The 144,179-nt window shown below is 43.1% G+C and overlaps 1 protein-coding gene across 1 annotated transcript; it reads right to left on the minus strand.

The window, feature by feature from the left end:
- Positions 1-53,805: 53,805 nt before the first annotated feature.
- Positions 53,806-121,688, minus strand: LOC121285191 (glutamate decarboxylase 1). The gene is made up of 16 exons (XM_041201455.1): positions 121,607-121,688; positions 118,460-118,522; positions 113,158-113,316; positions 112,466-112,708; positions 108,488-108,578; positions 105,858-105,970; positions 104,817-104,932; positions 104,634-104,713; positions 104,427-104,481; positions 104,118-104,234; positions 103,962-104,026; positions 103,019-103,097; positions 81,078-81,227; positions 60,525-60,632; positions 59,938-60,027; positions 53,806-55,512 (listed from the first exon to the last, which is right to left on the minus strand). Exons 1-16 carry the CDS (start codon positions 121,686-121,688, stop codon positions 55,339-55,341), a joined length of 1,785 nt encoding a protein of 594 aa, XP_041057389.1. The 3' UTR covers positions 53,806-55,338.
- Between the last annotated feature and the right edge of the window lie 22,491 nt (positions 121,689-144,179).

Below are 144,179 nucleotides of genomic sequence, written 5' to 3' on the forward strand. Positions count from 1 at the left end.
TTTAAATATGGCATAAGCACTGTTGTCTCCCAAGGATCTATCTTATTTCCAATCAACATGCTGGCCTTCGGCAACAGCATCAGAAAACCTATGTTCCACACATCGCTGATGACATCCAGCTCTACCTCTCTCAATTTTCTCTAAATTGCAAATAGTCAAACTGCTTGTCCAACATCCAGTGTTGGACGAGCAGAAGCCATTGTCTTTGGTCAATGGCACAAAATCCATTTCCAAGCTGCCGACTTCATCTCATTTCCAGGCAACTGTCTGAGGTTGTTAGCAATCTTGGTGACATATCAGATCCAAGATGAGTTTCTGACCACTTATCCATGCCATCTCTAAGACTGCTTATTTCCACCTCAACAACATCACCCACCTCCACTCCTGCCTCATTTCACCAGCATGAAACCCTCATTCATGCCTTTGTTACATCTAGCCTTCACTATTCCAATGGATTTCTGGCTGACTTCCAGGCCATCTTCCATCCTCCATAAATTTATGGTCAACCAAAACTCAGCTGCTCATGTCCTAATTTTCACCAAGACCCTCTCACCCTTCACTCCTGTACTCGCTAATCTACATTGGTTCATGGTTAAGCAATACCTCAATTCAAAAATTCTCATCCATGTTTTCAAATCCCTCCATGGCCTCACCGATCCCTATATCTGTAACCACACCCCCCCCCCCCCAGCTCCACAGCCCTCTGAGATATCTTTATTCCTCTAATTTTGGCCTCTTGCTTGGTCCTGCTTTAATTGTTCCACCACTGGGAGCTGTACCTATATCTGCTGAGTCTCTAAACTTTAGAATTCCCTCCCTAAACTTCTCTAGCTCTCTCTCCTCTTTTAAGATGCTCCTTAACACCCGCCAAAATATCTTCTTATGCGGCTTAGTTTCAAATCTTGTTTGATAATGGTCCTGTGAAGCAACTCGGAACATTTTACTACATTAAAGGTTCTACATAAATGCGAGTTGTTGCTGTTGTTGTTTTGGTTAGGACAGGGAGAAGGATAATCTAAAGATGGTGAAGAAAACAACAGTGAAAAGAGAAATTAAATGACTAAACAATGCAATTAAGGTCAGAGAATTACTTATGATAGATTACCAAGGCCAAATTATTTAAACTATATTCGTGTCACCTCACAGTTTTGCAACAACAGTGTTAAGTATAACTCAAGTGTTAAAGTGAAAACTCCAGTTCTGGCCTACAGTGCAAGACTACCCGAAGAAGGTAAAGAATATGACCGCAACCTGCACAAAGAGAAGTGAGAGGAATGGGGCATGAGGTTGTGATGGGCGGGAGGGGGGAGGTTAATGTTCAACTTACCACTGGAGTTTAAAGCTGTTGTTGGAAAAGAAAATCTAGCAGTTTTATAATGGGCACCTGATCTGCAATGCCAGTTTAACATCTGCTGGTAACTTGAGACAAACTCGCTGAGTGCCATGGTGACCTTCTGGAAGTTCTTTCCAAACCGCTGGAAACAAATAACTGTAAGGTACCTGGAGCAATTGGGTTGTGATGACGACAAATCTACATAACCAGATTATTACCCTAATAGTTAATCGTCCAACCTATAATTTCACACTACCATATAAAGAATGTGACTAAAACATTTGACCTCAGCTTCACTGTATAATCATAGTGTGTCCTTAAACTGCAAATCCTAGTGTGTCTTTAAACTGCAAAGAGAATTGGAATGGATTTTAAATGTAGTCCATGATTCTAACTTAATAACATGAAGGCCATGTTTTCGAGAGTCTCATGACTTCAGGGATATTTCAGGAATTTATGTTCTGTAGAAATTGCCCTTGCAAAGATTGTATTATTATAACCTATATTCCACAGTTGCATTAGCAAATGTAGCACTGAAGCATAAATTTAATATCTTCACAGTCCTTGCAATATCTTCCTTCACTCCCAGTGCTAGATGCCCAAAATGCAATCAAAAAGTAGTGTTTATCTGAATTATTGTCCTTAGTGCCTTTTGGGCGCTATGGGGGGATTTTATGGAGCCCGCAGGGAAACATGGCATGCGTGGTAATTTAGTTAGATGAGATGCGAAATTCTGATTTCCTAATGGTGGGTTGAGATGCAGCAATGAAGTCAATGGCATTTCAAGCATTACGCCAAGTCTGTAGTGGGTTCATACTTGTAATACTTTTGAATACTCATTAGTATAGGCATGAATAATCATCAGCATAACTCAGTTTTTGATAAAGTCCTACAGTTGGGATAAAGTCAGCAGCGCGCGAGAATCTCATGGCACCAGGTTCACGATCATTTAAAGGTGGCAAACACCATTCAGCTTTGTTCAGTTGGATGTAAGGTCAGCGGTTTTCCTTGTTTAATTCAACAGTACAAGGGAGGGGAACAGGAGAATGGCAGTTTGCATGGAGGCTCGGGACTGGCAAGGGTGAAACACACCGAGGTCAACACTGGCAAGATGGCGGCCACCATGGAGACCTTGGTCCAGGGCATCACTCCTGCACTGCTGTGCAGGCTGAACTCCATCGCTGATGCCAAAGTTGGCCTCCAACAGTGTGTTTGCGAGAGGGGTGCTGGGCAGTTCGATCTCACTCCAGCTACTCCTTCCGCTCACAGAGTCAGCCAGGGGCCCTCGGGCACCCATAGGGAGGAGGATCAGCAGTTGCATGCTCCAGGGCCATCCACCCAGGTGACTCTGGGAGTGACCAGCCCATCTGACTCCCCACCGCAGGTCCAGCTTCACAGGCCGAAGAGGGTGCCACTGCCACATAGCAGTACCCCGAAAGTAGGCTGGGGCCCATCACATCTCGGCCCTCCAGAGGACGCCCACCAAAGTCATCACAGTCAGCAGGCTGCCTCCACCTATGCTGTGTATGTCCGGGGAGCACCAAGACATAGCGGCAGGGTTAGGAAAGTTAAGTAAAAGAGTTGCACAGCCTGGGCATGCGTGTTGATCACTTGTACATACTATTCACTATTGTCAATAAACTTCTAAGAATGTCTCTTGCCTGTGGCTCCTTGTTCTGATGAGTAGTGTTCTTGTCACTCAGATGCAAAACCTTTCTGCACAAGATAAAAAGCAGCTGTCTCAGTCCAGGGCTCTTCCCTGTGCTCTGTGCGGCCTTCAGACAGCAGTGATGGTCCAGCCTCACACTCACTGGAAACATTACTGATGCCTGCACCTTGGTGGTGCTGGTTATTGCTGCCAGCATGTAGTGGGCAGGCGCCATAGAGTTTTCTCATTCTCTCTATATGCTCTCAGCACCTTTAAGGTGGGGCTGGCCGCCATCATACCAGCATTTGCGACCAGTGATGCTGTGCACCAGCTCCTGAAGGGTTGAGGTGCTGAAGGCGGACACAGCATCAGATGCATCTAAAGTTTCATGGCTGCATCTCTGAGATGGCCCTGATCATGGAGCGCAAGCAAACTGCCCTTGGCCAAACAGGAGTCAAGACATTCTCAGACATCATGTGAAGATCTATGGAGTGTCCTCACTACATGTTGTCATCATCCTTCTGCGATCGAGCGACTATTAGGGCCTCCACTGCATCTCTATGACAGGAACATTCTTACAGAGGGTATTGGCGCTGTCTTAAGCCAGACCGGAGTCAAACAATTACAACTGCAACATGAGGATCTACAGGGATACCTCACTGCATGTTGTCATCAACCTCCACAAATCTGGCAGCTATGAGGTCTTCTCGAGTGTGCCACCAAGGACCCCCTCACCCTCATCCCATTGGCTTCCTGCTCATCCAAGGAGACCTCCAGTTCCTCTATCTCCTCCTCAGCCAGCTCATCTCCCCATTCCTCATTGGAGTACCAGGTTGTAAAGGGTGGAGCAGACGACAACGATGCGTGACACCCTCTGTGGACTGTATTGCAGGGCTCCCCCAGAACAGTCCAGGCACCAGAACTGCATCCTCGGCATCCCGATGGTTTGCTCCACCAATTTGCGAGCTGCTACTTGAACTTCATTGAAGCGTCACTCTGCTGCAGTCTGAGGCTGCCACACAGGTGTCATCAGCCACGGCCTCTGCTGGTAGTGTTGTCCCCAAGGAGCCAACCCTACAGTCTCTGTGGACCCTGGAAGACTGCAGGGATCTGTGAGTTACTCAGGATGTAGGCATCGTGCACACTCCCTGGAAACCATGCGCATACCTGCAGGATGCATTTCTGGTGGTCGCATACCAGCTGCCTGTTCAGTGATTGGAAACCCTTGCGGTTGATGAAGTCCATTGAGTGTAGCGACGGAGACCTGAGCACCACATGAGTGCAGCCAATCGTACTCTGCACCTGTGGGAATCCCAAGATCAGGGCGAAACCAATGGCCCTTGCATCCTGGCTGTCCCGGTCCCAGGTGAAATGCACAATGTTGTGTGCCATGGAGAAGATGGCATCCGTGACCTCATAGATGCATTTGTGGGTGGCAGATTGTGAAATCCCACAGAGGTCACCTGTGGAGCCCTGAAAGGAGTCACTGGCATAGAAATTTAGTGCCATGGTCACTTTCATAGCCACTGGCAGTGGATGCCCTCCATGTTCCCTTGGTGCCAAGTCCTGCAGTAAGGCAGATGTGAGCCACCAGGTCCCTAGACATGTGCAGTCGTTGGCGACACTGGTTCTCAGTCATCTGCAGGAATGACAGGCGGCATCTATAGACCCTAGGTGTCGCTGGGCACTGACCAGCCACAGCTCGCTGTCGCTCCTAGGTAGCGTGTGCTGGAGCCCCTGCTGCCCCTTCTTCATTAGGTTGCTGCTCCAGCCTTTGCATGGCCAGGAGCCTCAGTCACTCTCTCCTCCATCTTCTACAGTCTCTCTAGGCCATCAGGCCTACAGCTAGGTCACCAGGATCCATTATCCAGACATGGTCATCCTGCAGCATGAAAGAGAGGCAGAGAGAGACGTGGTTATCATGGCTGTACTTAGCACCTTTCAAGGCCATATGTGACAGCCCCTTAATACTTCCCGGAGAGTGCTGGTCATCCCTTGGATTGCCAGAGATGAGTGCTGTGCATGGCTGCCCTGTCAACCTGTGACATGGGGGACACTGGTCCAAACTGGGCTGCTGAGATTGCAAGAGGCTGTGAGCAGCTCCAGCAGTGACTGCTACATGGCCAGTGTTGGTGAGCAGATTGTACAACGTGTGCTGTCCAACTGCTCCACAGTCCAATAAAGTGGTGGCGGACCCGAAGTCTGTGCCAGGGGGCTTGGGGGGGAGTGGGGGGGGGGGGGGGCGGGTGGCTGGGGGTGGGGTAAGGTATGGAGCATTTGGTGGCCCTTTGGTGCCTTCGCTTTGCTTGCACGGGCGGGCAGGCTAGGAGCCCAACCCCAATCAAATCACCTGTATCAGTTGCAGAGGCATGGTCAGTTTATAGAGGTGTCCCTAATGCGTGGCCACTTCCCTCACTTACCCTGACCCCCACCTCCATTGCCTGTGTGTGGGATGTAGTGCCAGGGCAGCACTTGACCCCTCCCACTGACAACGGTCGCTTCCAAGGTTGGCCAGAACTTGCCTCCAGACAACTCCCCCCCCCCCCACCCCTTAGCAGTCACCTCCAGGGTCAGGCATCAATTGTCCCCGGTACCCCTGACGCCTGTAAATAACAAGCAAGCTGTGGAGAATGCTGCTGTTCACTCACCTCAGTTCCCCCAAAGTGAAGGCCACCAAGTGCACATCGCCTGCATGTTGTTACGAAACAGGTCGGCGCGCTTTCCCCCTGACGTGGATGGATGATGTGGCGGGTTCCAAGAGCCTGGCAGGATGGCCTTTTAATTAATATTATATAATATCAAAATATTAATATAATATATTAATTATAGGCTGATGTATTACAATTAGCTCCCCGCCAACCAATGGTGGGAAACATGGTCTGTCATTGGCGGGCTGAGTGGACCAGTAGACTCAGAAAATTCTGCCCTATGGCTACTTGCCGACTTAGGGCAGAATTGCGCCAGATTTGTACTAATCGCAGTAGCAGGCGTAAAAAAAGACGTTTTACCCGCTGGCCACAATGGGCAGATTTTGCACCGTATCATCCCCCTTCCTGGCAAGTCCTGTGTCATTATCAATCCCTCACAGGAAACACTCCAGGTCACTGGCGGGTGGGCTTGGATTTGCCCACCACAATGTGACCTCAGTGCTGCCTCACTCCAGGCCCCATATTTGAAGTGAACTAGAGCACAGCCTATACCATGTCTACAGACCAGGGCCGCTCCAGGCCACAGATGGTCCCCAAAGCAAAGGTGACAGCAGCTCCCAAATCTAGTGAAGCCTCTCTGGGGTGTCTGTGGGACGCAGTGGTCAGCCACCGTGATATCCTCTACTCCCGCTCTGGCCGTGGTCCACAAGAGTCACCAATCCAGCCTGGAAGGTGGCGGCAGCAGTTGTCAGCAGCATTGGAGCACAGCGAAGGTCAGCCATCCAGGGCAGGAAGCGGATGAATGGTGTCATCCGTTCCAACAGGGTAACTCACTCTTCTCTTTTCAACTCACACACTCACAAATCCAATACACATCCACAGGGATCTCACACCTCAAGGGAAAACACCACTAACTCTCACACACACCCTCACATCTCCATCAGGCTCATAACCTCTGGAACTCGAGTCCTCATCCTGTCCATGGCTCCGCTCACCACACCAACATTCCACACAGTGTCATGTGTCCTGCTCACACTTTCTCCATCTGTTTTCATACAGGAGAAGCCTGCTCACATCAGCAGAGGTCCCAGACTGGGACTGGAGTGGCCCACATTAGGCCCCTTGCTCACTTTGAGGAGTGTGCCAACGTGCTGACCGGTGAGGACGTGGACACTGCCTGTGATGACAGTGAGTTCAGCGATGACCACCCACGTAAGGATCCTGCACCACAACATCCTTCTCTCAGCGCAACTGTGATCACTCTCTCTCCTGCTTTTGACTCTACTGCCATGCACGAATTATCTCTACTTTGGTTCATAGGGAGTTCTGCCAAGTGACTGACACCCTCAGCCAGCTAGTCTTTCAGCTCCATCCAGGAAGACACCTCCTCCATTGAAGAGCTGGAAATAAGCAGCCTGGAAGACCCATCACTGCGTTTACCCACACCCTCCACCAGCGCAGAGACACACACTTAGATTTTGGGACCTAGATCTAATGCAGGTTCAGATTCAGAATCTGGTGGTCACCGCACGGACACGTGTCAACAGCAGGAGGAGGTAGATTCAGCCGAGCTCCCCGACACTCAGAGGACTGCTGGGGAAGAGTCATCTGTGAGGCCCAAGTCAGATGACGAGCCTCTGGATTAACTCTTCCAACTCAGTGTGGAGAGTCAGCAGAAGGTAGGAGAACATCACGCAGGGCTGTTGCAAGCCCTCAACAAAGTGGCACGTGAGTCAGTGGAGTGTATCCACCTGCTTTCTCATGAAATGGTGCCCACATGTGCACGCATGGAGGTCATCATGAGAAAGATGGTGGATGTCTTGCAGACCCTGGTCCAGCAGAATGTGGAGGTACGCACAGACCTGCACTCCATCGCAGTAGCCACGGGTGAGTTCCTGCAATGGCAATGCAAGAGGGAAATAGGGCACTCCGATGACCTTCTAGGTGTTCCTTCCCCTCATGGAATCAGGCCAGGGGCCTCGGGCACCCGAAGGGAGGAGCAGCGATATCTGGATACCCCTGGGTCATCCACTCAGGAATCTCAGAGGCTGCCTACACTTTCCGAGCCCCTTTGCCTGTGAGCCCCTCAATCTTGCCCCCGTCACGTCAGAGGGAACAGCTGGCCCACAGGAGGACAGCCAAAGCAAGCCGGGGCCCTCAAAGCCTCAGCCCTCCTGAGGGGACATACTGAAGTCATCAGAGGCAACAGGGCCAACCATTGCACAGGCCGTCTCCACCCCTCCTGTGGATGTCAGAACAGCACCTAGGAGAAGTGGTAGGCCTTGAAAAGTTAAGAAATTCTGATGACAGGTGGTTGCATGGGTGAACACATTTTGTCACATTATAATCTCATTGAATAATGTGTAATGTTGTCTTTCAGCTTCATTGACAGGCTTTGTGACTCCTCCCACTGCATCCACCCCCACTAGCAGTTCAGCTGCACACAGCCGGACCATAAGTGATGCTGGAGGGAGAAGTGTGTGTGTGTGGCAGGGCTGTTCGGAGCCTCGAGCAATCACTGTCCCATGCATGCGGAGCATTCATCCATTACACTCATCTTACTGTCCCCAGCATTTTGAATGCTGCCTGCAGGGGTTTGCTTTCAGTTGTCTATCTGAGCTGACCTGCATCGCCGCCCACCCACTGGTCGCACTCCCATACAACACCTGTGCCCATCCAACACGAGGCTCTGCTCACTTTCAATTTCGAAAACCATGGCCGTCGTCAGGTATCTCTTCAGGTCCCCCATCCTTTCCCCTCCCCCAGTCACCCATGTCCTTTCCCCCAACACTGTGAACCCCCCTGGCCTCCTGAACCCTCCTACTTCTGCACCGCACCTACCAACCCCAACCCTTGTCATTCCAGGATGTCCAGGTGAATGTGTACATTCCCTATTTTCCCGAGAACCCTACACCCATCCACACTGACCTCCCTGACCTTCCTTCCCCAAGGGTCCGTGTCTGCCTCCAAGTCCCTACCAACCACCCTCACCATCCCTTCTACTGTTACCTATGAACCTTCACCCTCCCACCTCTCTCTGCCCCCTCTTATGCTCACCATTCCCTCCTACCACACCCACCCTCAGTTCACTCCTCAGGAGGCAGTCATTGACTCCACAGACGTCTCTCTTGCATGTTCATCTGGACACCCCCTGCCTTACTCCCTCCTCCACCCTGCACTGAGTGCTGTCTTGGGCTGCATTTGAGTGCTTCAGTTGGAGTTTGATGAGTGAGGGTGTTCGCTGAAGAAAGAAGGAGGTGATCCCTTCATTTTCTACTTTTCCTCAGAAAGAAGAGCAGCAGCCTTGGTAAGTAAGACTTGATGAGTATTTCCACTGTCCTTAATATTCTCTAAACTAGAGGAAATAAAAGTTAAGGGAGTAATTTGAGGGTAAGTCATGGCAGGGCAGCTCGGTCACATGGAATGCTACTCCTCTGCGATGTGGGAAGTCAGGAACACTTCCAGTGCTCATGGTGACCATATGTGCAGAAAGTGTCTCCTTGAAATCTGCATTTTGGAGCTGGAGCTGCAGCTGGAGTCACTGTGGAGCATCCACAGGACTGAGATCTTCATGAATAGCACGTACAGTGAGCTGGTCACACCGCAGATAAAGAGTGCACCGGCAGAAAGTGAATGGGTGACCACCAGACAGAGTAAGGGCACTAGGCAGGTAGTGCAGGAGTCCTCTGGGTCCATCTCTCTCTCGATCAGATTTTCCGTTTTGGATACTGCTGGGAGAGATGGTTTCTCAGGGAAATACAGCAACAGCCAAGTTCATGGCACCACGAGTGGCTCAGCTGCACAGACCGGGGTGAGAAAAAAGAGTGGGAGAGCAATTGTGATAGGGGGTTCGATCGTAAAGGGATAGACGTTTCTGCAGCCGCAGACGTGACACTAGGATGGAATGTTGCCTCTTTGTTGCCAGGGTCAAGGATGTCACTGAGCGGCTACAGGACATCCTGAAGGGGGAGGGTGAACAGCCCGAGGTCGTGATCCATATCAGTACCAATGACATAAGTAAAAAGAGCGATGAGATCCTGAAAGCAGAATTTAGGGAGCTGGGAAATAAATTAGTATAACTACCTCAAAGGTAGTAATCTTAGGATTACTCCCAGTGCCACGTGCTAGTGATATCAGGAATAGGAGAACAGATGGGTTGAATGCGTGGCTGGAGAGATGGTGTAAATGACGGGATTTAGACTCCTGAGGCATTGGGACCGATTCTGGGGAAGATGGGACTTGTGCAAGCTGGACGAGTTGCACCCCAGCAGGACCGAGATCAATATTCTCACAGGGGTATTTGCTAGGACTGTGGGGGAGGGTTTAAACTAGAGTGGCAGGGGAATGGGAACCTGAGTGGGGAGACACAAGAGAGGGAAAGATAGGGCAGCAATTTTAGTTTGGTGGGTGGGCACGTGCCCAGCCCAACCGGGCGTGAAATGACACATGATGATGTCGGCCAAGTGTGCAATTGCCAACACACAGTCGCACGATAGTTCGGTCAGCAGGTGCGCTCCAGAGTCAGCAGCACACCCACAACAATTAAAAGGCCTGATTGAGGACATTAAGAAAAATATTTTCCCCCCATTGGGGTGGGGGTGAAGTGCGGTAACGGGCGGCCGTGCCTCAGATTGGCACCCCCAATCAGGGGCGCGCCGCCATTTTATGTGGGCAGGCCTTAAAGCGTGATGTCCGCTCAGAAGCGCTATGCGCTCCCTGTGCAGGTGGGGGGGATTCCCTCAGCCGGGAGTGCAGTCTTTCACACGCTTTTGAAAAGAGCGTACAGATTTTCCTGAGGCTAAGTGCTGCCTCAGGGAGATCGGTTTGGAATTAAAATTTTAATACAAATGATAAAAAAATTTCCCTGACATGTCCCCTCATGTGACACTGTCACATGAGTTGGGACATGTCCACAACTTTTATTGAAACTTTTAACAAAAATTTAAATACCCTCATGAAACCTCATCTCACCCCTGGATGAGGTTTCATGCTTTTTCAGAAGCCTGTCAGGGCTCCCGGCCTGCCCGCCAACCTTAAAGTTAATGACTTTAATTCGTTTTTCAATGGCCTCAATAGGCCATTGACAGGTCAGCGGGCGTACAACTGACTCGGCTGCACCCCTGCTTACCTGAAAATGGAAGTGACATGGGGTGACATTGGGAGTTCCACTCAATATCATCCCACGTCATTTTACATGTCTTTGAGTGGGCCCCGCCCCCTCACTTGTTGACCGGAAGATCCTGCCCTAAGTTATCAACTGTGCTGAATTTTTCAGTGCCTATTCAACCTAACGGTTGATGATCAGGTGAAAAGGCCAAGCATTTTTGGAAACCTCATCCATCGGCAGGATAAGGTTTCCAAAATCAAGTACAAATGAAATAAAAACTTTAATTTTTAATTATGAACACACCCCTGCTCATGTGACAGAGTCACATGAGGGGACATGCTTCATTAATTCTTTCTGCCGTTTAATAATTTTTCCAATATATTCTTCATCTCCCTGAGGCAGCTCCATGCCTTGGGGAGATTTATCAGCGCTCTTTCCAGCACATGCGTGAATTGCGCACTAGACCTGTTTGCCCTCCTCCCCCTGCCCACACAGGCAGCGCTCAACGCTGCCGCTCGCATATCACGCTGGGCAGGCCTTAATTGACCCACCCATGTAAAACGACGAACGCTACCGATCATAGGCGGCGAGAGGCTTCCCAACCGCCCCCGGCAATCCCGCACAGCAAGGGCAAAATTCTGCCCATAGAAATGAAAGATAGAAAAGTAAAAAGCAAAAGTGGAAGACAGAGGAAACAGGAAACAGGGGCTAGGAGTAAATAGGGCCATTGTACAAAATAAGTGTAAAAAGACAAGACTAAAGGCACTGGATCTGAATGCATGGAGCATTCGCGATAAGATAGATCAATTAACAGCACAAATAGATTTAAATGGGTACGATATGATTGCAATTACAGAGACATGGCTACAGGGTGACCTAGGCTGGGTGGAGCTAAGAAGCAAGAAGGGGTGGAAAACATTAGTGGGAGTTGGCTATAGAACTCCAAACAGCAGTAATAAGGTAGGGGATGGTATTACACAGGAAATTAGAGATGCATGTAACAAGGGTGCTACAGTAATCATGGGTGACTTTGATCTGCATATAGACTGGGTAAACCAAATTAGCAATAATACTGTGGCAGATGAATTCCTGGAGTGTGTACGAGATGGTTTTTTTAGACCAGTACGTCGAGGAACCAACTAGGGAACAGGCTATCCTGGATTTGGTATTGTGCAATGAGAAGGGTTTAATTAATAATCAAGTTGTTCAGGGTCCTTTAGGGAACAATGACCATAACATGATAGAATTCTTCCTTAGGTTGGAAAGTAAAGTAGTCCAATCCGAAACTAGGGTCCTAAGTCTAAACAAAGGAAACTACGAAGGTGTGAAGCATGAGCTGGCTAAGATAGATTGGGGAACTTCACTAAAAGGCACATCGGTGGATAGGCAATGGTGAATATTTAAGGAACGAATGTATGCATTGAAACAGTTATATATTCCTTTCTGGTGCAAAAACACAACAGGAAAAGTGGCCCAACCATGGCAAACAAAATAAATTAAGGACAGTATTAGATCCAAAGAAGAGTCAGATAAAGTTGCTAGAAAAAGTAGCAAGCCTGAGGATTGGGAGCAGTTTAGAATTCAGCAGAGGAGTACCTAGAGATTGATTAAGAAGGGAAAAATGGAGTTTGAGAGTAAACTTGCAAGGAACATAAAAGAGGATTGTAAAAGCTTCTACAAGCATGTACCAAGAAAAAGATTGGTGAAGACAACTGTAAGTCCCTTATAGTCTGAAATAGGAGCATTTATAATAGAAAACAAGGAAATGGCAGAGCAATTAAACAGCTACTTTAGTTTTGTCTTCATGGAGGAAGACAGAAATAACTTCCCAGAAATACTAGGGAATCAATGGTCTAATGAGAAGGAGGAATTGAAGGAAATTAATATTACTGAAAAAAACAGTGCTGGAGGAATTAATGGGACTGAAAGCCAATAAATCTCCAGGGCCTGATAATCTACATCCAGGGTACTAAAGGTGGTGGCCATGGAAATAGTGGGTGCGTTGGTTGTCATCTCCCAAAATTCTGTAGATTCTGGAACAGTCCTGACAGATTGGAGGGTGGCAAATGTAACCCCAAGATTTGAAAAAGGAGGGAGGGGAAAAAAGCAGGGAATTACAGACTGTTTAGCCTAACATCAGTGGTAGTGAAAACGCTAGAGTCTATTATAAAGGATGTGATAACAGGACACTCAGAAAATATCAATGGGATTAGTCAAAGTCAACACAGATTTATGAAAGGGAAATCATGTTTGACAAACCTGTTGGAGTTTTTTGAGGACATAACTAGCAGGATGGATAAGGGAGAACCAGTGGATGTGTATTTGGATTTTCAGAAAGTTTTTGATAAAGCCCCACAAAAGGGGTTAGTGTGCAAAATTAAAGCACATGGCATTGGGCGTAATATATTGGCATGGATTGAGAATTGGTTAGCAGACAGGAAACAGAGAGTAGAAATAAATGGGCCTTTTTTGGAATGGCAGGCAATGACTAGTGGGGTAACGCAGGGATCAATGCTTGGGCCCCAGCTATTCACAATATATATCAATGATTTGGATGAGGGAACCAAATGTAATATTTCTAAGTTTGCTGATGACGCAAAACTAGGTGGGAATGTGATTTGTGAGGAGGATGTTCAGAGGCTTCAAGGCGATTTAGATAAATTAAGTGAATGGGCAGATATATGGCAGATGCAGTATAGTGTGGATAAGTGTGAAGTTATCCACTTTGGTAGGAAAAGCAGGATGGTTGGGTATTATTTAAATGGTGATAGATTGGGAAATGTTGATGTACAAAGGGTCCTTGGACACCAATCACTGGTGCAGCAAGCAGTTAAGAAGGCAATGGTATGTTGGCCTTCATTGCAAGAGGATTTGAGTACAGGAGCAAGGAACACAGACTCACAGAATCTTAACGGCACAGAAGGAGGCCATTCAGCCCATCATGCCTGCACTGGCACTCCAAATGAGCATAATGACACTTTGCCATTGCCCTGCCTTTTCCCCGTACCTTGCACATTCTTTCTATTCAAATAATCATCTAATGTCCTCTTGAATGCCTCAATTGAGTCTGCCTCCACCACATTTCCAGGTAGTGCATTCCAGACCTGAACCACTCGTTGTGTGAGTAAGTTTTTTCTCACGTCACACTTGCTTCTTTTGTAAATCGCTTTAAATCTGTGCCCCCTTGTTCTTGATCCTTTTAGGAGTGAGAACAGCTTCTCCCTATCTACTCTGCCCAGCCCCCTCATGATTTTGAACATCTCTATCAAATCTCCTCTCAGCCTTCTTCTCTCCAAGGAGAACAGTCCCAACTTCTGCAATCTGTCCTAGTAGCTGGAGTTTCTCATCCCTGGGACCATTCATGTAAACATCTCCTGCACTCTCTCCAATGTGTTCACATCCTTCCTATAATATGGTACCCAGAACTGTACACAATATTCCAGCTGAGGTCTAACAAGTGTCTTACATAAATTCAGCATAACCTCCTTGTTATTGTGCTTTATGCCCCTATTAATAAAGCCCAGGATACTATATGCTTTATTAACTGCTCTCTCCACCTGTCCTGCCACCTTCAATGATCTATGTACATATACACCCAAGTCTTTCTGCTCCTGCACCCCCTTCAAAATTTCACCCCCTATTTTATATTGTCTGTCCATCTTCTTCTTACCAAAATGCATCACCTCACACTTCTCCACATTGAACTTCATCCGGCACCTATCTGCCCACTCCACCAACCTGTCCATGTCCTCTTGAAGTTCCACACCATCTTCCTCGCAGTTCACGACACTCCCAAGCTTTGCATCATCAATAAACTTTAAAATTGTTCCCTGCACACCAAGATCTAGATCATTAATATATATCAGGAAAAGCAAGGGTCCCAATACCGGCCTCTGGGAAACTCCACTGCTGGCAATCAGATAAGTGGTTGGGAGGTTATTGTGGTCAAGAGAGGGGAAGGGAAGTCCAGGACTGGAGAAGCCCAAGGTTCTCTGGACCAACAATAAACAAAATAACTTCCGTTTCTGGACCTTAACTGGCTCCTCTTGCCATTAGGTTGGCCTGGTGGGGAAGCCACAACAGCTTCACCACACAGGTCTTGGATGAAAACTGCAGTCAGGCCCCAGTGACATTATCAGTGTCCAACCTGTGTAAATAAAGAAGTACGTTGTCATAATCATCTAGTTCATGATTTATATTAATATTTTAAAGGTAATTTTTAGTTTTGGGAAGATTAAATTTGTAAGGATGAAGCAATTAAAATGCCGGACTTTAAAATTTCCAGAACACCTCAAATAATGGCAGTTCAGATGATTCTGTGCATACTTATGAGGACAGAAGGAGGAGGGTGAAAACCATAAAAATGGCAGGTAGCCTTCATTTAGCTGGGGAATTGCAGAAAATAAGCCTGAGGAGAATTGCCCTGACATCATTAGAAATTTAAATTAGTCATGCAGACCTCAGGATCAAAAGATTTTTAAGCTAAAATTAATTAATCTAAAAATCTATCAAATATCTCAACTAACCTCTATTGCCGTAGAGACGAGTAATTTAGGGTGGAGCCTTGGTTGGAATTCTGGGAAGTTATCTGAGATTTTTTCAGAAGGTCTCAGGGATTTGAGCTAAAAGCACCCAAATTAGTGGGTGTAAGCCCTGATTTCAGAAGGCAGAGAAAGAGAGCCTGCTAAGAGCTGAAAAACAGTCATAGATCAGAAGCAAAAGGGCTATCAAAAACTCAGAATATTCCTGAGGCAGAGGTACTAAGAAAGAATGCAGTGAAGTCTAAAATTCCACAATCATGAGGTTTAGATGAAAATTTGGAGGATTGCTTAGTCAAAAGCTAATAGAAGGATCCCCATGAAATTTCATACTTCAGAAAATAGCTGGAACACTGAGGAGAAATCAAAGTGAATTTCAGAAGGCTGTGGCATACCTTTGGGTTGAGGAAAAGTAAATGAACCTTCAAGAGCTTGATAAATAGCCAAAGACTTCCTGGGGGCAAGTCATAAGAAAAAAGGGAGATCCAATTGAAGGTTTTACACTGAAACATATGTGATTGTGTTTTATTATGCTTTTCCAAAGAGAGTGTTTATTTAGTAGTGTTTGCTTCACTTGTTTCTTGTATAGTAAAATTCATTTGTTTTAAACCACGGAATCTTATGATGTAATTTTTTTCAGTTGATCACCGGGTTTTCGAATTTCTCTTTAAATGTTAACAGTCTCTAGGGGGATTGTAAAAATGTTGTTACCGTCACCGCTGGGTGTCCCTCCCAGCTAAGCAAAAGAGCAGATTTAAATTGCAGGCTAAGGGAAGGGAGCAAGATCAGTTGGAGTAAGTCGCTGCAGCCATTTTAACTATGATACGGTTAAATTTGTCCCTTAAGAGTCCACAGGTCAACATGAATTGATTAAATCAAAAAGATTGGAAATGCATAGTAATGCAGCATCCCTAAGACAAAGGAATATATTCAAGGCATACGAACCAAAAGTCAGGTTAGGTGTAAAATAGGCAACTGGTTCCATAGCAATCATCTTGTGCACTCGCTTAAGGTCAATTTCACCCCGGGGTGTTAAATAAAGTCAACTCCTGTATTGCATAAGAAAACAAAATGGTCATTAAGCAAGTTTAGCAAACAGGAAAAAATGATTAAGTGTAGTGTCAATTGCTGCTCGAGGAAACAATTTTTTGCAACCTCTTGTACACAAACCACTCAGAAAGCACCAGGTGTGAGCAGATCATCAGATTATCACCTGGAGTGTTCAGTGGCTGAACTGTATTTCCTTCAGATATTAAGTTAATATGGTAGAAGGCTAGATTATGCATTATACTAATCCAGAATTTCTGTTTTAACGAAAACAACCTGAATGATAGCACTAATTATCTGCTATTCTTTTGTTAAATATGGGTTATAAAATGATTAGTATCAGGCTGAATAAAGTGTGATCAATCCTGGCTTTGTCAAAGAGAGATTAATTTCCAATAAATATGTATGGGCCACATACTACATGGACTACAATTTGCAAGGACCTTTAAAGTCAGTTTTTCTTGTTTTAAGAACCCAATTTTTCAGGAGTTTTTGTTTTTATTTTTAATACCACAAATCAAAAACAGCAAAACCAGATTCATAAAAAAGATGTATTTTTCAATAGGTGAGAACCAGGAAAACAGACTTCAATTATCCTAATATTGATTGGGAAAATAACAGTGTAAAAGATGAAGAGGGGGAGAAATCCTTGAAACACGTACAAGAGCACTTTCCTGATCAATATGTCTCCAGCCCAATGAGGATGGAAGCAGTTCAGATGAAAGGTCATTGACCTGAAACATTAACCCTGTTTATCTCTCCACAGATGCTGACTGACCTGCTGAGTATTTCTAACGTTTTCTGTTTTTATTTCAGATTTCCACCATCTTCAGAATTTTGTTTTTGTGTAAGATTTTTAATCTCATTAACATTTTATAATATGGTTAAGGATAACACCAGGAACTGGATTTTCCTGTGATTGTCAATAAAAATGTGGGGATGACACTTCCACTCGTGCATGTGATCCCATCATCACTGATTTCAGTTTCCTTGGGCGAGCCTAGTTTATATTCAGAACAGGATTGAAGCAGGAACCCCATGCCTGATTGGGTCTCCATTACTGGGAGAGAGGGTAATTGGGGCTAGTTGCTGCAGTTAAAAGGCTACTGCATCTTGAATAGCTTGAAGTGAAGAGGAATGAGAATCAAGGAGAAAGAGAGGACCATAACTGCATTTGAAGGTGTATAGTCTGCAGTGACCAAGGGACTAAGAATCTCAGAAGCTATAAAAGAATAAAAGACTTGCATTTATATAGCACTTCTCATGACTACCAGACATATCAAAATGCTCTACTTTTGAAGTGTAGCCATTGTTGTGATGTAGGAAATACAGCAGCCAAATTGCACAAAGCAATCCACCACAAACAGCAATATGATAATGACCATGTAATCTGTTTTTTTTGTGATGTTGATCGAGGGTTAAATATTTGCCAGGACAGCAGGGATAACTCCCCTGCTTTTCTTCAAAATAGTGCCACAGGATCTTCTACAACCCCCCCAAACAGACAGACAGTGCCTTAGTTTAACATCTCATCTGAAAGGTGGCATCTCTGACAGTGTCGTAGTCCCTCAGTAATACACTGGAATGTCAGTGTAGGTTATTGTGGTCAAGCCCTGGAGTAGGACTTGAACCTGGAGCCTTGGGCCAGATTTTCTGAACTCTGCAGACCTTTAAAAATTGCTGAATTGACCCAATTCTGAGATTCCTGGTCCCATTCCCAGCACCCCCAATTTTCACGGTATGGGAGAAGGGTGCAGGGGGAGCGTCCACACCCTGCATTCCCAACCTGGCTGGCTCCTTTGCAGAGGTAGACATCTGCTAGCACCCCCGCAATTTTTGTGGAGTCGGATCAGCTTCTCAAGAACATGTGATTCATGGCCCCCCAGAGGAGTTGTGAACCATAGTCTAGATGTGGGAACCTTTTGAAAGATAACTTCAAAAGGTCCAACCCATGCTCCCCCACACACCCCCAATAGCCCCTCACACCTTCCTTGCCAACTCATAACACATCCATGCTCATTCACCCAGTATACACTCTGTATAGAACCAGTAACAGTGGCATGTGTGGAAATACTTAAAAAGCAGCCATTCATAATTGCCTTTAAAACAAAACTGCTGCTGCAACAATCCTATAGAAGCATCAATCAAACAGGCCTTTAAAGCATCAATAACAGAATCTATAAACACTTGACACCTCTTATCTTGTTTAAATAAACATCGAGCCAGTGACAAAATAAATCACAGAAAAACAAGCTTGTATAGCTATTAATTAAGCAATGTTTCTGTGTAAAAACAGAATTACCTGGAAAAACTCAGCAGGTCTGGCAGCATCGGCAGAGAAGAAAAGAGTTGACGTTTTGAGTCTTCATGACCCTTCGACAGAACTTGAGTGAATCCAAGAAAGGGGTGAAATACAAGCTGGTTTAAGGTGTGGGGTGGGGGGGGTTTGGGTGGGGGCAGAGAAGTGGAGGGGTTGGTGTGGTTGTAGGGACAAACAAGCAGTGATAGAAGCAGATCATCAAAAGATGTCACAGACAACAGAACAAAAGAACACATAGATGTTAAAGTTGGTGATATTATCTAAACAAATGTGCTAATTAAGAATGGATGGTAGGGCACTCAAGGTATAGCTCTAGTGGGGGTGGGGGGAGCATAAAAGATTTAAAAATATTTAAAAATAATGGAAATAGGTGGGAAAAGAAAAATCTATATAATTTATTGGAAAAAACAAAAGGAAGTGGGAAGAAACAGAAAGGGGGTGGGGATGGAGGAGGGAGCTCAAGACCTAAAGTTGTTGAATTCAATATTCAGTCCGGAAGACTGTAAAGTGCCTAGTCGGAAGATGAGGTGTTGTTCCTCCAGTTTGCATTGGGCTTCACTGGAACAATGCAGCAAGCCAAGGACAGACATGTGGGCAAGAGAGCAGGGTGGAGTGTTAAAATGGCAAGCGACAGGGAGGTTTGGGTCATTCTTGCAGACAGACCGCAGGTGTTCTGCAAAGCGGTCGCCCAGTTTACGTTTGGTCTCTCCAATGTAGAGGAGACCACATTGGGAGCAACGAATGCAGTAGACTAAGTTGGGGGAAATGCAAGTGAAATGCTGCTTCACTTGAAAGGAGTGTTTGGGCCCTTGGACGGTGAGGAGAGAGGAAGTGAAGGGGCAGGTGTTACATCTTTTGCGTGGGCATGGGGTGGTGCCATAGGAGGGGGTTGAGGAGTAGGGGGTGATGGAGGAGTGGACCAGGGTGTCCTGGAGGGAACAATCCCTACGGAATGCCGATAGGGGGGGTGAAGGGAAGATGTGTTTGGTGGTGGCATCATGCTGGAGTTGGCGGAAATGGCGGAGGATGATCCTTTGAATGCGGAGGCTGGTGGGGTGATAAGTGAGGACAAGGGGGACGCTATCATGTTTCTGGGAGGGAGGAGAAGGCGTGAGGGTGGATGCGCGGGAGATGAGCCGGGCACGGTTAAGGGCCCTGTCAATGACCGTTTCTGTGCACTTGTTTCAATAAATTAAACCTTTATGTAAGTGTGGACTCTCAGCCAAACCTCATTATGCATACAATCTTTTTAAAGTAAGTTACAAATGGCTTGTTTTTTCCAGCATTTCCACCATACGGTCCATTGGTTCTATAGAGACTGTATACTGGGTGAATGGACATGGAAGTGCTATGAGTTGGCATGGAGTGTATGAGGGGCCTTTGGAAGTGGATGGGCATGAGTTGGCATAGATGGGGCATGGGGATTGTGGGGGGTGAGAAGGGGTGTGAGGGATGAGGGTTAGAGGGCCTAATATTTAACAGTTCAACTGGAACAAAGTCCTAGGGAAGCGAGACAAACTTTTTAAACAGGCAACCCCTATAGCTCGACTCGAGCTACCCGCCTTTGTATCAAAAATCGGGCCCTTGCAACATAGAGTCACAGCTGTGACAATATTGTTAACTAGATGGCAAAGGCTCTCTAAAGCAATTCTAGGAGGCTTTACATATTGCAAATCACAATATGAAAGTATTATTTTTATTTTGGCCAATGTAACAAAAACGATAATTAAACAATCTAATATATAAACAGATAACATTAAATACCTGTACATCAATACTTTTTGCATTTAGAATAAATACTGGAGCTGGGGGAATGTGTAAAAGAAAAAAGGAATGTGTAAAAGAGAGGTTTGCATTTATATAGCATCCTTCACAACCTCAGGACACCCCAAAATGCCTTGCAGCTAGTTATGTATTTTTGAAGTGCAGTCACTCTTATAATGTGGGGAGTCAGCAGAGTATCGCCCAAAGATCTTCCTGTTATGGCTTTCCAATGTGACTCCAGTGGAAAATCTGGTTCACATGCAATCTGGCAGATCTAGGTTGGAATTCAGGAGTGGTTCATTTCCTGAAGAATAATGAACATTAGGAACAAGCTCCCAGTTTATGTAGTGGACACTAGTTCACTAAATTCCTCCAAGCAGTGGTTGGACCTGTTTCAGGCCAGGGAGGAGATCACCTTTCACAAAAGGCAGATACTACAAGGGTTAGTTTTGATCGTCTTGATGGGTCGGAGAGGAATTTCCCAGATTTCTTTTCTCCTAAATTGATCTGAGTTTTTAACTGTCTTTTTGTCTCTCCCAAGTGATTACATGATCTTTTGGGTGGGGTGAAGTATATTTATTGTGATAGACAAGGAGTGGGACAGGCTAGATGGACTTATACAGTCCATCATTGTTTGTCATTGTTCTCCCCTCAAAAAGAACAACTCTTGACCTGTCCATCTTTGCTAACTGCCACCCCATCTCCAACATCACTTTTCTCTCAAAGGTCCATGAACCTCTTTTCATGCCCCAAGTTTGTGTCCACCTTTCTTGGAGCTCATATTTGAATTCATCCAATCAGGTTTCATCCCTTACTCAAACAGCTCTTATTAAACTCAAGAATGACAATCCATGTGACTGTGACAAAGGTAAACTATTCATCCTCATCCTCTCAAATCATCAGCAGCCTATAATCATGCCATCCTCCTTCAATACCTTTCCATCCATCATCCAGTTGGGCGGAACTGCTTGCACCTAGTTCCATTCTTATCTAATCAATTTGGCATCCAGAACATCAACTGCAATGGCTTTTCTTCCAATTCTCACAACATTACCTCTGGTGTTCCCCAAGAATCTACCCTTGGCCCCCCTCCTATTTCTCACCTACAGGTTGCCCCTCAATGACATCATCTGAAAGCACAGCATCAGTTTTCACATGTACGCTGACAACACCAAGCTCTACCTCATCACCACCCTTCTCGACATTTCTGCTCCATTCTCAGACTGTTTACCCAACTTTCAGTACTGGATGAGCAGATAGTTCCTCTAATTCAATACTGGGAAGACTGAAGCCATTTATTGTCTCTGATCCCACCATGAACTCCAAGCCCCAACCTGGTGACTTGATCACTTTTCCTGGTACCGTCTGAGGCTAAACCAGATTGTTGCAACCTCATATATGACCTTGAGATGTGTTTTCAATCACATATATGTGCTATTACTAAGATGGCCTATCTGCATATCTGCAAACATAGCCTGACTTTGCCCCTACCTCAGCTCATCTGCTGCTGAAACACCCATCCATGCCTTTGTTACCTCTAGATTCAACTATTCTGATGCACACGCCTGACTGGCCTTGCATTTTTTACCCTCTGTAATATGTAAGACCATCCAAAACTCTGCTCCCCATGTCCAAACGCATGCCAAACCCCATTCATCAATTATCCTATACTCACTGACCTATATTGGCTACTAGTTAAGCAAAGCTTTGATTTTAAAAGTCTCATTCTTGTTTTCAAATGCCCTCATGGTCTCATCCCTCCCTATCTCTGTAATTTCCTTCAGTCATGCAACAATCAGAGATATCTCTTCTCCTTTAACTCTGGCCTCTTGAGCATTCCCAATTTTAATTACACCACCATTAGTGGCCATGATTTCAGCTGCCTAAGTCCCAAGTTCTGCCCTCTTTGAATCTCCTTGCTTCCTTCCTTTAAGACATTCGCCTACTATGTCGACCAAACTTTTCTTTATTTGCCCCAATATTTCATTATGCGGTTCAGTATCATATTTTGTTTTATAATGCTCCTGTGAAGTGCCTTTGGAGGTTTTATAATGTTAAAGGCATTATATAAATATAATGTTGTTGCTGTTTGTGTTTGTATTTAGAAAGAGTGATACATGTTACCCAGTAGCTACATGCCCATGAACCTAACATCAATATAACAATTACAATGATAACTATAATTCTAAGCCCAGGATTTTACTGCCCCTCCCACCCGGTAGGATATTACTGTCCCACTGAATTGAATGAGGATTTACATGATTCGCCACATTCGCCAGGGAGGAGCCATGCTGCAGCGGGGCCGTAAAATTCTGGCCTAAGTTATAGGCTGAAGATGTGTCAGCACTTCCACAACTTGATAACAAACAACTGGCGTGGATTTAGAATAGAATGACTCTTCTCTACTTCTTTGAAAATGCCAACTACATAATAGATAGTTCTTTTTATTTAATAATAGAGATAAAAACAAAAAAACTGCGGATGCTGGAAATCCAAAACAAAACAATCCCCATCCACCACTACTCTCCTCTGTCTGGCTGAACTTGTTCTCACACTGAACAATTTCTCCTTCAACTCCTCTCACTTCCTCCAAATAAAAGGTGTGGCTATGGGTACCCGCTTGGGCCCCAGCTATGCCTGTCTCTTTATGGGGTATGTGGAACATTCCTTGTTGCAGTCCTACTCCGGCCCCCTTCCACAACTCTTTCTCCGGTACATCGATGATTACTTCGGTGCCGCTTCATGCTCTCATCGGGACTTGGAAAAATGTATTAATTTTGCTTCCAATCTCCACCCCTCCATCATTTTCACGTGGTCCATCTCTGACACTTCCCTTCCCTTCCTTAACCTCTCTGTCTCAATCTCTGGTGATAGACTGTCCACCAATATCCATTACAAACCCACCGACTCCCACAGCTATCTCGACTACAGCTCCTCACACCCCGCTTTCTGTAAGGACTCCATCCCATTCTCTCAGTTCCTTCGCCTCCGTCGCATCTGTTCCGATGATGCTACATTCAAAAACAGTTCCTCTGACATGTCCTCCTTCTTCCTTAACCGAGGTTTTCCACCCACGGTCGTTGACAGGGCCCTCAACCGTGTCCGGCCCATCTCCCGCGCATCCGCCCTCACGCCTTCTCCTCCCTCCCAGAAACATGATAGCGTCCCCCTTGTCCTTACTTATCACCCCACCAGCCTCCGCATTCAAAGGATCATCCTCCGCCATTTCCGCCAACTCCAGCATGATGCCACCACCAAACACATCTTCCCTTCACCCCCCTTATCGGCATTCCGTAGGGATCGCTCCCTCCGGGACACCCTAGTCCACTCCTCCATCACCCCCTACTCCTCAACCCCCTCCTATGGCACCACCCCATGCCCACGCAAAAGATGTAACACCTGCCCCTTCACTTCCTCTCTCCTCACCGTCCAAGGACCCAAACACTCCTTTCAAGTGAAGCAGCATTTCACTTGCATTTCCCCCAACTTAGTCTACTGCATTCGTTGCTCCCAATGTGGTCTCCTCTACATTGGAGAGACCAAACGTAAACTGGGCGACCGCTTTGCAGAACACCTGCGGTCTGTCCGCAAGAATGACCCAAACCTCCCTGTTGCTTGCCATTTTAACACTCCACCCTGCTCTCTTGCCCACATGTCTGTCCTTGGCTTGCTGCATTGTTCCAGTGAAGCCCAACGCAAACAGGAGGAACAACACCTCATCTTCCGACTAGGGACTTTACAGCCTTCCGGACTGAATATTGAATTCAACAACTTTAGGTCGTGAGCTCCCTCCCCCATCCCCACCCCCTTTCTGTTTCCCCCTTCCTTTTTTTTCCAATAAATTATAAAGATTTTCCTTTTCCCACCTATTTCCATTATATAAAAAAAACCCCCACTAGAGCTATACCTTGAGTGCCCTACCATCCATTCTTAATTAGCACATTCGTTTAGATAATATCACCAACTTTAACTTTAACACCTATGTGTTCTATTGTACTATTGTCGTTGACATCTTTTGATGATCTGCTTCTATCACTGCTTGTTTGTCCCTACAACCACACCCCCCCCACCTCTCTCTCTCTATCTCTCCGCCCCCCACACACACACCTTAAACCAGCTTATATTCCAACTCTTTCTTGGACTCGAACTCAAGTTCTGTCGAAGGGTCATGAGGACTCGAAACGTCAACTCTTTTCTTCCCCGCCGATGCTGCCAGACCTGCTGAGTTTTTCCAGGTAATTCTGTTTTTGTTTTAGTTCTTTTTATTTCATGGGTGTGATGTCTCTAGTTAGGCCAGCATTTATTGGCCAACCTTAATTGCCCTTGCCACCTTTGTATACCACTGCAGTCTCGCTACATGGGAGTCCTCCTCCCTCTTACCACTGGGGACCTGGGTGGAGGGTGGTGCAGCAGCAGTCCCATACAGCCGTAAGTTGCATCAATTCACGGACTCCCAAGATACCTGGATTTTTTGTGGCCTTGTGAAGTCCGTGGACCACACACATGTAAGTTGTTTGAGGCTGTACCCCATTTTTGGTTTTCTTAAAATTTATTCCCTAATTTTTGGTTGCACTTCAGCCCCACGCTCCTGATCTTTGAGCACTCAGTGTGGAGAGGCACGGGGAGGGAGAGGACTTCCTCATAAGCCTACTCCTGGGCCTGGCCAAATTAGCCATTAGCATGTCCAGGCAGTGGGTGGTCAAGGAGGTCATCTGGCCTGACTGTCTGCCACTCTTCCGCACTACGTTCACGGCCAGATGGCCCTGGAGAGGGAGAACACAATGTCTACTGGCACACTAGAGGTCTTTTGCAATCAGTAGGCACCACAGGAGCTGGGGAGCATTATTGACCCTGAAAATCACATTTTAATTTGATTTTGGAAAATTTCCTTTGTGATTTTGTTTTTTTGTTGCATTATCCCTTTAAGGGTCTGCCCTTTTAATTTGTTAATTTTCCTGTTTTGTTAATTTGGTTTATTTTCTGCTCATTCGTTATACTCAAAAGAGCACACTGCTGTAGTCCACATCATCTAGTTACACCCGCAGTGCTGTTAAGAAGGGAGTTCCAAGATTTTGACCCAGTGATGGTGAAGGAGCAAAGATATAATTCCATGGTGTGTGACATGAAGGGAAACTTGCATGTGGCAATCATGAAGATGTTCAAATTAAACTGACTCCTGAAATTCTTTGATATCAATTGCATGCAGATGGGTGGTACCAGAAGCCTTTTCCTACCACAGCACCACCACTAGAAATGCCACCTATAAGATTCTGCCGGGGGCTTGACAGGGTAGAAACTGAGAGCATGTTTCCCCCCATGGGGTGATCTAACACTAGGAGTACAGTTTAAAAATAAGGGGTCTCCCATTTAAAATGGAGATGAGGAAGAATTTCTTTTCCCAGAGGGTTGTAAGACTTTGGGATTCTCTTCCTTGGGAGGCTGCATCATTGAACATATTCAAGGCAGAGTTAGACAGATTTTTGATCAACAAGGGAGTCAAAGGTTAAGTGGGGTAGGCATGAAAAGTGGAGTTAAGGCCACCATCAGATCAGCCATGATCTTATTGAATGACGTAGCACGGGCCGAAGGGCCTACTCCTGCTCCCATTTCTCATGATCTTTTGTGCACCAAATTCAAAAATTCCAGCCCTAAGAATGCCCAAAGTACAAGATAAATTGCAGATAAGACTTAACACTGGAAAGGAATAGTCAGCAAACTGCAATTATGGTTACATATGCAGCTGATTGCTTTGCTTGGTACAGTGGGCCCTTCATCTTCTCTCCATGCCAATGAGCAGCATCAACATACAGCACCCCATCATTCACTTGTATGACACACTGACACTTACAGACACAATACAAAGCTTCATGGGGGAAGGAAGTACTGAGAATGCAGCTGATGATGCAGATCAAATCTGTTTATCGTTATAATTGTAAATTCATTGTTCATTTAAAGTACAGAATTTTAATATGCCCTTCCTAAATAGTTTTGCTACTAAACTGGAAGAGTGCCCATTACCAGCATTGTTTGATTTTTAGCTTGTAATGACAAATGCTGCACCCAATTTTTTGACACAAATTCAAGAAAAAAAGTATAAAATAAAAAAACCAGTGTGGCCTAATTATGATTGATGTGAGAGGAAAACTACAGCACCGGAATGGTTTTTAAAATCAATTGACAATAACTGGAAGACTAATCGCTTAATTTTGCAACAAATAGAAAAATGGAAATAGGAATATATCTGGCACTATTCCATTTGGTCTATCATACTGAATGAAGTTGGACTGAAATGTCTACAGTATCTTACTTTAGCTATATTGTCAACTACCCAGAATGCCATGCTGAATATAGATAGCATTATATTATTACCACAGATGGTTTGTATGAGGAGCACAGCCTGTCGATGAAAGGTTTATTGTATTTCAATTATTTCCAATGTCTCAACCACCTGCTTCCAAATTAGCAATATAATCATGCAGAAATTCAGCCCAGCTGAATAACCTTTCAACATTGGCAATGTGAAGCTTTTCACAAAATGTGTACACACAAAGAATAATAAGTTAGTACCTTACAGGACCAACAATTAAGTTCTTAAAATGAGATTGTACACCTTGAGAACAAAACACAAATGGTCTATAATTATCTGAACTTGAGATTGTTTCAGACTACCTCTTGATATAATTGATTGTGCTCTTCAAAACTGTCTGCAATTCTGTGTATGTTGCTGTCTGCTGCTCTCAGTTGTAATGGGTCAAAATGACTAGTTGTCATGTGACAAGAGATGCAATAGCAGTTAGGAAACCTGACAAAAAGAATTTCTGAGGTGACTTTTAACCCTATTGGTCCTTTGGGAAGAGGATGAGTATGCTGTTAAAATGACCCAGATTACTTACCTACCCTGGAGTCATCAGAAGCCAACCTTTCTCTTGAGCAGGGGTCAAAGACATTTGCCCAACATGAGCAGATTCCTTTTTAACGTGCAGGTAATCCTGAAAGTAGCATGACTCAATATCTTGGACCCGAAGTTGTTTTATTCCCTTGTTCATGGGATGGAAGTGTCAATGGCAAGGCCAGCACCTACTGCCCATCCCTAATTGCCCTTGAGAAGGTGGTAGTGAGCTGCCTTCCTGGACCACTGTAATCCATCAGGTGTAGATACACCCACAGTGCTGTTAGAAAGGGAGTTCCAGGCTTTTGACTCAGTGACTGTGAAAGAATGGCGATATAGTTCTAAGTCAGGATGGTGTGCAGCTTGGGAGGGAACTTGCAGGTGGTGGTGTTCCCATACATCTGATGCTCTTATCCTTCTAAGTGGTAGAGGTTGTAGTTTGGAAGGTGCTGTCAAAACAGCCTTAGTTAGTTGAGGCAGCACTTCTTGTAGATGGTACACACTGCAGACATTGTGTACTGGTGGTTGAGGGAATTAATGCTTAAGGTGGTAGATGGGGTGCCAATTTTTATATTTTCACTGGATTGCTATATATCTTATTTATCTCTGAGCAAACAGAGATGACTCTATACCTAAATCCAAACAATTTATTTACAGAACTTTAAAACATCTCAGGACTTACAGGATATTCACTGTGTGGAGTCAACCCTTCACTCACAAGATCCACTCATAGGCTTAAGCAATCAAGCAAGTGTACAAGGATCAGTACCAGACCAGAATAATCAAACACAAATGAATTTAACCTTTGAACACTAACCCAATCAAGCTGACTGCTTTGTCCTGGATGATGTAGGGCTTCTTGAGTGTTACTTCCAGCAGCAATGTACATTCAGGCTAGAGAAGCTCCAGGACTCACACGGAAAGCTTAGGCCTCCATTGCCACGGATTCACCCTCACTCGTCTCACTCCCTCCTGACGACAGATCCCCCAGCCATGGCACCCAATTCTGCCATTTAGAACAACAACAACTTGCATTTAAATAGCACCTGTAAACATAATAAAACACCCCAAAGAGCTTTTTTTATTCATTCATGGGATGTGAGCATCGCTGGCTAGGCCAGCAATTATTGTCCATCCCTAGTTGCCCTTGTTCAGAGGGCACCTTAAGAGTCAACACATTGCTGTGGGTCTGGAGTCACATGCTTGCCAGACCAGGTAAGGACAGCAGATTTCCTTCCCTAAAGGACATTAGTGAACCAGATGGGTTTTTACAACAATCAACAATGGTTTCATGGTCATCATTTGACTTTTAATTCCAGATTTCTGTTGATTTCAAATTCCACTATCTGCCATGGTGGAATTCGAACCTGGGTCCCCAGAGCATTACCCTGGATCTCTGGAATACTAGTCCAGTGACAATAACACTACACCACCAAAGTAAAATTTGATACTGAGCAGATGACCAAAAGCTTGGTCAAAGTGTTAGGCTTTAATGAGTGTCTTAAAGGAGGAAAATGAGATAGAGAGGAGGAGATGTTTAGGGAGGAATTCACAGACCTTAGGGCCCTGAAGGCACAGCCACCAATAGTGTAGCGATTAAAATCAAAGATGCTCAAGAGGTCAGAAAAAAGGAGTTTAGATATCTTGGAAGATTGTAGGGTTGGAAGAGATTACATAGAAAAGGAGGGTGAGGCTTTGGAGAGATTTGAAAACAATGAAAATTTGAGGTGTCGCTTGATCAGAAAACAATGTAGGTCTAGAGCGCTGTGTTTGGCTGCAGTAGAGAGCTTCAGTTGGAGATTGGTGACTGAGGGAGTTTAAGGGTTAAATTCTATCTTAAGTCTAGTCTTTCTTTAATTTAGCAATTAACTAAAAGTTGCTGTAAGGGTTGCAAGGTGAGTTTTAGTCCAGCCTTAAAACAGGGCTCATACAGGTTCCGCTTGCAGCTGCAACCAGTTAATCAGAAAACTGGCTTAATCAGGTTTTCAGAAGCTAGGCTCAGAAAGTATAAAAGTAGGTTATCTCATAGTGCTGACTTTGTCTGCACTGTAGTGCTGTTTTTGTTTGAAGTAGAGAGCTTCTATTGGTGGTTGGTGACTGAGGGAGTTTGGGGCAGATGTCCTCCTTTCTTTTTCTACCTTTCCTCAGAAAGAAGAGCGGTGGCCTTGGTAAGTAGGAACTGGTGAATAAATTAGAAAAGTGTAATACTCTTAAAGTTCCAATACTTGGATTTAACTGTGATGCACAAGGAATGAGGGAAATCTAGGGCCAATATAATAAAATAATATAAATAATCCAAAGTTGAATTAAGTTAACATAAGGGAAGTAGAGTTAAGGCATAGCAGGACAGCTCAGTCAAGTGGAATGTGTGTCCTGTAATATGTGCGGAGTCATAGGTGCTACTGTGTCCTAGACGACCGCATGTGCAGGAAGTGCTGTCAGCTGCAGGAACTTGAGCTCCAGGTTTCAGATCTCAAGCAGTGGCTGGAGTCACTGTGGCGCATTCGCAAGGCTACGTGGATAGCACGTTCAGAGAGGTGGTCACACTACAGCTTAAGAGCTTGGAGACAGAGAGGGAATGGGTGAACGCCAGGCATTCCAGAGAAATAGACAGGTAGTTCAGAAGTCCCTTGGGGTTCTGCTCACAAAGTGGTTTTCCATTTTGGAAGCTGATGAGGGCCAGGTTTGTGACACCACAAGCAGCCTGGCTGTATAGGAGGGGAGAAAGAAGAAAGGAAGAGCTATAGTGATAGATGATTCATTGGTTAGGGGAACAGACAGGCGTTTCTGTGGCCAAAGACGTGGCTCCAGGATGGTATGTTGCCTTCCTGGTGCCAGGGTCAAGGACATTATAGCGTGGCTGCAGGGCATTCTTCTGGGGGAGGGCAATCAGCCAGAGGTCATGGTCCACATTGGGACCAATGACTTGGTTAAGAAGGAGGATGTGGTTCTGCAATCAGAACTTAGGGAGCTTGGTAGAAAATTAGCAAGCAGGACCTCAAATATAGTAATCTCCAGATTGCTCCCAGTGCCAGTGAGCACAGAAATAGGGGGATAAGGCAGATGAATGCATGGCTGGAATGATGGTGCAGAAGGGAGGGCTTTAGATTCCTGAGACACTGGGACTGGCTCTGGAGAAGATGGCACCTGTACCAAGCTGGACGGGTTGCACCTGAACAGAGCTGGGACTGAGTTCCTTGCAGGGTGTTTTGCTAATGCTGTTGGGAGGGCTTTCAACTAATTCAGCAGGGGTGTGGGAACCAAGAAAAAATATTAGAGGAATACCAGGGTGCATAAAATGCTGGGAGGGACAGATAGCACTAGTATAGAGTAAGTTAATAGGTGAAGTTGGGGTAAGGGAGAAAGTAACAAAACCTAAATCAGGGTTACTATGCTTGTATGTGAATGCATGGAGTACAATAAATAAGAATGGGGAGTTACAGGCACAGATTGCCATGGGGAAATATGATGATCTGGTGATAACAGACCTGGCTCAAGGAAGGGCAGAACTGGATGTAAATATTCCCGGTTACAAGGTGTTCAGAAGAAATAGGAAAGGAGGAAGGGTTGCAATATTGGTTGAGGAGAGCATTGCAGTGCTGGAGAAAGAGGATGTCCCAGTGGGTTCAAGGACAGAATCAATTTGGCTAGAGCTAAGGAACAAAAAGGGTACAATTACATTGATTAGTGTAGTCTATAGATCGCCAAATAGTGTGAAAGATGTAGAAGAACAAATCTGCAGGGACATTAGAGATGGAGGCATTATAGAGTAATTATAATGGGGGACTTTAATTACCTGAATGTAAACTGGGACAGTAGTGTAAAGGGCGGAGAGGGGCAAATGTTCCTAGATTATGTTCAGGACAATTTTATACAGCAGTATGTATCCAATCCAACAAGAAAAGATGCACTGTTCAACCTGGTTCTTGGAAATGAGGTAGGCCAAGTAGATCAAGTGTCAGTGAGGTAACATTTAGGAAGCAGTGATCATTGTATTGTACATTTTTAGGATGATGATAGAAAAGGACAATACACAATCCAGAGTAAGAATAATTAACTGGACAAGAGCCGACTTCGATGGGGCAAGAACAGAGCTGGGCCAGATAGACAGGAATGAAAGATTGGTGGGAAAAACATGCTGAACAATGGGCTACCTTCAAAAAAGAATTGGTTCAGGCACAGTCAAGGTATATTCCATTGGAACAAGTCCAGAGCTCCCTGGATGAGAAAGGACATTTATTAAGATAAAGAAGAAAAAGTGTGCTTATGACAGATGTTAGATAGAAAATACAATTGAGAACCAAGAGGAATACAGAAGGCTCAGGGGAGGTGAAAAAGCATATTAGAGAAGCGAAGAGGGATTATGAGAAAAGACTGGCAGCCAATAGAAAGGGGAATCCCAACGTGTTTTATAGGCCTAGAAATAGTAAAACGGTGGTAAAAGGAGGAGTAGGGCTGATTAGGGACCTATAAGGCAATTTACACATGGATGAAGGGGCCATGGCTGAGTTATTAAATTGATACTTTACATCCGTCTTTACCAAGGAAGTAGATGCTACCCAGGCCAAGGTGACAGACGAGGAAACTCTGTCACTAGAAGGGTTCAAAATTGACAAGGAGGAAGTGTTGAACAGACTGTCTGTACTTAAAGTTGACAAGGCACTGGGACCAGGTGAGATGCATTTTAGGATGTTGAAGGAAGTGAGAGTAGAAATTGCAGAGGCACTGGCTTTAATCTTTCAGTCTTCCCTAGACTCAAGGTGGTGCCTGAGGACTGTAGAATTGCAAACATTATGCCCTTGTTCAAAAAATATTGTAAGGATAAGCCCAGCAATTACAGACCAGTCAGTTTAACTACAGTGGAGGGCAAGATTCTAGAAACAATTATTTGGTATAGAATTAGTAGTCACATGGAAAAAAAGGGGTTGATAAGGAAGAGCCAGCATGAATTTCTAAAGTGGATATTGTGTTTGAATAATTTGCCGGAGTTTTTTGAGGAGGTAACAGAAAAGGTCAATGAGGGTAATGCTGTTGATGTGGCGAACATGGACTTTGAAAAGGCATTTGATACAGTGCCACACAACAGACTTGTGAGAAAAGTATTTGCTCATGGAATAAAAGGGACAGTAGCAATGTGGATACAAAATTGGATGAAAAATAGGAAGAAGAGAGTAATGGTCAATGGATGTTTTGGGGGCTGGAGGAATGTTTGTAGTGGTGTTCCCTGGGGTTGGTATGGGACCCTTGCTTTTCCTGATATAAATGATCTAGATCTTGGTGTGTGGGGACAATTTCAAAGTTGGCAGATGATACGAAGCTTGGGAGTGTTGTGAACTGCAAAGAGGATGGTGTGGAACTTCAAGAGGGCATAGACAGGTTGGTGGAGTGGGCAGATAGTTGCCAGATGAAGTTCAATGTGGAGAAGTGTGAGATGATGCAGTTTGGTAGGAAGAACATGGACAGACAATATAAAATAAGGGGTGAAATTTTGAAGGGGGTGCAGGAGCAGAAAGACTTGGGTGTATATGTGCATAGATCATTGAAGGTGGCAGGACAGGTAGAGGGAGCAATTAATAAAGCATGTAGTATCCTGGGCTTTATTAATAGGGGCATTAAGTACAATAGCAAGGAGGTTATGCTGAATTTATATAAGACACTCATTAGATCTCAGCTGGAATATTGAGTACAGTTCTGGGCACCATATTATAGGAAGGATGTGAACACACTGGAGAGAGTGCAGGAGAGGTTTACAAGAATGAGAAACTTCAGCTACGAGGATAGATTGGAGAGGTTGGGACTGTTCTCCTTGGAGAGGAGAAGGCTAAGAGGAGATTTGATAGAAGTTTTCAAAATCATGAGGGGGCTGGACACAGTAGATAGGGATAAACTGTTTCTGCTCTTAAAATGATCAAGAACGAGAGGGCACAGATTTAGTGATTTGCAAAAGAAGCAAATGTGATGTGAGAAAAAAATTTTCACACAATGAGTGGTTCAGGTCTGGAATGCACTGCCTGGAAGTGTGGTGGAGGCAGGTTCCTTTGGCATTCAAGAGGGCATTAGGTGATTATTTGAATAGAAACAAGGTGCAGGGATATGGGGAAAAGACAGGGCAATGGCATTAGATCATAACGCTCATTTGGAGAGCCAGTGCAGACATGATGGGCTGAATGGCCTCCTTCTGTGCCATTAAGATTGTGAAGCATAGGGGTAATGGGTGAACAAGACTTGGTGCAAGTTAGGACACAACCAGCAAAGATTTGAACGATTTTAACTTTATGGAGAGTAGAATGTGGGGCCAGGCTGGAGTGAATTTGAATAGTTAAATCTATTGGTAACAAAGCTATGGATGAGGGTTTCAGCAGAGCTGAGGCAGGGACAAGGTTGGGCAATGTCAGAGGTGGAAATAGGCAGCCTTAATGATGTGGATATGTGGGTCGGAATCTCACTTCAGAGTCAAATGTGACACCAAGGCTACAAACAGCCTGGTTTAGTCTCAGGCAGCTGCTAGTCTTAGCGATAGAATCAATGGCTAGGGAATGGAATGTGATGGCATCCAGAGACATTGGCTTCAGTCTTCCCATTAATTAATTGGAAGAAATTTTGGCTCATTGAGTACTGGATGTTGGACAAACATGGTGACATTTTAGAGACAGCGGAGGAGTCAAGAGTGGTCATCCATGCAGCTTGATGTTCCTCTGCTTCTCGCCCAGGATATGTGGAAAGTCAGATGATGTGATTTAAATAAGGCTTGGCAGTTAAAATTCCCAAGGCCTCATATTTGGAGCAGTGTGAGTTTCCAAATCTCTCTGCTGCTGACCTGCCACAAGCTGGCCACAAGGTAAAATCGAGCATCAGAGTTTAGATTTTTATTGTTTTAAGTAACTATGTTCAAAATTGAGGGAGGCTTTAAACAGAAAAGAATAGATTAGGAACCTTAGTCTGGTTGAACCAGGTTTGCAAGAACTAAGCTTCCTTCAATGGCAATAGACAAACATGTTTAATGAATGATAAAATGTTAATGAATGAAGTGTATCTCAGAGAAAAATACAATTTCTAGTTACTGTAAGGTGTCAAAAACAAAGCTATGGTGATGGTGCAGTCGTCAGTTACAAACCATTAATCTCATTTTCTGCTAAGGCTTTTTTTATTTGCTCATGGGATTTGGGCATCACTGGCCAGGTCAGCATTTATTACCCATCCCTAGTTGCTCCTTAGTTCAGAGGGCATTTTTTAAGAGTCAGCCATATTACTGTGGGTCTGGAGTCACATGTAGACCAGACCAGGATGGCAGATTTCCTTCCCTAAAGGACATTAGTGAACCAGATGGGTTTTTACAACAATCAGCAATGGTTTCATGGTCATCATTAGACTTTTAATTCCAGATTTTTATTGTATTCAAATTCCTCCACCTGCCATGATGGGATTCAAACACAGATCCTCAGACCATTACCCTGGGTACCTGGATTACTAGTCCAGTGACTATGCCATTGCCTCCCCTGACCAAGATATGAATAAAGGCTGTTAACTTTGCTTGACTACACCAAAAAAAAAAATGGCTTTTCATCATAAGCTCTACAGGATACATATTCTACATTTAGCAAAAAAACACAGCAGGCTCTGTGACATGTATCATTTCATCCGAAAAGATTGTGCATGGCATACCAAGGAAGAAGAAGACTGATTTATCCAAAGGAACTTTACATTCCAACAAATTAAAACAAGGCTTTCTAAAGAGGGTAGATTAATTTATTATGGACTGATTCCAGTTTATTTCTTATCAAATAATGAGGCAGAATTTTCTGGCTGACATGCGGCTGGCGGAGCCCACGTCAGTGCTTAAAATGTCGCGCAAGCGTGCCGACGTCAGCGCGCGGCATCACAATATTTAGGTGGGTGGGCGGGCGCTATGAAGAACAATGCAGGGCTGCCGTTAATTAAAGGCCTTGTTAAGGCCCTTAACTCGGCAATTGATGCCGATTTTGAGGAGCCCGTGCGAACTTGGCCCCAGCGGGCAGGTGGGTAAGTGATTTTTTTTTTTTAACAAAACTCATCCACTGGTGGGATATGTGGGCTCAGAGGGGATGTTCATGTTTTTTCTGAAGTATTTAATGCAGAAAGTGTTTTAAACCTGCCTGTGTGATTGTTACCAGTTCCAATTGATTTCCAATAGCTTTCTGTGTACTCTGAAACTTCAGCTCAGCAGTCTGCAGTCAGTAATCTTTATCGGGCCTGCAGCTTTCCGGAGGCCTCCAATTAGCCTGGGTAAGGATTCTGACATCTCCACTGGAGGCAGCTCCTCTGAGGAAGAAGGGAGGGCTAGCATAAGGAGGAGGCCAGGAGTGGACAATCAGCCTCCAGGGGAGCCACTTTTGGGAGGCCAGGTGCAGGCACAAGGGGCGCAGGGCCAAGAGGTTGTCCAAGGTGGAAGGGGCCACAGAAGATGCCACTATCCTGCTGCCAGGGTATACAGGCGGTGAAGCAGCTACCTCAATATGACTGAGGTGCAGTGCCAAAGGAGGCTCTGTCTGTCAAGGGAGACAGTCAACTATATCTGTCAGATGATTGGGTCTGAGATCTCCCCTAACTACGTGGATGGACACCCCATGCCAGCGTCTCTCAAGGTCACAGTTACCCTCTACTTCTATGCCTCTGGCTCCTTCCAGGGCTCGGTGGGTGATCTTTGCGGTGTCTCCCAATCAGCAGTACTTATGTCAAGCAGGTTACAGACACTCTGTTCAGACGTGCATTAACCTTCATCCACTTCTGCTGCGACCAGGCAAGTCAGGCACAGCGAGCCAAAGGCTTCGTGCCCATTGCTGGCTTCCCCCGTGTCCAGGGTGCTATAGACTGTACACATGTGGCCATCAAGGTGCCAGCAGGTGAACCAGGTGCCTTCGTCAACAGGAAGGGCTCCCACTCCATGAACATGCAGATAGTGTGTGTGATCACAGGATGCTGATTCTACAAGTTTGTGCAAGGTACCCAAGCAGCTCCCACAATGCCTACATCCTCATACACTCCCAGGTGCCGGGGCTCTTCAGTGCTCTGGCTCGGCTAGATGGTTGGCTGGTGGGTGATAAGGGCTATCCCTTCAGAAGGTGGCTCATGATGCCTCTCCGCCGTCCAAGAACAGAAGTTGAGCAACGCTACAATAGGAGTCATGGCACCATAAGGGCTGTGGTGGAGTGAGCCATCGGTCTTCTCAAGATATGCTTCCGTTGTCTGGACCACTCAGAGCGCACTCCAGTACCCTCCAGATTGCGTCTCTCTGATTGTGCAGAGCACAGCATGCTACCACTATCTTGCGCTGGAAAGGGGGAATGCAGTTGATGATGAAGACCTTGACGCACTGGATGAGACTGCACATGATGAATCCAGCAGTTTCTCAGAGGATGAGGAAGCACAGAGCAATGATGAGGGGCAGCCCCCCAACCTGCTACTACACCAAGGAAGCAGGGACATCTGGGACACTTTAATCCAATGAACCTTCAGCGAGCTCCACACACATCGATCAGCAGGACCAGCATTGCCTGGTGCTTCCACACATGACATTTAGGTGCTACATCTTCCAACTCATCAGCTGCAACTAAAAGCTTAGTACAGAAACATCAATGTCCACTCAAACACTCATGATATGTCTGTGAAACGTACAAATGCAGCACAAAGGAAACACCCTCAGCCATGGTCAGAAAAGTGGACTACATTCCCACCAAAATAAAGCACACATGTTGCTCTGATGTACATAATGATATATTCCCTAAGCTAGGGCCAACACAAAATGACCTGTGACAAACCTGTGGAGTGTCTAATGTGCCCTATGCTTACGTTTGCGGGTGTTATGTCTTGATGCCACCCCATTGCTCAGAGTAACTTGTGAGACAGCCTGCTGACTCTGCTGTCCTGTTGACCTCGATGACCTTGGTGGGTGTTCTCTGGCTCGTGGAGCCTGTGCTGGCCCTACCTGGGAGGGAGTGGCCAGTTCCAGAACGGACATCTCCCCAGTTGTCCCAGCCTCAATGGATGCAACGGTCACTGGCAGAGGGGTGGAGGAGCTGCTGCCCTCATCCGGAGCGCCCTGAGAGGATCTCGCAGCGATGACAGGCAACTGCTGCGCTGACATGAGGTCACATTGGCCCTCCCTGCTCACCGCAGATGGATGGGCACCGAACAGTGACACTTAGTGCCCAGAACATCTCCCACATTGAGAATGACCATCTGTGGCCATTAGTGCTGTGAGGGCTTGCAGGTCAGAGCGTAACCCAATCAGGAGATTCTCAATTCGCTGGAAGCCCCTCTCCATGAGATTCGCCAATCTCTCAGTGGAGGAAGCCTGAAGCTCTGTCCTGAGGTTCATGCCATCACTGACACTCTGCCTGGATTCCTCCACCACAGACCAAGTGAAGCACACCCTCATGCAACCCTGCCAGATGCTCCCGCGCACCTGGCCACTTGTCCTGCAGCTGCTGCATGGCTGAAATCTCAGAGGCATATCATCACTGCCAGACTCGGCATGCCTGGTCCTCTGCAGTCGTCTGGGTGCTGGTGCCATTGGTATTCTCTGTCCATGCCATCTCCTCCAGCGATTGTGAAGTGCCCTCTCACTGTGCCCCTAGCCGATGTCATAATCCTCACCGATGTGTTTGTCACTGCGCTGGTGCCTGGCTCGCTGAAAGAATGTGACGCAAGTTGCAAGTGCAGGCCCTCAGGTGTGGAGGGGGGGCTCTGGACCTGTTGGTGACGGCCATGCGGTGGTGATGCTGAAATTAACAACAAGGACAGTGCATCAGTTAGTGTTCAGTCAGTAACACCTTTCATCCCTTTCCCCCCGCAGCCTCACAAGTCGCTCACCCTTCAAGAACCTAAGGAGACGAACGTTGGTGGGGTGGTAAATAGTCAAGAGGAGGCCCAAACATTACACGCACATACAGACAGACTGGTCAGATATCCTAAGGAATGCCACATGGAATGTTATGTGGATAAGTGTATGGTTAAGCACTTGGGCAAGACAAGCAAGGTACGGGAATACATGAGTAATGGTAGGACCGTGGGAAGTCACGACAATTACAGGGACCTTGCTAGGCAGACCCATTAAGGTAGCAGAACAGGAACATAAGGTGTTTAACAAGGTCAAAGCCAGACTTGCCTTTATGAGCCAAGGAATAGAATGTAGGAAAAGGAAGGTCATGTTGCAAGTGCAGAAAACGCTGTCGAGGCCACAGCTACACTTCTGTGCTCAGTTGTGACCTGCGCTTCATGAGAGGGATGGCACTGGAGTGAGGAGAGTGCAGAGGTTCCTGACCAGGATGTATGCTGGCCTGGAGAGTTGCAGTGATGATGAAACATTGCAAACACTTGCGACATTTGCTGTGGAGCACAGGAGATTGACAGGTCACATTATTGACCTTCATACCGTTATGAGGGGCATAGACCGGGTGGACAGAAGGCAACATTTCCCTTTGGCGCAGGGATGACTAACATGGTGACATTTATTTAAGTTGAGTGCCATGAGGTTGACAGCTGAGGTGCTGAGGACCTTTTGGACAGAGTAATGTGGGACGCACTGTCTGAAAGGGTGGTGGAGGTACAAACTCTCCTAAGATGAGACAAGTCTTTGGATGTGCAGCAGCGATGCCATGGCATGTTAGGCCAAGGGGAAAGTGGTCACAAATGGGATAAGGCGACTTTGCCAGGTGCTAGAGACGCGCATCCTCAAGGGGCTGAGGGACCTTTGTGTATGACCCACACGTCTGACTGTATCAGTCTGTGAATGAGCAGTGATGCAGCATTAATGTTTGCAGCAATCATCAGTGCTTTGGTTGGTGGGGAGACAGAGTGGATGGGACTGTGGCCCTCAAATACCTGGCCGCTGGACCCCAGCCTCGCTGACACCTGCCTCCTCCCCAGCTCCATGGTCTGCTCCTCATAAGTGGTGAGGTGCTGCAGCATGGCGTGCCCACCACCAGTCCACTGATGCTCCCGGATATTGCTCTGTTTTTGCCTGCAGAACAGAGAAGAGCATTTATTGGAGCTAATCGCTCATGTACTCTGCATGCCCTCGCCGCACCCCAATCACAGTGGCCCATCTGAGGCTTCCAGTGGCTCCTGTCCATACTATTGGTGATCAGTCGTCAGAAGATAGTACAGCTGGTCCCAACCCCCTCCCCCAACGCCCACCTTGGACACATTTGGCGTTCATCACTTTAAATAACACACGGGTATTAGAGCCTATGGCACAGAGGTGCAACTAGGTGCGGCGCTGAGGCCAGCAGATGGCACTTAGCCACGATACCTTGAGGCTCCCCTTCCACTATCTCATCACCATCAATATGACATGTGTTGGAGTTCTGAGTATGTGTCTAGCTGCTTCCCCTGCAGGTTGCCCCAGACTACTCAAATGCGACAAACACCAACATATGCTGCAGGAAGAACCCATCTTCTCCTCAACCACTAAGGCTGATATAAGCATGGTCACTATCTGTTTGCCCACCCAGCATGCGCCAAATGCCCAATGCAGTAACAACACTAAGACATGGGGGTAGGACCTCAAAGGCTAAGGCTGCCTGCTGGGTAAAATTGTCAAGGCTGACATAGTACTCACCCTTCCAGAGCACAACAAATCATTGAAGCTCTTGCGCCACTGTGTTCCTGTGCACCGCACAGCATCTTGAGAGCTTACAGCCTCCGCCACCTCCTGCCACGCCTGCCTGGTCACGTGGGGGGGCCGGGGGGGGCCGGGGGGGGGGGGGGGGGGGGGCCCTCCTCCTCCTCCTCCTCCTCCTCCTCCTCCTCCTCCTCCTCCTCTCATCCTCCAGAAACAACACCTCCCGATGGATTGACACTTCTTCCAGGAAGACAGCAAGGCAGGCATCGGAGAACCGAGGGGCACAGTGGCCCCCTGCTGGCCTACCCTGCAGCCTGCCCCCCTCCTCCTCTGCCCTCACCTCTTGTGGTGCCTGGTCGCTGGCCATGGTCAACAGCCTAAAGGAGGCTGCCTGGCCATTCTTTATACAGACTGGCGTTCCCCATTGGAACCAACGGTCTGAACAAGCCCGCCGCCGATTTGAATTTCCTGCTGAACACGGGAGTCTGAAACACGCTGGGCAGCCCTAATTGGCCCACCCATGCAAAATGGCGGCATGGCCGCTTTCGCCGGCGGGGATCGGCCCCCCACCCACCACCGATTCAGCCTAACAAACACAAAATTCAGCCCATGGTCTGTTAGATATTTCAGCTGTGGGTTTTGGTTCATTGTATCATTTTGCTTTTAACTAAATCCTAAAACAGGAGTTTGGCCTGTTTGAAAAGTTAAGTATCTGATATTTCACAGTCATCCAGGAGACATGAAGCATGGTGGGCATCCCATGTATTCTCCAGTAAATAATGTTAATTGCTAGAACTGGGCTGCACTAATCCAGAAACCTTAAAATAAATAAAGATGAAGTTTTTGTTCATTTAAAAAAAAATGTGATCACATTTGGAAACTATCATCGAGGCATTTCCAAAAGGAAAAGAAAGTCTTCAACCACAACACCTTGTGATTAAACATTCCAAGAAATGTAAGAAAGAGGAATAAAGGACTTGCACCTACATATTACATTTCATAACTTCATGGCATTCCCAAAGTTCTTTAGAGTCAGTGAAGTACCGGTGAAGTATAATCACTGTTGTAATGTCAGAATGCTTTGACCACTGCTTCACTGCTAGGAAGTTACACAACAACTGTACAGTACTTACAAATGTTTTAATCTATAATTCAGAGACACTGCAATTCCTGACACTGAACTAGAACAGGAACTCAGCACACAATCCCTCCACCAGCAATTCCCATCATCCATTGAACCCTCACCACTGACTTGCTTTCTCCCACTCACCACCCAGCTCCTAACCACACACTGCTCTGCTCCTAATCCCTTGCTATTTCCCACTTGCCACTCTGCTCCTGACTGCTCATTGTCCACCCTGCCCCATTCCCAAACCCTCGCTAGCAGCTTCACTCACCTCCCCCTTGCTACCTACTCCTGACCACTCACTACCTTTCGCTTGCTGCTGCACTTGCCTCCTCTTTGATGCCCTGATCCCTCTTACCACCTTGGCACCACAAGCGAGGTCTCAAGAGAGGGGGAGCAAACAGGGCAGTGACAAGGTAACAAAGGGTTTTTCGCGAGACAGTGAGTGAGAGGCAAGCTAGGCTGAGGGAGGGGAAATGAAGGGTTGGAAACGGTGGCAAGCAGAGCAGCAAGTGGGCAGACAGACAGAGGAGGAAATAGTTGGGAGCAGGGCAGTGAGAGAGGTGACAAGAGGGGCAGTAGTGGGAAGCACCGAGTGGGAAGGTGAGTGAGGCGGAGGGTTGGGAGTGGAGCAGCAATCGGAAGGCAGTGAAAATAGTGTTCTTCCTAGACTGAGTTTGATCTGCACCATCTTTGATGCAGACAGCTACTTGCAGCATCACTGGCAGTGACGTCACAGGCATTGTAACCACATGCATGGTGAGCGTGCTCTCTGCAGTTGTGGTGTTAGCAAACGCAGCCAGATTAAAAATGGTGGAGGAATCTTGTGGAGGTGATGATGACTGGAGAGCTGGCAAGAGCCCTGCATCACCTCTTTTAGGAAAGACCCACTGATAACTTGTTCCACTCAGGCACTTGACAAGCCAGCGGCAGGCCTTCCCTGGGATCAAAGATCCTTGTCAAGAGCTGTTGGCCAATCAGAGGCTAGCAACACTTGAACTGCAGCGCCACTAGTGATGCGGTGACTGCTGCCGGTATGACACCCAACCGAGGCCTAGGATTGTTGCTGGACCCCAAGTCAGGGGTGAGATATGGTGGGGAGGAGGGTCACCGAGGGGGAGGTAGAGGGAAAAGCAGCTCTCAACGAACCTCATTCCCAATGCCAGGTCCCTCAATTAGGCACTGAGTGCCTTTGAATGAGAGACCTGGGAACAGACAAGCAAACTCGTCAGTTGCCCCCCACCCTGCACCTGTCATCCACTCTCTTCCCCCCCACCCCACCACCCCCCCCCCCCGGCCACCGGCTAGGTTAGTATGAGCAGCAGCAGGATGAGGCCCTTAGGTGGACAATAATTGCCCACTTAAGGGCCGCAATTGGAAGTGGGGCAGGAAGGCTGTCAACAGGCCTTCCCATCATGAGCTTAAAGGGGCTGGAAGATGGAAGGTGCTGGGGTCCCCACCCCCCATCCTCCTACCCAATTAAATGCCCCCTAATATCAAACTCGCTACGGGGGAGGGCACAAGATTCCACACATTGAGTGGTCTGAGGATTCCAAAAGTGCTTCAGCAGAAGTTTACATAACAGCCTCTATAGAATCAATCTAATCTTTCTCTGGGTTATCACCATTTCCACTATGGAAGGAAAGAAGAAGCAAGTAATATTCTCATTTAAAAAAAAATAGTTCATGGCTGATAGAACCTAAACAAACATTTAAGACGTTTGAAGAGTCAAAGACTGAAACATATGTAAAACAAAACCAGAAGACAAAATTAATGAAAGCATCAGCAACAAAACTGTGATAGTTTGCAACCTGGTACTCATGGAATTGAGGCAACACACTCTGGAACCATTCCCTCTAGCCTCACTAGACCAATCTCATCTATTCCAAAGCCCTCCCCCCGTTATAAGCCTCATCCTCTGCCACTGCTCCCCAATAAGCCAATTTGCAGCTTTCCTCCTTAGCACTGTGGAAGTCCTCTAACTATACCCCTGCCCAAGAACTCAACTGAGAAATCCTTTGGTCACCTTGGTTTGTAGTCTGTCTCCCTCCTTCAAGCTGAGGAAGACTTTGGGCTTCAGTTCCTCCTCCTCCATCCCACTGAGATAGTTCTCGGTCCAAATCACAGGAACCAAGTTAAGTGAATTTTTTGCCACTATCCCTAGATAACACTCCCACATCGGTTACTTTGAACTCTTGTACTGGATTGTGCATTACATCTTTCACCTTTATGTCCACTGCCACATCTACATTCTCTCACCTTTCACATCCTCCATCTGGCTGCTAATCTTCTTCCGTGCCAATCTCATTGTTTCTATCTCTCTCTCTGCCTCCTCCACTGCCAGTGTCATCCGTTCATCTCCCTTTCCCTCTTCCTTCTCCCTCCTCTTCATTACCTTTTCCCTGTTGTCTCCACCATCTTCCCTCCTCTCCATCCTCTTATTCCCCTTTCTCAATCTCCTCTATTCATTTCACCTCCTTCCCTTTCTCCCAAACTTGTCTCTACACAACCCCACCCCTTCTTTCTCCCTTCCTCTCCTGATCTTCTGTTCCTTACCCTCTTAGTCCCTTTCCTCCTCCTCCCTCCCTTCATTTTCTTCTCTTTTCACACTTCCCCTGTCACCCCTTTTGCTCCCACATCTCCATCCCCTCCCCTTGCACTCTCTTCTCGGTCCTCCACTTCACCTCCTTAACATTCTTGGATAATGGTCCATTGTAAAAGAAGGTGGACAGCTCTGCTTATCTCCCTGCAACTTCTCATTCCCATGTTCCCCATGGATAAGGAATTCCCAAAGGAATGCCAATTACAACAGTGTAAAGTGTTCACATAAACTTTAAGTTTAATATAATTTAAAAGGAAAAAGTAAAGCAAAAATAAAAACACAGTAGAAAGTTTAAAAGTAATATAAACAAATGAACAAAACAAAATATAAAATAATATCTCCCAAAAAGTAAAATAAAATAAAAATCTTGGAGCAATTGTTCTGAACTGGCGGAACATCTCCTTAAGAAAGAAAAACTCAAAGCCTGTCGAGGGCTTTCCACTATCGCTATTTTTGATCACCTGGACTAAACTATGGAATATCTTGGGCTCGATAAATTTAAATAATTGTTGAACTCTTAATGATGTCCCTACACATCATCCATGAGAGCCTCCAATGATTTCAGAACAGCATGGAATACAAAATATTCCATTCTATCCATTCATTTTCACACCGCTCCTCCTAGTGAGAGTCGCTGTGGCAGTAAGCCGAGCAGGGCCAACTGCTAAAACTTCCCTTTCCTCAGCCACAGATTTCAGCTCCTCCTGGGATATTCCCAGGCCTGCCAAGAGATGTAATCCCTCCAGCGTGTCCTTGGTCAGCCTCGAGGTCCCGTCCCAGTTGGCCATGCCCACTACAGCTCCAGCAGAGGGAATCCTTATCAGATGCCCGAACCACCTCAACTGGCCCCTCTTGATCTGGAGGAGCAGCGACTCTCCTCCAAGGCTATCCAGATTGCCAAACTCCTCACCCTGTCCCAGAGAGTATGCCCAGCAACCCTGCAGTGAAACCTCATTTCCGCCACTTGTACCCACAATCATCCTTTCAGTCATTACCCACAGTTTGTGACCATAGGTGAGGATGGGGATGTAGACCAACTGGTAAACCGAGAGCTTCATCCTAAAACTCAGCTCCCACTTCACCACCACACACCAGTGGGGCGCCAGCAGAACTGCAGCCACCGCACCGATCTGCTGGTCAATCTCACAATCCCCATTGCCATCACTCACGATCAAGATGTCAAGATACTTAAACTCCTTCATTAAGAGAAGCTGCCACCCCAACCCCCCACCCCACCACCACCACCGCACCCCCCCTCTTATCTGGACAGAGCAACCCACTCTTTTCTGGGAGAGAACCATGACCTCTGATGTGGAGGTGCTGATCCGCATCCCAGCCGTGTCACGGTCACCAGCAAAACATTTGAGTGCGAGCTGGGGATCACAGTCGATGAGGCAAGAAGCACAACATCATCTGAAAACAGCAGAGATGCCACCCTCAAGCCCCCCAAACTGGATACTCACTGTACCTCGGCTGCACCTTGATATCCTATCTATGAATGATATCCTATCTAGTAGTGGAGACAAGACACACCCTTGGCAGAATCCAATGCCCACCTTGAACGAATTTGATTTAAAGCTGAGAATAAGGACACAGTTCTCATTCCATGAATGGAGGGACCTGATAGCACACACAAGTGGCACCAGCACCTTGTACTCATGCAGCACCTCCCAAAAATAACCTGAGTAATGCAGTCATATGCCTTCTCCAGGTCTACAAAACAGAGGTAGACCGGATTAGCAAACTCCCACAAACCCTGAAATATTTGTGAGAGGGCGAAAAGCTGACCCACTATTGCATGGCCAGGGCGGAATCCGCATTGTTCCTCCTGAATCTGAGATCAGACTAATGGACGAAGTCTCCTCTCCATCACTAGGCTTTCCTGGGAGGCTGAGGAGTTTGCACCCTGTATAATTGGAACACAACCTCTGGTCCCCTTTCTTAAGGATGGGGGGCATCAGCCCAGTTTGCCAATCCAGCGGTAATGTCCCTGCCTTCCACACAACATCGAAGAGGTATGTTGACCACAATACTCCAATTTTGCCCACTGCCTTGAACATCTCTGGATGAATCTTGTCCACCCCTGGGGAGGCCCCTGACCACCGCAGCGAGCTCAGCAACAGCGACAGATCCGATCTCATCAGTGGGTTCTGCCGCTGCCTCCTGTAGGGAGGGCATGTCCACTGGGTTGAAGCAATCCTCAAAGTCTTCCTTCTGCCTCTTGGCAATCTCCCCAGTTGTGGTCAGTGTTTCCCCACCCTTGTTGAGAACAGCTTGGGCGACATCCTGCCGACCCCTCCTAAGGTGCTGAATGGTTTGCCAGAACTTTGATGCCATCCGATAGTCAGTCTCCATGAGCTCTCCGAACTCCTCCCAAGCCCGAGCTTCCACTTCAGCGACTGCTGCTGCTGTAGCCCCCGTGGCCTGCTGGTCCCTCTACACTGAATCAGGAGACCTACCCACAAGCATTGCCTGGAAGGCCTCCTTCTTCCATTTGACAGCCTCCCTCATGACTGGTGTCCACCAGCAGGTGCCGCCACGACAGGCACCAATTGCCTTCAAGCCACAGCTTTTCACAGCTGCCTCAACGGTGGAGGTCTTGAACATGGTCCATTTGGACTCAATGTCCTTGAACTCACCCAGGATACAAGAGAAATTCTTCCAGATGTGGGAGTTGAAATAATTTCACACAGAAATTCCCAGGCGAGCCTCACAGCACGTTTGGGCCTCCTTTGACTGCGTGACCCACGTCCCAAGCGTCGAATCCAACTCACCAGCAAGTGGTGATCAGTTGACAGCTCCACCTCTCTCTTCACCCAAATGTCCAGAACATACTGCCTTAGGTCCATTGGCACAACTATAAAGTCGATCATCAACCTTCGGCCTGAGGTGCTCTGGTACCAGGTACACTTATGAGCATCCTTGCGTCCAAACATGGTATTCGTTATGGACAATCCATGACTAGCAAAGAAGTCCAGTAACAACTCACTACTCGGGTTCAGAATGGGGAGGTTGTTCCTCCCAATCATCCCTCTCCAGGGACCCCCATCGTTCGCCACATGAGCATGGCATCCCCCAGTAAGACTACAGAGTCGATAGATGGCACCCAATGCAGCACCAATCCCACCGTCTCTAAGAAGGCCGAGTTCTCCGAGCTGCTGCTTGGTGCATAAACACAAACAGCAGTCAAAATTTTCCTCCCTGAGACCTGAAGCCTCTTTGAGGCAACCCTCTTGTCCACTGGGACAAATTCCAATTGTGTAGCACCCAGCTGGGGTCTTGTGAGTATTCCCACACCTGCCCGAGGCCTCTCATGGGTGGGGGGGGGGGGGGGGGTCACTCCGGAATAGGAGAGAGAATACCCCCGATCAAGAACTTTGGTTCCAGAGCCAATGTTGTGTGTGGAGGTGAGACCAACTATATCTAGTTGGCACTTGTCCACCTCCGCCACCGGCTCTGGCTCCTTCTCCACCAGTGAGGTGACTTCCACATCCCAAGAGCCAGCTTCCATTGCCAAGGTCAAGTCCGTCTTTACCTGTCCCACCCTGGCTCACTGCCACGCTGGCATCGCACCCGACGCCCACCCTTTGCCTTACGGGTGGCGGGTCCACAAGATGGCTCCACGAAGCCATTTTGGGCTGAGCCCGGCCTGGTTATATGGGTGGCCCGGCCACCAGACGCTCACCGATGAACACCACCCCCAGGCCTGGCTTGGAAAGGGTCTTGGTATCTCTGTTCCAAGCAAGGTTCTCTGTTATTTTTAGAACCATTGTGGGGGTCTTTGATGAATCCATCTTTGTCTGGAACCTCACCTTGGACCTGTTCACCGAGGGAGACTCCACCAGGAGTTCCAGCCTCCAGATGACATAGTTCCAAGATTCATTGGGTCACACAAGCCCCCCCACCACAACAAGGTTACAAATCTCGAGGGGACATACAAAATATTGTGCTGCTCAAATCTGGCAAAGAATAGGCAGAAGGTTTATTTCTAGGATTTCCTGATTTTCCCCACTGTTTACCCTAGTCCACAACCAATTAATCTATAATATTTTGTCTTTTTTTTAGTATTTTTACAAATAATTAGTTTATCACAGTATTCTTGCAAAATGAAAGCAAAACACTGCAAAAGCTGGAAGTGACTGGAGCCTGGAATGCACTTCCTGAGAGGGTGGTGGAGGCAGATTCAATCGAGGCATTCAAAAGGTAATTGGATTGCTATCGGAAAAAAAAGAATGCGCAGGGTTTTGGGGATAAGGCAGGGGAATGGGACTCGGCAGAATGCTCTTTCAGAGAGCCAGTGCAGACTCAATGGGCCAAATGCCCTCTTTCTGCAATGTAAAGGGTCTGTGATTCTGTGATCTGAAAGAAGAACAGAAAATGTTGGAAATACTTAGCATGTCTGGCAGCTGAAGTTCTGAAGTAAGATTCTTGGCCTGAGATATTGGGTGGAATCTTGTACTCTCTCTGATGGTGAGCTTGGAGGCAGGAAAGACATGCTATAAGGCAGGGTGGTGACTTACTGGAAACCTGCTGCCTCCCTGCCTCTCCCAGAATTAAGTTCTGGGTGAAAAGGCCCATGGCCGAGCATCCTGCCCCACTGCCCATTGAGGCCTTTAATTGGCCAGTTAATGACCACTCACAGAATCACAGAATCACACAGTGCAGAAGAGACCCTTTGGCCCATCGAGTCTGCACAGACAAATGAGAAACACCTGACCTACCTACCTAATCCCATTTACCAATCCATAGCCTTGAATGTTATGATGTGCCAAGTGCTCATCCAGGTACTTTTTAAAGGATGTGAGGCAACCCACCTCCACCACCTTCCCAGGCAGCACGTTCTAGACCGTCACCATCCTCTGGGTAAAAAGGTTTTTCCTCACATCCCCCCTAAACCTCCTGCCCCTCACCTTGAAATTATGTCCCCTCATGACTGACTCTTCAACATCTGCTCTCTATCCAACCTGTCCATGCCCCTCATAATCTTGTACTCTTCGATCAGGTCGCCCCTCAGTCTTCTCTGCTGCAACGAAAACAACCCAAGTCTATCCAACCTCTCTTCATAACTTAAATGTTTCATCCCAGGCAACATCCTGGTGAATCTCCTCTGCACCCCCTCCAGTGCAATCACATCCTTTCTATTATGTGGCAACCAGAACTGCACACAGTAGTCCAGCTGTGGCCTCACCAAGGTTCTATACAACTCCAACATGACCTCCCTCTTTTGTAATCTGTGCCTCAATTGATAAAGGCAAGTGTCCCATATGCCTTTTTCACCACCCCACCAACATGCCCCTCCGCCTTCAGAGATCTATGGACACACATGCCAAGGTCCCTTTGTTCCTCAGAACTTCTGAGCATCATGCCGTTCATTGAATACTTCCTTGTCAAATTACTCCTTCAAAAGTGTATCACCTCACACTTTTCAGGGTTAAATTCCATCTGACATTTATCTGCCCATTTGACCATCCCATCTATATCTTCCTGTAGCCCAAGACACTCAACCTCACTGTTAACCACCCAGCCAATCTTTGTGTCATCCGCAAACTTACTAATCCTACCCCCCACATAGTCACCTATATCGTTTATATAACTGACAAATAATAGGGGACCAAGAACAGATCTCTGTGGTACACCACTGGACACTGGCTTCCAGCCACTAAAGCATCTTTCTGTCATCACCCTCTGTCTCCTACAACTAAGCCAATTTTGAATCCACCTTATCAAATTACCCTGTATTCCATGTGCATTTGCCTTCTTTATAAGTCTCCCATATGGGACCTTGTCAAAGGCTTTGCTGAAATCTATATAAACTACATCAACTACACTACCCTCATCTACACACCTGGTCACCTCCTCAAAAAATTCAATCAAATTTGTTAGGCATGACCTCCCTCTGACAAAGCCATGCTGACTACCCCTGATCAAACCTTACCTCTCCAAGTGGAGATAGATTCCCTCCTTCAGAATTTTCTCCAATAGTTTCCCTGCCACTGACATAGACTCACTAGCCTGTAGTTCCCTGGCTTATCTCTACAACCCTTCTTAAGTAGCGGAACCACATTAGCTGCTCTCCAGTCCTCTGGCACCTCCCCCATGGCCAGAGAGGAATTAAAAATTTGGGTCAGAGGCCCTGCAATCTCCTCCCTTGCCTCCCTCAGCAGTCTGGGACACAAATCATCCGGACCTGGAGATTTGTCCACTTTTAAGCCTGCCAACACCTCCAATATCTTGTCAATCCCTATATCAATTTGCCTACGACCCTCATAGTCTCTCTCCCCAAGTTCGATACTGAAGGGCCTCATCCAGCCACTGCTGGTATTAACCCAGCTGCAGGTGGACCTGTCACTATGTGGCATGCACGGCAGCTAAAACCATGTGGCCAGCTTGTCATCTCCTGCAGGGGGCGAGGGGAGTTACCTCAATCAAAGGTAATTCAGTGCCTGATCAAAGGACTGGCCATTGGGACAGGGGGCCTTCTAGCGCCACACCCCACGCCCTTGCTGCCGACCCATCCTGCATCCCTCTCCCCATGAAACCCTACCCCGCAAAACTGCCCCACACATTACTGGTCTATGGCTGGGCTGCTCTGCGATTCTGGGACTCTGGTGCCTGTTCATCTGGCAAGCAGCCACAGCCTCCCCAGTGGCGCTGCTGAGCACAAGAACCGCTGGCCTCTGAATGGCCTCTGACTGGCTGGCAGTTCTCGATAGGCGAAACTTCTGCCTCTGGGGTCTTGATTCCAGGGGAAGGCCTGCCACTGGCCTTGCCACTGCCTGCTTGGCTTTTGCTTTGGCAGGCTTTCCTGTACAGAGGTAGTGTGGATCTCTCACCAGCTCTCCAGCTGGCAGGCGAGACCCCTTATGTCTGAACAAGATTCTGCCCATTAACTTTGTTTCTCTCCTCACAGATGCTGCCAGACCTGCTGAGTATTTTTGGCATTTTCTGTTTTTATTCTTAAAAAATTGATGTATGTCAAGCAAAGCTAAAATCAACCCTGCAATGTAGTACACAATGTACCAATGCTTTGCAACCTACCACTTCTATTCCAACAGGTAGGCAATTCATCTTCGGTGAGGTAATTGAGAGGCTTTCACAATGACTCAGAATGGCAACAATGAGGTGTAATTCATGGAGCTAATGGGGGACAGAAAGGGAATAATCCATTTTTGAATGTAGCTGATGGCAATTTTCCCAAAGACAACCCTTAATATTTCCGTAAACATCAAACCAGTTTTTCCAGATTCTGTCAGGTCTTTTATCAATTAAAAATTATTTTATGGTAAGCGAATCTAAAATAAGATGCTAAGAGAGAACACTTGTTTAAATGCAGTTAACACTCAGCTCCAAATGAGAGTTCTTATATTTTAGATGCACAATTCGATAGTGCTGTTTAACATTTTTGAAGAGCTAGATAAGCATTTCTGCAACAGAGTGTGAGAATAAATTTATTCCAAAAATACTCTAAATTAGGCAATGCTCAATGATTATACACATTCCAATGAGAAAGAAAAATTCCAAGGGGAGGGCCCACCATCCATGGTTAAATAAAAAAAAGTTAAAAGACAGTATCAAACTTAAAGAAAAAGCAAATAATTACGCAATGACGGGCGACAGGTCAGAAGATTGGAAAGAGTATAAGGAGCACCAAAGAATGACAAAAAAAATTAATAAGAAGGGAAAAATTAGAGTATGAGAGAAAGCTAGCTAGTAATATAAATAGGGATAGTAAGAGCTTCCATAGATATTTAAATTAAAAGAAAGAGTTAACAAAGTGAGCAGTGAGGAATTGATAATGGAAGGGAGATGGCGGATGAATTAAACAGATATGTTGCTTTGGTCTTCACTATAGAGGACACAAGTAACATCCCAGAAATAGCTGTAAATCAGGAAATGGAAGGGAGGGAGGAACTCAGGAAAATTAAAATCACCAGGTAAGTGGTATTGAGCAAATTGTTGGGACTGCAGGTTGACAAATCTCCAGGTCTAGATGGACTTCATCCTAAGGTCTTGAAAGAAGTGGCTTGTGAGATAGTTGGTGCACTGCTTTTAATTTTCCAAAATTCCCTAGATTCAGGGAAGATTCCATTAGATTAGAAAATAGTAAATATAATCCAGTTATCCAAAAAGGGAGGGAGACAGAAAGCAGGAAACTACAGGCCAGTTAGCCTAACGTCTGTCATATGGAAAATGTTAGAAGCTATTATTAAAGCTGTTATAGCAGGGCAATTAGAAAAGTTCAAGGCAATCAGGCAGAGTCAACAAGGTTTGGTAAAAGGGAAATCATGTTTAACCAATTTATTGGAGTTCTTTGAAGGAGTCACATGTGATGTGGATAAAGGGGAATCAGTTTATGTACTATACTTAGATTTCCAGAAGGCTTTTTGATATCACATCAAAAGTTATTGCAGAAAATAAAAGCTCATGGTGTAAGGGGTAGCATATTGGCATGGAAAGAAGATTGATTAGCTAACAGAAAGCAGAGAGTTGACATAAATGGGTCTTTTTCTGGTTGGCAGGATGTGACGAGTTGTGTGCCACAGGGATCAGAGCTGGGCTTCAACTTTTTACAATTTATATAAATGACTTGGATGAAGAGACCAAAGGAATGGTTGCTAAATTTGCTGATGACACAAAGGTAGATAGTTAAGTAAGGTGTGAAGAGGAAATAAGGAGGCTACAAGGTGACATAGATAGGTTAAGTGAGTGGGCAAAGATCTGGCAAATGGAATATAATGTAGGCAAATGTGAAATTGTTCATTTTGGCAGGAAGAATAAAAAAGAAGCCTATTACCTAGATGGTGAAAGATTGCAGAGCTCTGAGATTCAAAGGGATCTGGGTGTCCTAGTGCTTGAATCACAAAAGGTTAGTATGCAGGTACAGCAGGTAATTAGGAAAGCTAATAGAATGTTATCATTTATGGTGAGAGGAATTGATTACAAAGGAGGGAGGTTATGCTTCATTTCTACAGGGCATTGGTGAGACCACATCTGGAGTATTGTGTACTGTACTGGTCTTTAAAGGAAGATGTAAATGCATTAGAAGCAGTTCAGAGAAGGTTTACTAGACTATTACCAGGAATGGGCAGGTTGTTTTATGAGGAAAGGCTGAACAGGTTAGGCTTGTATCCACTGGAAGTTAGAAGAGTAAAAGGCGACTTAATTGAAACTTTTAACATCCTGAGGGGTCTTGACAGGGTGTATGTGGAGAGTTTCCTCTTGTGGGAGAATCTAGAACTGTGGGTCACTGTTCAAAAATAAGGGGTCGCTCATTTAAGACAGAGATGAGGAGAATTTTTTTTCTCTGAGGGTAGTGAGTCTTTGGAACTCCCTCAAAAGGCAGTGGAAGCAGAGTCTTTGATTATTTTTAAGGCAGAGCTAGATAGATTCTTTATTAACAAGGGGGTGAAAGGTTATTGGGGACAGGCAGGAATGTGGGGTTGAAGTTACAATCAAATCAGCCATGATCTTATTGAATGGCATAGCAGGCTCACCGGGCCGGATGGGGCCTACTCCTGCTAATTCGTATGTTTGTATGTATGTTCGTATGGTTCTGTACAGATCCTCATTTACACCAGATGTACAGAAATGTTTTATAGATGGCACGAGAGAAGTGATTTGAAAAGGTAAAAATGTATTTTAAAAGTTTCAGAACACAGCACTGATGTCAGAATTGGGACACAGCTTTAGACCATAGTGGTATTAAAGCTATCATATTGTATACTATAACATGGTTACAGTTATAGTTACAGGATATTTGCAATACATAATTTTATAGAATATTGTAATATTCATATGCTGTACTGCAGTAAAACTTTAAAACAGGTTACTGTGATTCAACACAAAACTATTAAAGCATGACATTTTTCATTTAAGGTAAATTCTCCCATGACTATGCCATTATGTGACACTCCAAATTTATAGGCTGAAATTGATAGTGTCAATATTTGAAAACTATCTATACAGGTTTACAATTTTCACCTCAATGTTCTTCCAACAATCTGAGGGTAAAAAAGAGACTTTCTTTTTATCTTTTGTGGCTGTGAAAGCAAAACAACAGGTCAGGTTCTCAAATAAGAGAATGTTGCAAAAAAAAGGAACATTTCCTAAAAATAAACCATTTTTGCAATAATGCTTGTACTATAGTACATAATAAAACACCAAATCTGCTGTGGCAATATCTGACAATATTTTCCCACTTTATTTTTTTATTCTACACCACAGGTAGGTAGAAGATTCATTGTGTGATTCATTATACAGATAACACTGTCTCAAAAAAACACATGTCTCAGCTTTTGAATTCAAAATGTTAGCTCTTAAGGACAAGTAAACTAGCGTCAGTTCAGCTATCAGGTATAGATTGACCCAAACCAGCCCAAGCCAAATCAAATTTAGATCCAGATTGAAATCACCAAGGTTGCTGTTGTCTAATAGAATACCACAAACAAAAAGCTTGGCTCAACTCCTTTGGAAATAATAGCATGAATTAAATTGTATTTGTACAAATCCAAACATTTGAGCTCAGTAAAATGTTAAAATTAGGCTCAACCACAATAGGTCCTGCTGGTTCCATCTAACTCACAAAACTCAGATTAAGGCCCAGGTTTTATGATGCTGCAATATCCTTTTTTTTCCCGGGTGCTTTTTGTAGGTCTTTGTTGAACTACAACCACAGGCATGTTTCCTGCATTTGGACTTCTGTCTTAAAAAATCTCTACACTAAACAGACTAACTGTATGTAATTAATGTATCTAGTTATCATATTGGAAATTCCAGAAAAATCCAGTGAAGGCTGTTTTAATTTTTATGTATTATCTTGGTTTACAGATATATACTGTATAATGTTCAATAAGTGCAGCAATATATTTCACTTGTCACTTTAAAGGCTGCATAATAGTCCAGACTAAATAGAAATACTATTGCCACGATTATTTTGCTGTATTCTTTGGCTCACATATACACTAAAATACCATAAACATCATTTAGAACTCCTTTGATATTATATAAATAAAGATACAGTACATACAAATCGAAGAAAATACTAGACACCTCTGTAAGACAGTAAATTTCTGGATATAAATAAGCAAATATTTTGTTATATACCTACATTTTTAAACAGTTCTGTTACTGTAAAACTATTACATTTATTTCTTTTCACAAAAATCAGTTAACATTAATATACACAATCTACACAAAATTAATACTTTTCTAGAAAGACATTTAGTTATATCTGTTACAATAATTATGCAACTGTTACCCCAGAATCACAACTAAGGGGGCAATGTACCTAGAATAAAATGTGGTGCTCACACTCCATAATTTTACATTGTGACAAAAAGCACCAATACACAGTGTAGCTACGAGAAAGGTTTCCGCACAGTCTAAGTAAGTCTACATTGATAGAGTTACATTTACCTCTATGGGTTAAAATCACTGCACATTGTCCACAGTACTCACAGTTCAGAGATTGCTGAGCTCTTTCAAAGGAACATACATGCTGAGGCTCACTTGTAAGTACAATATGTATTTAGATTGTGTATCTCTTAAATAATTATTTCTAATAAATACTCACTGGCTAAAGAATGGGTTTACAGATTGCCTGACAGTACTGTAATGTGTTGCACAGATCTTTAAACAAAACACATTTGTTGTACACAGTAACCAGTTTCGGGAGAAAACATTGTTGGTAATGGTAAACCAAGCTAATTTAACCTATTACAAATCCTGCCCCAGTCGTTCTATCTCGTCAATGAGGAAGTCGATGTCAGATTTTGTAGCAGCTGGGTTTGAGATGACCATTCGGAAGAAGTTTGCTTTATCTCCTTGAGGCTGGTATCCAACCATTGTAGTGCCACATTCCATCATCTGTGCTTTTATTTTTGGTGCAATCTGATGCAAAAAAAAGGAGACAATGGTTTTTAAAGTTTTTTTGGTGAAGAACATTGTTCAAGAGAGACATAAACAAAAGACTATCCACCAATATTTGTTGAATTATTTCAAATGGGAATGAAAAGACACAAAGATAAAAATAAAGAAGGATATTTGTTTCATTGTATTCGTAGGCAGTGTCACCAATTTTGTTTAGATTTTAATTTCATCTTGCAAATAATTCCATTGATGACATGCAGACTATTTTCCCTGTCTCTGGTGAAAGATATTAATATTCAATATCATTCTACACCACAAAATCAAACCATGCACTTTATCATTGAGCTGTAAATCGTATGGAACATATAATGTTACACCAATGTGTAATCTTTGTTTAATATCTGCACATTACCTGCATACCAGGAGAAGACAGTGGTGTCGTGGTAATGTCACTGCACTAGTAAATCCAGAAGCCTAGGGTAATGCTCTGGGGACATGGGTTCTAATCCCACCTTGGCATATGATGGAATTAAATTCAATTAATAAAATCTGGAAAGCTGATCTCAATCACGGTGACTGTAACAATTATCATCGATTATTGTGAAAACCCATCTGGTTCACTAATGTACTTTAGGGAAGGGAATCTGCCACCCTTACCTGGTCTGGCCTACATGTGACTCAAGACCCACAGCAATGTGGTTGACTCTTAACTACCCTCTGAAATGGCCTTGCAAGCCATTCCATTTGAGGGCAATCAGGAATGGGCAACAATTGCTGACCTTGCCAGCAATGCTCACATCCCATGAGAGAATAAAAATATATATTCTTCAAGGTGACATAATGGTACACTGCATTGGTACTTCAATTGCATCATCACTTGTCATTCCCAAAAAAGATTTTTCACTGCAATTGGAGGATGTCGATAGGAACCAATCATGTCAGTAGGAAGGTATGATTAGAGGCTGTCCAAACCAGACAGATGAATTTGAGGAGAACTAAAATATTTTTAATTGGTCTCATGTAAAAATGAGGCAGTAAGATTTTTATTTGAGCTAGTAGTTTCTGAGAATCACTGTTACAGGCATTTTAATTCAAGGCTTGCTCTCAGAGATATTTTATATAAGAGACAAGTTGAAAGGAACCTTTGCCCGACTTTGTTTTGTATGAAAGTTTACTTCAGTGTAATTACGTTAACTCAGTTGGTGGAACAGTCGGGTATGGAACTAAAGAGGCCAATGCACACGCAGTGATAGGAAAGGGTTGGGCTGACAATTAGTGGCTGGGAAAGCTGAGAATATGGGAAACCATTTTATTCTGATTGAGAGACTGACAAGCTGTGAGCAGGAAGGCCTGCAGTAGAAGGCTGTAGCTGAGGACAAGAGAGGAAGGAGAGATAGGGAGAGAAATCATGGGATATTGGCATCTATTCATAGGAAAATTGGATTTTGGGATTTGGGGATGGAATTGCAGGGATGGAATCATGAGGATCAGATCACGAGGAGGGTTAGGTCGTAGTGGGGGGTCTTATCACAGAGGGTCAGATCATAGTGGGTGAGTTAGATCTCGGGGGAGTGGGGCCGTCAGATCGTAGGGGGTGGTCAAATCTTGGTGGGTCATGGACCAGATCACAGGAGAATCAGATTATGGGAGAGTTAGATTGCGGGAGGAGGGCCAGATCACAGGCAAGTGTCATATTGTAGAGCAGTCAGATCACAGGCAAGGGTCAGATTGTAGGGGAGTCAAATTACAAGGGAACACAGGCTCATTAACATGTTTAAATTACTCACCTGCCCCTTAAGAGTGAGTTACTAACCAACCAATCCCACAAACATGCTGTGGGGGGCGTGCTCACGACAAGTTGGGATTGGGCTTCCCATTTTTATGAATTTATCCCATGTTCTGCCTACCCTGGAGATTGTTAAAATTCTTCCTGAAAAGTGGGGTAGGAATGATGGTGAGCTTCCTTTCATTTAAACAAATTACACTGAGGCTCTCAGATTTATGATTTTGTTTCTGAGGACTGCTGTATTTTGTGTTGCAGGCTTTTGGTTTGTCTGCGTGGGAGGTGTAGTGCCTTGGTATGTCTTGTGACAGCTGTTTTATGTTTGTTATTCACAGTTAAAGTCCTTTTGTTACCATGGAGAAACTGGCAAAAGAACCCATGCCAGCTGTTTTAAAGCAGTCAACATCCATGGGGAAATATGAGGATTAACATTCATAACTAATAAGCGTGTAATAGCTGCCTTGAGACTGGAGGTAATTAATCAGATGCATCTGAGAGCAGAAAATTCATCTTCCAGTGACTGTTCCTGAAAACTACCTTTTGTGAACTTTACTGATTTTAAGCCATTATAGTGTTTAATTCTTATTGTTTTATTTCATGTAGGCCAGTACTTTCCTTTGACATTTTCCATCCGTTATTTTAATAGATGATGATAATCCATTTATTGTGACATCGAAATCCATACTAACTTATTTCATTTTCAAATTTAAAAGATATCTAGCCCTTCCATGGTACATTACTTTTTGGTTGAAATGGCCAATTACAGTTGCCTAAAAAATGTTATAAAATGCAGAACATTATCAAAACTTTTCAGAGCACTCCCCTGATCCCCTTAGCAAATAAATCCCACTTCAGCATTCCTGCCACCATCATAGGATCATAGAATGATACAGCACAGATGGAGCTCATTTGGCTCAATGTGCCAGTGCCGGCTCTTTGGTAGAGCTAATTAATTAATCCCACTTATGTTCTTCTATTTGACATAAACAAACCAACAGTACGACAAGGATTGGTAAACAATAATGTAGGTTCTTTATTTGAAGATAAGGCTATATACATACAATGTTAACTGGGAAACTATGTACACATATCTGCTCTCAATCACTGCCACTGTAAACTGAGTACAGAGTCATGGGACTACTACATCACATCATGTTTTGGTGGTAGCGATTGACAGACATTTATGAAATGCTCCCTTAAAGGAACATATACATCATAGCCTGAATTTTACCTTCGGCAAGTGTGCATGATTGGCGGTCCCAGGAGCGGTCAGAAAACGGGCCCCCAACTGCAATCAGCCCCTGACCGCAATTTCATGCTGGCTGGCCAATTAACAGCCAACCAGTGTGAAATGCACACTGAAAAGCTCAGCGCTGCCGGGGCGGAGGTGAGAAGAGGGCGGTCGATGACGTTTCCACGGCAGCGGGTGAGCGCTGTGAGAGAGCTCCCCGAAGGCAGACAGTTGCCTCAGGGAGCTGCAGACCTGAAAATCATCAACTAAAAGTTTAAAAAGCTGCAAAAAAAAAATGTCCATGCATCACAATCAAGCACCTGAAAAAATAGCTGATAAAAATGCTGTCCACAGAAATTTATTTTTATTTTATTTCAGAATGGATATTTCATCCTGGCCTTGGATGAGGTTTGATGAAAAATGCAAGGGCCTTAAGGTTGGGCGGGCCACGAAAAATTGGAGACAAATTAACAGGTTTAATTTCCCTCTTAATTGTCGGCGAGCGCACTTCCAACTTTTGCACGCGCCTGTCAAGTGAAATATTGTGCAATTGCACAATGGCGTCGGGATGCTCGCCTAACATCTTCTCACGTGATTTTACGCCTAATCAGGTCAGGTGTACGCCCGCCTATGGGACATAAAATTCTGCCCCTCACAACATTCACTGCTCTTATCCCTTAGTCCTATAAAGTTTTCCCCTTCAAGTATTTATCCAGTTCTGTTTTGAATGTTACTATCTGTTGTCAACACTGATTCAGACACAGCTTTCCAGATCACAACAACTCACTACTGAAAATGCTTTCCTCATGTCGCCTCTGGGTCTTTTGACAATCACCTTCAATCTGTCACTTCTGGTTACTGACAATCCTGTCACTGGAAACAGTTTCTCCTTAGTTATGTATCAAAATCATTCAGGATTCTGAACACCTCTGTCAAATTTCCTCTTAGCCTACCTTGTTCCTATCTTTTTAAATTCAACAGTTATAATCTGCACTTTTATGTAAGCTTCATGCTTTCTCTCTACAGTAGATGTGATTAATGATTCAAAAACCTACACCTCAAGTGATCATCGGTCCCTGCAGTGCAAACCCTTAACTACATCTATCACAGGCTGTTGGCCAATTTTTGTCATTTTCTTTAAGCTGGAAGGATATGCAACTGGTGGCCATTACCGCTGCAGAGTCTATGAAAGACAAACACGGCTTCATTGTCAGCTCTACCACGTGAAGATTGTTCAAGAAAGAGTTGAACATTTACTGGTATGAGACAGTAAAGGGAATATCATTCAGCATGCATGCAAACAGCGATGTGAATTCACTTGACAAGTAGGCATGTTATTTGCAATCATTAGAAGTGTTGCTAAAATTATTGCTAAAACAAATACTTTTTACACATCAAGTCTTACAATTTTACAAAAATTTCAGAATTTTACCTTGCCAAGTTTTTCCTTCCTCTCCTCACAATCAGGCATATTTCTGAAACTTGGTGGAATGTACCAGAAGCAAACATTGGTGTGCTCCGGCTACAAGAGAAAGGGACAATGTTGATTTAAAAACTCTTGCTTTAATATTTGTTTATAAAAATTGTGAACCTATCAGTATAAACACACAGGACCTAAAATTCCTACAGCACTGTTAAACTGAAATCCAATGGGATTATTAGAGTTAAATTCTTCCTCAATCGATAAATATGCAGTACCACGTCACATTCTTCCGAAGAAGCCCTGTAGGTTGACCACAGAAACACAGGCATTGAACAACAGGCGAGGCTGTGGGATGTGAAAGCCTAGTCAAAGGGAAGAGCTTGTTTTGAAAATGGTAGGATTTAGGGAGACAGTTACAAAAGGCAACAGCCATGTGGCTGAAAGAGGAGCCACAGATGGTAGAGCAGAAAGCGTGGGGAACAAAAGTATCTACTTATCATTACATTAAAGAAAGTGGGGAAGAAAAAAGTGGCTAATGACAGTCTGAATAAAAATGAAGGAATGGGAGGAGAGCAAATGAAAATCAGTACACTTACTTCTGCATCAAATACCATTTGATATCCATCCCGCTTTTTAATTTTGTTGTACAGGTACATTGCCAGGTCCAAGCACTTGTTAATTTGGTTTTCAAACCCAACTGTACCCTGTAACAAAAGGTATAACAAAATTATTAAATATTAATTCATTAAGCATGGTGAACTTAAAACCATTTTTGATAATCCAGTGTGCATGAAGCAAGAACAGTGGTTTTAAATTACACAAGCATTCCCATTACCGGCAATAATGCTTCAAGGGAGCCAAATATTTTGCATATTATAAGCAAAATATAGTACTCATTCCAGCGAAGAAATTGAAAGAGATCGCAAAATAGAAATGATATGCTTAAGTTAGGATAAATTCATTTATGAACCAAGAACTTACTTATCTATAGCACCCCTCTCATATAAATATATTGCAGAAAGTTTTATTGTGCAGAGGGGGATTAAGGGGGCCCAGAGCAGGAGGGAGAAAAAGGTTGGGATTGGGGTGATGGGGGTGGGTGAAAGAGGTTGGGGGTTAATGCATGAATTAAACTTAGTAAGAGAATGTGAAATGGCAGATCAGAAACAATGGAGTATCAGTGGGATAGGAGCTCAATTAGAAATAAAACAGGAGGGCTGGCACCGGGCAGGAGTTATTGGATGAAGTGGAAGCAGGTAGAGCAGGTGAACAGAAAACTTTGGTTTTGGACAGGAAAACGCCTAACGAAGTCTTTACATTCACTCTCCAAACTAATAATGAAGAGTGCAATGCAGGTGGGTGAAGGGTGGTTGGTATAAAGAAGAATTTAGAGTTTCAAGTAAAATGATGGTGGAGTTTGAATTCCAGTTGCACTAAAATTTCCAATTTATGAATTTGGGGCCACAGGAATGAGAGCTATCCTGGGGGCTGTATGGGTTAGAAGAATAATTGGGATCTATAGGGGACAAAATTGAAAAGAGGAGTACATAGCCTTACTACAGTCACAGGCTGCAACAGATGAGTTTCATTAAACTTCTGACTTTGTTGCAGCCTTTCTTGTGTTCTAATACAAAGCATCTATACTACATGATCTAAGGAGATATTTGGGATCAAAATGCTAGGAATTTTAAAACTGGTAATATTTTGCATGTCTGCACTCCAGTGAGGTTAGACTAAACAAGGAGGCATTACTATAAGATGATATGATTTTTTTTTCATGAGTTCAGATCATGAAAACCTGAGCAGAAATGAGCTAGCACTGTCTCCCCAGTGACAGAACACTGATAATGCACAATTACTATTTGAAACAAATCCATATTTAATTTCAATCCTAAGCTTTGGGCGCAACTTTAAACCTGCCACCCAGAATGGTTAAAATGACAGTCTGGGGTTTCCCGCTCTGTTCCCAATATATTTGTGCTCACTTGTATCTTATCTGCCATTTTTGGGCACAGAGTTCCCACTGCTCACTGCAAGCAAAGGCTCAATAATTTTTAAATGTGGGATCAGATGATGTAACTCAGTCCCAGATACAATTTTAATGACTGATCGTGGCACTGACATCCACTGCCAAAGCTCAGAGTGAAAGTTGGTGGCAAGCATAACCTTGACAAAAAGCCCAGGGTAAGATGACATTTATAGATTTTGTAAGATTTCTTTGCAGGTCAAGAGGAACAGGAGTGGTCTCCAGGCCCCACAAGGAAACAGTGGGCCGAGTGACCTAAACTTCCCAGCCGTGTTCGCCTCACCCTCCACTTCTCCTCCATTAATGACTTTATTGAAAGGGAATATTCACTCAGATCCTCACAGCTGTCACCTGTCACCCCAAATTCTGCAACCACCTGTTGGCTTCCTTGTCATTCCCACATGCTTCAGGCCTAGTTAGATAATCCACCAGAAATCACTGCATATAGGTCAATCTGATATATAAGGCAATCCCATTTTTCCAGCCCGAAAAAGTGTTTTTGTATATACTTGACTTATAAGTCGACCCCCACCTCCATACTATCAGCCATGACATGCTATACTCACACTAGCAGTCAGCCTCAATTTATTGCCCCACAAATGGATGATTGCCTTTTAACTGGGTGCAAGGGATCAAGCAAGCAATAAAGGCTGTGTTGTGGAGATGCACAGGATTTAAGGTATGCTCACACAGAAAAGACTGCTCATGGTGAACAAAGAAGAAAAATGAATCTTCCAACAAAAGGAATGAAGAATGAAGCTAGTTCCAAGCTAAAAGTCAGAACATTTGCTAACTTGTGAAATAACTGTGCTGCAGCAAGGGAATTCAGTGTTAGTGAGAGACTGGTGTGAGAATGGAAGAAGGAATCTGCCCTGAAGATGCCTAAGACCAAATGCACCATGAGAAGAGGGACCAGCCACTGGCCTAATCTTGAGAAACATGTATCGGAATGGGTCCTCAAAAATTGTCAGCAAGTTTACAACATCACCAGAAATGTCATGCCTATTTACGCACTTAAGTGGGCCAAATCAAACCCTGAATCCTGCAAAGGTTTCAGAGTAACAGCTAGTTGGTGTATCCGCTTTATGGAACAAAAGTGTCTCGTGTTGCAGCAGAAGACCAAGATTGCCCAGAGACTACCAAGAGACTTCAATGTCAAAATTACCAGTTTCCAGCGATTCATCATCAGACTGCAGCAAGTACCCTTTATGCCCAGAAACCAAACTGTAGAGGGGAAAAGTGCAAAAACAGTTCTAGTGAAAACCACAGGACATAAGATGATAAGATTCACAGTAGTATGAGTGTGCATGGCTGACGGAGCAAAATTAAAGCCTATGGTACTTTTCAAACGTAAAACCATTCGTAAAATCAAGCTCCTTGCCAGAGTTTTTGTGCATGTCCATGACAACATTGGAAGGATGAGGATGGAGCGAAGTTATGGATCGATAATGTGCAGAATAGATGACTTGCTAGCTTACCTACCCAAACAATGCGGCTTATTAGTGTAAGACATGTTTAGGTCCCACATAACTGATGAGATCAAGAGGCGCCTGTGAAGAAATAAGCACATTACAGTTGTACCATGGGGTCTAATGTCTGTGGTTCAACCTTTGGATATGTGCTCAACAAGACATTCAAGGATCATGCTCTCGCCAAATGGAATAGGTGGATGGTTAACGGAGAAGAATCCTTCACAAAGGGCTGAATCACCCCAGGTTTGCACTAAATGCAGTAGCAGGTGGGAGAAAGGACATTTTACCTGCTGGCCACAATGGCGACTTTTCACGTCATACCGTCCCAATCCCTCCTCATTAATCATGCATTCCTGGGAAACACGCCATTTCAATGGCGGGCAGGCAGTCACCCACCACGCCATCACCTCGCCACTTCATCACGCCAGGTGCCATATTTAAAGTGCAGCTACGCGAACATCTCTCAGTGCTTCCAGACAAGGACTGCTGCAAAGAAGACATGGCCCCGAAAGGCAAGAAGACTACAGATCCCCAGTTTAATGACGTGTCCCTTGATTGCCATTTGGATGCAGTGGATGTCTGCCCTAATCTCCTCTACCTCTGTACTGGTTGCTGGAGGGGCAGCAAAATCATCAATCCAGCTTGGGAGGCAGTGGCAGTGGTGGTCAGAGCCAATGCCCTACAGAAGAGGATGGGCACCCAGCACTACAAGAGGATGAATGATCTCCTCCGTTCCACCAGGGTAAGTCACTCTTCTCATCACTCAACTCACATACTTGCAAATGCATCACACATCCACAGGGTCCTCACTTACTGCCAGTCCAAGGGACATCACCATTCACTCTCTCACACACATCTTCATTGTCCTCATCCCATCCATGGGATCACTCACCACCCACACATGCCAGGCATATTTATCATCTGGCCTGGCAGGTGTCCTGCTTACACTCTCTCCATCTGTATTCATGCAAGACAAGCTGGTACACAACAAGAGGGAGTGTCACAGGCCAGTGGAGAAATACCTGAAATCAACGTCCTAATGGACTTTGAAAATAGAGCCATCCAGCTGGCCGGTGAAGATCTGGACCGTTCCAGTGCTGACAGTGAGGTCGGCGGTGCCCTGCCAAGTAAGGATCCAACAGTGCAACATCCATCAGACAACCATGCTGTGAGTGATGTGTCCTGTTTCACAGGCCCCTGCCATGCACTAATTATCTCTCCTTGCTTTCGCAGGCACATCTGGTGGAGGATCTGCAAATGCACACTCCAGGGCCATCCACCCGGGTGACTCTGCGAGTGACTGGCCCATCTGAATCCCCTCTTCCTGTGACCCCACCAGCTCCAGCTGCACAGATTGAGGAGAGGGTCACTGCTACACAGCAGGACCCTGAAAGCAAGCCGGGGCCCTCCAGGTCTCAGCCCTCCAGAGAGCGCCCATCAAGGTCATCACAGACAGGGCATAGCAGTCAGCAGGCTGCCTCCACCTCTGCTATGGATGTCGTGGGAGAACCAAGACTTGGAGACAGAGTTAGGAAGGTTAAGGAGATGTAGTTTGCACAGCCTAGGCACAGATGTTAATCACTTGTACACAATGTTTTCTGTTGTAAATAAACTCCCAAGAATGTCTCCTTGCCTATGACTCCTTGTCCTGATGAACAGAGTTCATGTCACTCAGGTGTGAAACTTTGGTTCCTGCACAAGATAAAGGCAGGTGTCTCAGTCCAGGCCTCTTCTCTATGTTTTGTGCAGCCTTCAGACCAAAGTGATGGTCCAGCCTCACACTCACTGGACACATTACAGATGCCTGCATCTCAATGGTGCTTGTCATTGCTGCCCGAATGTCATGGGTAGGCATCATAGAGTACCATGATTCTCTTTTTGTGCTCTCTACACCTTTGAGGTGGGGCTGGCCCCCATCTCGTCAGCATCTGTGACCAGTGTTGCTGTACTCCTGAAGGGGTCAGGTGCTGAAGGCGGACAAAGGATCTGGTCCATTTAAACTTTCACGCCTGCGCCTCCATGATATGAACCTGATCATAGAGCACAAGTGAGCTGCCCTTGGCCAGATAGGGATCAGACATTCACAGAGACTATGTGATGATCTATGGAGTGTCCTCACTGCATGTCATTATCATCCTCATGGCATCTAATGACTATTAGGGCTCTGCTGTATCTCCATGACAGGAGTCTTATCACAGAGGGTATGTATGCTGCCATAAGCCAGACTGGAGTCAGACATTCACAGATGCAATGTGAAGATCCACGGTGTCTCCTCACTGCATGTCATCATCAATCTCCACAAATCTAGCAGCTATGAGGGCCTCCCAGGTGCACCTGCCTTGTCTGGCCAGTGCGATCATGTCATCACCGTCATCATCGTCTTTGAGGGCCTCCTCACCCTTATCACAGCCAATGTCCTCCTTATTGAAGGAGGTGTCCAGTTTCTCCATCTCCTCCTTAGCCAGCTCCTCTCCCCGTTACAGCATCAGGTTGTAAAGGGTGCAGCAATGATAATGCATGACACCCTCTGCAGACTATATTGCAGGGCTCCACCAGGCCAGTCCAGGCACCGGAACCTCATCTTCAGCATCCTGATGGTCTGCTCCACCAAGTTGCAAGTTGCAGCGTGAGCCTCATTATTTCTCCGCTCTACTGCAGTTTGAGACCGGGTGTCATCAGCCATGGCCTCTGCAGGTAGCCCTTGTCCCCGAGGAGCCATCCCTGCAGCTTCTGTGGACCCTGGAACACTCAGGGATCTGAGACCTGATGAGGACGTAGGAGTTGTGGACACTCCCTGGAAACTGTGTGCAGACCTGCAGGATGCATTTGTGGGGGTTGCATTCCAGCTGCACATTCAGCGAATGGAAGCCCTTGCAGTTGACATAGTTGATCACTTGTTGCCATGGAGATCTGAGCTCCACGTGAGTGCAGTCAATGGCATCCTGTACCTGGGCAAATCCAACCCCTCTTGTATTCTGGCTTTCCTGGTCCCAGGCGAAATGCACAAAGTTGTGTGCCTTCATGAAGATGGTGTTGGTGACCTCAGGGATGCATTTGTGGGTGGCAGCTTGTGATATCCCACAGAGGTCACCTGTGGAGCCCCGAAAGGAACCACTGGTGTAAAAATTGAGTGCCACGGTTACTTTCACGGCCATGGGCAGTGGATGCCTTCCATGTCCCTGTAGCACCAAATCCTGCAGTGTCTGGCAGATGTGACCAACCAGTTCCCTAGAAATGCACAGTCTTCAGCAACACTGGTTCTCGGTCATCTGCAGGAATGAAAGATGGCATCTATAGACTCTGGGTCTAGCTAGGTGCCAACCAGTTTGTTGTGGCTTTTCAGCGGCGTGTGCAAGAGCCCCAGTCGCCCCTTCTTCCTGAAGCTGCTGCTCCTCCCTCTGCCCTGTCAGGTGCCTCCATCGCTCTTTTCACCTTTGTCTTCGCTCTCTGTAAGCCAGGAGGCATACAGCTAGGTCACCAGGCTCCATGATACTGATGTACACCTCCTGCACAATGAACGAGAGAGACATGTGTGTTAGCTTGGGTGCTCTAACAACCTCTCTCGGTTAAGTCTGATGTCCTCTTAACACGTCCCGGAGAGTGCTGGCAACCACTTGGATGGCTAGAGTTTAGTGCACTGCATGGCTGCCCGAGACCTCACCCACCTCCGCCCCACTCCACCTGACCAATTGGTGGCAGCTTTGCCCATTGGACCACATGCTGTGTTCTCAGCTCAGTCACAGGCATTCTCCTAACCCATACTAGAAGGCTGCACTGTTAGCTTGAACCATGGGGAAGACTGATCCAAACCTGAATGATGACATTGCAAGAGGCTCTGAGCGCCTCCACCAGTGACTGTTCCATAATGCACATTAGTTTGCAGTCTGTGCCCAAGGTGTGAAACGTTCAGGAGCATTTGGTAGCACTTTCATGCTTCTTTGTTGCTTGAGTGGGCAGATAACCTAGAGGCCCGAATCTACGCACGTGAATGTGGCTGCGTCTGAACTGTCTCAGCTGTGGAGAAATGGCCACTTTATATATGGTTTCCCTAATGTGTGGCCACTTCCCTCCCCCAGCACCCCGCATGTACTTGTGCACTATCATCAACCGCAGTGCAGCCCTTACCCTCCCCAACCTGCTTCAACGGCAGTGCAGTGCGGTGCGGTTCGCCATTGATGGGCAGAGCGGATGATTGCAAACTGGTTTCATGACATTGTGAACACAATTTTTGGCCTTCTCACCATATTGTCTTCTCACGTTGCTATACATGCCTGATGCCAGTGGACACAGAAAATTCCGCCCAAAGTGTGAAAATAATCGCACTGCCCCATCTGATGTTTTGTGGGGTTTCATCATCAAATCATGGGCTGCTATTCATGCACAAAATGTCATCAGAGTGTTCAAAAAATGGGGAATATCCAATTCAGTGGATGAAGAGGAAGATGATTTACTGTGAAACCAAGCACACCACATCTGATCCAGAATGGGATCCTTATGATGATGCCATAGCCAAAGTGACTCAGAATGAATTCAATGAGCTCTTTGTGACAGATATCGAGGACAATGAAGTTGACAGGTTTTAAAGTGCTTTCATTGTGCTTAAAGCTATCTTTGTACAATTAATTTATTCAATAAACCATCCTACATTAATTCAATTTGAATTACCAGTGTTGTTCTCTTCAAAGGTTGACTTATGGGCTGACATTTACAGTAAATGGGGCGTTGGAGTTCATATCTCTCAGGCCTCATATATTTGGTGGAGGTGTGTGGGGGGAGTTTGAGGGGAACTGGACTGTTTTCCTCACCCCTCAGTCTCTGCACATCATACTTAAAATTGGATATTTTAATTCTGTACTACTTATAGGGATAAGCATTAATAATAATGATCAACTGTTAGTCATTTTTATTATTTAGTCATGTGAATTGCATTTATGTATAATATACTGGCAGGTAGATTATTGAATTACTGGCTGGAAACCCCCTCAACACCAGAAGCAGGCAGTAGGACGCGGTGGGGGTTGGGGTGTAAGATCAGGTGGCATTGCTTGGGATGCTGGAATTTTTATCAGGGTGGGTAGGTCATCGCTCCCACAAAAGTTCTGGCCACTGTTTTTGTTGATTGTAGTCAAGCATTAATGTTCAATAAATATCCGAAGACCAATGGTCCAGCGTAGCACTCCTCATCCCAAAGTTTTAAACACACTTTAAATCAACTAAAGGAACTTCCACATCTATTAATGACATAGTGAATAATTCTGCATTGTATATTGAAACATAAACCCTCTATGGTTGAAGTAGGTTCTTCAGTCTTTGACCGCATCTACTTAACATAAAGTGGAATCCTAATTAAAACCACAGAAAAAGATGAATGTAGAACACATAAAGCTCTGGTTAGGCCACATCTAGAGTAGTTTGTCCAATTCTGGTCACCACATTTTAGAAAGGATGTGAGGGTCCTGGAGAGGGTGCAGAGGAGATTTACCAGGATGGTTCCAGAGATGGGGGATTTTAGTTTACCAGGTTAAGCTGGAGAAGCTGGAGCTGTTCTCCTTGGAGCAAAGGAGATTGGGGGCAGATTTGATAGAGGTGTATAGGATTATGACAGCTTTGGATAAGATAGACAATGAAAAACTGTTGTCATTGGTTGATGTTACCATGGGACACCAATCTAAGGTTATGGGCAAGAAATGCAGGGAGATATGAGGAAGAACTTTTTCTTGCAATGAGTGGTAATGACCTGAAACACTCTGCCCATAAGGGTGGTGGAAGCAGAGACAATCAATGATTTGGAAAGGAAATTGGATGGGCATTGCAGACTATGGCGATAAAGCGAGAGCATGGGACTGACTGGAATGCTCTACAAAGGGCCAGCATAGACTTGATGGGCCGAATTGCCGCCTTGTACATTGTAAATGACTCTATAAGACAGTTGTATAAATGTAATGATTCGAAGAGAACCTTAAATCATACCAATTATCTGGATTTTGAGTTGATAATACTGGTGAAGCTAATAGTGTTCATTGTTATATGTAATAAATCAGGCTCGGAAGAGCCGAGTGAGGGTGGGGACCTGTTGGCCTTTGGATCAAATGGTGACCCAGCGGCCAGTTTAAAAACGGCCCAGGCAGCCCCAGAAAATCTGCCAGGGAAGGACTTCTATCCGCTGTTGTAACGATGGACTCGAGTGTGGCTGCAGACGCCAGACGGGAGGGCAGGTCGGGTGAGCACTCGGCCCTCCACTTTTCTGACGGGTGCCTCGCTGTCCTCGTGGAGGAGGTGGCTGCCAGGAAGGACACCCTTGTCCCAGAGATGGGAGGAGGAGGTCACCGCACTACACCAAGAGTTCTGGATGATGGCAGCAGCTCCTCCGCCCCTCTGCTAGTGACTGTGGTATATGATGAGACTGCAGCGACTGGGGAGATGCCAGGAGTGTCACTGGCTGCTCCCTCCTAGGCGGAGCCAGCACAGGCTCCACTGGCCAGAGGATGACCGCCAAGGTCATCAAGGTCATCAAGGGGAGGCGGTGGCATGGTGGTACTGTCACTGGACTGGTATTCCAGATACCCAGGATAATGCTCTGGGGACCTGGGTTTGAATCCCATCACGGCACATGGTGGAACTTGAATTCAATAAAAATCTGGAATTGAAAGTCTAATGATGATCACAAAACCATTGCCGATTGTCGTAAAAACCCATCTGGTTCACTAATGTCCTTTAGGGAAGGAAATCTGCAATCCTTACTTGGTCTGGCCTACTTGTGACTCCATAGCAATGTGGTTGACTCTTAAAATGCTCTCTGAACAAGGGCAAATGGGGATGGACAATAAATACTGGTCTAGTTAGTGAAGCCCACATCACATGAATTAATTAAAAAAAGTCAACAAGAAAGCAGAGTCAGCAGGCTGTCTCTAATGCTGGTGCCAACATCTAGACATAGCACTCGCAATGTAAGTTAAAGACACCATGAGCACAAGAGAAAGAGGTCACAGGTGATTTTATGTTCATTTCTGTTTACTTTATCTATACTGGTCTGGGATTGAAGACCAGAAACATTTATGTAAATAACTTTGAAGTGTCACAAGGAGATAAATTTTGTTCTTATTGTCATGGTCTATGTATACTTCATCTTTTTATTTCATTGGTGCAGGGAATGCCAGTATGTAATGTTGAACAGAAGTGACTCTGAACTTTATTGCACAAGCACTAAGTGTGCTTCGTGTTCAATGAAAGGGTCCTTTCAGACATCCAGGATGGAGGAGACAGCCCTGGCATGCGTTTGAAGCTGATCTTTGATAGCCTAGCTGAAGGAGCACTGGATCAAGGCGTCCCTTGCCTCCCTGGAGGTTACCAAGATCTAGTTCCACACCCTTAGTATTCTCTGCACCCTCTTCATCTTTGGAATCATTATTGGGCCCATCATCTGTGGCCTGTGCAGCTACGTCAAGATCCCTTCCTCCAGTGGGGTCCCCCTTGCCAGTGCCAGATTGTGGAGAGTGCATCATGCAACCACTATCAGTGACACCCACTCTGGAGGGTATTGTACTGCACCCATGAACGGTCCGGCATCAGAAACGCATCTTGAGAAGATCTATGGTCCTATCACCGCCCTTGTGGAAGTATGACTCACATTGTAACGCTTCTCTGCCTCTGTTCTTGGGTGGCAAAGAGGTGTCATGAGCCACTTCTTCAATGGATAGCCCTTGTCAACCAGCAGCCATCCATTCAGTCAAGCTGAAGCACTGATGAGCCTTGGCACCTGGGAGTGTCTCAGAATATACACATCAACGGAACTGCCAGGGTATCTTGCACAAACTTGCAGAATCTGCATCTTGTGGTCACGCACTATCTGCACGTTCATGGAGTGGAATCCCTTCCTATTTACGAAGGCAGCCGGCTGACCCGCAGGCGCCTTGATGGCCACAAGTGTGCAGTCGATGGCACCCTGGATGCGGAGGAAGCCAGCAATCACTGCAAAGCCTCTGGCTCGCTCAGCCTGGCTGGCCTCATCCATATGGTAAAGAATAAAGGTTGGTACCTGGCTGAACAGAGCTTCTGCCACCAGCTTGATGTAACTATGGACAGCTGATTGGGAGACTCTTAAAAGATCCCCCACCGAGCCCTGGAAAGTGCCGGAGGCATAGAAGTTGAGGGCCACTGTGACCTTCAGAGCCAGTGGCATGAGGTGTCCACCCACACAGTCTGGCAAATGGAGGTCATGGTCTCCCTTGAGAAGCAGAGCCTCCTTCGGCATTACATCTTGAGGTAGCTGCATCGCCGCCTGTAAACTCTGGCAGCAGGATAGTGGCGTCTTCTGCAGCCCCTTTCACCTTGGACCTCCTGCTGACCCTTGTGCCTGTGCCTCTCCTCCCACAGGTCCCTCCCCTGGAAGCTGCGTTGGGACACCTGGTCTCCTCTCCCTTCTGCCCCTCTCTTCCTCCTCAGAGGAGGTGCCTCCAGCAGAGACCACAGTCCCCAGGGTAAAGGAAGGCTGTCTGATACCTGGAAAGATCCACACGGTCTGAATCTTCTGGGGCCTGGCAGACAGCAATGAGTCCTGAAATGAAGCCTGGAAATGCTAAGAATTAAGCCCCAAACAAAGATGAAGCTGCCAAGTACCAATAAGCAACCAGCTGCAAACTATCTCCAAAACTGCTCACTACTCACACTGACAATGCTGCTGACCCCTTTTATCCTGCCCTTGGATGATGTCTGTGAAAATGAGGGGTGGCTGCCTGCCCTTTTTGCCCGTGCGATGAGCAGAAAATTGCATGGGCAAGGTAAAAATCACAGTCAATTGGACTGTTAAGGGCCATAAGTGGCCTGTTAATTTATGGTGGGTGCAGCTCCGGCACCCGTGTGCACCAGGTGAGCGAAATATCACGCAAGTGCACGATAACGTTGGAATGCTCACCCAACATCATTGCGTGCTATTTTACTCCCAATCAGGATGGGCGCCGCCCGCCCATGGGACGAAAGGTTCTGCCCCTGGTGTTTGTACAGGTGCATTACAATACAGAAATCCAGACTTTGCTGTCAGAGATACCCTGTTCCTCCTCACTATAGCAGACCTCACCAATAGACTCAGTATTGAAAAACGTGCAATGGTGAGAACTTGTGATAGTTTCCTGATAAAAGAGCCATAAAAAGTTAAAACTAGTGCATCCTGGAGTACATGATTTTTTTTAATGGTGCAATAATTGATAATTACTGTCAAACAATCTCTCTGGCTCTGAAAATTTAATTTAACAACTCTGGGGTCACATTCCTTCAGGAGTTAGTTAGTGGTGGAGATTTTAAATTTTTAAATTTGCTTTTCTGCTTATCTTTTTGATCTCTCTCCCTCTCTTAATTTCATCTGTTTTTCTAATCTTTAATCCACTTTGTATGATTTAAATTCAATTTATGCTTCCTGCTTTAGATTACCTGGTTTAGAATCTGACTGTCTCAGTGAGGAGTCTTCAATTTGATTGGTTGAAGAGCCTCGCCATTCTTTGTCCTGCTCACAGATGCCCCACTGGTAAAACTGCCAGATTGGAGCAATTCTGCACAATAAAGCTTGCAGCAACTCTGACAGTGCTGTTCCTTTACTGTTGACAGCAAAGTCTGGACCAATCTTATTCTGTAACTGTCTCTTCAAATCATTGTACACAAGAGATTTCCAAAGTCCATTGCATATGTGGATTATTGCATATTAAAACAAGATAGGAATAGAATCTGAGAGAATCATAAAAAGATTTACAGCCTAAGTATTTCGTCAGTTACATGTCTTGTTTACACCACAAGGAAGACCTGAAGTTTTATCTGTTTCTCTCTCCACAGACACGGCCTGGCCTGCTACTTGTTCCCGGAATTTTCTGTTTTTATTTGAGTGTATTGACTAGGCTGGTAAAATATCTTTCAACAAAAGGCCCCAGTAGGAAACTTGTGCATTCTCTTCTTAAATCTTTCCCTGAAATGAAATGTGTACTTTTACAGGAAAGCGTGATGGGTATAACAGATAAATTGGTAGCAGCAATGAACAGGAGTACTTCCTAAAAACAGTTATTAAGTCATAATAGAGTAAATGTGATCCTGTAGTAACAGGAACTGGAAGTTCAATTTGGAAGCTACAGAAGCTTACAATCTGAGAGTAAGTTTTCCAATATGAGTTTAGGAGAGAGAAGATTGTGCAACAGTGAGCTTAGCACTCGCTATGGTATCATTAAGTATAGATAGCAAGCTCCAGTTTGAAGTGGTAGTAATAAAATGTGTCTTGCTGCAGTATGGGCAAACCTGTAAAAGCTGAAAAGCGATGCTGTGTGAGGGTTCCTCCAGCTTCAATCAGAGTGTAAGAAGGTGCAAGGAAACTATTAATGGCCATCACACAATGACCAACTACTCAACAAACTGCCACGTTAGTGAACCTTAATGTAGCAGACTTCCAAAGCTCTTCCCCATGTTCTCCCTGTCCTCATTGCATTCACTCTGTCAGCTTGTCAGCAGGTCTGGACAGCTTCGCCTCGTTTTGGGATGGTGAGCAGAGGAGAATGTGCTCTTAAAAGCTACCGCCTCAAATCAGCCACATGAAAACAAATCACCTGAATTACTCCTCTACAAAAGAAGTATGCTTGAAGGCCTATCAGAAATCCATGCTGTCACACTTCAATGAGTAAGTTTTCCAATATGAGTTTAGGAGAGAGAACATTGTGCAGCAGTGAGCTTAGCACTCGCTATGGTATCATTAAGTATAGATAGCAAGCTCCAGTTTGAAGTGGTAGTAATAAAATGTGCCTTGCTGCAGTATGGGCAAACCTGTAAAAGCTGAAAAGCGATGCTGTGTGAGGGTTCCTCCAGCTTCAATCAGAGTGTAAGAAGGTGCGAGGAAACTATTAATGGCCATCACACTATCAAAATAGTATTGTTATCCCTTCCACATTACTCCCCTCTATTTCCACGCTAATCTCACTCAAATTACCATTACTATAAATTATTCCTAAATCCAACATCACACTGAGAAAGCCATTCTATGTGTTGGTACTAAAGATTGATGTTTCTTTGCCTGCATAGAAATCTTTAGTGGGTTGAGTCAGTATCATTTACTGTTACTTTTACACAACTTTGCTCTAACTGCCACTTTGCATTCTAAGCCTGGACTTCTCAGTGGGAACACTTTTATTTTGATGTTATAAAGAGGAAGATGAGGATCATATAGCAGAGATTCAGTTCAAGGCTCTAAGCCACAGACATCACCAAAGGCATCTACGCCCTGCACATATAAACTCACCCGCCAGGGTCAAAGGTCTTACTTAATAAAATCATGAAAGGAAGCCACATTATGCCTGCCTATGTCTGTTTCCATTCCCACACATCCCTTCTCAAAAAGTCCCTCACTTTCCAAGACTTCTACAAAGTATCTTTATAACACAGAGGTCTATGTTTCCTCTGTCATCATCTAACCCCACAAAGTTGAAAAGAACCACAGAAATAAACTCATAACTCTATGGGGTAGATCTTGACTTTGTGTGATAGTATAAAATGGGTGATAGCGAGTCAGCAGCCTGTATTATGTCTCTCCCCATTTGAAACAATGGGAGTAAAATTTGGAAGAGATGAAAAGTAGTAGCTGCTGACTCACTATCACCTGTTTCACACTAATCATCCTTATGTGATCAAACCACATATACTTTCAACAAAATTCATCAGAAATGCCACGTTCTCTCCATCTACAACTACTGCTTACCACATTTTTTCACTGGCAATATGATCCAAATGCACTGAAACATTTAGCTGGGTGCTTTGTTAATTTGGGTGTAAAAATACTGTCATAATCATGAACAAGTTGAATAGTGATCTTAAAAGGAAGCAGTAATAATATTGGTTGCAATCTATAATATTTATAGTACAACGTTGTTTCAATTTTAAGCACATATAAACCTTTGCAAATTGCCATATTTTTGTGAAGATAAAATGCTGATAGATAGAACCCTTGACACGGTAGGCAATGCTGCTGAACTTAAGAGACTGAGGGCAGGATTTTCCTGTCTGCTTCAGGACCCCACCATCAGCTCATATGGCGTCCGAAGCCCTTACTGCATGGGAAATAATCATGTACCTTGATTTTCTTTGAAACCAAAGGATGGGCATACCATCCAATTGTGAGGCCCTACAACTTGAAAGCAGCAGTAGGAGCCAAGGCAGGTAAGTGAGAGAGAGGGCACTTCAAAATGGAGGTGCCCACTCTCTTACTTTTTCAAATGTAAAATAATTGTAAAATAAAAAATGGCCTTTGCTGCTAGGCCAACATTGTGGAGAGGGAGCCCCTCCCCAGGGAGGCCTGTGGCTTCAGTTAAAACAAGCTGGCAGGGAAGGCCTCACAGGCTGCCTGGAGTACTGTGCCACCCCAGTCTAACACTGGATGACTGGCTCCAGGTAGCTAAACTGATCCCCACCTCCTACAGAGACCTAGAGGCTGAATGGAAAATCCCGGTTGGCTTCTGACAATAAGGCTTAAGTAGCTGTTATCCAATTCAATCATCTACCTACTGTTTGTGGTTAGCCCTGCATCCAAGAAAATGGACCACGGATGGGGTTCAGCCAGGGAATTTGCACATGGCAGGAGGCATGAAATTCTGCACCTGCCCGGTTCCATTATAGCTTCGGTGGTGGCTAAAAATCCTCCCCAGAGTGACTGAGATTGAGGACTTCTTTCCTTTTATGCAAATTAGATGTTATAATAGTCATTGCAGTTGTGTGTGTATGTTATATATATAAAACCTGAAGGCACAATATCAAGGGCAGCAGCATCATGACTACAATAGGAATCTAGCTGATAGACTCACGAAAACTCTTCAAAAAGTAATTAGGACCAATTTAGCATTACATGGGGTAGAAATTGTTAGGATCACCTTGTTCACAAATTCACCAATGGGAGAGAGCTCAGCTCTCTTCTTTAGAATGGTGGTTTGGGAATCCTGAAAACCTGGGAAATGCATCCACTTACAGAAATTTGCTGACAGGGTGGTATATAGAATGCAACTGTTGATAAGCAGTTTTCAAAGGCTTAGATTTTATTTAAAAGGGCTGTTATTGTTTAGCAAAGAAGGAATCGTGGCTGGAAAAAAGGAACACCGCTTTCGTATTTTAGTTAGAGCACTGGGGCTATTGGTGGACAAATTACAGCAAAGGAGAGCTGCAGGACCTCTACAGAATCTTTTGTGTTTATGAGTGTCCACAGCCACCTATACAATCCCATTGTACATGTGCGACCTTACAACTTTCCTAAACAAAAACAAAAATTGCTGGAAAACCTCAGCAGGTCTGACAGCACCGGTGGGGAGAAAGACAGGGTTAATGTTTTGAGTTCGTATGACTTCTTCAGAGCTAAAGGGAAGTAGAAATGTGGTGAAATATAGTTTTATCCCCAGCTTTTAGCTTTTTCGATCTTTTCTCCCACCATTGTCCACTCCCCCCACCCCACCCCCACCAGGGCCATCTGTCACTTTCCAGAGTGCTTACCCTGGCCCTGCCATTATCACATTCTGCTTTCCACTCTTAATGTCAACATTAGCGCCTCCTTTAGCCAGTACCACCACTATTAACACCCTTTTGACCTTTTGTTTATGAGATCTTTTGCAATTTTTCCTTTGCCTCCACCTATCGCTGGCCTTCTATCCAGCTTCACCTGTTCCAACACCCAATAGTATATATTTCACCACATTTCTACTTCCCTTTAGCTCTGAAGAAGAGTCATAAGGACTCGAAATGTTAACACTGTCTTTCTCTCCACAGATGCTGTCAGACCTGCTGAGTTTTTCCAGCATTTTTTGTTTTTGTTTTAGATTTCCAGCATTCATGGTATTTTGCCTTTATCTTACAACTTTCCTACTTTGGTAGCTACATCTGTCACTACGATTTTATTCTCTCCTGCTAACACCTAAGAAGAAGATGTTCCATAACGCTCTACAAAAGAGAGTGAAGTCACAGATGGTGTTTCAGCCAGCACCAGACCTCTGAAAAGGAAGCTCTCATACTGCAGGAAAAGCTGTAAATAAGGCAAGGCAGAAATGGAGATAAGAAGGGAGGTGCTTAGCTATAGGTTCACAATGACATTCTGTTACTCCACCATTTCTTGATGGGGAGCACAGTGAACCTCTCTGTAAATAACTATGTGCTAACTGCTTCTTCTGAAAGGGCTAGATAAGTGTGTTCCTTCACCAATCACTATAATTTTGCTGTGCATCTTCACTTCTGGATGCATTTTCACAAATAAAGGAAAAGAGAAAGGAGATCAACCAAGCTCCTCTATTTCCAGGTCATGTAAATACTATCATTTACCATCTCATCACCGAGCGCCAGACAAGTAGCCAGAGTAAGCATGAGAACATTGTACAGGGTGATATGCAATGCACACCTGGCAAGAGGAATGGGGGAGAGGTAAGTGTGGAGTAAGAGCAATCTTAATGTTGCTGAACAGAGGACAGGGGATGTCAACCCTCAACTGAAGAACTAGTGGACCTTGATTTTACTTTTAAAAGGATGCCTGCAGAGCATCACATGTCTGTGCATCCACTGGAAATAGCTTCTCCTTCTGTGCAGCCAACTGAAGGAACTTAATATGTGTAACACCATAAGTTGGCTTAACTCTAAAGCAGGCCAACCTGAGTGTAGCAGCTTCCAACAGTACAGCAGGGAACATCCTCAATTTAGACCCCACTGAGCAAGTAGAATAACTTGTCTTTCAATTCATATTACTGATATCAGAAAAAATGTTTCTAACAAGACTAACTTCTCTTGCTTGGACAGAATTGACAACCAGTTGGAGAGAACCATGGGTCTTATATAATCAGTTTTGCTTTCCCACTAATTACTGTCCTTGGATAGCCAGTTCCCAGTACCAACAACCTGACAGATAGGTGCTCATCTGATCCCCCTATCTCATACAGTAACAGGTCAAGCACACTCTCTGGCCAATCCCCATATCTGGTAAGATGGGCTGCCTACAAAAAAGCACTGGAGATGCAACATGCAGCTAATCCTTCCCAGAACATATACATTAGGAGAGGAAGAACACCACAATCCCAAGAGCTCACATACTCATGTTGAACTTAGGAGGAGCAGCAGACGAGACAAAAGTAGAAGAGCAGAAAAATCACACCGTGATACCAAGACGACCGCAGTGATCAGAAGTTTATGATAATTGACAGAAAGAAATAGATTATTCTGAATTGCTGAAGTTCATGTTTTTGTTTCTGTGGTTTGTAAGTTTATAGCTGTGATGATATGCCATGAATGGGATCTGTTTGTTTGGATTGTAGTACAGAAGAATGTGAATATTGTGGATTCACGGCTGGAGTGGACTGTTCATGAAGTCAGGAAAGCTGGTTCTAAGGAAAGGTGTCCCAAATACAGTGACTCTGGATGGCCCTCACTACTAGCAGAAGGCTCTCCTCAGAAGCCTCAGCTGCTGGTGCTAGTCACCTTCTCCCTCATCACTTTCTGTCACTTTCCTTTTATATATGGTCTATAAAAGTCCTCTTTCCAAAGGAAAACTTTGGAGCATGCAGCTCTACACTACAATTCTGAATGATTGTTTAGGTCCCTATTACAGTACCCCACCAACTGAGACACCAGAAGCATGCTTTTAATATTCAAATAATGTGTTCAATTAAATCCTCGTAGCAAAATAGATCTCATTATATCTTGGCTTTGCTGGAATGCTGGAGAATCACACAGTTGCCATTAGTCATAGCTAATGGGCCTATATCACCTGGAAACTGGCTACATATTTGTTTTCGATCTTTAAATAGTGTTGGCCTTAATATAATGAGTCAAAAGAAAGCAAGCATTTACATGCATGATGTGGTATGGGTGGTCACATAGCAGCTGCATGTTGAGGGAGTGATACATTTTCCTGTGATGTAAAGCATTTAATTGGTAAAAGGAACATGGATTCAATTTCAGGCCCCTTGCACTTTTGAGGATCTTGTCACTAAAGGATCCCATAGCTTTTTCATTCTGATGCCAGGCATCCATAGGAAATCTGACAGTTATTTTTTGTGAGAAAGGGAGGTCCAGTCATCTACTATGCTCCAGATACTGTGAGATTTTTCTCCCCAATCATTCTAGATCCTTGCATTCCCATTCCTAACACCCATGCTCCCAGTGACCATTACCCCCTTCTTCTAGTCCCAGAACTACTTCCTGGTGTCTCCATATTAAGATCCATTCTAAGTACTTCCACACCCAGCGACTTCTTCCCAATGCACATACATCTGCCACATTCACCTCAATGCTTCCATACTCCAAACTACCTTCTTCCAATTCCATACTACTCCCAGAATGCCTATACTTTGAAGGATATCCTGCAACTACTTCCAGTTCCAAGCAGCCATTTCCCAATTACCCCGAGACCTTTATGTTCCTCCATTTTTCACATTTCCCACTACTTGCTCTCACTGTCCCAGACTGTTGAACCACCCTTGCAGTACTACCAAACCCACCTTCCTATGTATTCTAGACTTTAAGGAGCAAAGACATTTTTTGAACAGCAGCCAGAAGGCCCAGAGCTGGTGGCAGTTACTGCTGCTGTAAGCCTTTCAGTTTCCTCTACCACTTCTGGGCACAAGTTCTTTCTGCCCTTCCTCTTGAACCAAGAAGCTCAGAAGAATATGGGCTCCATTTTCTCTATCCAGGCAGTATTGTAAAATGTTAGAGGGAATCTTCAACACTCTCCTTCAACTTGCTTCAACTCAGACTGGGGATTACTGTAAAGATTTCTAAGGCATATGAGATTGCTAAAAAAAAAATCATATAGATTTATACTTAAAAACTTATATTTACATTTAAAAAGATTTGTACTACTAGCTGCTGAATGCTTAAATATTTAGATCTCCACAGTCATACGCATTAAGGGTGATGTACCCCACCTTTAAATTCACTGTCAAGGTGCAGGAAGTAATTTCTGGTACTTGTGTATATAACCATCAGATAGTCAATTCCACTACAGCAAATATTTCCAAAGTTCTGCAGTGCTGTAACTAGATCACATTTGTTACCAAGGCAACCTCTTCTGAAACTACGCTGCAAACCTGTAAGAGATGATTTTCCAGAACATTCTGTTTAGTACTGGCAGTCTTTACAGAAGCACCATCCAATGGTGATATTGACATTTTAATAAGAAAAAAAAAGTACCTGCAAACAGCATATGACCCAGGCTAATGCATAGCTCAATTCTGCATTTTTAACCGTAATTGAAACTAAAATTACAAACTCAAATTGAGGGACCATAGCAATACATCTTCTACATAATTTAAACCTTCATGGTTGTAAAGAGAAATCTGCTACTAATGGTCACCAAAATTTCAGAGGATAGAAATCCTAATCTGTGCTCACCAGGCCAGCCCCACTGAAATGAATGGGTAGACAATCATAAGCTTGTAAGCACAGAGGCAGAATTTCTACCCTTCATATTTTCTGCAGCTGTGGCTCGGTAAGCTACATTTGTTTCACTTATCTGACTTTTCATTTGTTACATTTTTGGGTTCTGGCACTCCCTTTTCCAAGGACAACTGTTAGTTTTAGTTTAACTCATTTAAATAACTGCTAACTCAGACAATCAGGTGTTTGTAACATGTCAAGCTAGCAATTAAAGACTTCATCCAAGGTTACTGTACCTTAGCTTTCCACATCAACCAAAACTTGAAAATGTCCACATGGCGGCCGCACTGTATCGCTTTATCTCCTGTATCATAGGAAACGTCGTACTGCTTATCTTGCTGGAACAAGTACCCTGCACACATCTGATTGCAGCCCTGGAGGATACCCTATGAACAAAGTATAATTCACTTTACTCCACATTGCCATAACAAAAAATAATCTTCCAAAAGATTTTGCACTTAGGAATGTTTTTCAAGATACATATCAGTTTTTTTTTCTCTAAGCTAGGAAGAGAAAAAGAAGAAAGTTAAAAATCAATGGAAGGCAAACCATCAAACAGGCAAAACATTGAATGCCCTCAGATTATTAAGGCACAAAAGATAAAATACCTAGAACAATCAGGATCAATTTCATAATATACCCACTGTTGTTTCTTTTCATTAATTGTAATTCCCAACATTTAATTTGTTCACCTTTATCTCTTCTCCCTCTCCCATTTCCATTATTGAACACAGCCTCCCAGAGGCTAACTATTCAGAGAAAGTGTGGAAGCAAAAAAAGGTCAGGTTTTTTCTACCAATCGAGAACCTCCTTGTGAACTAGAGACACTTCTGTTTTAATACTGTTTTCCTACAGCAAAGCAGTTAACAAATAAAAGTGTTAGGCAAGCTGAAATGAATCTAGAAAGGAGGATTATAGAAAAAAGTCAAAAGAATTGGAAATGTATAGAAGCTTGCTTACTTTAAGAATCAAAGGTCAGTTAGGGAACAAATAAGACTGCTAAAGGATGCGGGAAAATTATAAATAACAAGGACATGCAGGCAGACAAATTGAATAGATACAGCCAAGATTGTATCTTCCCTTACGCAGAAGATAAGAATAAAACTCGGCTAGGTTGCTTGCAAGTCTCAAGGGAAAAGGTATTAGCTAAATTAACAGAGCTCAAGGTAGAGAAGACAACAGCTTTAGATTTAATTTTTCCTGGGGTAGTGAAAGAAAGGCAGAAGTGTGTGATACTTTGGTAAACATTTTTAATAGCCAATAGGCATTCAATAAGGTGCAACACAAGATAAGAGCTTATGGTGTTGAATGGCCTACTCCTGTTCCTACTTCTTACATTCTAATGAAGGATTAAAGCCAAATCTTAAAAACTGTAGACCAGTGGGGATGAAATTGGTCTTAAGGAGGTAAAGCAAAACAATAGTGCATCAGTCCTCTTGTTTTGCAGCTGCCTGATATTTCTGAACTCCTGTGACTTCAGAGACAGGGTAGTTGCAATCAGTTATGACTAGGAACCTGCTTTAAGTTGGTTAAGTGTTTTAAAGGGGGAATGGCTTCTTAGAGTGTTGGAAGTACTTTAAGCACTTCCATTCATGCTCAGAGCACAGTTTTTGTTATTGTGGAGGCAGAGGGGGGTTGAAGGGAGGTGGCTTAGAACGGTGAGGGGACAGTAGGGTTGAAGTTTTATTCATGGGACATGGGCACCACTGGCTAGGCCAGCATTTATTGCCCATTCCTAATTGCCCCTTGTTCAGGCAGCAGTTAAGCATCAACCACATTGCTGTGGGTCTGGACTCACATGTAGTCCAGGCCAGTTAAGGACAGCAGATTTCCTTCCCTAAAGGGCAGATGGGTTTTTACATCAATTAACAATGGTTTCATGGCCATCATTAGACTTATAATTCCAGATTTTTATTGAATTCAATTTCCATCATCTGCCATGGCAGGATTCAAACCTTGGCCCCCAGAGCATTACCCTGGGTCTCTGGATTACTAGTCCATCTTGGGGTGGCTGTGCTAACAATAGGGTCCAGCTGAAAAGGTTTGGTAGCAGAGAGTGGGCAAATGGAATCACAGTGTAAGTAGCAAGAAAAATGAGGCTGGTTTTAAGTAAAGCCTCAAGTGGAGACACCATGCCTTACAAGGAGGACTCAAAAGGAGATAAATATAGAACCCATAGTTTAAAGGTAACCAGTCGACATCACAGGCAAGTATGATATAAACAGCATAATAGAAATAAATTGCTTCTTTAGGGGGATGCAATAAAGCCTTTACTTTGCATAATATACTGCAGCAGATTTCCTGTGGCATTGATTCTAGTTCATTGGATGAAACATTGTTTTGTAACAGTAAAGATGTTATCGACAAGTGTAATAGGGTAAGTGTTTCAGGAAGAAATGTGTGGTACAGTATTTACAGGAAATGCTTGCAATCTGCAAATGTTTTAATGTACAATAGTGCAGTGATTATGTTACCGGACTAATAATCCACGAAAGCGAGTGTAAATCTTCCAGCATTTTGAGAATTTGAATTCAATTTATAAAAATAATAATTTGGTATCAGGAACAGTGACCATGAAGCAGTCTGGCTGGCCTAAAAAAAAACAACTGGCTCATTAATGCCCTTTAAGAAAAAGAAATTGGTCTCGCCTACATGTGACTCCAGTTACACACCAACATGGCTGATTCCTAACTGTTGTATCACACTGCTACATTCAATGGGTCAAGAAAAAGACCCATCACCTTCTCAAGACAAATATCGATGGTCCATAATATATTTTTTAAAGCTATCAAACCTCTGGTGGCATTGCTATTAATCAGAAAATAAACTGAAGCATGACATTCAAAGCGTGACACCTGAAGTGTGATGACTGAAGTAAAATAATTATGACACTTACAGGAGCTGTGCACTAAATATAACTGCCTGGATTTTCTGCTCAGTGGTTACGCTACCTGGAGTATGGTGGAGTTCTGAATTCATCTGGTATTTCGGAATTGAAGCAATGTGACATATTCCTGTCAATTGCATGTAATTAGAATACACCCGCCTGCTCTCTGGTGTAATTCCAGCCAAGAATCTAAGCTAAGATCTTCAATATATTACAGGTAGAATTTTGGCAAATGATTTTAATTTCCCTTGTTTAACTGCAATATATTATACATTATGGTATGTATCACGCCTACCCTTAACTTTTCTTTTTTTTATTTTTCTGATAGTTGAAAACAAGCACTATAGTTAGCTACAGATAATTATTCGAAAATTTTTAAAATTCTAAAACTGCTTCTATTTTTAGCAGTGCTGCTACAACACTTATCACCACATTTTCAAAAAAAATTGTTATCTTCAACCCACTTCCTGTCTTACAGCTTCCTGTGTTGAAATGCAGTCATGAGAGTCACTATCTTGGATGCTTCAAGGCATGTGCAGAAAGGTTTTCTTCTTGGGGCAGAATTTTCCATCTGGCAGGGGGGGGGCGGAGCGAGAGCAGGAGCGGGTACGGGAGGGCATGGACCCAATCGCCACCTGCGATTGGGTGGGTGCCGCCATTTTATGCGGGTGGGCTAATTAAGGCCCGCCCAGCATATTTCCCAACTCCCGAGGATAGCGGGAGTGGGCAGGCGGTGGCGGGTGTGCACAAACCACCAGGTCCAATGGCGACCCGACAGTCTGTTTAAGAGAAGGCCTGGCAGCCTTTTGTAGGCTGCCCACAATGGCCAGTGCTAGACCGCAGCAGAGGGGTTCGGGTGAGCAGGCCAGGCTGGAGGGTAGGCCAGCGGGGGGGGGGCCAGTGCGCCCCTGATTTTTCTGATGACTGCTTTGCTGCCCTCCTCAAGGAGGTGGCAGCACGGCGGGAGGTGTTGGTCCCCCAGGATGGGAGGAGGAGGCACCCCCACATGACAAAACGTGCTTGGGAGGGGGTGGCAGAGGTGGTGAGATCCTGCAACGTGGTGCGGCGCACCTGGATCCAGTGTCGCAAGCGCTTCAATGATTAGTTGCGCTCTGGCAGGGTGATTACCATGTTGGTATTGGGCATTTAACCAAGGAGGTAACCTTACCCTCTGCACTCCCCCCACACCCACAAGTCTCAGTATTGTCATTGGATTGAATCATTGACGGCATTTGTCCTTTGCTGGGTGGGCAAGAAGATGGTGCCCATGCTGAGGTCAGCCTGAGTGGGTCATGAGGAGATGAGGTTTCCTCCACAGCATGTGTTGATCTGAGTCCCCACATGACTGGTTTGGGGGCAACCTGGAGGAGCTGCACCTAGGCGCAGACTCAGAACTCCAGGGCATGTCCTAGTCAGGGTGATGAGATGGTGGAAGGGGAGCTTCAAGGTGACGTGGCAATGAACTATCTGCTGCCCTCTACACTGCATGTGCTTGCGCCTCCTTGCTATGGGAGGAAATACTGTGTGGTTCCTAATGTGATGTATGCAGCATGTGTCTAAGGGGGGGCAGAATGGGGGTGGGGAGCAGGCCTAGCATCCTTGTCTGAGAAATTAGCTGCAGCAGGGTGAGGAGGCACTGCAGACCTGATATGTCCCACTATGGTTGGGGGTGGGCCGTGCATGAACAGAGTCCATGTGCAATTTGCCCTAATCAATGCTCTTCTCTCTTTTTCAGGAGAAGAATGTGCAGAATGCAGCAGAGCATGTGAGGACCGGAGGCAGCCAGGTACAGTTCTCCATATTAAGCTGCTTCGAGCAGGAGGGCCTTGAACTGGAGAGACACTATGCACCCGGTCCACTGGTGTCGGTGAGGCTGGGGTGCCATGGCCGGGTATTTAAGGTCAACAGTGAGGTCAGCATTGTCCTCCCAACAGCCATAGCACTGATGATTGTTAAATTAGTTATTGTTGCAACATTGCTGGACCATTGTTTATGGAAGGTTGAGCGCATAATGATCCAGGGGACAGGGATGAACTTCATCATTGTCTGCATGCTAAATGATCCACTGTCCTTGTTCTTCCTTTCAGCATCATCACAACATGGCCGGGAGGAGGAGCAGCATTGGCCCCCTCTCACACCTGAGGGGCCTGAAGTCTCACCAGTGTCACACCATTTCTGCCAGGCAGGCACCAACACCGATACTAGCACCTCGGTGGGAATTAGAACAACAGCTAGTGCCCCAGGGCACAGTGGTGATGGCACTTCACACTCGCTGGAGGAGCTGGCAGAGACAGACAGTGCCCATGGCGCCAACAGTGGGAGGACTGCAGGGGATCAGGCAAATGCTCAGTCGGTGCCTGATGAAATGCCTCTGGAGTCGTCCGTGATGCAGCAGGTGCAGGAAGTGTTGCCGGGTGTGCAAGAGCATCTGGGTGTGATACATGAGTCTATGCTTGGCATGGTGTCCGTGGTGGAGGAGTTTACGCGGATGCTCGCTGAAGCAATGAGCCACATATCCGAGTGCCAAGCATCCTCCATGTAATGAGTGATTTGTTGGACATTCAGCTTTATTTACAAGGCCCTTAGTTACTGCTGCTGACCTGGCAGATTTTGCACTGAGGTGTCAAATATCGTCGTGGCAGCCCAGATTTGTCCTGGTGATCCATCTCTGTGGTGCTAGCTGAAAGTTTGTTGGATTAAAGCCTCCCGGATGTTCATGCCTCCTTGGTGTAATCCTGGGTCAGCATCTACCCCCTCAGCATTTCCCTGTGCCTGCTCATCCTCAGACTCACTGCTGGACTCATCATGTGCAGCCGCAGCCACTGCATTGGCGTCTTCATCGTCCACTGCATCCCCCTTTCCAGCACAAGATTGTGGAGAGTGCAGCATGCAACCCTTATCACCAAGACGTGATCTGGTGCCCCCTGAGCGGTCCAGGCATCGGATGTGCATCTTGAGTAGACCGATGGTTCTCTCCACCACAGCCCTTGTGGTGCCGTGGCTCCTATTGTACCACTGCTCAGCCTCTGTTCTTGGATGATGGAGAGGCATCATGAGCCACCTTCGGAGGGGATAGCTCTTGTCACCCAGCAGCCATCCATCCAGCTGGGCTGGAGTGCTGAAAAGCCCTGACATCTGGGAGTGTCTGAGGATGTAGGTGTCATGGGAGCTGCCTGGGTACCTTGCACAGGCTTATAGAATCAGCATCCTGTGATCACACACTATCTGCACGTTCATGGAGTGAAAGCCCTTCCCGTTGACGAAGGCAACGGGCCCACCTGCTGGTGCCTTGATGGCCACATGTGTACAGTCTATTGTACCCTGGACACAGGGGAAGCCAGCAATCACCGCAAAGTCTCTGGCTCGCTGTGTCTGGCTTGCCTGGTCGCAACAGAAGTGGATGAAGGTCAATGCCTGTCTGAACAGAGCATCTGTAACCTGCTTGACACCAGTGTGGGCAGCTAATTGGGAGACACGGCAAAGATCACCCATCAAGCCCTGGAAGGAGCCAGAGGCATAGAAGTGGAGGGTAACTGTGACCTTCAGAGCCACTGGCATGGGGTGTCCATCCACACAGTTCGGGGAGATCTCAGGGCCAACCATCTGACAGATATAGTTGACTGATTTCCTTGACAGTCCAAGCCTCCTTCGGCACTGCACCTCAGTCATATTGAGGTAACTGCTTCGCCACTTGTATACCCTGGCAGCAGGGTAGTGACGTCTTCTGCAGCCCCTTCCACCTTGGACAACCTCTTGGCCCTGCACCCCTTGTGCCTGTGCCTGTACTCCCAAAGGTGGCTCCCCTGGAGGCTGAAAGTGCACTCCAGGCCACCTCCCCCTTCTAGCCCTCCCTTCCTCCTCAGAGGAGCTGTCTCCAGTGGACAGTTCAGCTCCCATTCCCATGCTAAAGGAAGGCTTCCTGAAACCTGCAGGCCTGGAAAAGATTCCTCACTGCAGAGTGCTAACATGAAGGTTAAGAGTCCAGAAAAAGCAGCTGGGATGTATTTTAAAGTACTGCAGATCACACAGGCAAGGTTGAAAAACTTTCAACAATAAATACTTCACAGAGCAGATTCACAACCCCACTGAGCCCCCTTATCCTGCCCGTGGATGAGGTTAATACAAATGTCTCCTACCCACCTGCCCGTTGCCCCGTGCGCTGACCTGAAGATCACATGGGTGCCGAAAAATTGGCGTCAACTGAACACTAAAGGGCCTTAAGTGGCCCGTTAATTAATGGTGGGCACATGTCGTACTTCATTGTGCGCCTGCCCAGCGAAATATCATGATGGCGCGCAGTGACATCAGGACGCTCGCCCGACGTCACTGTGCGTCATTCTACGCATGGACGTGCAGGGCCTGCCCCCCACACATCAAATGGAAATTTCTTCCCTTGGAAACAATGGCACATGACTTTAGTGGGCCAGAGGGTTCTCACACCAGTCCCATCCCTGACCCTAGCCAACTCCCCAGGGTCAGAACCATTTGAATACATTTGACAGACTCCACTATGGCTGAATGGTTTGACACAAGGGTGGGGAGAATATTGGGTGTGGCTAGCAGAGTCAGCTAAAGCATCAAAAATTAAAAATACTTACCTTTTATTTCAAAACTTGCACATTAATTAGCACAGTCACTGATTCCGCATTAGACAAATTGGCTAATGAAACCTTAAATCCTCTTGTGGCTCATAACAACCTTAGAACAGCATGAATGCACAGCATTCCGAGTTCCCTGCATTATTAAGGTGCAAATGATAGGGAATAATGCATTCTCATAATTTGCACCTAAGAATTAAATGGCCACAAGTATTTGCATGGATGTATTATCAGTTCCAGTGGGAAATCAAAGAGTGGTATCTGATGGCAGGTAAATGGTGAAAGGGCTCACTGCCTGATTTTCCTCTCCACTCAAGATATGCTGAGGAGGAAATTCAGCCCTCTGAGTTGTTCATTCCTTTGCATGAAGACTTATCATTTCACAGCCAGCCATTTCAGCATTATCCAAAATATATTTTCTACTCTTTTCAGCATTTTTACTAGCTCGAATAGTCAGTTCTCATTCCCAGTGGTAAGACTGCTGGCCATGGCTTGATACTTTCAATTTAGACCCTAATTAGGTTTTAACAGCCTTAATAACTCAACAAATTAAAGTTAGTCTGCCAATTTCAACAGAATTGTCCAAATTTATTATCACCTGAGGCAGAATTTTCACCCCAGTGGGTAGGCGGGCATACAAATTCATGCCACCAGCCGGGCTTGCCAATTTGCCATTTTCCCGGAGGTGGGATCGGGAGCAGAAGGACTACCTCCTACTGCATCAGGAGCAGGCCTGTGCTCCAGTCAGTCTCTGAGACCCTCCATGCTTGTCAGGTTAAGCTGCGGCCACAGGCCACCCTGTAAAGGGGTTCCGCCTCTACAATGGTGGCCCAGATGCTGTGGCCATTTTTAATTCAAAATTTTTTGAAGTTGGTAAAAGGGTGCCTTCATACGGAGGTGCCCTCTCTCTCCCTTGCCTGTAATGACTCTCCGATTGAAATCCTACCTGCCATCCTTAATTAGAAGGCAAGACCGCCTTCTGGCCACCAATTGACCAATTCACAGGAAATCACTGCCAGGTGACTATTCCCCACACAGTAAGGACCCTGCATCGGGTTGTTGTCCTTAAACCCAATATCCTGCCCTCGGATTTTGTCCCAACATTAAAAAACATGAGAAGATCAAAAGGTTCACAAGAGATCTGACAAATCTGGGCATTGGTGCCTTGAAACTAGGCCAGCACTACAATACCTGGCTCAAAGTCCATGAAGTTACTTGCTTATCCCTTTCATTTCAGACATACAAATAACTACTTTGCATTGAACCAAGGTTTTGATTTCTGCTATGATGCAACTTTAAATTTTGATCCAAACACAATCGTCTGGCTTTTGCAATTGATGGCTTCGTGACAGCCGTCCACAAACATTTCATGGGCTTTGGGTGGCAACTGACTGTCATTAGTGACTATCCAGCGTGGCGCCCTCTAAAGGGCATCTGTGGCATGTGCAAGAAAGCAACAGTGAGATTCTTCAAATCAACTTGAAGAGTACTCGCTGAAAGGCACAGGGGAACTTTAACTTTAAAAAATGGCAGGTTTTCTTCAGATGGGAGATTAAAGTTTTAAGTATCCGCGTCCCAACCCCAACCCACCTCCAACCTGCCCACTTCTGCTGCAAATGGAGGCAGGACAGGAAATGGGGTGACAGGCGGTCAATCTTATACCAGGAGGGAAGTTGTCAACTTAAATATTATAATGAGGCTGCATGCCTAATTTTTATGCACCCATTTAAATTTAACCCTAGACAGCCAGTTTTCCTGAGCCTTGGGAAATCCAGCAACTGCAGGAAGGCAAGGAGTGTTGGATCCAAGGGGTAAGTGCCAAACTGCACGATCAGGCACATCTGACACTACCAATCTTCAAACTCCCTCTGATGACCCCATCACCACCCCTCCCCCAAGGCCTTTGCTCCACCCTCTGAGGCCTTCAATCCCTCCTCTGTGACCTCAAATTACACCTTTCTGCATGACTTACCCGCTAATTCCCCACCCCTGAGGCCTTTGTCCCTTGCCCCATTGAAGCCTGTGACCACACCTCCTCTGAGGCCTCTGGCCTTCCTCCTTCCTCTCCCAGGATCATCCCCCTGGGAATTGACGCCTTCACCATCCACACTCCACACCCTAGGATTATCTACTCCCCTTCCCCCTCCCTGATCTGACTCACACCCATTAATGCTGTGAGTTTACCTGCTACTGCAGCCTATTCTCCATCTTCCCTTGCCCAATTGAAAGCCAATAAGCCCGTCAATCGGGTTGACTTGCAGGCAGGGAACATATCAGTGATGCCACAAACATGCTGTGGAGTTAAAACTGTGCAGCATGTGGGAAAACCTTGATTTCTGAATTTCATGCAAGCTATTGGCCCCACCTCACCCCATCATTCTCAATTTGTCTAAAGTTAAAATGCAACCCCTGCAGGAACTAAATCAGAAGTGTAAATTGGATTTATATCATGTATTATATTGAAATAAAGTAGGAACGAAAGATGGGATTAAGAGAGTTATAAAAGAGATGGAAAAAGTTTTTAACAATGATTTTAAATGTTATTTTATTTCAGATCCCCAACAATAAATAAATCCTGAAGGAATGTAATTCCAGACTTATATGATTAAATTTTCAGTGTCAGCGAGGTTGTTTGGCAGTAATTCTGATTGATCATGCTGTTAAAAATTTATTTATTCTTGAATGCAACAGCCCTAACTTTTTCTGATGTTTAGTGGGTAACCAATGGGTAGTACAGAAACTTTATCTCCTTACATTGTTTCCAATGTCAGGCCTACAAGCAAAGTGATATTGGATGCATGGAGTATAGTAAATAAGATTGAGGAGTTACAGGCATAGATTGCAATATTGATGTTGTGGCAAGAACAGAGACCTGGCTCAAGGAAGGGCAGACTGGGTGTTAAACATTCCTGGGTACAAGGTGTTCAGGAGAAATAGGAAAGGAGGAGGGGTGGCGGTATTGTTTAAGGAGAGCATTGCAGTGCTAGAGGAACAGCATGTCCCAGAGGGTTCAAGGACAGAATCAATTTAGCTAGAGCGAAGGAACAAAAAGTGTGCAATTACATTGCTCGGTGTAGTCTATAATCCGCCAACTAGTGGGAAGGATGTAAGGAACAAATCTGTAGGGAAATTACAGAGAGATGCAAACATAATAGAGTAGTTATAATGGGGACTTTAATTACCCGAATGTAGACTGGGACAGTGGGAGTGTAATGGGTGGAGAGGGGCAAATGTTCCTATATTGTGTTCAGGACAATTTTCTACAGCAGTATGTCCAATCCAACAAGAAAATACGCACTGTTTGAACTGATTCTTGGAAATGAGGTGTGCCAAGTAGATCAAGTGTCAGTGGGGAAACATTTAGGAGACAGTGATCATTGTATTGTACGTTTTAGGATGATGATAGAAAAGGATGATGGGCAATCCAGAGTAAGAATAATTAACTGGACAAGAGCCAAGGTCAATGGGGCAAGAACGGAGCTAGGCCAGATAGACAGGAATGAAAGATTGGCAGGAAAAACTGCAGCTCAACAATGGGCTACCTTCAAAAAAGAAACGGTTTGGGCATAGTCAAGGTATATTCCATCGAAAGGTAGGGCAAACAAATCCAGAGCTCCCTGGATGAAAAAGGAGATTGAAATTAAGATAAAGGAGAAAAAGTGCGTTTATGACGGATGTCAGGTAGAGAATACACTTGAGAACCAAGAGAAATACAGAAAATTCAGAGGGGAGGTGAAAAAACATATTAGAGAAACCAAGAGGGATTATGAGAAAAGACTGGCAGCCAACATAAGGGGAATCCCAAAGTCTTCTATAGGCATGTAAATAGTAAAAGGGTGGTAAAAGGAGGAGTAGAGTCAATTAGGGACCTAAAAGGGAATTTACACATGGATGAAGGGGCTATGGCTGAGGTATTAAATCAATACTTACATCTGTCTTAACCAAAGAGGTAGATGCTACCTAGGCCATGGTGACAGACAAGGAAACTCTGTCATTAGAAGGTTTCAAAATTGACAAGGAGAAAGTGTTGAATAGACTGTGGGTACTTAAAGTTGACAAGGCACTGGGACCAGATGAGATGCATCCAAGGATATTGAAGGAAGTGAGAGTAGAAATTACAGGGGCACTGACCTTAATCTTTCAGTTTTCCCTAGACTCAGGGGTGGTGCCAGAGGATTGGAGAATTACAAATATTATGCCCTTGTTCAAAAATATTGTAAGGATAAGCCCAGCAATTACAGACCAGTCAGTTTAACTTCAGTGGTGGGCAAGATTCTAGAAACAATTATTCAGGAAAGAATTAGTAGTCACATAGAAAAATATGGGTTGATAGGGAAGAGCCAGTATGGATTTCTAAAGGGGAAGTCACGTTGAACTAACTTGCTGGAGTTTTTTGAAGAGGTAACAGAAAAGGTCGATGAGAGTAATACTGTTGATGTGGTGTACATGGACTTTGAAAAGGCATTTGACACAGTGCCACATGACAGACTTGTAAGAAGAGTTATTGCTCATGGAATAACAGGGACAGTAGCAACATTGATACAAAATTGGCTGAGTAATAGGAAACGAAGGATAATGGTCAATGGATATTTTTCGGGCTGAAGGAATGTTTGTAGTGGAGTTCCCCAGGGGTTGGCATTGGGACCCTTGCTTTTCCTGATGTATATTAATGATCTAGATCTTGGTATGCAGGGGACAATTTCAAAGTTTGCAGATGATACGAAGCTTGGGACTGTTGTGAACTGAGAGAAGGAAGGTGTGAAACTTCAAGAGGACATAGACAAGATTATGGGGTGGGGAAATAGGTGACAGATGAAGTTCAATGTGGAGAAGTGTGAGATGATACATTTTGGTAGGAAGAACATGGGCAGACAATATAACATAAGGGGTGAAATTTTGAAGGGGGTGCAGGAGCAGAAAGACTTGGGTGTATTATTTGCATAGAACATTGAAGGTGTCAGGGCAGATGGAGAGAGCAGTTAATAAAGCATATCGTATCCTGGGCTTTATTTATAGGGGCATAGAGTATTAGAGCAGGGAGGTTATGCTGAATTTATATAAAACACTCATTAGACTTCAGCTGGAATATTATGTACAGTTCTGGGTGCCACATTATAGGAAGGATGTGAATATATTGGAGAGAGTGCAGAAGAGGTTTACAGAATGGTTCCAGGTGTGAGAAACTTCAGCTATGAGGATAAATTGGAGAGGTTGGGACTGTTCTCCTTCAAGTCACATGATGTGGGAACCAGGGCACTTATACTAGTAGGGTTAATATTAAAATGTTGCATAAGCATGATGGGATACTTGACCAAAGTGACTATGGGGATATTGGCTTAGTAGGTAGCAATTACTGCCTTTATAGTCTATATGAACAGTCTACTCATTGTTATACAGAAGCAGGAGATAATGGGTAACCGGAGGCCATATCCAAGGCTGAGGGTTGAGATATGGAATAGTATGGTTAGTTAAGAAATTAATGAGAAACATTGTAATGAAAAGTAAGAAGAAAAGGCCAATAAATATGTGCTGTAAGCCTTGTGGCTTTGAGAGAGGTTCCTTGAGCTGGCTGATGTTCTCTCTCTCCCTCGCAAGTGCTTGAAATAAATCTTTGCTTGCTTGAATCTCACAGACTCGAGAGTGGATATTTTTACCACAGCACACATAGGGATGTATGAGGAAAAGTGGCCAAGAGCTATGTCCAAAAATTAGGTTGTAAGAGTGCCTTAAAGGAGGAGAGAGAGGTAGAGATTAGGAGGGGTTTAGGGAGGAGATTTCAGAGCCTAGAACATATGCAGCTGAAAGCACAACCACCAATGATGGAGTAATTAAAATCAGGAATGCACACAAGGCCTGAATTAGACAAATGTAGTGATCTCGGAGGGTTGGACCAGGTTACAGAGATAGGGAGGAGTGAGGCTATGGAAGGATTTGAAAATAAGGAATAGAGTTTTAAAATCGACACATTGCCAAATCAGGAGTCAATGTAGGTCAGCAAGTGCAGGGATCATGAGTGAATAGGACTTGGTATGAGTAAAGACGTGGACAGCAGAGTTTTGGATGACCTCAAGTTTACAGAGGGTGCAAGATGGGAGATCGGCCAGGGCAGTATTGAAGTAACAATATAGAAAAATTTATATAGAGTCTTGCACAACCCCAGGAAGTCCCAAAACACCCTACAGTCATTTTTTAAAGCGTAGTCACTGTTGTGGTGTTAAAACTTGGCAGCCAATTTACACACAGCAAGCTCCCACAAACAGCAAAGTGATATTGTTCTTTTTTTTGGATATTCATTGAAAAAAAAATTGACCAGGATACCATGGATAACACCCTTGCTGTTTGAAATAGTGCCATGAGATCTTTTTGACCCACCTGAGAGGGGACATATAGCCTTGGTTTAATGTCTCAACCCAACAACAGAGCTTCCAACAAAGCAATGCTGTCTCAGTATTATAATTGAGTGTCAGCTTTGTTTTTGTTAAATGCTCAAGTCATGGAGTATGACTTGAACCATATCCTTCTGATTCAGAGAGATGAGTTCTACCAACTGAGCCATGGTTGACACACATCAAAATAGCTAACTCTTGAGATTCCAAAGTCACAAACAAAGATTTCAGCAGCAGATAATCTGAGGCAGGGGTGGGACAGGTGATATAGCAAAAGTGGAAGTAGACAGTCTTGATGATGGAGTGTAAATGGGATCGGAGGCTCGACACAGTGCCAGATAGGATGCCAAGTTTGCAAACAGTCTGGTTCAGCCTGATAGAGTGATGGTGCTGGGAACAAAGTTGGTGGTGGGGAGCAAAGACAATGGTCTTCCAAATACTTAAATGGAGGAAATTTCTATTCATCCCATTCTGGATGTCAGATTAGCAGCATGACAAATCAAAGAGGAGTGGAGAGCTTGAGATATATGGTTATAAGGTTGAACTCCATATATTATCAGTGCACATATGGAACAATAAATTATATGGAATGAAATGAGACTCTTGTGTAAGTTGCGTAAACCTGGAGTTTGACAGGTCACGGTCATGTTTGCCAGAGTAAACAAATGCCAAAACCAGCTTCAGCTTGTGGAAAATCTGCCATGTTTTGCAATCAAAGCAATGGTGAGCTCAGCAGTGTTCACCATTATTAAAGAGGAAATTGAATAGCAACTTCTGCAGACTGCACGTGCACAGTCAAACATTAAAAGCAGCTGCTGTACAGGTTGCCTTTATCTTGCAGAAACTGCACTGTACCATTATCTCGCCAAGAGACTCAGCACTAAAACACATGGAACGGCATGAAGTTGCTCTAATTATATGACGTGTACTCACTAAACATGCTAGAGAAAGTTAGGGCTTATTCAGTCATGTGAAAGTAAATTTTTAATGTGTGGTAAGTTTTAAGTACTGCCAAACAGCCTTTTTGGAACTGATAATTAACTCTTTTAGTTTTGGAGTCTTATTTCTTCAGAATTTAATTATTATTGGAAATGTAAAAAAATAAATAAATTACATTTGTTTTTACTTTTTCTTTCTGCCTCTTCTATCTTTCTCCCATAATCCACTTTTTCTTTCCTTCTCTTCATTTCAATTTTAATACCTGATTTGACGTTGAATTAAATATTATAACTGGTACTTCCTGGTTCAGATTCTGCGCTGCTCATTAAGGATTCTTCAATCTGATTGGCTAAGGAGATTCACAGTTGCTTGCCCTGTCACACAGCTCCCAGAGGGCACAGTGCCATTTTAGTTTTTTTAATTTACCATAAGTATCAGTGCAAAACCCCATGAAAATCTGTGAGCAAGTGTCAGTGTAAAGAACAACTCATGACATTTGTTCACCAGTGAGAGCAAAATCTGGCCCATTGTTTCAAATTTTACAGTCAAGGCAAATAATTGTAAGATTTAAAAGCAATCTTGTGAATTTTTTTTTTTTGCCAAGCAGTTCCCCCACCATTTTAGATATTGTCTCCAATGCAGAATGTACTTGCAAAAAAGTGGAAGAAAAAAGAAGTCTGACACTTATGGCCAGAAGAAAAATCATGTACAAGATCAGGCACTGAGAGAAATGCACAATGACACAAATTAAACTGCTAATGGGTTTGCACAGCACCTCACACATCTCATTGAAGGTAACCTTTCTTTTCCTCTGTGTAAATCCAAATCTTTCTGAAAAAAATACTTAAATTACATTAGGAAAAATCTATAATACAGAAGTGGTCAGAATTTGTTTTATTAGTCACGTACAATTAATTATAAAACAATTTTCTTTCTTATATTTGAAACAAAAAGCAAGAAGTCAATAAATTGAGTATTTATTAGACTAGACATCTCAGTCTGGTGCTCCCTGAATCTATAGGACAAATGCAATTATTGAGTAACTTCTAGTTGACAGGCCCTGACTGAAACTATGGACTATGTAGTGCATTCTATCTGGTGCATTCTTCTGTGGATACTTATTGAGTACATAGACATTCTGGATCATTAAAATTGGCCACTCAGTTTTCTATGTAGAATGCAGATTGGTAACTTCAAGCCTTCTGCACAGATTTTTAATATCTTCTGCCATAATCATTAGGCAGAAACACTGTCTAAAAAGAATTACTCTTCTGGATCTCCCATCCTAGCAATTAAAACAACTGAACCAAGTGCCTACACTGAATCCTAGCTACCTTACTCTGTGTAATTGCTTTTTGACAAATGTTTGAGGAAGGCACTGAAAGGTAGTGGCAGAAGAGCTGTCTGTTTTAAGTCTGTGCCAGTTCAGCAAGCAAGCAAGGTAGGTCAGATTGAAACTTTGCTGCATCAAGTGAACTTCTATTTTTATGGTTTACGTTTGGAGAGAAAGTGAAATAATTCTTTATTATTTTATGTAACAAGGAGAATAGTTAAGATATATCATCTGTATTTTTAATTTGTTACCTGTTCATTTATGTATTTTACTTAAATAAAGCCGTCTACTGGTTTAAGAGTCAGATTCCTGGTCTGCTTGGTATGTTTTCAGTCCAGTATTCAAAAAGAAGACAAACACATTCTGATGCAAAACAAAAACAGAATTACCTGGAAAAACTCAGCAGGTCTGGCAGCATCGGCGGAGAAGAAAAGAGTTGATGTTTCGAGTCCTCATGACCCTTCAACAGAACTGATTTTTCTTTACAAGGAGAGGGGTGAAATATAAGCTGGTTTAAGGTGGGGGGTGGGGGGTGGGGAGAGAAGTGGAGGGGGGTGTTGTTGTAGGGACAAGCAAGCAGCGATAGGAGCAGATCATCAAAAGATGTCACAGACAAAAGAACAAAAGAACATAGAGGTGTTGAAGTTGGTGATATTATCTAAATGAATGTGCTAATTAAGAATGGATGGTAGGGCACTCAAGGTATAGCTCTAGTGGGGGTGGGGGGGCATAAAAGATTTAAAAATAATGAAAATAGGTGGGAAAAGAAAAATCTATATAAATTATTGGAAAAAAACAAAAGGAAGGGGGAAGAAACAGAAAGTGGGTGGGGATGGAGGATGGAGCTCAAGACCTAAAGTTGTTGAATTCAGTATTCAGTCCGGAAGGCTGTAAAGTGCCTAGATGGAAGCTGAGATGCTGTTCCTCCAGTTTGCGTTGGGCTTCACTGGAGGAACAGCACCTCATCTTCCGACTAGGCACTTTACAGCCTTCCGGACTGAATATTGAATTCCACAACTTTAGGTCTTGAGCTCCCTCCTCCATCCCCACCCACTTTCTGTTTCTTCCCCCTTCCTTTTATTTTTTTCCAATAATTTATATAGATTTTTCTTTTCCCACCTATTTCCATTATTTTTAAATCTTTTATGCCCCCACCCCCACTAGAGCTATACCTTGAGTGCCCTACCATCCATTCTTAATTAGCACATTCATTTAGATAATATCACCAACTTCAACACCTCTATGTTCTTTTGTTCTTTTGTCTGTGACATCTTTTGATGATCTGCTCCTATCACTGCTTGCTTGTCCCTACAACAACACCCCCCTCCATTTCTCTCCCCACCCCCCACCCTCCACCTTAAACCAGCTTATATTTCACCCCTCTCCTTGTAAAGAAAAATCAGTTCTGTTGAAGGGTCATGAGGACTCGAAACGTCAACTCTTTTCTTCTCTGCTGATGCTGCCAGACCTGCTGAGTTTTTCCAGGTAATTCTGTTTTTGTTTTGGATTTCCAGCATCCGCAGTTTTTTGTTTTTATTTTTACATTCTGATGCATGATACTTTTCAGGATCTGGTGCACAGGGGAAAGGTTTATTGTTACGATCTATAGGTTTCACATACCTAGTTATTAAGGAGAAAAAGTTACACTACCAATCCTAGGAGAAGATCCACTTAAGGGATTGGCCAGTGACTATGAACCCAAGAAATTATTCAATGTATAAGTCCCAAAGGCACACAGCAGAACTATAGGCTTTGGTATTGGATTATTGAATCTCTGCACAGCAGATCATCTAAATTGTAATCTCTTATCTCAAGGCATGTCACTAGGTAACAGTCAAATCCTGGTTGGAACTCTTGATAAGGAAACAATTGGTGCTGTTAGCTCCACTCAACAGATGTGGCGAGCAGCAAAATACTGCATGACCACAAGCTGAATTTTACAGGGTGCTGTGGTCCCTGACCCCCTGCTAAAACCTCAGAGGGGAGGCTGCCCACAATTCCAGCTGCTGCCCAGCAGCAAATTAACTTTAGGGGCAGGGGTGATTGCTTTAAGGCATGACTTCTGCTCCATTCTCAGGAGGAAATCCCACCTTAGAGAGCTGCTGGCCAATCGGATGGCCAGTAGCTCTGTGGTCCCAGCAGTGCCAGGCAGGATTGGTGGTCACTGGTGGGACTACAGGCAGTCCCACTACATCAGGTAAATTCAATGTTCCGGGGCTGGGTCAAGGGGGTGCGAAGAGATGCCGGACCACGTTCAAGAGGTCATGGGAGAAGGTTAAAGGGGGATGAGCTTGGGGGTGATTACACCCAACGGGCCCAGGAGGCCCACAAAAAGAGGACCCCTGCCTTTCCTGACACCAGCTAAAGCTGCCAGACTTCCTGGATGGTGTAGGCTTCCTCTGTAAAGTGCTGGCAGTGGGGGACGGGGGGGCTGAGGCCCTTAATGGCCATTAATTGGCAAATGAAAGACATCATTAGGGCCCAAGGGCAGGCAGGCTGCCTGATGCCTCCTCTGCCCCCTGTACAGGTTGGTGGGGGGGGTTGTGTGTGAAGGGAGGAGGGGGTGGTGGTAGGGGGCGGCAAGGCCACCCGCTGGAGTTTATGCCCCGGCCTTCAAATCTGCTGGTGGGGGAGCATAAAATCCAGTCCCACATTTCTAACATTGTCTTGGCTATACACCGTTTTCCATCAAACTGTGGTTCTACTGGTTTGAGGAGCAACTCCCAGAACCCCATCTTGAAAGCACCCAATACTACGTTCTAAATATATATCCACATTCCTAGACTCTGCATAATGGCATTCATCAGTCATCATCTCAAGCCTCATAGTTTCCTCATGAGTTATCTGATGGACAATCTGCCTTTAGAATGGTGAAAGGACCCTAGTAAGACATCTTGCAATGGGCCAAATTATGTTCTGTATATTCATATCTAATACTACATACCAAGCTCACTCATCACCAACTGCTTATTCCAAGTTCCTGTATAAGAGGTGTAAGCAAAAGGATTTGTTTACCATGAAGCCATCTCTCCCTTCTCGGTGCTTTTCAACAGATATCAATATCAGCTGGATCTCTATGTACCTTCAACTGCTTCACTTTAAAGCCACTGAATCCACCTCACTGTTTGATCCTGGATCAAAACATGTGGGAGAAAGAAATCCTTCCATTTTAAAGTTTAAACCATGATGAAAGCACATTGTATATGCCACAAACTCAATTTGAATTGGGACTTGGCTGTCATTAAAGGCAGATGAAAAAGACCAGAGTACCCAGAATCAGAGATATACGTTGCACATGACTGATTAAGAGGTCAAAAATGAAAGATAAGGGAAACAAAGATGAGAGGCATAGAATAGTCAGCAGTAGAAAGACAACTGAAGCAAAAACCTTACTCATTATTTTTCCTGGTTGTCTAGTGTTGAATTTTTTTTTATTCATTCATGGAATGTGGCTATTGCTGGTTAGGCCAGCATTTATTGTCCAACTCTAATTGCCCTTGGGAAGGAGGTGCTGAGCTGCCTTCTTGAACTGCTGCAGTCCTTGCAGTGTAGGTACACTTTCAGTGCTCTTAGACAGGGAGTTCCAGGATTTTGACCCAGCGACAGTGAAGGAACGGAGATATATTTCCAAGTCAAGATGGTGAGTCGCTTGGAGGGGAACTTCCAGGTAGTGGTGGTGTTCCCGTGTATCTGCGGCCCTGTCCTTCTAGATGGTAGTGGTCATGGGTTTGGAAGGTGCTGTCTAAGGAGGCTTGGTGAGTTCCTGCAGTGCATCTTGCAGATGGTACATACTGCTGCCACTGTGCATCGGTGGTGGAGGGAGTGAATGTTTGTGGATGGGGTGCCAATCAAGCAGGCTGCTTTGTCCTGGATGGTGTCAAACTTCTTGAGTGTTGTTGGAGCTGCACTCATCCAGGCAAGTGGAAAGTATTCTATCACATTCTTGACTTGTGCCTTGTAGATGGTGGGCAGGCTTTGGGGAGTCAGGAGGTGACTTACTCGCTGCAGGATTCCGAGCCTCTGACCTGCTCTTGTAGCCAGAGTATTTACAGGCTAGTCCAGTTCAGTTTCTGGTCAATGGTAACTCCCAGGATGTTAATGTTTCCTGTGTAGAGGTACAATCACTACAACCTCTATGCCATTTGACCACTGAGAATTATATGCATAGGCAAAAAGTAATAGAAAATAGTACATAGGCAAGAATATATTAAAATCATTAATAGATATTATTCAGTGTTCATCAGGTGAGTGATACCCTTTCTGAGAAATAGAACACTCAGCATCCAATGAGTGCACCAAACACCAACTGGCTGGGTATAGTATTTGCCTGATGAAGGGTAAAACTTGCTCCATCCCAACATTGAAACAACATCCTTAGGATATTTCAAATTACTATTGTGTTCCTGGTGTTTTGTGCTGTGAAACTATTCTCAAACTCATTTCCCTGAGGATATAATTAGCCGAAGAGGCCTCCGTCAATCTGGTCTGGATTCAGATCCAAATTCCAAAGCAAAACTATGCTTACCAACTTCATCAACCAATCTACTAATTATTAATTCAGGTAACTATGTAAAGCTTTCTGAGCATTTGGCTGAGGATTTTGAGCTCATAGATAAAACTCAACTTAAAACCCTGAAAATTGGTGGGAAACTCGTAAATCTGAGAACAAAAACTTACCCAGAGTGAAATTTGTGATTCTTGCACTCAGGTAGTTTACCATATAACAACCATGCCCATGTCATGAAACTATAATAATTCACATAAGTCAATTATGCTTTATTGCAAAAGTAGGTTAATAGTGGGGTTTGGATAGTGTGTGTGTGTGTATGTGTTAATTGAATTGGAAACAGCTGATCTGGAGTCTGATTTATAAAAATAAGCTAGGTTTGAAATGCTAAATACATGAACATGGCTGAAGTTTTAGAATGTGAGGTGAGGAGAATTTGCAATTTTAGATAAATCAGGGTAGTTTGAATTTCAAAGAGATTTTAGAACATTATATCTAGCCAGAGAAGCTAGACCAAGCAGTGTGTTTATTTTTTTCAAAGGTTACTGATAATACGAGCGCCATGAAAATATTTATATTATGAGAAAAGTATAGTTCCAAAGACATACGAGAACAGTGGAATTTGCATTACAAGAAGACATTACAAGATCTATCATAAGTGTGAAAAGCCTCCAGTATTTGTGCATTAAGCAGCTGTCTACAGAAACCAAAGCTGGGAAAAGCCATTTTGAAATCTGCTGTCCAAGGTATCGTGTTAACTGGCTGGAATCTATTTAAAATCTATTTTTTTCTTTATGTTGCATTAATTATGTGTTACTGGAAGCTGGAATAATTAGGAGTTTTAGGATTTATTATAGTAGTGATTTGTAGACCTATGTATGTGCTTGAAGTCTTTTCTTTTGTTAATAAATATTTTATTTAATTTTCTACAAAAAATCTCTAAAGTCTTGGTGGGCTTGTTATTACTGAATTCAGGGCACGCATCTCAAAATAACTACAAATTGCGTTGTGACCTCATGATCAAGTTTCCCCCGTGGATTTGATCTGCCTGGCACATACCATCATAACATCCATAACACCCATCGGTAAAAGGATATTGAGTAAACCCAGTGGAGAATTTCCTCTGTGGCACAAAACTCCATGCAAATTAAAGCAGTGCTCCCCTTCAGGCCACAGGAATTGAATTCTAAAATGTTATGCAAAAAATCTTCTCATAAGGGCTCCAATGAGCAGTTTTGGACAGGTATAGAAATAAAAGGAGCATATTGTTCATTGTACACGTTCCCCGTTACATCATTTTGGAATGAACGCACAAAGGTCCTTTTAAAGAAACTTTTAACGAAATGAAAATGACAGAACATTGTAATTCATAACATTTGACAGAATAGTTCATCATGTTTGTTTTAGAACTGAATACATGTGTAGAATTATGTTATAATAAAAGCTAAATTAACCTTACCGTTTTGTGGCAGCTGTAGCCAGAGAAGCTAACAATAACTAATTTGTGTATTTAATTCAAATAGATACCTTTTCTCGGACAAGAATAGCTGAACACTGCAACAAAACTCCCATCATCTTGTGGGGATTCCAAGTAACTGAGTTGGCCCTGGAAGAAAAATCAGTCTGTAATTACACAACATATGCTTAAGGTATTATTAAAAATGTTGAATATTATTTGCTGTCTGCTTTGATTGGTCCATAAGAACATGATGGTATTAATGGCTATGTCCTTAGTAGAGATCAGTCATACAGTATAACCTGATTTGAAAACAGCCATGTTTGAAATGGGCCCTCTCACCAATACATGATCAAAAACTTTTTTTTTCTTTTTAAATGAAGTGTAACCAAAATAATTATTAGCATTTTATTAATTTATCAGAAGAACCAACTATTGGCTTTTAATTCAATAAATTGTAGCTCACAGAATCATAGAAAGTTTAGATACAGAATAAGGCCATTCAGCCCATTTGTTCCATGCCAGTAATTGATCGATTTCCTTGTTTTATTTGAAGTCGATATGGAAATGATAAACATAGAGAGAAATGCAGAGAAGGTAAGAGAAAAACAAAGGAGACTGAAAGAGTTACAGCATGAGAGGAAAGCAGATAGCTATTTACAGGAACATTTTATTTTTCTTATTTCCCATCTGTCCTGCCAAAAGGCTTGCCAATTCTCCATGACTCTCCTGGAGTCTCCAGGAATTAAAGATTACTCCCCTGGACACTGCTGCAAACAAGCCAGGAAAAAAAACTGAAAGGGCATTAAAGAAAGTTGTGAACTTTTCATTTTCTGTGAACATTTATCAGTTATAAAGCCATTGGAGACGGGTTAAAGGGACGTTTTACAAGGTGAGGCAATTGGAGGTGGGCGGTCTTGATGAAAACTCCATGAATACGTCCATCAAGAGTTGGCAGCCATAAATGCCACAATAGGTTAATCAGTATATATTCTTAGAAAGCACAGCAATTACCTTTCAATACCATTCAGTTTATGACGATGCTTTCTGGACATCAGGAGTCCACCTCCCCATGCAGCCTACAAATAAGTGAAAATAGGATAACTAGTATAGTTTTGCAGAAATGCAAACATGAGAATTTGAAAGTTAAAATTTAAAAATAAGACTTACATCGACATGGAGCCAGAGATTATACTTAGCACATATATCGGCAATTTCTTCAATGGGATCAAATGCACCATACACTGTATTTCCTGCAGTTGCATTAACATAAATTGGAATATATCCCTGTAAAAATAATCAAGTTTATTTTGTTTATCTTATGTGCCAAATTGAACAAAATGTTAAAGTATGCATCACAGACTTCTGTAATGAAAAGTTGGAAAATAGAAATGGAGTTAGCAACAACAAAAAGACGTTCTCTTGTAACCTAAGTGAGGGAAGAGGGATGGCTCACTGGAATTAAACCTAGGCACCTACCTTTTGTTTAGCTTCAATAATTTTTGCTTCCAAATCAGATGGCATTATTTTCCCTCTGTAATCATTTTAGAAACAAAATATGTATAAAAATCATAGTTTTTATAGCTGGAAAATCAGCAGATAATAACATTATAATTTTCCAATCAAGTAGTGCTCTTAACATATGTATACTTGAAGTCAACTCAATGGCAATATACTGAATTATACCTTTCATCACATTTTAATAAAATCACATTGTCTGTTCCAAATCCAAGTGCAGCCCCAGCCTTCTTTATTGAATAATGGCTCTGCAATAAACAAATAAATTCAAAATCATTTATTTTAGAAAACATGCATAAGCATAATGAAAGAAATAATAAAAGAATAAATTTGAAGAATCACACAACTTACATTCTCTGATGTGAATAGGATCAGTTTAGGAGCTGCAGTCATCCCTTTGACTTTTACATCTGGGAAATACTTGTAGCGGGCAGCCATTATACTGTACATATTTGATATAGCCCCTCCTAAAAAAAAGACAAATTAAGTAAGAGCATTTAAAATTACCTTTCCAAACATTTATTAATGGTGCTGCTCAATAATTTCATTTTAGTATATGTTATGATATTCAAGTTTTCCTGAATTTAGGGTGGATAGTAGTGAATTAGTTTGAAATGTAATCCCGTTTAAATAACTTAATTTCAATAGAGCAATTAATGTGCCATGCATTCAACAATGCTCTATCTTCACGATGGACTACAACGATTTCTGCACATGTCTGGCTAAAAGGGTCACAGAACAAGGATCTGTTTTAATTAACGGCATGTATGGCTTTAAAAGGGAAATAGGCATGAAACATAACTGTAGGACCATTTTCAAATTTTTTGAAACTCATTGGCTATGTTTTCTGAGGGTGTCCAAGAGTTCCAGGAAACCACCATGACCACAATACTTTGTGCTGATGTTGGACGTGCCTCAGTGATGATGTACGGAAAACAACATTCAAACTTCCACAAAAGAACAAATATTGCATTAAACTGAGCTTCTATCATTCAACATTGAAAACCCAGGCCATATTTATTAGTTTTATATAGGAAGAGCATTTTAAAATAAATGTGAGAAATTCCATTCAATGAAAGTGTGGAATCCTAAGCTTTGACCTACAGAATGTTGTTTAGGTTGATAAATTTAGAGTACCTGTTTATTTTTAGCCCAAGATCCCAAGTATCTTTCTCAATTAAAAATCTGTATTGAATTGCATTAAAGGTAATGCATTGAAAATAGGGTAACAGCATCATACTAGTCTGAAGAAAAATAATTGTCAAGTTGGATTTCTTGCTAAGACTAAAATTGTGCATTTTCTTTCACTGGCTTGACAGCAAAATCTATTTTCCGTGGCTTCACTGTTACAGATTGCGTGTCTTACCAAAGTAAATCGATCATTTTACCTACCAGGTGAAAAGATTCCATCACCATCCCCACTGGGCCAACCAATTATCTCTCGCATTTTCTTCAGTGTGATTTGTTCCATGAGGACAAACACTGGTGCTATTTCATATGTAAACCTGCAGGATAAGTATTACATGTAACTACTCTTTTGAGCCACTGTCTCATTTTTAATCATAATGCTTTTGATGAAAGATTGTATGTCATTTATTTATGACCAATAGATCAAAATTATTTTCAGGTGCAGATATTTAGATGACACTTTCTCTTGGCTGTAAAATATAGGCGTATCTGCCATTTATCCAGTGCAATTCAATTAATTTTATTTTTAAAAAGGTTCAAAGCCATGATATATCACTTGTAAACATGTCATTGTAAATAATATGGAATGCCCGTTATTTGAACTCACAGACAGTCCAGTGAACAGAATAAATATAGACAAGCAGCCAGCAGAGATAATTAAGAATATTGAACAGGATTGCAAAAATCCAAAAGCAATCATTCATGTAAAATTATCCAGGTGATGATCCCCCAAGGGCAGTTTTGTTTCTGTAATCCATAGCAGTCTATAAATGTCAAATGTAATTATAAATGATGATTACCAAATAGCCAAAGAGAGAAAAGCAGTCAGCCTTTAAGTATACCCATTGAAGATGTGAATGGAAAATGCAGCCTATACATTGAGGAGACAATCAGATCACATTTTAGCCTAATTATTTCAAAGAAAGGATCACTGGGTGGCTTAATGTAGAGTAAAATGAACCAACAGTATCTAGAGAATAACAACTTGCACTTATATAGCATCATTAACATAACAAACAATCTTAATTTGCTTCACAGCAGAGGAACAGATGCCAAGCATTGAATAAATAAGGGAGGAGACCAAATGCCTGGTCAGAAAGATGGGTTCCAAGAGGTTTTTAAAGACGTACACAGGAGTACCGATGCTGTAAACATTTAGATAGAGAGTTCCAAGATTCAAATTACTAAAGATTCTAAAGTTAAGGGAGGGTGGGATGCATAAAAAGCCACAGTCAGAGGACTGAGGGAATGAATAAGGACATTGATTTGGAGGAGATTGCTGATGTATAGGAGGGAGAAAATGACAAAAGAACTCAGAAATAACTATGAAGATATTAGTTTCATTGTGTTGGGGACAAGGCACCAAGGGAGATTAGTTAAGAAAAAAGTGAATTTGCCGTAAGATAGGACGTGGAGGGTAGTACTTTTGTAAGTCAGTTTGAGTATAATAGAGCTTATGAGGCTAATGAGAGGACACTGGAAAAATCATCCCCAGAGGTAACAGGAATGTGGATAAAGGTCTTAGTGGTGATAGGGATGAAGTAAGAGTAGTACAACATGCAAAAGTGGAGTGGACAGTTTTGATAATGCACAGGATGTGCTTTGAAATAGGGCATTGAGATTGCAATAAAAACAGAAAATGCTGGAAAAACTCAGCAGGTCTAGCACTTTTTCCAGCATTTTCTGTTTTTGTTTCAGATTTCCAGCATCCACAGTATTTTGCTTTTACTGAGATTGCAATGCTTGGGGCAAGAAAAGGGACCAGTGAAAAGCTGCATTTTAAAAGTACCCAAGAAGTCTTTGGACCCCCAGGACTTACAAAAATTTCAATGGCATGTTGAGAGAGTGAAGCTCCATGGTTATATCAGAACTTATATATACAGAACTCCAATGTCACTGAGGATCAGACTCAAGTCAGTCTGTAATAGACCATCGGTTTAATGCTCGTGGATACCGTTTTTTGGGCGCAGTTTTATTAAGACCCTTTGCTATACTCTGAATTTATTCCATTCTTAGCACGAATAACCTCCAGACATTGGTACTAAATCTGTTTTTCTTCAGTCTGAATTCATGTTAATTTGTCTTAATATCATGGTTTGTCTTGAAATATTGCTGATTTGCATTTCCACAATCTTTCGATTTATTCTACATTACACGAATGTAAGGCTGTCCGTTGCAATAAGGGGCATGGGATTTCTGTCTAAGATCCATATGACTTCCACAGGCCATTTTGGATCTGCCTTGTTCTGGCGGGTTCAATTCGAGACGTTCACATGTGACATCAGGTAACATCAATCCAAGCAAATCTTTGGCAACACATTGCACCTAACATATCGTACACCTTTTAAACATCCCGATTTATCCTCAAGCTTAAAACAACTCACCACTTCTCATTTTATGTTTTCTTTTCTCCCAATCTCCCTTTGTATACAAAGGGATCTGCCTAAGAGCGCGCTCTGGTGTGCAAAGCAAGTAAACCGTCATGGGATCTGGAGGACTGTTCAGGTATCAAGCCATTAAAATAAATGCGCCTCCCCACCTTTCTTCGAAAATCCGAGGTGGGGGGGGGTGTTAATTTCCATTACAACACCTTTTAAAATTTATTTGGAATTCAAATGGGCGTTAATCACGTCGCCGGTAAAATTACTCTTGAGGCAGTCTGTATCCCGACAACATTGTGAGGAGGGCGGGGTGGTTACAACTCGCTCTGATACAGTTCACTCTTCTGGTGAACTGTAAAATCCTTCCCCGAGACATGGGACCTGATGCATTTTCTTTCGTGATCGTCACTGAATGTAATAGGAAAGCGGGATGAAGTGCATGCCCGAACTTACATGTTGGTGTTAGCTGTTGACGTGAGCCATTCTCCAGCCAAACCGATAATGTCAAGGCCAGACGAAAGCTGGTTGAAGAACCGAGGGTGCCCTGCGGGAATTTAAAATGAAACATCAGAGATGCAGAACGAAACCTAATCAGTTAGAGGGTTTCAGCCCATTTTCTATTGGATTTAGATTCGTGCCTGGAACTGATTGTTTCTGGTAACATTCCAGACGTTTAGTTTATACAGAGATGACCTGCAGTGAATAGTCTTATTTCAATTGACTGCAAATTACCCACTATTTCTGGTTCTGGATATCAATTTATGAATGAAAGACCATTGCTCTAAAAAGTCATTCGACGTGAATATAAACCTAGCGCTATGAGTGTGCAAAATGTTGATTTGCCCTCCGAGTTTTCTGAAATGTTAACTTTGGAAGTCAGTTTAGTAAACTTGCTCTACAAAATTCTTGATAGAAATCTGAAACCCGAGCCATGAATTGGCGAATATCGGAGTGCCCCACTTCACCAAAGAAATGAGCTTTAGTTTATCAGTCTGACAGATCACCATACATTCTTTGTGACGCGTCATTCTCTTAGTTCAGGGGTCGGTTTCATTTATTGAACACATTAACCCCTTTTAAATGCTTTCTAAATGGCTCATCAGATCCCATGAAATGGAGTTCTTTTACAAAATGGCAAACGAAAGATAGACTTTTGAAATCTGTAATACAATATTATTCATGAAAAAGTGCATTGAGTGATTTAAAGTATTTCCATGAAGGAGCCACTACATTACATCACCAGAATGTTGTCGGATTAAAACGTGTTTGGGTAGGAATTAAACACCATTGCATTGTTTTAAGCATCTGGAATCAGCAGTTCTGAGTAAGCTCGTGTCCAAACAAGCGGACCGAGAGTCTTGCATCAAGCTTCACAATTTAGTCGGACGGATCGATCCCGGTCTGGAGAAGACGGCTGCTACCTATCGATTTCCAAGAGACTCTACAAGGTAATTAAGTATTGAAAACTCCATATGATAGTCAGAAACCAAGTCATTCGCCATTGCTAGGAAATGTTCACTGCAAATCATTCCCTCGCAAAGCAGTTGTGTCTAACATATTCGTGTTAAATCTCACCTTTAACTAAGAGCATGTTGATGAAATGTTGGCCCGGGCAGGATGATCATTAGTGTTGTTCTGAGTGATAATCACCTTTGGTCAGAAAGAAAACAGTGCGCGCAAAATCCAATTCTGAATCTTCACATTCGCTATTTCCTGTTCTTTTTTTACTGACACAAGTCTTGCGTTTATAGGTCAATGATTCGATGTACAATTAAGTAGATCTGTTTTAAAATTAGATTTTTTTCTAAGATGGCTTTTAATTAAACGCATATTAAGTTCATCAGCTTTTATTTACACCAGTCAATGGGCCGCGACAAGCAGATGGAACTGTGAACCGCGAACCTAAGTAAAATATTTACAAAATTCACAATAAACTATGTTTAACATCAAATATTAGTTCCGAGCGTTATTCCATCTTCTCAAAAATATAAGTACACGTTAAAAACTTGGATAATGAATGTGTGAATACACTGTCAATATGTCAGTCCCTTCCAACTCAGGACTAAACAGTAACTTTTAATTTTCTAATATAGTTCTTGGCAGTATTTATTTTCCAAATGATAAAGAATGCCGGGACTTGATAACACAAATATTGAAATGTGGCCAATCGAGGGAAAGGATATTCGGCTCCTAACAATATATACGAATACATTTGTAGGTTCATCCTTTAGCACAAGTTAAGGTGTAATTACCTAATTCGATCAGTTCGGCTGACACTGGGCTGAGTGGGGCAGTAACAGTCGCAGTATTGCAGTTTTATTGCCTGAGCTAATGTGTAACCCGGACATTACTGTACAATTTACGGGAAAGGCTTCTGCCCTTTGACGTGAATTGCTCGCAGTTTGAAACATACTGACTTGGTTTGTACTATAAAACTGATAAACTGAGGCAATGATCTATTTAGTAGCCAGCCTAGTAAAGATTGGCAAACATATTGCCCTTCTTCCCACCTGTTTATGTGGAAATGCTGGATTAAAGAATACAAAAGGCTTCAATAGGAGATTGTCAAGAAACAATAGCAAAGCAATTGCAACAAGGCAGATCCACAAGGCACAGGGACATACTCCCTTCTGTCACTATTCGTGAATGACAGCACCAAATGTTCGAATATGAGGAACACAAATAACGTGGCGCAGATAGCTCAGTGTAATCCCGATGTATCATGCAAATCGTTATCGATATATCTCTCCCTACATAAACATGCGCGTAATAGCGTGTTCTATATAAGGCACAGCTCCCAGTTTGAAGATAACATTCGACACCTTGGCACTCCACGATTACATTTTTTGTCTGGTAACTACTATTCGATGCTAGACAAATGCTTATTACATTTGTTATTAATCATAATCGTAATGAAGGTGCTGTATCGTTGCTGTAGCCATGGTTGTGTCAGATCAGGAATTCACATTCCTATTAGCTGTAGCACCTCACTGCCAGTGGCCAGCTTGATGTAGTGATCCGTTTTAATTGTTGTATTAATGCTTACAAAATCAACCAGTTGAACATTACAAACGAAATTTGGGCGTAACATACGGGAAACAGATGTAGTTCGACATAGAGAATCTCACAGATTTTTGTGGGGCTTACAGAGAGCGTTTTATAAACCAGTGCCATCGCTGCAGAGTCATGTACAGATCGCTGTCACGTTAGGAGCAGTCAATCGGTTGACTGCGCGGAGTTAATTACAACATAATGAGTTCCGGCGTGGGGAGGATGTAACTGTAAGGAATCATGTCAGCAGAGATATTGGAATGACCAAATCTTTCGCAAACCAAACAACCCGGTGAGAGAGAAGGGCCGGGGTTAAAATACAGCCAGCAACTGAGAGGGGAAATGATCAACTCTCGACTCCTCACTGGGTTCTCAGAGCGGATGGGTGGGATGAGGGGAAACGGTATGAAACGTCTTCTCCATAAGTATAGTTTTTGATTAATTGGCAAATTCGAGGATATATCTCCAATGGGAAATAATTGCCTTTCGGTTTCATCACTACAGTAGACCATGACTAAATGAAAAAGGTTCTGTGCTTGATATAAAATTCGTGCATGCTGTTATCCATGCGCTCTACTGCAGTTTATGGACAGAACTACAATGATTTCTGCTATTAATTATGATTTTAAAATGCTCCCTATTCAGTCGGCGGGAAATAAAGCGTCACATTATATTCGAGTCAGTTTTGGTAATTTCCGCACCTGGACCATCTTTTGATTTGCTAACAAATAGAAGTCAGGCCGTGGTCAATAACCGAAATCAATCACGTCTCGACACACGAGTATGACCCTGCTTCTTAGAACGAGAGCGATCAGTGAATTAGGGTAAACTTCAGGGCCGGATACTTAGTTCATTGTTACTCATGCTATATTCTATCTGTCCCATCCATGTTAAAGCATGATTTCTGATGAATTAAAGAGTTACTGGAGATATAAAAAGTAATCAAACAGCTCTCAAATCACACAAACTGTACATTCATCCATTTGACGACTGTAGGTGGTACATGTGGCATTTCCGGATCTATGTCAGGTTTATCTGGAATCGAATAGACGTCACAACCACATTCGAACAAGTGACAGGTATATTCTCTGTGCCTCCTTCACACAATAGAACCCACTGACACACAGAATACCCATTCAATAGCAACTTCAGCTCATAAAGAATTCGAAATGATCTACACATAAAACTATAATAATAGGTATAAACCACCGTACCCACAAACAAGATATTCCAGTCTGTGAACAAAAAATTGAACATTTTTTGCTGAAATACAAAAGAAAGGACCTTATAACCTTGTGCAGAATGCCAATTTTGGGCGAATTATAAACGTAAAGTTAATCATTGGTTTTAACCTTGAATAAGAAGCTCGGTGAACTTTACCTGTCCTGACGCCATACTTAAGCGTGTCCCTGCAGTCCACCAATATCTGCTCAAGAGATTCAGGATTGTCTGAGAGCTCCAAATTAAAGCCCTCTATTCCCTCCAAGAGCTGGTGTGGGTGATGGAAGTCCAGAACTTTTGTGGACCTGTCGAACGTTTTCTTGATGTAATTGAGGAGAATGTCGACCACTTCCAAAAGGAATTGTGTGGTCTGCTCTTCTCCATTTTTGGCTGGTAACAAGTCTGAAAAGGAATACATTGTAAAAAGCTTATCTCTGTTCCTGTATGATAAAAAACATGAAAGCAACACGTTCTGGTCTTCATTAGTCCAGGAAAACACAGGTTAAACCAAGGAAATTTTGCATACCACACTGGTCATTCAATAACTAAACTGCTGTTCATTCAACTGTCGAAGCACAAATATTCTAAAATGTAACCACACCATCCAGTATTATAGAATAAATGTAATCGATAAACACAAACTTCAAAATAAGCTCTTAAAAAGCATCCTGATAAAAGTACAAGAATTTTGCTATTTTTTTCTGGAAATATAACATGCCAAAAAATCTAGAGATTAATAGAATATATTTAGCATTGTACACGTGCTGCACCAACAATTGAAAAAAATTCCACTGCACATAATTATTATATTTAGAGTTAAACTTTCACTTTTTTAATCATTCATAAATTACCTCTGGCATAGAGATTGGAAAAATCAGTCTCGGTGCGCCTGAATATCGAGTCCCTCTCACTGTTTTCACTGGTGTTTAGATTCTTGGAGGACTGGCGATCCTTCAGTGAACTTACGGTCCTGCTTTTATCCTCGATGCTGTTAGTCCTTTGCAAAAAACCTACATTATTGCAAGAAAGACCAGTCAGAAATGGTCTCTTTCCGCTTCCAAACATATTTTGTGTTGCTTTTGTCTCGCTTACAAGTGACACTAATAGGATATTGTGCAGCAAGTAGGAAGATTTTGCTTATTAGACATCCACTGTGACCCACAACAGACGATTTATAAGGAGTATTTGCCCGTAGGAGGGTGCGGTCACGATGTCGTCAGCACAAACCCGACCATGCAAAAACAAATATTCGTTATTTAGTGCACTGGCAAATTCTTGCTAAATAAACCCGACACACGAGACAGCCAGAAGCAGCCTCTGGAAGAAAGCAGTGCCTGGGTCAAAAAGAGCCTCCGGCCAAAGTTTCCAATTTATCAAAATGAAAGGAGTAGTGATGAATGAAAGCATGCTGCAACATGTCAGCTATCTCCTAATGTAAATCTCCACATCTCCAGGTTCATTTCCAAACTAGTTCATCGCACGGCTAATACTTACATAATCGACATATTTCCATTATAATTAGAGCTAATTCTCCCTAAAATTACCAGTTCATGCCACAGATATCATTTCGGTTCTTCCCCTATTCTAAAAGAAATTAAACTGTACGAGGAAGCCTGGCCTTTGATAATGATGAACATTGCAACAAAAACTGTTTCAAACATGAGTCATGTCAAACATGGGCTAAATGTGACAGACCAGCTCCACGACTTTTTTTGTTCTATTTTAGCCCCTGGGCCCAGTTCTAATCAGAACTCGCTGAAATGGAATGAAATCTACCAAATTGAGACAGCGGAGTGCTGTTCCCATTCAACCCTGCGCTCGTGTTTAGCGGATCAGCCTGAAAATTAACATGTAATATTTTAACCACTGTGCATTTGACCTGTAAGGTCACGATTTAATCAGCAACCTGAAAATGTACTTTTTATGTAAAGCGTTCAGCTCACGAGCTGGGATCATTGTTTCTTCCTCGTCAAAAATGCCCGCCTTTTTATGCTCGTGGAATCTAAAGATGTTACTGGTATATATTGCAAGAAAAGCCTTTGCAACAAGCGCGTATAATTCAAAATGTTCTTTCTCTCCAGCTGCAAGTTTCCCAGACCCAATGATTTATTCTAATGTAAATATCCCTTCGTCAGTTTTCTGTTAAAAAACGGTCATATTATATACAACTCGTCTGCCATTAAAGTGCCAGCCTTTCTGTTGAGAAACATTAGCCTAACACGACATAACTAACCCGACAAGAACCAACACTGCTCTTCATAATTTATCCAAGGCTAGACTGCATTTATGTTGTAATTTGGGGAGTTTGTGCTTGCTGGCGGTGCTATCTCAGAAAACAGCGAGGTGACGAATAGGCTTTTAATAAGTTTTCCATTAATCTGTTCCCTGGAGGGAGGCGGTGCTTGGCCAGATAAGGCTGATGAATTCTGAGAAGTGAGGGACTGCATATCCACGATACCAAAGCGCAGCTTTTTATTCTTGGTCAACAATAAGGTTTTATTTTTGTTCGCAACGATAGTGTATTTCATCAATTCCGTCCTCAAAACAATTATCATTACTGTGGAAGAGCGATTCAATCAGTGAATAGAATATTCCATCATTAGGCGTTTTATGAAAAGCGCTTTCGCCATTAAACAGCATAATGGGGACATCTATTAAAACCTCAGATCTGCTTATTCGATTCCCTTTGTGAAGAACTTGATCTGCGGCTGCAAATTATAAAACCAGCAACTCCTCTCAGCTACTTAATGCTTTAGAACATTAAAAATTGTTTTCCGAACCGAAATCACAGCTGCGGGCAACAAAGTAGCAAAAATCGCCTAAAAGCACTGGGATAAAATAACCCTTGGGTGATCTGGCTCTCTGCATATTCGAGACTGAGAATGGAAAGTTTGGAGGTGGCGAAGATCCGGATTAGTTCCAATCTATTAAAGTCACGGTGCATCTTGCCGCCAGGTGGCGCAGTCTGTCGACACCCGGACAGTCCTTTACTCCCAGGACTGTATTCGCTTCGCAATTACCCTGTAGCTTCAGTAACCCGATTTGTGGCTACATTAATTCTGCTTCAGAGTAAGACTTTCCACTCACAGGTACAGATTTTACATCAGCATACACAGCAAAGCAATACTGCATTTGACGGTAGGAAAGTTTGGCGCCAGTGAAATGAAGCGTCAAGAAGGAGAGGGAAATAGTGGGAAGTAACTATTATTTTTCATGCATCTTCAGACGAAAGCGGTCAACGCTACAAAACCTTTTTTTTTGTAATTAAGGTAACCTGAAGGATTGATTCTTTTTGAAAGTCGATTGTGCGACAAACATTCTTAGGGCCCGGAACAGTGATAAATGGTGATGTTAAAAATCTAGAACTGTTCTGGGAGAGTAGCACCGATAGCCCATGGAGATTACAGCTGTGCACTTGGAGTGTGGTTGCATTGGTCTGCAGTCCAAAGTACAAATGCTTACCCTGGGCTAAGGGGCATGGGTTAGGCAGGATCTTGCTTTAGTTGAGGGGTAAATTGGAGAACAACAGTTTAATCTCGGAACCAGACGCGGAATACAGAGAGATTCCGAATAGCCTGGACAGAGTGAGGCATGCAGAGTACCACAAGAAAAAATGTTCGGGAGAATGGAATGATACAAGCTACAAGGGCAACCGGAGGAAAGGGGAGATGGGGCTAATGTCTGTTCATTTTAACCCATTGGGAGAATTTCCCAGGTAACACACATTGACAATGGAGATCACAGAAAAATTGAAAATTTGTAAGTTGTTATGGAAATAATACGAACCACCCCCCACCCGCCCGGTAATTCAAGCAGCATTATAACTGTTTCCAGTGCATGATCATTGATCTCCCCTTAGTCAGGAAATGGTTACATTTATTGCCTTCGGAATTAATTGTAATAGATGAATTAGGCTGTTTACTGTTCATTTTCAGCTTGTTGAGGTTTGTTAATGATACAAAAAATTCCTTCTCATTGTAAAACTATTGTGATTTGTTACAAATTCACATTTATCGAACTCCGCAATACACTCGGATGATGTTTACGCATTGACAGGAATGTCTAGTCCAATAGTAGTGTTCAGATTGAAAAGTTATCTCTTGGTGGAGACAATTTGGTCCCTCAGACAATGTATTCGCAACTTTATAAACATAATTGTTATGAATACTGTTACTTTCTGTGAAAAATAATAATTTAGGAATGCATTAAATTGGTAATTTGGAATTAACTCGCAGCTGAAGTGATGTAAGAAATTGTAAGTTTTAACTCTGGGAAGTAGAATTTATTCTGGATCGGAATGCAAATTCTATTGCATTCGGAGAACTTATTCTAAACTCTACTAAGGTTTTATTTTGTTTTCCAGTACTTCATGTAGCGCAATTTTTGAGGTCTTTTTTAACCTTTAGCTAACCGCACGGCACCAGCTGCACAATAGTCTCGAAAACAACCCCATTCCTCCAGTTGCATGTGTTAAACTTGGTCATTCCACAAGGAGGAGCCCAAGATTGACCGAAGTGACTTCTTTAAAAACGAGTTATGAAGGGAATTCACAATCATTAATTCACGTCCTTGCCCTCCACAGCACCGCGGTTAGACTGCGAATGCATTACAGATGTTAAAAAAGGAAACGTGAAATATATAATTTGACAGGCATTGTAATTTATATATTTATGGTGTTCTACCCAATTGTTTTATAAACCTGTTCAAAATAAGAGAGAAAGTTTTAATCAAATGTATTTTCCGCTTTTGTGATTGTGAATTATGAGAATTAAAAAAAGATGTAAATAAAACATTAAAGCAGAACACAAACAAATTTGGAAAATTGCATCCAACCGAAATACGATTTATGTTTTTCCTTTCTTCTTGCTGAGCTGGAAATAGCAAAATATTTCCATCTGCTTTTAAAGGTACAAACAGGATGAAGAAAAATATGTGGGAAATATCGCTCAGACCATTTAGTGTGAAGTAATAACCCACCCATCACTTAAAACGGTAGATTTTTTTTTACCATATTTACTTTTGGACACCAAGGTAAATGTGGGAAAAAGACATAAGTGCAGTCATAGGTATTTGCTTCACAAAATTATCAATATGAGGTGACTGGCGCACATATTCACCTTGGTCTTATTTTGGAGCTGTTTTGCTCATCTTTGTCTTGTTAAGGGCATTTCATAGTTTCACTGAAATGACCGTTGTACATGGCCCCGTCCTTTATTGACAAATCCACTAAACTGGCTGAAGTTTTGCACCATCAATTCGCATACTTGACCTGGGAGTTGGTAACCTAAACTGACGTTTGGGTGCAGCACCTAGGGAGTGCTACATTGCCACAGATGTTTTCTTTGGGAATGAGACATTAAAAGGGGTCCAAATTGTCTCTTCAGGTGGACCCAGAAGATCCCAAACCCAATTCAATGAGGATCAGGGAATTCCTCTGGCAATCTACCCCAAACAGCATCACCAAATCAGATGACTTGTTTTTAACCTTATTACTGTTGGGCTGTGCAGGGACATTGCTGTCATTGTTTGTAAATCGACAGTGACGACATTTACCGTTAACAGTGACTACAGAGTAACCTATCGGCTGCAATGCATTTTGGGACGTCCAGGACATGATAGGCGCTATATGAATGATTGTATCGGTCAATCCTATAAAGAAGTATATTTTTTCCAAACGTATTTGCTCAAAACGTTATCTTTTCAGTTCTAATTTGGCAGATAAACAACGGCGTTGCTCAATAAATCGGGCTTGATGTCAACCAATTCTCATAAATGCACACTCTTCTGTGTTCAGTGACTTCGTTACGTTATACCTTTGTGATGTTGCAAATTGGATTAAAGTTAGGATTAGCAGCTACTAAACTGAATCTGCTGTAGCACATCTTAAAATGATTCCAGGGCAGAATCACTAGGAATGCCATTGATATTAAAGAGGAAACATAAGAGAAACATTGTTGCTGCAATCTACAGTAGCGATTTTGTACTGTTTCATAAAACATTGGAGATGCCTCAAAGGCGACCAATTGGACGATGCGCTGTTGGACGGAATTAGGGTGTCCAGCCTGTGTGTCGGCTTGTTGTAGTATATCAACGTTTCTCAAAGGCCCCTTAAAAAAATCTGTACTTACTCGTGTCAAATAAAGAAAAACATACCGCAGATCTTCAGACCAAGTTTTCTTGTACAGCCGTGAGCAACTCCGCACCAAGAGTCATAGGCTGAAACAGAGACAATGAAAAGACCGTGAATATACAAAGCCAGATTGTATTGTTGTGAAACAAAAACAGAATTACCTGGAAAAACTCAGCAGGTCTGGCAGCGTCGGCGGAGAAGAAGAGTTGACGTTTCGAGTCCTCATGACCATGAGTTTTTCCAGGTAATTCTGTTTTTGTTTTGGATTTCCAGCATCCGCAGTTTTTTGTTTTTATCATTGTATTGTTGTGAAAGTCTCTAACCATAACCATTTGGGCAATTCTTACTGCACTAAGCTCCCGGTTACATGACTACATGCTAAAATAATAAAACGCGCTAAAGAAACTTGTTAAAGAAAGGTTTGTATTTGTATAGTGACTTCTCACATTCTCCGAAATGTCTCGAAGCGGCTCCCATTACATTAAATGTCTTCTTGAGATGCAGTAATCATTATTATGCAGACAATCTAACAACGGCCACCCAAAATGAATGAAACTCGAAAAATCTGCACGAAGCAGTCTGAGATCCTTATTCCATGTCATGAATTAATCGGCACACACGGATAATTGATGACTAGTTTTAGCATTTAACGCCGTGAAAGCATTTCACAGAATTTTGTTCTTCTCATACTTTTGTTGTTTCCTGAAATTCCAAATAGAAACATCAGTTCGTCCGAGGATTGAATAGCTGCTAAATGTTGGCACACTTCCGGGAAATGGAAAGCTTAAAACAAACTGGCGTGAAATGGGGTCAGAAGAGTAGCCCAGGAATTAATTAGCTGAAAAATGGTATTTGACTAGCTCGGATCTGCATGACTAGAGGTCAACCAGCGAGAATATTACACTGTTTTGCACGAGTTTTAACATCCCACATAATTTTTTTTTTGCAAATCTCCACCTAATTTGATACATTATTCTATAATTTTATCCCTTTTCGCATATTAATGATTCATGCAGCTGTTTACTTCGTAATCTGGCCGAGTAATTAATACGCCTATTATGCTGCTGGGCAGTCCCTGTACAGTGAATTACAGGGATTGGTGTGTACATTATACACCCCAGGCTGAAATGTATGAAATGAGGACATTTACAAGCATTAGACTTTACATACAATGCCTTCCACGTAGTCTGTCGACAGTGTGCACATAGTAATATAGTTTAAATTAATTAATAATTACGAACGTGCAGTATATATTTTGCTTCATCTTAACAGTTGAATGAAACGGTAATTTGGACCTCTCTCCCTAGTCTGACAGATCCATAGCCCGGGTTTATGAGGCGTGTAAACACTAATGGTATCACAAAGCCAGCACAGTGGCCACGCAACAAAGAGAGAATAAAAAATAGTCTTAAGCAACGGTAAAATACGAAAGTAAAAGTGATATATTAAACAAGTGATATCTGGTTAAAGTTAACACATATGCCCAACTTCCTGTAGATTGGAATGGGAAGATTATTATATATTTAATATAGTGGGAGATATATTTAGTTAACATTAACGCAATAAGAATGCTAATTACAAATTTCAGCAATTCCATCCATACACGTTGCAAATGTATCGTCGATAGAAGGTGACCCCATTTATCTACATTAAAAAGTAATTAAGACGCAGGTTTCAGATCTGTGGGTTCGTTTCGGAAAATATTTTTCTCTGATATTCTAGGTAGTGCGCAGGTTGATGTTTCCTGTTTCCCCGTGATTGTCTCTTTCTAAGTGTAGGTATGGCAGATGAACACCATTTCTCTGCTTTGCTCTGTTCTTTTGATGATTTTTGTGACTCTGACAACCCGGGTAAAGCCTCTCCATGACACTAGTGCGAAAAATGCACTGACATACAAATGCGCCTCAGGTCAGTGTCTGGGAGATAAAGCATGCCATGAGCTAATGATATAGGGTTAGGACAAGCAAGAAACACGATTACAGGCGAAAGGACAAAAATACGCGCTGTACATTTACATTTACCGACTCTTAAATTCGCTACACCAGAACGAGCCTTTATTAACCCACTTACTGTCCTATTAATGGAAAATACGTTTAGATCTCTTTACATCGCACTTGCAATTTTAGATCTCGTTTTAAGAAGTAGAATTAAATTGAGCTAAATTATAATTTGTGTGTCGGAATGGTTGCCACACAATATTCCTCCTGAGGAAGCGTGTGAATTATATGAATTATATCTGGACAACTTCCTTATTGGGTAGTTTTAATGTATGTACATATTAACATGTACATGTGTGTAATAAAACATGAAGATATTGAAGTAAGGCGGGGAAGAATCAATTTGGCAATTGTAAGTTTCGAAATGGACTGTCAAAAATAAGAAAAAAACAATTCTAGGTTAGTCCAACGTTTCCTGGCAGATGGAAATAAAAATGACGCCTGGTAGCATCTGAAGTCCTTCAGAGCAGAGATATTACACGTGTAATGATCGCAATGGTCGTACTTATTTATGCCAAGTTTTTCTTTGTCAGTGTCGATTATGTCATCCACTAGATTTTTTTACCTGATGTCAAAATTGCTGAGGCAATAGTAGTAAACTGATTAGATCTATCAGCGCCATTCTCATCCTTGCCAGTTCAATAGCTCTCTTTCCCTCACTCTGTGCCGTCGCAGCTATTAGCGAGTTCATAAGAGCTACAATTAGCTGCATCAGCCGCCTTCGCTTTCTCCTATAATTACACTTTCACTCAGACTCTGCACTAAAAGGTTTGTTGCGATAATGAGCGAAGTGCATTTTCATAAATCGCCTTGAAATTACTGCTTAAAAGGCTTATTTTACATACAGCTGTATACTTATTTCCACGGGCTGTGAAAAAGAATTGCAGCCTCCAGGTGTAAGTAAAGAACAAATACGAGTGAATCAACTATCAGCACTTTTATAAGCATGGCGCATTAAGCATTCCATTGTGATAAATCCTAACTAGGTGACAGCATTGGTAATGTTCATGTCGCTTAGTGATAGTTAAAGTGTACTTTTATTAATTCAAATTTTTCCTGGGAAACGTTCAGGTTTTGGTATGTCTTACATCGCACTTTCTGTTTACAGAATAACCGTTAGGTCCTTCGCCAATCTTCTTGTGCTGGTAAAAAGAATAGGTAGCAATCGCTTACTTGTGCTTCTGTCCCCGGGCCGTAAATTTGTTGAGTTGGAGTCTTGACTCGCACTAGAAGATGAAGGAGCAGAAGATGCCATCGGTTCTGACAGACGTGAAGTCCTTGGTTAAATGGGGCTGACGTCTTAGAATCCTTTCTTTTCAACGTAAAGACACAAAGACACGGGTTTCTGGAAGGAAAATAATAACAAGACAGCTTTGTTAGCTTTTGGAAGCCCGTGTGTGTCTGTGTACGCGCGCGTGAGGGAGAGATAGAGAGCGATTGGCTTTGAACCCAGTCTTGCCCTTTCAAATATTTCACTTTATTAGCATTCAGGGCGCTAAAGCACTCGCATGGAAGGTAGGAGAAGCAATGATTCGCGCGGGCACAGGCATGTCTCGCGTAATCGCAAGCAGCATTAAAATCAGTATTGGTGGAAAGGTATCAAACAATCAGAACGAAGCTCTACATATTTTAATGGTATGGCGCGACGAAATGTTTAACACTTCTAATATGGACCAAAGATATCATTAAAGGCATTGACTGAAATAATTTCTATTGCCTTTGCTTAACTGTCAGACATCCTACATTATGCATTCGAACAGTAAGAGTCTCACCACATATATTCCAACAATAGTCAGTCAACAATGCAGTCATGGCCATTGTTAATTTAAATCTATTTATGCAAAAACACTTATGAATTAACCAACCGCAGCGACCGAGAGCCGAGAGCATTGTTACATCGACTGTGATTCTTGTATTGTCCAAAACCATATGACCAAACTATAGAATAACCAGTGTAATGGTCATTAAGAGCCTTTGGGTTAGACACCATAAAATGAAAAAGCTGATCTGACGCAATTTACATGTCCCACTTATAATCAGCTACACCACGATTATATGTAATTAATACTGTAACTATCCGTCCAAAGGTAGAACAAAATCTGTAGTACAAGCGAGCTTCCATCAAATGATTATTCAACATGAAATTCACATTGACAATGTTTGGACCATTCGATGGCATTGGGACACAATGTGCTTCACATTCAAATTCAATCCTGTCGGACTTTTCCATTTTTCCAATTAAAGACCTATTTCACTTACCCACTGGGATTTTAAACTCCCAAACTATAATCCCATCAATGCGGAGGAGCACGGGTAAATTGGTAGTGGACTTTGTCAAAATGACTCGCACATAAGGTAGTCTCTCATAAAATGGTATCTTTCAGGTAAATGATGACGAGAAGCTTACCGTTTCGTGTAGACGCCCAGGTAGCAGACTCCGACCATCTGACTCCCAACAACTAAATTAGATCCTTAGACATGCAAGTTTCTGTCAGCATGAAGGGCGCTTATAATACTCCAAGGGAAACGACGTCTGAATATAAATCGAGTACAAAAAATTCCATTCAGCATGACCTTTTTCAGAAGTACGTTTGATTTGCTGTTTTAAAAGTGTGAATCGCCCCGTTTATCCGACACGACGCACGAATGAGTCACACACCACCTCCTCTTCTCCAAAATGTGTCATGACAATATTGACCAGGTTGCTTTGTCTGCAGAAATCTACCGCCCCGCTGTCGTTCCTCCGGAGTTACGTGACTTTTCAGCAGGTACTTTTTGGTGCCTTCAGGGTTTGAGTCCCTGTTTATTAATCCTGATCACGGAGCAGGTGCACCTCAGGAAGGTTGGAATATCTAACAATAGATATAGATCTTAGCTGCAGCATCCAGAGTACCTGACACTAAAGGAACCCAAATGGCAGACTTTACAGCACCGGCTTAAAACTTTGAAGTGATTTATTTTATTTAATCGATTCACTGTTGGTGGTGCGAATCTTGCTTCTCAATGAAAATCTGCAGCTTTGCTTTTGTTCAGTGTGAGCTCGATGAACGTGAAATCATGCACGTCTATTTCATATATATTTTTCAACAGAGTTAAACACAAAATAAGTTTTTCCCATGTTTATGACCATTTGAGAAGATGTCGCCAAAAAATTAAATGCACGGCATTGTAGCCTCATTGACAGTGGCTTTGTGACCGCTGTTTTCGGACACGGCTGTAAACAGAAAGCAACACTGACCAGCAGAGGGCGGCCAAGATTGTCAAACGACAGCAAGGTGCACCTGGGAGAGGTGCTTCATCCAACAGGCACCTCCACACAAGTGCATATCTGCCGGAGTCACGGCAGGCTTGCATATGTCACATCTTTCACTACACCCTCTGTTTAAAAAATATAAGAACAAACACATTGAGGAATGTGAGGTTCTTGACAGTTGGCAAAGCAAAATAAGTCTGTTTTTTTAAAAAATGCGATAACTTTTAAACCGCGGCGAGGAGGAGGATAGACAAATGAAGGAAGGAAATGGAATGCCAATTGGAATGAAATGACGAAAGGGCAAGTGCAATTAGATTGTGAGGGGATTACATTCTGAAGAAATGGAAAGGTTCTGTTGGGGGTGGGGAGGTGTAGGGGTCAATGGTTTTAAGGCGGGAGTGTATGTGGACAGTGGATTTTGAACTCAATTACCCCGGGAAGCATGTGGCAGCTGATATGGAAGGCCACAAGATAAACGAACCATTGTCAAGAAAAAAGAGAACAAGATCAATTACACGGAGAATTCCAATTTCAGACAGCGTTTTGCGCAAAACACAGAGTCATACATTGTTTTGGACAGAAAAGAATTGCTTTTCCAAATTGGCATCAAACAAAAAGCAGGATGCATTATTGCGTGTAGACAATTCCACAAATTCCATATAACTGAAGGTGAATGAAAATGCAGGTTTAACGACTATGTGAATGAAGAATTAACTAAGACACGATGGGAAGCATAAGTTCTAGTCATGGAAGTATCGGGACACCTGTTATTTTCTCAAAAGTATATTAACACCCCACAACATAATATTATTTATTTAGTTTTGTTTATTTTTTTACCGAGGAATGTAATTATTATTTCGTATTGACTTTTCAGTGAAGTGACAGTGTGAAGGTGTAATCTTAATATAAAACACACTGCCCAGACCAGGAATACTGTGTCTCACTATGCAGATTTCAGGAGATAGGGATTAGCAGTTCCGTGACGCTAACTTTGAATCTTTAAATGAACCGTCCCCATTACACAAACGCTGTCTCCTTTGTTACATGTCTCGCTGCACAAATATTGGATTCATCTCGCGGCAAGAAACTGAAACAAACCAGAACTATCGAATTCACATGGTATAAAGCAAATGTTACGATGAAGTATTCAGATTTTCATTAAAGCATTTGGGAGGTTGAGGAAATTATAACAGATTTGTAGTTTTACAAAGAATGAGAACAATGGTTGATGTATTGAGACAACGAGCAAAGTAAATTTGTCCGAAAATTAAACAGGAGAAACCAAGATAATGGAACTCGGGGGAGGGGGTGGGGCGGTAAATTCAAATCAGGAAAATGCAATACTTTGAATTTTTAAAACAATAGATATTGTATATACACAGCCTGGAATACCTTGAAATCCAATGCAATAATTAAACATTTTAACAGTGAATCGACATGCACCTGCAATATATGTCGTAAACTAGAGTTGACACCGAGACCTTTGCCATTGCAAACAGTGATGTGTGTAATTGTTAAACGTATTTCAAAAATCTTAATTATAAGTATAAAGAGAGCTTGATGGAAGTGTTATTCCGCTTAAAACAATTCCGCTTGCTGAACTAAGGGTAAGGGGTACTATTTGTATTGCCTATCTTTACATTTTACAAGTCTGGTATGAAATTCTAATCACTTACCTAGATTGAGGCTATCTGTCAAATTCTGTTTTAAATACCAGCACCTGACTATCAATGTAGACAGTATTTATATGCTGGTAACATTTAAACTATTGTCATTTTTCTCTACATCCTGAAGGAGCAGTGTAATTGTTGGATTACATTCAGGTGAATTACAATTTCCTGTTAAAAGCGCACAGCCGTGTATCTTAATAACTATCATTCATTTCTTGGAATTTCAAATGTTTCGGAACCGTAATATTTTACGTAACACAGTGATCAGCCAGTCAATCATGCCCTTAGTGGAGTTCCAATAACAGAGTCCATTTCATACTCTTAAGGTGATAACCGAATGCCTTTCCCAGCAGAACAATAAATGTGTGTTGTAATTGTAAAAATAGGCATTGGCTGAGATTTTCGATTGGTATACGGTATCCAGAAGACGATAGAGTTTACATTAGTCTAAGTCACATCTTTACAGTGCAGTAAATGCAAGGATACCTGAATTGAGGCTGGTAACTGTGGAATGCAATGTTCAGCTCTTGAAACTGCTAATTACTTTCTCATTGAGCTGAGCCAAAGATGCTCTTGCACGAATCGTTGCTCCCTGGGTGATTTATTCTAATGTTATGAGAGTGGGGGCAGGAGGTTTTACCTTTTCATTTCATAAAGAAGAGCATTGCAATATTAGCTTGCAACATTTTCAGTGGGTCCAATGGCACTTTTAGACGTGAATTTGTGTAGGCTTAGAGTTGGACTATGGTGGGTGAAAACTCTGCTAGAGATAGTCTCACATTTTCATCTTAGTACAGTTAGAATCACTGACCCAGTTTCCTTAGCCATATTACCAGATTCACTATGACATCAGGTGGTGTGGGAAAACCGACTGCTTAACTTTTAGTGCACAGACACACATGCTTCCATGAGATAAATATAATGCAGACAGGCTCCTGGTATTGAAAATGTCTGTGATTAGAAGTTCACTCATTCATTTCTGATAAGTGTGGTGCTGTTGGTAGATTTAAAGCCCAGGCTAGTACCCAGATGGTCATCTCCTTAGAGCCTCCCAAGCAACCTCCAGCCTCACCTCCAACAAGTCATTGAGTCATAGAGTCATTATGGCACAGAAGGAGGTCATTTGGCCCATTGGCTGCATATCGGCTCTCTGTGGAGCAAGCCAATCAGTCCCATTCTTCCACACGATCCCCATAAATTTATTTTACTCAAGTGCCCATCCAAATTCCTTTTGAAATTATTCATCATCTCTGCTTCCATCACTCTCATTGGCAGCAAGTTCAAGGTCATTACCACTCACTGTGTAAAAAAGTTCTTCCTCATATCCCCTGCATCTCATGCCCAAAACTTTAAACCTGTGCCCCCTAGTGCTGTACCATCAGCTAATGGGAACAGTTTTTCTTTGTCTACCTTAATCCAGCTTCTCTTGTTGCTTTAACCTTGTAGCTAAAATCCATCATCCCAATAACCATTCTGGTAAATCTCCTTGCACCCACTCAAGGACCCTCATATCCTTTCCAAAAATGTGAAGTTCAGAACTGGAGGCAAAATTCTAGTTGTGACCTCACCAGAGCTCTATAAAGGTTCAGCAATAACTTCCCTGCTTTTGTATTCAATACCTCCATACTGAAGTCCAAGATCCCATATGCTTTGCTACTGCTCTCTCAATTTGTCCTGACATCTTCAAAGATCTATGCACCCAAACCCCCAGGTCTCTCTGTCCCTGTACACTCTTTAGAACTGTTTAATTAATTCTGTATTGACTCTCCTTGTTCCTTCTGCCAAATTGCTTCACCTCTCTGTATTAACTTCCATCTGCCATATACCTGCCCATTCTATTAGCTTATCTGTGTCCTGTTGCAGTCGAGTGGTATCATCCACACCTTGAAGTTTGGAACAATTAGCAAATTTTGATATAAAAAAAAGCATTGGCCCTAGCACTGATCCTTGGGGAACATCACTGTCTACCATCTGCCAGTCTGACAAACAACCCTCTTCGCTTCCCCTGTCAGCCTATTGTATTTAGCCTGATTCTAGCTTGAAGAATTCACCTGACATGCACCAGGCACCCTCTTTTTTTGTCTCATCATGTTCTCTATCACTCTCATCATCCAAGGAGCCTTGGCTTTGGTTCCCTTATTTTTTGCCCTTGTTGGAATATATCTAGCCTGTATCTGAAACATCTCCTCCCTAAAGTCCTCCTGTTACAGTTTTTCCTGCCAATCTTTGGTTCTATTTGACCCTGGATCCCATTGAAACTAGTCCTCTTCCAATGTAGAAGTTCTAGTTTAGCTTGTTCCTTGATCTTATCCATCGCTAATCTAACTTTATGATACAATGATAACTTTCACAAGTGTTCCCTGACAGACACTTGGTCCACTTGGCCCACTTTATTCCTCAGCACTAGATCCAGCAATGCCTGCTTCCAAGAACATACTGGTCAAAGAAGTTCTCTTGGATATATTTCAGAAATTCTTCAGAAATTATTCCAACACTATCCCAATCTATATTTGGGTAATTAAGGTCCCCCAATATCTCCACAGCTTGTGGTTTCCCTGCAGATTTCTCCTCTATCTTTCTCTCATTATTTGGAGGCCTATAGAATACTCCCAGTAACATGATCATCCCTTTTTGCTTCCGACCTCTAATTAAATGGGTTCTGTCTTTGCTCTCTTCAGGGCATTTTCTCTTTCCAACTCTACAATGTCTTCCTTAATCAGTACCCCTGCTCCATTTCCCTTTCTTCCTTCTCTATCCTTTCTGAACACATTGTATCCTGGAATATTAAGCACCCAGTCCTCAGCATTTTTAAGTTTATAGAGCTCATGGAATTCTTCTGTCACAAAGTTGATATCATTCATTCAGCTGCTTCTGAGTATCAACCCTTCCCCTTTCCCCCAAACCAAATCTCCCCCCAGGTTCCCCCTGATCAAGATCTTATCCTGCACTCTTTAGTTTCCCTCTCATCTCCTTCATTCTCTTTCTAAGCTCATCTCATCCACAAGACCCATCTATTTTCCTTTGACCCCAAACCCACTATCCCGGTAAACTGCTATCTAGTAGCTGCCACTTGATGTACTGACAGATATCTGATGAAACAGCTGCAGGGATGAAAGACTATATGTACCTAATGTTTTCATTTACACAGGGTTGATGCAGGATGATCAGAAGCAGCTGACTTTGGAGGCCTTGGATACCTCAGAGGAAGTTTACACTTCGAGGAACCACCATCACCACAGACAAGCGCATCCTCCACCAAAGCAGATACATGCACCTTGGTGGAGCTTCTGGCAATTTTAGATCAGGTGGCACAAGGTGAATATCATGTCACCAGAGCAGGAGCTGGTGATGGATATAGAGCTGCTGTGGACTGTCTGCATCAGGAGGATAGAGGACAGTTCCAGCCATCCTTACGCGACCAGAGATGTAGAGTCTCTGGGTCATATACAAAGTAGGTGCTTGTATATGATGTCACTGCGATAGGAGATGTGTGGACATCTGTCAGAATTTCTTGAGGCAATGCAGTCCCTTGGCAGAGAATAGAGGAGTGGCCTCGTTATGCTAACATAGAATATTTACAGAGTCTGCTGAGGCAAGGAAAACATTCACTTATTGAGAAAAATCTTACAGTGGCTTCATTTTGCCATGAGGTCTATAGGAGAGAGCAAGATCATGAGACATTGCATTACTTCCTGTGATGATGTATACTGTGTTTCATTAGCCTATCACAGTTAGAATTAACCCCTTATACTACAGAGTCTATTCATGACATAAAAACCACAATGTCTCAGGCACACGAGTGCATGAAAGAATGGCCACCGTCATGGACAGTGATGTGCAGCAGTGCACTGATTTGTTGCCAGAGCAGTGACCTGGCATGTATGATGCAGTCTGTAGTATTGACCAATCAGTTGCAGTGATGGCACATGGATGCACACACTCGATCAGGTGTTCTTACGCTCTTGGTAAATGTCAACATGCGGCTGGGCCATGAAAGGACTGAATCAGGAAGGGATGGCGTTGAAGGTACCGCTATCCAAGGGACCCCATTTTCTGTTGTCAATTCTCCACCCCTCTGAATGTGATACACAATAAACCTCATGCCCCTGTGACCAAGGCTGTCTCTGCACAAACACAGCTACTGCAGCCTGTTGCAGTGCCATCATGTGCACCATAACCATAAGGAACAGATATCACATGCATCGCAGCCTCCAAGTCACCCTCTCAAGCAGCCTACCTATATATTTGACCCAGCCACTGGGGAACACCATGTGGAGCTCTCGAAAGAGGACACTGGAGCATGTTAACATCACATTAGGTTTCATTTGGTTGAACCTTATAAAGCTTTTGTTCAATGCCCGCATGAATGCCAGCATGGACTGGTTGGGTTAAATGGCTGATGCTGTGCTGTATATTCTATATAATTCTATGTAATATCTTCCACCACAGTGACTACTTCCACCCCCACAGCATCACCTGTTCCTACCTCAGCTTCTGGTCATCTGCTGCTGAAATCCTCACCTTCATCTCCAGACTCTACTATTCAGTATTCTCCTGGCCAGTCTTTCATGGTCCCCACTCTGTAAACTTCAACTTATGCACAACTCTGCTCCCTATTTCCTATCCTGCAACAAGTCCCGCTCACCAATTACTCACTCAGCTATGTTTGCTTCTGGTGCCAATGTCTCAAATTTAAAACTTTTACCCTTTAATTTAAATCTCTCAGTGTCCTCACCCCTCCCTATCTCTATAACCATTCGCATCCCCATAACCACTTCCCTCAGATTTGCATTCCTCTGACTCTAGCCTCTTGTACAATTCCCTCTCTTCAGCCCATCATTGGCAGATGTGCATTCAGCTATATAAGCCCCACTTTGTAATTGCCTCCTGAAACACTTCTGCTTCTCTATCTCTTGTTCCTGCTTTAAGATCCTCTTTGAAACCCACTTGCTTGGCCAAATTTTGGACAGCCCTCCTAATATTCCCTCTGTTTGACATCTATTTTGTTCTTATGGTTCTGTAAAGCATATTGGCACATTTTTCTACATTAAAGGTGCTATATAAATACAATTTGTTATTGTTATCAGCATTCCCCTGTGAATGCATGGGGGTAGGCCTAACACCAAGCATATGCATAGTATGCAGAGTGGCAGATGTTAAGACTGTTGAGCAGGAAAAATGATCGAGGTGTTATCGTACATAAATATTTAAGATTTGTGACCAATACCATGAGGCTAAAGCAAAAGGTAACAGAGTAGCCAAATGTATTGCCAGGACAATCCAATTCATAAGTGGTATCTTAGGAACACCGTAATGTTAAACAGTAAGAGAACTCAAGGTACTTAATTTAATATCGTTAACTGATGGACATTGATATTGCATTTAAAGTCCAAGGTTTACATAACGCCAGCTAGCTTTGTTAAGACAAGACTCCATGTATAGCTGACAAGTCCACTGTTTTGAATAGCAAATCTATCAGATATTTTAATGTATTGTTAGTTCAGTTTATTGTTGATAATTTCACAGCATTAGCAATAATTCTAGCATGTTCCTCACTGTTTTCTGTTTGAGCTGGTGCCATAGAGTAGATTGTCTCAGCTTTATTTGGGATGCTAGGGTCTATGTCCAGGACATCAGTGTGCTGAGTCTCCATCTGTCGTCACTATAGTTCAGCCTCCTTCCGATATCCGTTATCTTTTGGTAACACCAACTTTGATTTTGTTATCAGGAGTTCAACTCATACATGATGCACTTTATTATCTGGGCTATCCTTGGCTAGTAGAGTTCTTAATTTCTCTGAATCCCATAACCTCTCTCTTTCTGATCTTTCTCTAGTCTTTTGTGTCAAAAGTATTATCCATTATACTTCTGACCTCAATCTTTGATTGTACGTCTCATGACAAGTATTTCCATCATTTTATGCATATGTCAAGCACTCAGATTGAAAACAGTCTAACACTTGAGAAAAGTGTGATCTGCCCATTCTTTGAAAAACTGTTTAATTAGTTCTAAACATTCATAATAAGACAACCGAGATAAGAATTAGGACACTCTGGTCTATTTGTGAAGGATCATCTCACTTTGTTTGGCTGAAAATTACAAGAAAGATTATAGAACAAGATACGGGATAAGTCATTCTAGCTAGTTTTTTCTCCCTGATAAACATTTTATAATCTTCCAGGTATTTATTTTTCTGATAAACATTTTATAATCTTCCAACCTTTACAAGCCTGGGTCTGCTTAATTCTAGTCACTAACTGAAACCAGATGCTAAAAGTGAAAATTAGTTATTCTCATGCAGCACAGTGCTACATTGAAGGATCCATGGCTCTTAGCATTAACACTTCCTGCTTTCCGAGAGTTCAGAAAGATTATTATAAACTCTATTTTGGAGACATTTTCAGACATTTTTCCTACAGTCTGCAGCCAGTCCATTTCAGTAGCCTAACAGAAGGTACCTCACTTATATACACAATAGTAATTACTTCGCCCACTCCTGTTATTTCATCAAATGTGGGATTATTAAACATTGGTTGCGTTTAGCTTTTAGTGTCTGAAGTGTTGTTGCTACATGTGAAGAATGGGAAATTTGGGAGCTCAATGCAAGAATCAAGGCAATATAATTGAATAAGAAATAATAAAATGTATAGGAATTGTGATTAAAGGGAGAAACTTATTGGCACAGATTTTGATGATGTGAAAAACTTCCATCTGTGCTGTACCATGATTCTATGATTTCCAAGTTAGGAGAAGGTCTCTTCAATGAGAGATTGCTGAATGTGTCGCCATCCACAACCTTTTTGTGGTCCTTCTGGTTCTCTTGATAATTGCCCTATTGTTGATTAATAGCTTTCTCTTTTTGGGTCTGCCAAAAAGTTCTTTGGCAGAATAATGTTGTGCAGTATGTAGCAGACTATCACAAAAACTCAATAGGTTGGGCTATATTGCAGAATGTCCCAGACTTGTCTGTGCACCTAAAGTGCAGTTTCAACATACTAATGCAAAGCTAAATGACTATGCAGTTTAGTGTGCACTTCATTGCATCTGTTTTCAATTACTGTCCTTGGTTGCAAAGAGGTCATGAGCTAGCTCTCCACATGGTGGCCCTCAAATTTTCTCTGTCGGTCAAATACTATATTAGTGTGTTATGAAAATGCCTAATTTCATAATTCATATGTTTTAGGAATATAACTTTTAGGTTGGGGATTGAAGTGTTAAATGTAAAATAAAAGGGAAAAAACCTGGGTTTGAGAGGTTGGCAAACAAACTTAAAGTAATTACCATCCATAGATTAGTTCATGTGTACTTACAAGGTCAGAATTAGAAGGGTGAGAGCCATAAAACGGCAGGTGGGTCTGTTTAGCTGGGCAACTGAAGACAGTAAGTCTGAGGAGAATTGCTCTGTCTTCATTAGAGATGTGAATTACTCATGCAATTCCCTAGATCAAAGAAAGATTGAAAAGCACCAGGTAGACAAGGTCTTAAAGTATCTTAACTTTTCAGATCAAAAGGCAAGTTTTGGAATTGTGGATGATTGGTTTGAATCGCTATCTGGGACATCCAGGGGTACCATGTTGCCTTTGGGATAGGTTACAGGGAGGTAGGTATCCTTTTGTTTTGGGCTTATCTGTGTTTTCTCACAGAAACAGTTAGTTAGCTTGGATGACAGTGAGAAGGCAGTTGTGCATCTGCTGGCAGCCAGACCAAGGAGCATTGAGGCCATTGGGAACCAAGGGTGTTCCTGAGTTGGAGTCACTAAGCAGAAATTACAATTGGGACCCATGCTCCGAATAAAAAGTCTAAATTCAAGACAAAGTAAAATTGATAGATCCGTCTGGTTAAGCTAGTGGAAGAAATCGGCAGTGGAATCCTCGTAGAGAAAGAGAGCACTCTGGAAGCCTAAATGCCACACTTGGGGCAGAATTTTACGCTTGCCGTGCGGGTGCGCGGCCAACACACCCGAGCATAAAATGACACGCGATGACGTTGGGCATGCATCGGAGTTGGCTGCGTGCCCGCCGATAATTAAAAGGCCAATGAAGGCCATTAATAAGCTAATTAAATTCAAATTTACACTGCCCGTCCAACCTTATGGGAGCAGGATGAGGTTTCCTAAAGCAAATAAACATTAAATAAAAATCTTATTTTGGAATTAAAAACAAATCCCATCTCATGTGACAGAGAAATCACGGAGCGGAGCCAATTGTGGGTGGCAGTCGGTTGCCCGACCACCCCTGCCAAGGGCAAAATCCTGCCCTTGGAAACTGAGCTTAATTAAAGTGAATTCCTGAGAGCTGTGGCACACTTTGGTTTGATTGCAAGAGAAATTAAAGAACCCTCAAAATCCTTGAAAGTATAGGGGAACTCTTGGGTGGAATTAAAAACAGAACAAGATTTTTGAGTTTAAAATCTAAAGATTGATAAAATATATAAATTAGTAGTACTTGTTTAATTCTTGTACAGCAAAAGTATTTGTTTAAATGTGAAACCTTGTGGCATAGTTCTTTCAGGTAATAACTGGGAGTTCGAATTTCTTTTTCAAAAGTTAATGGTCTCCCTCAAGATCATTACAAGTGGCACAGTGATCTATTTGGAAAACAAGCACTGACTTGCATAATCTGGTGCTGATGTCTGTTAACAAGATGAACATTCTAAAAGAGTGAAAGCTTTTCTGATTCATGTAGGTAATAACAGTTAGAAATTCACAAATGCTTTGTGCTAATAAGCCACGTGGTTTTGGATGGTTAACTTACAGCACTGTGCCAGTGCATATTTGGGGTTCCACAAACTTGGAACTGTTTATTTGCATGTAAAATTTCTGAATTTAGATAAGTGAAGTGCACCCCTTTCTCGAGTAGTAGTCGGGCAGTTAAAAATTGTAACCATCCCCTCCCTATTCTAGTTCTGACTTGGGGTTCAAAACACACTTTTTATATACATCGATCCCCAAACAAAGCAATTTTTTTGTGAATTTCCTATTAATTAAAGGCCTTCCTTCAAGAACTCTTTAACGTGCAAAATCTTTATTACTGTTAATTTCCTGAACCTTTTTTGAGTAGGAGAAATCGTCAGAGCAGTACTAAAATAAATTAAGTCCATTATTGCTTTCTGCTGGTATTCCACTGTTTATATATATCTTGGGTAGTAAGGTCTGTGAGTCATGTGCAGAAGAAAGCATTGCACTAATTTAAAAATATATTTTTTATACCAATTTATGTGAATGGTATTACCACTGGAATGGAACAATTTTCTACATTAGCATCTGGTGTTAGCTTGAAGGTCAAGTGCAGTATAAAGCTTCCCCTTTTTGTACAAAAAAAGTCACAATTTTAGTCTCTCAAGATTTTTTTCTGCCTCTCATAGCAATAATTTTTACTGTCTCTATGATTTGTACTGAAAAATGAGAATTTGTGTTATGGTCCTGTACCTGCCAGGAGCAGTGTTATGACTTCTCAAATGTGCTGCATGATGGATGCTCACATGCAGAAGTAAGAGATCGCTTCAAACCAGGAGGCTGAATTGCATTTATATCCAGCTCTCAGAGATAGTCTCCCATTGCATCATTCCGTTCCCATTTTGAAAACAAACTGGGGTAATTTTACCTTTGGTGATTGTGTAGAACAGGCATGAACCGAGCTGCTGCTCCCTATACCTGGCCCAAGTTTCTCTCTATTTAATGAAAAAGAAATTTGGCAGAGTTTATAATGGATGGCTGATTCAATATCACCAGTTTTATACTATTGTCAAATAATCCCCAGTAAGAAGGTACATTTCACTTGAGACTGTAAAATATGGGGTAAAACCACACTTCATCCAGGTAGTCTTGATGAGGCAGTTTCTACTAACAAGTAACGTTTCTTACATTTGAAATAAATTAAAATATTCCTATTCTCAATGCGAAAACATGCATCACTAACCAGCCTGGTAGTTATTGGGGCTATGTAGGTTTCTTGCATAGATGTGATTAATCTTGGAATTAGGAATGTGGATATGATCCTCTTACTTGATGCTGTCAGCAACAATGACAAATTCCAGAGAGTTTAGTACAGTACAGGCAATTTACATAGCATAGGTATTTGAAAACGCTTGAATTTATTTACATTATACAAGGCTGAGTTACATACTTTTGCCTTCAATATAGGAGTGAGAATATTTGATTTTGCTAGAAAATAAAGCAAATCACTTCCAGTACAGAGAAGGTCAGATTTTAGCTTTTGGAAACAAAAAACAGCTGGTATAGTATGTTCTTGTTTGAATGAGAAAAAAAAGGTGATAACAACATGATAGAACTTATATGCTAAGGATTCAATATTGTCACTGTGTACCTGATGCCACAGATAAGAAGATTATAACAATGCTACTGTAATTCAAGGTTGGTAATAACATGAATGATGCAAGTTATTTACATTGCTTCTTTTTATCCAACCAACTTCCCAGTTATTACAAATGTTTTCAGTTTTCACTCTGAATCAACAATTATCTTCTTAAGAAGGCTAACGGAATGCTATATTTTGTTGTGAGGGGATTGGAAACATAAAAGTAAGGAAGTTATGCTTCAGTTATTCAGGGCATTGGTGAGACCACATCCCGAACATGGCGTGCGGTTTTGGTCTCCCTGTTTAAGGAAGAGTGTAATTGTGTTGGAGGCAATTCAGAGGTGCTTTACTGGATTGATATCTGGAATGAGAAGGTTGTCTTAGAAGGAAAGGTTAGAAAGACTGGGTTTGTTTCCACTGGAGTTTGGAAGAGTGAGGGGTGACTTGGTTGAAGTATATAAGATCCGGAACGGTCTTGACATGGTGGACGTGGAAAAGATGTTTCCTTTTGTGGGCGAGTACAGAACTAGGGGGCACTATTTTAAAATTCAGAGTTTCCCTTTTAGGACAGAGAGGAGAAATTTTTTCTCTCAGAGGACTGTGGGACTTTGGAACTCTCTGCCTTAGAAGGCAGTAGAGGCGGAGTCAATGAATATTTTTAAGGCAGAGGTAGATAGATTCTTGTTAGGCAAGAGAATCAAACGTTATTGAGGCTAGATGGGAATATGGAATTTGAAACACAAACAGATCAGCCATGATCTTATTGAATAGCGTAGCAGGTTTGAGGGGATGAATGGCCTACTCTTGTTCCTATTTCCTATGTTCTTATGTTCTTGCAACCATGAATAAACTTAGAAGTTTTAAGTTACAACTTTCAAAAATATATTCATTGGAAAATGATATACAAGGATACAGGGTACATACGTTTCAGCTTTCCTAAAGGTTAATAATCATAAATAATCTTGCAACTTTCAAATTATATATTTGTAAACATAACTGGCCATTAGAATATGTTCAGGACATTTTTTTTAGCTTATTTGTGCTTTATCACATTACACACATATATTGTACACACACACACTCACATACATACTTGTATTTATACACATGTATATTCAAATATATCCCTTCGATATTGAATTTTATTCTAATAGTGTCTCATTGGAGAAACCACTCAGGGAATTTATTTCGCCAGATTCACCAGGGGAGGTAAATTAACATACACTCGATTACTGAAATTCCTTGGGTTAATGACTATATTTCTGCTGATATTAATTCAGATCTTTCACACTGTTGGCCTCAATAATTTCTCCAAGTTGGTTTCTCTGACATCATTACTTTGCATGTTGAAATATAATGTCATGACAAAACAAAGTCAGAATTTTTCTTAAGAATTATTGCTCTAAATTGAACAGAAGTGTTGCACTTTCCTCGCGTCGAGTCTGATCCCTTATTTACCTGTGTATTCAATCACTGCTTGTTTTTCAGGACTAAAATCGACCATACTCCATCCATAATAGAAAATGTGAGTAATCGTATGTGCATGTGCACATGCATGATTGGAGAGGGAGTGAAAGTGTGTGTATCAGGGAAGGGCTTCATATGTATTTAGGGATAAATAGTCAGCGAGTTTCTGGAAGACTGTGTGTTTGGGGAAGGGTACATGTGTTTGGAGGATCGAGGGGTAAACCTGAAAATTGGGACCTTTAAGTATATTTACCAAATGACCAAACAAAACATTCCTACACATTATTTATTCAGTGAAATAATTCTACGAGTAAGAAAATGTGTTGATTTGTCAACTTACACTTAAAGTTTGTGGGAGCTTTTTAGAAGTGAATATTAGGACAACCTTGATAGACATGTCTCTTAATGAATTAGAGGTGTTAGTGATGGAGGTTAGATCTGATTCAACCATATGTGGATGAGTCAAGGAAAGTTATGATGCATTATTTGTTTGTATATTGCAAACATTGGATACATCTCAAAATCCACTATTGCTCATGCAAAATGCTGCTGAGACTTCACTGGATTACACATACTATCATAAAGCCCAAAAATGTTTCATTTTGTCTATTGCAAAGAGTCTTCCCCTAAAAAGACATATTAATAGTGAGAAAATATTTAATTATGGAAAGCTAGTGTATTTGGTGAAGTGGAAGGAGTCACCAAATGACTGAGGCTAAATAACCCGCTAAACCTATCTTCTACGGCGAGAGGTAATTTAAATGTTAGAGTTCCACTTATTTTGGTTCTGGTTAAATTTCTGCAAATAATACATGTGTAAGGGGTCTCAGATGGAAGCAAAACTTGAATTATAGTACATTAGAATAGAATCTTAAACATGATGAGTTGACAGAGTCAACATTGTCAACTAAAGTGTAGAGGTAAGAGAGGTCTTGATATTTAACAAGGCAGAAGGGCAAAAGAGTTGAAATGTAACAAATCCTTGTTTAGTGTTCAAAGTGCTTTTTATATTCTCTAATAATCCAGTGATGCATTTAATTTAATTTTTTTAACATGAGTTAATTATAACTCTTTGTAACTGATATTTAAAAAAGGAAATTGGTGGTGACACTTGCTTCTTTAAGTAAGAATAGTACTGCGACAACACTTCTTATGGAAATTGAAATTATGTATTTTCTTCACTTCCAGATGAGTCAACAGACTCCTCATCTGAGCTTTCACTTTCATTGCTGTCTTCATTATTGCTATCCTCGCTGTCGTCTTCATCACTACTGTCACTTTCAGTACTATCTTCATCATTTTGATGAGTTGATGCAGCTTCATCTAAAAGTAAATTGTTAATACAGGTATAGTTAGTCAAACATACATTTATTATAAACTCACTCTTTTGAATGCATTGGTAAAGCAGGGGAAAAGAGAAAAATGGACAGCATCTCAACACACCCTGAAGAAAGAAAAGGCAAAAAAAGCCATTCAGAAAAATACTGGGTGATTTTTAAATGCTTTAGGCACTAAAGAGATGGCCAAGATGGGGTCTTAAGCTGAAATAAAAACAAAAATACCTGGAAAAACTCAGCAGGTCTGACAGCATCTGCGGAGAGGAATACAATTCCAATTCCAATACAATTCCAGGTGTTTTTGTTTCAGATTTCCAGCATCCAAAGTATTTTGCTTTTATCTTAAGTTGAAATGTTGGTTTAGCTCACATTTAGTACAAGAAAGAAGTTAAAGCCAAAGCTGGAAAAGACTGCCTGGAGGCTTGTTGAACAGCTGATTGCCACTTAAAACTTCACGTAGCACTCAGTAAAGATGCTGCATGGCATCTAACAGTGCCCAGCTGTTTGTGCGCAAACATGAGATTGATGCTGATTTCAAAAGCTATTTAAACGGATGCTCACCATTCCTGGTCATTGCAGCTGCAGTGGTAAGGAGGACCTCTGAAACACATTGGGAGACTTTCTGGGATACTTCTTCAAAACTTAATTAACACTTGAGCAACATTTATTGTGGAAATTCTCTGAGGACATCACCTAAAAAGAGCATGTGTTACTCCACCTTATAGCAATCTCCAGAAGAAAGGATGTGCTTGGTCTTGGGAATCTTACTCATGGTCTGGATGAAGAACAGAAGTATGATATGAGGCCAGGCAGAGCAGCACCAGCTGTTGCAAGAGAGAGGGACAAGAGAGTGAGTGACCTCTTCCTCCCCTGCAGGTACAGGAGATCCTTCCTCCTCTGGACCTCCTCAACGAGGACCAAAGGAGCCACATCCAACAATCTGTGTGCCTTCTCCTTTGGTTTCTAAGCCATCCTGAAAGTTGGTGCCATGTTCCAGCCAGGGCACTCCATACTTTCAGTGGAAGTTGGTGTGAGGATTCGACATATACTGCTCCATGTAAATTGCCTCTAGTCAATATTGAGTGTTGAACCTGCAGATTTCTAATTAGTGCCTTTAGGCATGTTTAATCCATGATTATCATCAATTAGCCCCAAAAATTCTATGCTAAATCTGGACTTTTAAATAGGTCCTTCTTATTAGCACACTTCCCATCTGGTGCCTGTTTTCATCCTTTGGCCAAACAACCCCTGCAATCTATGGTAAAAGACATATGGAAAATTAAAACAAGATAAAAGAATGTTTAACTTATGAAGTAAGGAACAAAGTGGAGAAATCGAACAAAAAATGTAATTGCATAGAGTTTATACCCCAATTTATGAAATGAAAAGATATAAAGCAAATTCGCTTGGATGCTATGAGGGGCGAAGAATTACAGTTATATCGATAGATTTACAAAGTTAGAGCTCTTTTCATTGGGCTACCTGATTGAGGTTGACAAGATTGTGAAGGGTGATGAATCGGTTATTTATCAGCAAGATGATAATGAGAGAGCACAAATTAAAGATAAGAACAACAATTACAACTTGGTTTTAGATAGCACCTTTAATGTAATGAAATATCCTAAAGCACTTCACAGGAGCATTATAAAACAAAGTATGACACCGAGCCACATTAGGAGATATTAGGTACAGTAGATGAGTCAAAGCTTGGTCAAAGAGGTGTTTTAAGAAGTGTCTTAAAGGAGGAAAGCAAGGTAGAGAGCAAGAGAGGAAATTCCAGAGCTTGGGGCCGAGGAAACTGAAGACACAGCCACCAATAGTGGAGCAATTATAATGTGGAATGCACAAATGTCCAGAATTAGAGAAGCGCAGATAGCTCGGAGGGTTGTGGGATTGGAGGAGATTACACTAATAGGGAGAGATAAGGCTATGGAGGGAGTTGAAGCTAAGGACAAGAATTTTAAAGTCAAGAGTCATCAGGAGCTAATGTAGGTCAGTGAGCACAGGGGTGATAGGGAATGTGACTTGCATCGAGTTAAGACACAGGCAGCATGTTTTGGATGACCTCAAGTTTACAGAGGATAGAATTTGGGAGGCCAGTTAGAAGTGGATTGGAATAGTCAAGTCTAGAAGAAAAGAAGGCATGGATGAGGGTTTCAGCAGCAGAGGTAGTGGTGAGGTAGAGCTGGGTGTCATCAGCATACAGGTGAAAACAAACGCTGCTGGATAGATTCTTGGGGTTACCACAGGAAACGGTGTGGGGGCAGGAAGAGAAGCCACTGCAAGTCCTTCTCCAATTAGATAGATAATCCACACAGTGGAATGATAGCAGAGGGACATTAGACAAGGATGGTGTGGTCGACCATTTCAAAGGCTGCAGACAAGTTGAGAAGGACAAGGAGGGAAAGTTTACCTTTGTCACAGACACATAGGATGTTATTTATGACTTTAATAAGAGCTGTTTTGGTACTGTGGCAGGAGTGGAAACCTGACGGGGGAGGGGGGTCCAAACATGGAGTTCTAGAAAGATGGAAATGGATTAGGGAGGTGACACCTTCAAGGACTTTGGAGAAGAAAGGGAGATCAGAGATGGGATAGTGGCTTGCAAGGAGAGAGGGGTCAAGCATTGTTTTTTTTAAAGGAGAGGTGTGACGACAGCAGATTTGAAAAAGAGAGAGGGACAACACATGAAGCAAGAGAACCATTTACAATATCGGCTAATGTGAGGGCCAGGAGGGGAAGTTGGGTGATCAGCATCCAACTAAGGATAATTGGAAAATTTAACAGACGAGGTTTAAAAAAAAACCCATTTTACAGGGGATGGATAGAATGTAGAATTCCTCATTACAAATGATTATTGAAGCAGAGTCATAAATTATTTTATAAGGAGTTAAAGTGTATGGGTAATGAACAGAGCATGCAATTAGGACACGTGGTACATGTAAAATAAAATACTGGCCACAGAATTGATAAGTCAAATTTCTTTTTTCTGTACTGGGATTCTTTGAACAATTTAGCCCCAATTTTAAAGGCTGCAAACCCCAGAGTAGGCAATGCAACCAGAGAATTGGGGTACATGGAATGCCTGCTTATCTTAACAGCAGGGCCTCAACTAAATTAATGTTTGAGGAGTCCACTACTGAGTAGGCTGGCTGGAGCGTGAATATTGCAGCAGAGGGCAACAGCCGGGAAGCTGGTTGGAACAGTCTCTAGCAGTCAGTGGGTGTAGAGTAGTGCAGTACCACCCCCCCCTGCCACTCCCCAACCAATTTATAGTTAAGATCAGGTTGTAGCATAACTACAGTGGCAAAACTCCAAGAATCCATAATTCTAGATCAAATTCAGAGATCTATGAGATAAAATTTTTTTTGAAGAAGTGGATGGTGGATAAAGGGTGTAACGCCAGTGTTACAGATTGGACAATAAAATTGGGCAATCCACAATCCCAGTTTTATGCCCGAGCAGCTGAAAATTCATCCTATGATGTATACGGGCTTTCAGAAGGTATGTGCTAATGTATCTATCATGAAGTTTTCGATAAAAAAACTCAGGTATATAATATAACAGGAAATGTAGGAGCAAAGACAGAGACCATAATTTTACCATCCCTTTGGAGATACATCACAAAACGGGAGGGTTGGTAAAATGGCAGCAAAAGGCGTTGGGAGGGAAGCCCAGCATCTTTACATCGGAGCCAGATAGTACCAAAGATAGTCAGGCTGGTGAGAAGAGATCAGCGCTGGAATGCAGCAGGAAGGTAATTAAGCCTGTTAAACAGATAATTGACTTATATTTTGCCAGGTTTTTCACATTTTACAAGGGTGCATGGGAGCTTCATAGCCTTCCTAGCATAACAAAGCAGAGGCTTAGTGGAAGGTCAGTTTTGGCTTCAGTTTGCACTGAGTTTCTATGCCTCAGGATCATTCCAGGGATCTTCTGGAAATACCTGTGGCATCTCCCCCTCTATGAATCATCACTACATCATGCCATGTTCAAGAGGGTCAGCCAGTACATACCTTTTCGCACCAATCTGGACAGTGAGGTTGTGAGGGCCATAGTATTCATGGCCATTGCTGGATTTCCCTAGGTGCAGGGTGTCATCAACTGCACACACATTGCCATCAAGGATCCCACAAACCAGGCTGCACCCTTCATCAACAGGAAGGGTTTATATTCACTTAATGTACAACTGGTGTGTAGCCAGCTCAAATGGTTCCTTCAGGTCAGCACAAGGTTCCCAGGAAGCTGTCACGCCTTCATTCTAAAGTAGTCCCAGATGCCAGACCTTGGCAGGCCCCCATGCACCTTCAAGGATGGATGCTGGGTGATTAGGGCTGCCCACTAAAGAGATCGTGGCTTATGCCTTTGGGGAATCAGGGTTCATATGCAGAGAAGAAATACAACATCTGCTACGGCACAACTTGAGTGATTATTGAGCAGGCCACAAACCTTCTGAAGGTGTGGTTCCGATGCCTGAAGAGATTTGATGGAGCTCTTCAATATGCCCCAGCAAGGGTCTTGCGTATCGTGGTGATGTGCTGCGCTCTGCACAACCTGCTGATACTGCGGAGAAAACTTTTGAACAACAAGGACATCCTAGAGAGCAATGAGGATATGGAGGTGAAAGGTAACCAGGCACAACAGGTTGAAGATCCAAAGGTGCAATGACATTTGCAGAAGGTAGGCTAACAACTCATTAATATATTCATGACTTACATGAGCCCTACTAACATACCCAGTCAGCTGAATAAATCCTTCACCATCTGCAAACCTGTTGCCATTTCCTTGACTGCCTTACCAATTCCCCAGACCCATCACTGTGTGAGGCAGCTGCATGGGAAATGGGCTGGTCTCATCTGGTGTGGTCCTTACCATCACACCTTTTGTGGGAAGCAGTGAACTGTTAATGGCCCAGTCATGTCAAAGAAAGTAAAGGATTCTTATAGTGGCACAGAATACAGAATTCATTTCAGATACAAACATAGCAAAGTGACATCTAACATTAAAATATTATCCTGTGAAACCCAAGTGCAGCTAGGTGGATTTTTTCACATGCTTGCGGGTACTCCTCCAGCTTTCGTCCTAAGCTGTCAACTAAGATACAGGCAAGCTACTGATATTTTTCTCCATGGTTCTTGATGATCTGGTGGTCATCCTTTGGTAACCTAAGGCCTGGACAGTCTGGTCATATTGAGGATATCCTGCATAGGTGCAGGAGACCCCTCTATTTCTGCAGCTTCTTGAGGCCCTGGTGTCACCATCAGGTGGGCTGAGGAGCAGCCAGGGGTGCCCTGAGAGGAACCCCCAGATGCTGCAGACAATGGCTTCTCTAACCTTTGAGGCTACAGTTGGCCCTCCCTGCTCACCTGAGGACTCCAGATTTCTCAACACCTCTCACCCAGCCATTGCTCCGTAGAGCTACGATGGTGGTAATGGCATGCAAGTCCGTGTGCATCTCCAGCATCCACTGGGTGGTCTGCTGGATATGGTTCTCTATGGCCAATCCCTTAATGGAGGAAGCCATGAGCAGAGTCATGGCTGCACTCATGACCTGGATGGACTCATCCATCTTTCGTGCATATGTGCACAAAGCCTCTGGAAGCTCCAGCAAATGTTCACACGCCTCATGCTGAAGCTCCAGCATCTGCTGCCTTATGAATGACTCCTAAGGCATGTCAACATCCTGAAAATGAGTATTGCTGG

Source organism: Carcharodon carcharias, chromosome 12 (assembly GCF_017639515.1).
Source record: "Carcharodon carcharias isolate sCarCar2 chromosome 12, sCarCar2.pri, whole genome shotgun sequence".
Lineage (NCBI taxonomy): Eukaryota > Metazoa > Chordata > Chondrichthyes > Lamniformes > Lamnidae > Carcharodon > Carcharodon carcharias.

Excerpts from the sequence above, each read along its gene's own strand:
- LOC121285191 (XM_041201455.1), bottom strand. The coding sequence starts at position 121,688 with ATGGCATCTTCTGCTCCTTCATCTTCTAGTGCGAGTCAAGACTCCAAC. Across the intron at positions 104,714-104,816 it reads TCCTATTCACATCAGAGAAT|AGCCATTATTCAATAAAGAA; the intron begins GTAAGTTGTGTG and ends TGTTTATTGCAG. Across the intron at positions 104,027-104,117 it reads ATCTCTGGCTCCATGTCGAT|GCTGCATGGGGAGGTGGACT; the intron begins GTAAGTCTTATT and ends ACTTATTTGTAG.